A 140,710-nucleotide genomic window follows, 5' to 3' on the forward strand; every position below is an offset into this window, starting at 1 on the left:
CACGTGGTAGTTAGAAGGGAAACTTGGAACATTAGCGACTATGTCGCACAAAATAGTTGACATGCATGGCAGACAAACTTTCTGTATCAATTGTGACTTTTTTTTTTTTAGAAATCGAAATGTTGTATTGATATCGAATACCTGTGCATGATTTTATCTAGTCCTCTTTTTATGCAAATTGCTTGACATGTTTCTGTGTTATTGTCATGAGGAAAAGAAAAAAAAAACATTTGCTTCCTCTCTGCTTTTTCCTAATGGGTTGTAACAAGAATTCCTTCTCGCCTCTTTGGAGGACACAGACCAAAGCTGATAATAAACTTAGGCGCATTTTCTTTTTATTTATGATGAAGAAAAACTAGCTTTTTTTTTCGTGACAGGGCTATTCCCTTCCACAACCCCAGAGAATAAAAGTCATTTGTAACAAAGTATTCCAGAGTGTGTTGTTTGTTTTTCTTAGCATATGTCAATGGTCTTAGGCGATACGGTGGGGGTTCCATGGATATTTGACATGGGGGAGGAGGATTTTCCTCTCGTTTCCCTCTCCCATATGCACTAAAGGTAACGATTTGGGTAATCCCTCCCTGGCTACTCCACTGGGGGTTATGCTGCGTATACCTAAGCTCGCCCGGCTCGCATCCCGACGCATTTCCGTCAGTGACGCGGCTGCGTTTGAGGTCACGTGCCCACGCTCCTCTGACGTCAGAGCTTAACCGGGGACTAAGAGAATAACGTAAGAGAATAATTCATTTTTCCTCGGCACCGTATACTGCAGTGGTTGATCCAGAATCCCAAGCATGGAGAGGTGTTTGAAAAAATTGGAGGTGGGGGTCATTATTATAATTACGTCATTACAGCTTAACATATCATTACCGACACGTGTCTAAAGCTGAAATCGCGAGGGCACCCCCTGTAGGGGGTACACGTAGGTGAAAAAGTTAAGGGGGTGTCACTGGGGGAGGGGGTGTTAGGGGGGGTCTGGATAAATCACTGGTATACTGTGTACGCACCTTAGAATTGAGAGCTAAATTGACGGCAGAGGTAAGAACATTTGACACTCATGAAATGCAAGGGGACCCTGACGCTCCGTCACTCTTGTAGATTATGGCATGCCCGCCCTAGAGAGCCACTGGATTGGGGAAAGTAAGGACAGCCTTTCCCGCCTCGAAATTGGACCAACAATGGCGGCCGCAGCGTGTGTTGGCAAGCTACGGCCGCCATTGTTGCTCCAAGGGCGCGGCGGCAAAGATCAGAGGATGGCGATACTTTCCCCAATCCAGTGACTTCAGAGTTTCCTAAAGCCTTGCTCCATCAATCGGCTCGGAGCGGAAACAAAGTTAGATGAGGACAACACAAGTTGTGTTGTCCTCATCCATCGTCTTGTGTATTCGCTCAAGGAGATGTACCTCTTTCTACATTCAAGCAGATAAAAAAATACAAAGAATCGGCACAGTCACGCATTGGTCACGAGGAAAAACCGTGTCCCAGTCGTAGTTCCTAAGCTCACAAGCACGTGTTATCTCTCTCTTTCGAGAGGTTTGCACGTGTGCTGCTTGCTTACCGAGAGCTTGTCGCACATACCGCGCGTAGGCACGTGTAAAATCAAACCGCGAAGTGTACATGCGAACGTGCATTGCACTGATTACAGCCTGATAAGCAAAAATGAATCACCACTTGGCTTTCGTTGGTACTTTGTGAGAGACAAGAGCAGTGAACAATATATACCGCACCAAAATCGCCATTCTAAAGCAAACGAAAATCCCATGCGAAAACCTGAGCAGACGACAACAGTTTGCTACTACGCCTGAGAGATGGCGCGGTGGTCGCATGTTTTGCTAACGCTTATCGTCGACGTTCTCCACCAGTCGGAAGGTCGGGATATGCGTCCTCGTTGCTCGTTGCTTCACGCTTCACTCGTTTCACTGAAACGGGCACCGGCGGCAGTTAACGTTGAGTTGCAGGCATGACAAGTTTTAGTGCCACTGTTGCATGGATGGCACTGTGCTAGTGTTTATCTCAGCTGTTTGTAAAGTGTGTTCTATTCGCGTGTGCAACCCTGGCAGTGGGAAGTTCGGAGGACGTTGGGAAAGCTCTGGGAGGTGAGACACGAAGTCCATCTGCGAAGATAACGCGCAAACAGTATTCCTATATCGGTCCTGGATTAATCATGCTCCCCGGTAAGTATACAGTTTTCAACTTGTATCTCCGGCCCATAATTCCCCCTGTCACTGAGTTGGACGAGCGTGACGTTTGTCGAATTACGCGTGGGAATTTGCCATGTTTACAACTTTTCCTCTGCAGCAGCGCTCTGTTGGTATAAATGTCATCCCGAACTATCGGTGGCTGTTACACGTGCTTTTTTGCGTCGCATTGTCAGGGCCGAACAAGTTCCCATTTGTGTATTCCTCCGTTTGATTTTTAAAGATGAACGTTGTCATTGTATTTATGCGTGTAAGAGAACTGCTTCTGCTTGCTCTTCACGGATACAGGTACGGGAAGTAGGATTGTTTGTGTGACGTCAATGGTGCTCGAGCAAAGCATCTGAAGAAAGAGGAAACTTCGCCAGAATCTTGTTTTCCAGTGAAATTTGTGGGAAGCTGCTGCGTTGCAATTACAGACAGCAACGTGTGCTGCCGTCGTCACTGCTAAGTGCTAACGGATCTCATTTCCGTGTCATCGCTTGGACAAGTTCCCGATACGCGAGCAAAGTCTACGTGTACTGAGTTTAGCAATGTGCTCGTATGAGATTGTCAACGGGGCTGGGTCGATTGAGCTTACAGCATGCTTCCCTCGTTACACACCAGTCGGGCGCTTTGTCGGAGCCAGGTCATGTAAAGGGGAGATTGGTTTGAAGTGATGCCGTACACTTCTCTCTTTACCAGCAGCAGTTTTTGTGGCCGTTCGCAGCTGTTTTTTTTTTTTTTTTTGCGAATTTTACGACTTACCTACTGAACTATTCAAAGCTCGAAGTTCTCTCTCCAGCACTCGTTCTGTTTCCAGGCGTGAATAGACCTGCTATTGATAAGATATTCACGTAGAGCGGTGTTTAGCTCTCCAGTAGGCCAACGAAACTCACGCTCAAAGTTCGTCCAAAACCCAACCAGTACTTCGTAGAATAGTGCCTCTGCATTTTCTAAAGACACCTTTGTTCTTGTTTTGTTGTTTAACCATCATCGGCTAACTCAGTGCCTTGTCACGTGATAGGTGATGCAGGTGTTCCCGCCTGCACACAACTGTCGTCTGCTACGATCGCTAACGGACACACGAATGGAAAAGTACATCTCGCAGGCACGGGGCGATGCTGTCTCACAAAAAGGTCGCAGATGTCACAAGAACACTCTAAAGTACGCTTCTCGTTGTATGGACATAAAAAATAAACCTATGCGAAGCGAACCGATGGTCAAAACGCCGATAGGCAACGTTCCCTGAAACGTCCCCAATGTCCCCTGCTTACGGGGTGTCATTCCACACTCGAGGTTCCATCCCCCGTTGCATGGCCCTCACCTCGTGGGAGAGTAAGATTTTACGTATCAGATGTACGGATTTTTATAGTATATTGTAAATATGTTATGGTATCTACATAATGGTTGTACCTGGGTATGTTTGCAACTGCAACTTTGGAACACTTACTTTTCCGTGAAAGTATTTAGATATAGTATCATATTTGTATCAGTTAATCACTCCTCCAAGTAATCTAGTAATGTTTCTGGGTATGTCGCGCATATGGTTGTGTGTGAAGGTCCTTATCAGGATAGCCCGATCTCCAATGCGGACCTTTATTATCACTTCGAGTGATCTACTGACGTCCCATTTGCCCGCGTTGCGTCAGATAAAGGTGGCGTGGTATATACTAGTGTCTTGGTCCTGTCAGGTGCTGTCGCTCGTAAATCACCATTATATGGAAGGCACGGGAAATAGCGCCTGTAACGTTATACTAGGCTCATGTGGAAGTGGCTATCGTCTTCTCTCGCGGCCTCTTTGAGTATCGCTGTTTCGCAATGTCGCTATTGTGGGAATCGTATAAGGTGTCCCGAGCTACAATTGCTTCTACGCAAACGTTCCCGGGAATCCTAATTGGCTCGGGTAACCAATCCAAGTTAATGTTCCTCTGCCACAAATATTTTCATTGGAATTGTCGCACAAAAAGTGTCCGCCTCAACGTGGACACGAAGCGCCCACGCAGACGACTTGCAGACGACAGAATTGCCGTCGGCCTTGCAGTTGTCGTCTGCGAACGGCACACTCGCCATGTTGCGAAAATTTGTCTGCATCGTATCATGACTTCCCTTCTCTAATATTACAACGGCGTTCCCTTAAACTTGTCTGACGTTCAGCTGCTGCCTCGTGTTAATGGAGCCTTTACGTGACCGCACGCAAAGTGTATTCCAAGCAGAGATTTAAATATAGATTTTTACAAGCCCCAGCTGCACGTTGTGGTGTCTGCATACGATGCCGTGACTCACCCAGCGTCTCTGGAGCTTGCGCGCAGATTTTCACGCATCGAAATTCTCTTCTGCAACGGCAAAGAGAAAAGTTCGAAGAACCTGACATTTGTGCTATACGTATTAGTCTTCGCGGAAGCTTTCCCGTCCAGATATCACCGCGTCAATCTGTTCCCTCAGAACTGTCCCGAAGATCCTTTGTTTGGTGCTTCTTATGCAGTCACCAGGAAGGGACGATGGAGTCTGTGCTTTCTTGTCACTTTTTTTTTTAACATTGTCGGAAATAGGCTTAATAGGGTGTTTACGACGAGCGTGCCTCTCATCAACGTCCCCGCCTCAGTCCTTGAACTAGCATTTTAAAATGTTAATGAATTTGGTGTAACGAAAAATACTGGCGACTACAATAGACGACCGCAAACAACATTCAGTTCACGCAGAGTGCTCAGTCTTTTTTCTGAGTGTGGACAAGGTGCGCACCAATTGCAAATTTATTCAGAATGCTAAGTTCATTGATCAAGAGGACCATTCACTTGCGTAGCGTGCTAATGCTAATCTTGGATAGAAACGCCACCTGGGGGGTTGTGCCAGCACCACTTAGATAGAGAAAGCCTGCTTTCTCGTCGACGTGACGTAACGGAGCTATTAGTCAGCCAATCAGGATCCTGTTTCAACGGCGGTAGCCAACCACGAACGAGCGTTCGGCGGTCGTAGCCACGGAGACGGACCGCCGTCGTCTGCGAGCACTCATGGAAAGTCCCCGCGTACTAGACGGAAAAACTTTAAAATAAAGCTCAAAACGGTCCCATATCTTTCTCACGTCTGATTTTCTGTAAAGCGTGTTGCACTTTTTGTGTACAGATTCGTGTCTATACAGGTTCCCAGTTAGCTGCAACCATTTCAGAGTTCTTGAATTCACAGAACGGCGATTCGCAGTAGCAGACGAAGTCTCACTTTTTATGTCCACGTAGCATACGAGGGGAGGAGGCAATAAGCAGGCCTTCTTGTATCTAGGTGGCGTTCGTTGTGCCGTGCCTGTGACGTCACACACAGGTTGCCGACAGAGTGTCTCTTCTGCGTTGTGCATGCACTTCCTTCCACTTCAGTGAGTCTCGTAATCTCCGTTATTTCATCCAAACCCTAGGTCGCATACGCAGCGATCGCTCAGAGGGGAGCCTTAATTAATGAGTATTCCGCGGGCGACGTGCGAGCGACAGGGCTACATGGCGCGAAATTAAATCTCACGCGTTCCCAGCATCGTTGCTAGGGGGGACCAGTCGCTTTTCCAAAACTTTTCTCGCACCTTTACTAATGACGAACAGGTATTTCACTCCGCATCCATGATTTTACTAAAAAGAAGAAAGAAAGCGCAATAAAACAATCTGACAACACTCAATCGCATCGTTTAGTACATTGCGAGTATACTCACTCCGGTTAGCTCCTTCGTAGTCTTGAAACTACAGTAAACCCGTTATAACGAAGTCTCTTTTTTGTTCGAACTGTTGCTTTATTCGAAGTCTCGCGCCCTTCCGACCGAAATGCATGCGTTTCGTACCCGATTATTTGCACTGCCCTGCCAGCCGACTCTAATAGTACTTTTCAAAAGGCTGCCATGGTGTTTCCGCACGCTTTTTTTTATATCGAATTTCCGCGTATATCGAATTTTTTCCAGGTCTTATCACCTTCGTTATAACACTGGTTCCGGCTGCATTTTGTCTGCCCACCTGGCGATGAAATTCCGCATTCATCATCCCAAAATAAAGTTCTTTTTATCTGACCACGGCTCGCTTTGGGCTAGTTTTGACCACACACGATAGAATCCGGGGAACCAGGCCACTGCCTTGGCACAAGTGGATGTTTCCATGGCAACCGGACCGGCAGTTTGGGCGACCTCGTTTAATATTAAGCTCTTCGTCCCACTTGCATAGAGATGCGCTCCAATAAAGGGGGGACTCGTCACAAAAAAGGGACCTTTATCACTCCTGGCGTCTGGCATAAATAGCTACGAAATATAGGTCACGTCAGCATGTCAGCTTCATGTGTCGCAGTCCTAATTTGTCATTGTGCTGTTCCTCATCATTACCAGGTGGCCAGGCAGAAAGGGGTTCGTGTGCAGTATTTTTGTTTTTTCCTCAGCATGTCATCATCACTTCCCCTTCGTTCATTTATTGTTGCTGTTAGCTGTATCGCCCTGACAGAGACTATATATGTGCGTCCATAGATAAGGGTATAGGTCAGAGGATATAGGGCACGCATCGTGAAAGAAAATTAATATAAAAAAAAAGAGGAGTAGGGTTACAGAGGTATAACACTTTTAGGAGGGTGTCTGCAGTGTCTGCACTGGCAGTCCCTCATTTGGCCACTGCAACCGTCTAACTTTATCGGGAAAAAAACTCAGAAAAGCAGTGCTGCGGTTTGCCCTGACCTTTGGGGGGAAATCGCTGCGGTGATGGAGGAATACACGCACCGAGCTACCGGACTAACTTCTGTCGCGCAGAATATCACATCCGATAAAATGGTTAAAAAGCAAGCGAGCTGGTGGCTAAGATCCATGACGAAAACCCGAGACCTTTCGTCTTTTTCCCAGTCTCGGGTTTTCGTCATGGATCACATCCGCTTCCTGCCACAGTCCACAAACATCTTGACAGTTCATTGTACAGGGTTCCTGGTCAGCGTGAGCTTCTCAGGAACAGTTATAGCGGTCATATCCAGCCCATTTCGGTTGTTGCGCGAATATCGGTGACACAGTTAACCCTTCATGTTCGGGGAAAGCCAGCATTTTCTAGCGTGCACGTGCGGAAATGCGCGTGTTCCACAAGGTTGGCGTGTCAGTGGTACAGGCGGAAGAAGTAACGTCTGGTATCCGTCCACCCCTGTCACTGTCACTAATCAACTCTCCTGTCAGAGGTCATGCACATGTGCGCCTTTATTGTAAATTAATTGCGGAGACATAGCTCACCATAATCTGGCGGCTGCTGCAAGCTCCAGCTACAAGTAGATCATAATGTACGTGCGGGGCATATCTTTCTTCCAACTCCGGGAAAACAACACCATGTACTGTAGTGCGATGTTGACCAAAAACTTCTTTATATACTTTGTCCCAGATAACTTTCGAATAAGACATTAAACACACGATTAACATTTAAAAAAAATAGACACCGTCTTTACATCACTATTCTAAAAAACAAGTCGAAGACCAAAGAGCGAAAAAAAAAAAAAAAGTCATCAAACGGTCCGTCAACCAGCTTCAGTGTCCTGTTGCGGCTGCAAAAGCGCAAAAAGGCAAGGTGCATAGAACCCGACGACGAGCAGAATTGCCAGTATGCTGGCAACCCTGCACCAACATTTTATTTTTAGAACGCGTGTATAAACAACGTTATCGTCTGGAAACAACACCAGTTTTCCGTCCGTTTGCTACACATCCTACCCCTTTCGGCGTTCGCACGCAAGATGATTTAAAGCCTGTCTTTGACAGCTGCCCTTCATAACCTCAGTTCTTAACTAAAGTGCGCTAATTATAGGTCGTCTCATCCCACCGGCCACACACACACATACAGGATTACGTAAGCACCGACCTTCGGGAATGCTTGTCCTTGACAAGCGACACTCTACGCTTCACTTCGACGCGTCATGCATTGTCCAAGGCGCAATTTTACGACGCATTCTCAACGCAGATTGAATGGTAGCGCCTTTCAGATCCTCCACACAGTCTGAAATGCGTTTTCCACTCTGCTGGCGACTTCTGCCGCTTGCTCTGTGATGGTTTTATAGTATCAAATCTAAAGTATATGAACATATATATATATAAGTTCAAAAAAAAAAAAGACGCGGAAACAGATTTTAGGGAAGTTACAAACACTAGTTTATTACATAGGGAGACGTTAAAAAGTAAAATGGGCAAGGGGTCGACGTTTCGACAGTGGCACTGTATTCGTGCCTTGTCCTGCATTTGTCCTGACGAAGACAGTGCGTACATACGTACATACATACATATACGTACATATTCCATAGTCTAAGCTCTCGGTACTCTCACGTCCCAATTACGCTTATAGTTTTTCAGAAAATTAAAAACAAAAATTACGGGCAACACTGCGTCGAAGTGGTCACCAATAACTGCGCATTGCCCGTCAGGTGCGGCGGCGAAACTACGTTGCATGCGGACAACACTGGGTGTAAAAACTAAAGTTGGCTTCGGCTACGTAGCCAACAGGAGGAGCAAGTCAGTCGGGAACATAGATCACTGTTGCTTGACGAATTGGGGATTGTTTCCCACCAGACGTCGCCCCGAGCCGTTTTGCCTTCAATGTTGCTAGGAAATTAAGAATATTAGAAATTCGCTGTCACATTTGTAATTTGTTGCGCTGGGTTTACAAGCAACAAGCTGTTATACTACGCCGCCAACATAAACTGCCTGCCCGTTGCTTTACATTAATAAACGGTGGTTTACCGTTAGTACCTGCGCACCTCTTTCGGGTTTCTTCAGACTGTGGATAAAAGCGCGTGCTACCCACGCTTAATTCGGGGCTTTGTGTCGCGCGACATCTATGAACAGGTATCATGTAGTACAGTCAAGCTCCTTTACAACGAAACTCAGGGGACAGCAAAAAAAAAAAAAAAAAATGCAGTAAAGGTATTTTCGTTAAAAAGGATGTCCATTATTGGACCTGTAGGGCTCCAGCGGGACCGCACAAAAAATTGCTGTAGTGGTATTTTCGTTAAAAAGGGGTTCGCTATAGAGGAGTTTGACTGTATAGCGAAGTTGCTGTCGTCCTCGGCCGGGTTCCTAGCTGCCTTAGGAATGGACCGGTTACCATTTGGTACGACGTGACGGTATGTTCAGAGTAGAAATCTTTGGTGAAGATAGCGCGAAACAACACCACGATAACCACATATACTAACACTACAAGGAGAAACTCTGCTACTTTGCGACCCATCAGAAGTATGAGATGTCGACACCCTTCTCCTGGCTTTTCGCGATGCCACAAGATTTTCGGTTTCAGAGTGCATAAACAGTAATAAATAAAAGTTGACGCTGAAATTTAATCTGACAGCAAATATAGTCAGCTTGAATCAGCCGAGCTTTAGAAAACATTGCAAGGAGTGTGTGACGAGAGAAAAAAGACCCATTGCAGCACGAATGGCTGTTTCATTTCGTTCGTTTGACCTCGGGATCGCTAATATACGTTTTTTTTGTTTTTTTTTTTTTTTTGTGTGTGTGTGACGCAAAACAGTGGGTACAGCATAGATTGACACGGGCCGGGTTTTGAGTCACCCATACCTTTTTCGGCTCCGGACCTGGAGTGTTCTATACGTGTGAATATTCTCTATTCCGGAAACAAGAGGCAACACCGGCAGCGCAACAAATAAAACAGTCGAAAAACACATGACGTTTCGGGACCCATAAGGGATTTTTCATTAGGAACGGAAAAGCCTGGCAACTTCAGCTTAGCCGGTTGCGTGATCGAAGAACCAAGAAGCAGGTTCATTCCCTCGTCCGTGGACGACATCTTTTTCTTGCGCAATCAATAATCTTTAAAGAGCCAATAAAGGTCGTTGTACGTCGGGCGCCCCATTTCGGAATGTCTGGGCCGGGCCCGTGTCAGTCTCTACGTTCTTAAAACGAAGCTTTACCACATAGCACGCTGAAGGCCAACCATCATACAGGGTGATACCTCTATCGCTCTTGATTTGTGGAAAGCGGGGGGCGTACGCCTTTTTTTTTTTTTGTGACAATTAACATTTCCGCATAAGTGTCACAATAAAGGCGTACGCCCTCCCGGTTTTCAAGAAATCACGGGGACAGAACGATGTCACTCGGGCTGACGGTTGGCTAGGAGCGTGCTATGTGGTGAAGTTCACTTTTAAGAGTGTATCCCAAGCAGCACAACATTAGTCCAATATTGGACCAATATTGGCAATGCCGGCCCGATGTCGGTCCAAGATTGGTCCAATATTGGGCAAAGACGTTGTGCTGCTTGGGTCTGAGCAGAACCCTCTGTCACTGCCCACAGTTCGGGAAACACTGTGTTGAGCAATTACAGCTTCTATTCCCCTAGATTACAGTTGTTCCCCCATTTTAGTGTCCTGATCCTGATATTTAATTACTCCCCGGCACTGTAAATAATTCCTAACCTTCCGTGTCGCACGAGCTTCCGCCCGCGAGCGGGAAGAGAGCAAGGAGGAGAGCGTGCGCAGAAAAAAAAAAAAAAAAAGAAAGAATCGCGACGAAACGAGAGTATATCCGAACGAGTATCGGTTTCTATCTTCGCTTCGTGTGTATTTGTTTTGAGGATTGCTGGATCTGGTCCTCTTACGCATTGCGGGGGCGGCATCGCCTGTGCATTGAGAGTTATAAGAAGTGTGAATAAAGTACCAATTTGGTGCATAATGTAAAAAACCCCGAGACTAGGGAACACGAAGGGACAGACACAAACACGAAGTCTCATCTTTTTACATTATGCATCATCTTCACCAGCTCGCTTGCTTCCTAGCCATTTTTTCATTACCAATTTGGGCCTGTTGGTCACTCGTGATAAAAGCTCGAAGCCAATAGCGAAAGCGCAGTGCCTCCGTCCTGTGTCGTCCTTAGTGTTTTTAGCACTGGTTTTAGCGATTTTACTATCGAAGTATATATTGTGAAGCGGTCGCCACCTATGCCGTAACTTTGCGCGTGATCTTGCGTTTTTCCGTCTTTCATGGGCACAGGCTCGATGCGGCTTCCATCTTTGAGGGTCAGAAACCTGAGAGCTTTCTTCTACCACAAAAAAGAAAAAAACAAAAAGAAAAAGAAAAACAGGGAATTTATTAATTTATCAGGGCTGCGCAGGCCATATCGGAAATAGGTATGTGAACAAAGAAGGCGTTTTTTTCCCCCAATCCTTTACAGATAAAAAAAAAAAAAGCCATCTATGAGAGAAGCGTAGATGCCGTTTTGCAGTTGAATTATACAGCTGGGCGTACATCCTCTCGAAGAGTGACTGCAGGGTGACTAATTACCTAAAACTCATTAATTAGAGAATTTCGGGCAAAAGCGCAATGGCAGAATGGGATTCTATATCCTCATTGAAAGCCGTTCAAATTACTGTTTTTTCAAAAACCTGAAGGGCGCACGCGCGAAGAAATATCTACGAATCTCTTTGAATGTGCATGTCCATGCACACGTCGCTCCTGGCGGCGAAATGACGAAGTAACACCACGTGGACTTAGCTGGCATTTTTTGAGGCTATAGCGGGATAACATTTGTTGAGAACGATATAGCCCGCTCCTGTGGAAGCACACAACACGTGATGCATCCCAAAAGACCACACGTGAACTGGTTAAGTCGTGTTCATAACATGCCATGTTTTCATGCCAACGATCATGCGCCAAGACCGGCAAAGACAAAAAGGTTTGGGGACGGAGAGCGCGTCGGCATCCACATGAACTATTCATGTCAATAAACATGGCGGCCGCCGCCAGAAGTGGCTGGGCACGCGTACCCAGAAATGGTCCATTGTTACTTTCTCAGTCATCCATGTGTTCAGTAAAATGTCTGTGTGTTTTCAAACTGTCGTATTAGCAAGCGGCATCGGGTCCGTCACCGACGATTGACTCCATCTTCACCCTTTCCCCCTGCCTGTCTATCCTGCCTCACATGGCGCAGTCGACAGTGCGCTTTCCACTTTAGAGAACCACGTGCTCTTGAGCTGTCGAGATGATTGGAGTAGGTGCTGATCTGCTGGCAAGACTACCCAAGCAGCAAAATGCACTGAAAGTCGAGTGCAATAGGGGTGGACGGGTAGGTGAAAGGCCTTGAACAGATCCGTGAAACCAAAGAACATTGATAAGACACATACCGTCCACCCCTATTGCACTCGACTTTCAGTACATTGTGCTGCTTGGGTAGTTTCAAGAGTCTGTTCAAGGCCTTCCACCTACCCGTCCACCCCTATTGCACTCGACTTTCAGTACATTGTGCTGCCTGGGTAACCGCTTAGCGGCCCAGATAAGCTTTCGTCGGCGAAGCGCTCCTGAAGTGTGCGGTTTTGGTTTCGGCGCATTCACATAGCGAAATTCAGCGATGGATATATTTCACGGCACGCGCTCTTTTCTGGATTTTTAAAAGATGGAATGGCTTTCGACGAGGACTATCTCCCACTCTGCTGTCTGGCTTTAGCCCGAAATTTCCCAATTAAAGATGTTAATTAATGAATTTTAGGTAATCAGTCATCCTGTAGTTACATACTCTGTTCGAGAGGATATCTTCCTGGTCGTATACTATAACTCAACTGCAAAAACATCTATGCTGCTCTCATACTTTTTGTATATAAAAATTCGTAACGCTCTGTATTGTGCTACGTTGTAAAAAAAAGAAAAAGAAATAGGGGTGTAGAAATATTCTTGAGAGGGAGTGTGATCGCACCCTTTAGTGTTCAGTGTCGTTCAAGTCAGGCTCTGGTTCAAGTACTGCAGACGCGTCTCCTGTACTCAGTTTGGCGAGCTTCCGAGATAGTTGACCTGCCACGCGCCGATGCAGAAATGCATCAAACATTTTTTTTTCTTCTCGCAGACAAGCAGAAAATACGAAGGGAAACTCACAAAATCCGAAAAGAAACGTGACGAAAGTGCCGTAACAGATGGCAAGCGCGAAAGACGAGGAACATTTACGAGCACCGTCGCGTTACGTGGAAACGCAAACAGAACTGCCAGCCTCGCGAACGTCATCGACCTTTTCCATCCACCCCATGACGTCGCCATTCGCGTTAGTTCCTCCACCCACCGAGAGATGGCGCACCTCACGTTCCCCTCCAAACAACACCATTCCGAAGAGAGAGAAAAAAAAAAAAATTGAAAACAAAACCTCGTCTGAGCAAAACTTTTTCCGCCATGGAAAGAAGTGAGTTGGCGGGTCGTCGTCCACGCCACCAAAGTTCCTACCAGAAACGAGGCTACCCCGCTTCTGCAGACGGTCTTCTGTTCCTTTATTTCTCCAGCAGACGGATCGAGGGCGCACGGGGAGTCACCTTGAGCTGGATAACGTATCCTCGTGACGTGGTGTGACGAAACCCGCTGGGCTTCCCCCGTACCTTGGCTGTCATGCATGATTTGGTGTTGGTGCCGTCGTCGGCATTCAGTGCTGGCCCGAGGTAGCCAGTGGACATCGCCTGTCCGTGTCGTCTGCGACACAGCGGCCCGGGTTTGCAAAAACGTGGGCTCCGATAGTGACACGCGTTCTGCGGATTGTTTGCGGCACCGCTCTGTATGGGATATCGCCGTGTGCAGTGACGTGTGAGCTATGTCGGGATACCAACTTGAGGTAGGTAGAACAATAATATGTATATACACCGCGCATCCGTGTATAAGTGTACGCTTGTAGGCGCACGACGCGCAAGTCTTATGTTGGGTAGCATAAACGCTGGTATTTTGTTCACCCGACCAAAAAGTGCGTATACACACAACGTAACACCGCATTCAGGTGAGTCGCTTTTGGGTTGTCTCGATTATTTCTCGCGCGCCCGCGCTCAGACTCTATGTCGTCTGCTTTAATTTGTCTTTTCACTCCTTCACGGCGTCTGTTTTCCCTTTCTATTAATAACGGCATTCGCTTTTACCACATCGTAACTAAATCGGGGTTGCGGAAGTCGCTATACGAGTTTTTTTTCTCCCTTCTATAAGTCTGTTTTTGTTCGTCTGCATGTTATTAGATTGCGCGTTTCGACATCCGTGGCGCTTCGATTTGGCTAGCTGGCGGCTGACTTTGAACGATTGGGTGGATTGTTTGGGACGGCTGCGTGTTTGGGATTTGATCTTTGTCGGAAGCCAAACACAAGAAACAGGCTTCGCAATGGGCTTTCGCAACGGCCGCTGAGCTCCAACAAAAGCTGTCTGCGAAGACGAATGAGCAAGCAGAACGCAGCAGACCACCATATATACAAAGATGACCTCAACTTTTTATGCTTCCGTATTCTCCTACACTACTTGTTTGCGTGAATTGTTGTTGTCGCTGACTGTCGTAATTACTTGAGAAACACCGTTCCACCCATTGCGTGTTGTTATTTGTGTATTGTTGACGTCATTGTACGATTGCGAACGGTTGTGAGTGCTTGTGATTGCACACGAAGCAAAAGGCGTGGCAGGATGCATGTCAGCATCCGATGATGCGGGTGGCTCTTATCGGACCTCTTCATTATCGTGATAAGGGACCACGTGGGTGTTGTTTTTACGTATTGCGTGGTCGAACGAAGCCAGTATTGTTTTGTACTCAGTAGAAATAAGTTTCCCAGCAAACTTGGTTTCAGGTTAAATTAATTCCATACAAATGCATCTGCGTACAACCGCAAGAAATATATGTTGTGGCGACGAGTGAGCAAGTGAAAGGATTAGTAAAGCTTATGTTTTGCCTGACCTACGTAGAGAGCAATGGGAAATGTTCAGTGCGAGACACAGCCTCAAGCCGACGCAGGCAATGAAGTTTTGGCACTGGAAATTGTGCAGGACTCGGGTAAATACGCCGACAATAGTAACTATACTATAAAAATATTAATTAATATTTTAATCAAATGTAGTTTGTATCGATCAAACGTTATCCGTATTTCATCGTTATACCCCCTTGTACAAACCCAAAAATCCTCTCTTTAGCCCCTCCTCCCTTTTTGTGTGTGTTGTTGTTGTTGTTGTTCACAGTGACAACCTCAAACGACTTAAATATACTAAGCAAAAACAGTACCACTTTCGTTTCCACTACCCCGATATCTTTGGAGTCTTGCATGCACATGAGCATGACAACCGGTGGCGTAGTAAAAGGAGAATCCTACTTAGGTTTTTGTTGTAAATTTCGCGGAAAATACGGGTGGGAGAGATTCGTAGCAGAACAAGATGCATTAAATAATTTTAGCTAAATTGAGTTGCAAGGTATAGCTGAGTTACAGTATCGTAGGATTTTCGTGCGTATCTACGCACACGATGTTGGCCTATTGTATGCCTATTGCCACATAGCAGTCACACACATGCATGCGCACTTGTGTTGATTGTGACATGCCGTCTACATAACATTGAATGTCCTGCCTTGAGAGAGTGCTTATGGAACATTGCAGATGGCTGAGTAAATGTCAAAAACCTGGAATGATTGATGTTGGTACCTACTAAAGTGATTGTAATACCTGAATAACGCCAGTAAAGCATGGCAAGTGGGTGTTGGTTTAGCGCATCATCACGTGAAATATGAAACATACACCTATACATGCAAAGCGATACTAATCCAAAGCGACACTAGCCAATACTAGCCAAGGCGATACTAGCAGCAGGAAAATTAGGTATGTCCTGGAAATTGCGGTCTAAGAGAGGTCATTATGTAATTCAGTGGATAGCGGGCTGTAAGCGGGCTAAAATTTTCATAAATCCACGGTAAGTTTTTCCTTTGAAAAACTGCGCTGCACGCGCTCTTGTGCGACATGGCCCACTTCGACGTAATATTGTTTCAAACAGCATACGCCAACCATAACGAGTTTTCATAATTAATTGCGTTAATTAATAAACATGGGCTGGCGGTTTAAATTGGGATGTCGGAAAACAAAGCCAAAATGGACTAGCAGCGTGCTCGTAAGCTCGTGCGTGTGAGAGAGGGGCAAAATCTCGATGCAAAAATTGCGTCTTGCGAAATTTCGTTTTAGGCGCAGCACTTTTACGTTATTCCCCTCTACTAAAACAGTTTTCCGTTCCACTCTGTAACGCAATCAAATCAAAAGGTAGACCTGTTCCCAGAATTGCCTATCTTCTATGTAGGGCGAGACAACGAAGAAATAAAAGCGCGCGGTAGCGGTGCTTTTAGTAGCGGTAGCGGTATAGGGAGTGGGAGAGAGCGAGGGAGAGACGAAAAATCGGCCGCGTGTATAGAATGGAACTGCGCAGGTTCGTACACGCAGATTTTGCGTTTTTCCTCGCTGCGATTTCCATTTTTGCGGATTACAGGCCTCAGGGCTTTCCCCATCAGTTTTCTGACTTAAACCACGCCCTCATTTCAGTTACTGAAATTAATTTTGAAAGCTCATTAAGACTGGCGCTGTCTGTCCAAACAATACTGTAAACAACTGTAATGCCCCCTTTGGGGCCTTTGACGTACTGTGAAATAAATACTACGTCCGAGCATGACGTCATCTCAAGTCTATTCGTTGCAGTTTTTGGAAGGAAAACGTAACGTCGGTTTATGAAATATTTGGCCCGCGTATCGTGACATATCTCGTATAGAACGTGATGTATCATCACCTGTTTATCCTTTTCGTGTCTATTACCCCGATATAACAACTCATTTAACGTTTATTGATAACATTATTGCCTTTGCGGTTGAGTTACACGGCCAGGCGTACGTTTTCTCGAAGAGAGTATGTAACTACAATGTGCCTAATTACCTGAAATTCATTAATTAACCTCGTGATTTAGGGATTTCTCGTAAAAGCGAGATGGCATGGTATAGCAGATAGATTTGATGGTCTCTCATTCTGATCCCCCGCGTATGTCCGAAATGTCCTCATTAAAGAAAGTTCATCAATTAATTTTAGGTAATTAGTCATCTTGTAGTTGCATACTTTCATCGAGAAGATGTCAGCCTAGCCGTAGAACTCAACTACAAAAACGACATGCTGCTCTCATGGTTTTTTTAAATAAATTCTGTAACGGATTAGAAAAAACGCCTTGTATATAAAAATTATGTAACGAATAAAAATGAACACCCTGCATACACGCTTTTTTTTTTCTGCAGTTATTCTGGCAAGCTTCTGGAGCATCATCCTCATTAAACTTGACTCGCTTCTTAATTATGAAAGATAGTCATTTTTTGTCGCCGTTGTGTGAATAGAAAAATGTTGCCATACCAGAGAGAAAATATGCCTTTCTATAACTCCTCGTGTTGGCCACGTTGGAATGGGATCTCCCTGTCTTGCCGTATTCGTGGAGTCTTTCTTCCCGGAGTTTTTCTTCTCTTTTCTCCTCGGAAATTCTTTAACGCTTCTTGAGAATGATAATCAGGATGAGGGTTGGTGACCGAGAAATAACAGCTGGCGGAAACAGAAAAGTTACTGTGTACAACATTGCATTCGACGTACAACTTTGCAGCTGCATAAGGAGGCAAGAGGAAAAAAAAAAACAAAAAAAAACATGTTTTATTATTCTATGAACGTCACAACGAAACGGACGAAGACTCTACACTTAAATTCCGGGACATTTTCAACAAAAACAAACGTGCTGATGATTTGAGTCTGTACCAACTGCTTTGTAGAGTGAATCAGCTTTTTCGTCGTATGGCTCTTTCGAGGGCGCGCTGAACGTTGGTGTACAGCTGCTTGCGCTGTCTCACATTTTCCATTTTTCTGCGTACTTCCCGCACAGACGCCTTTTCTTCTTCTGAAGTCTGCCCAGGAAAATCCCTTCCCCATGTTTCCCACTCTTCGCTCTTCTCCTTTCCTTAACTGTTCATGTTCTAAGGCCGTTGAGGCTTGTGTAGTTAGTCTGTTCCTATGTAAAAGCCTCAGAATAGTTACTTTCGATTCCACGTCATGAGATCCAACGGGTCAAGAGATCCAACGGGTCAAGAGATCCAACGGGTCAAGAGATCCAACGGGTCAAGAGATCCAACGGGTCAAGAGATCCAACGGGTCAAGAGATCCAACGGGTCAAGAGATCCAACGGTGGATCATCTTGACTCGTCTGAGGGTTCGCCAGGCTTGGATCCTTTGACCCCTTTGTTTTACGTCGTTAACTCTAACGTCGCTAAGCAGAAATTACTCGTATCGAAATACGAGGGACTCGTTTTACGTGCGGTATAAATAGAATACAAATGCAGGTGGCAAATCAACATCTCATTTTAATTGGCTTAGTTACTTTGTAACACATAGCGCAGTCAAAGAAAAGCTGTCATTTCTCTTATGTCATTTGCGTTAAAAACAGGTGGTTGCATTGTAAGATCAACCTGTTTGTAACGCAAGATTTATAGGAGTGCTGTCACTTTTCTGTCTTTTTTTTTTACAGTGCTTTGTGTTAGAGATTACTTCTACAGTTAGCATGGACTACGTTGGGTGTGCTGGCTGCTGATTCAAACATGTTGATTACAGCTCGTTCTCGCAGCCGTAACCTACAGCACACAACCTCAGGATTTGCTCGCTTACTTCTTTGCGTGCGTGCGTGTGTGTTAAGAAGAGAGAAAACACCGAAAAGCCTTCGCTGCTACCGGGCACATGACTTCCTAACTTAATACTACGTACAGCGCAGTCGTTCTTTAATGAACATGGTAAGGGATAGACTTCCTTTTCTGTCGGGATTCTGACCAGTATGACGCTTTGACTGGTTGGATCTCTTGACGCGCCTGTCACGTGACCGGTTAGATCTCCTGACTCGATGGATCACCTGATTCGCTGGACCTCTTGACCGGAAGTCCCCAATGTAAAACCCACGATTGCCCCGTCTCTCTTTCGGTTTATTTTATGCGAGGGTCAACGTTTCTTGTGGCTCGCGTGTTTGCCAAGCTTAATTAGTCTTCGTTATATCGTGTTTTATTTTCTTCAGTTTCCTACTCGAGAAGGTTCACCTAGTTATCGTCATCGCGTGTCACCCTTTCTTTTTTCTTCTATGACGTTGTGCCTTCCACGCCGAGACTGGGAGGCGACGAGGGTTCGAATGCCAACATGGGCTTGTGCAGTGATGGAACTGCTGCGCCATTTGCGCCAAAGTGCGCCATTTGGGATTGCCTGCGCCACCCTGCGCCGAAAAAGCAATTTTCCCTAATTCTGCGCCACAGCTGCGCCGAACAAAGATGCCCCGGTTCGGATGCATGAAAACGAAACAAAAACCGCTAGCGATGCTCCTGCGCCCTGTCTATTCTCGTGATGCCTCTGGACAGCAAAGCCGAGTCAAGCCGTGTCGTTTCGGCCGAGCCCGCCAAGTCGACGAAGATTCTTAAACTGCCGGGATGTCACTGCTGAACCGAATATTACGTTGTTGTACTTCAAAGAGAATGGCTGTACAAATTTACCGAACATGTGGGCATGCCACGTGCCTGCGATGGAATATTGGCTCGTTTGCATGGGAGTTGTTTTTAAACAACCGCGTTTTAACTAATTGTGGATGGGAATAACTGACGACGCTGATTCCGGAGTTGCCAGCGCCTGTACTATGGATCGCTCCACGCTTTCCGCTACTACGTAACATCGCGCGTGCTCGCAGAGTGTAGGCGCGTAAGGAGAGCGCGAGAAATTGAGCTTTCAGGACTTAAACCGTACGTGCCGATAATTGTTCCCAGATGTCCTGAACCCCGATATTCGCCATAAAGTGGAGAGTATGCATTGCAAACACGACGTATTGCGGTGGGACGCAGTGGGATACATATGGCGGAGGTGCGCCATTCTGTGAAATTCTGCGCCAAATGCAGCTTTTTTGTGCGCCAGCGCCAGCGCCCGTGGGCTCTGAGGCAGTTCCATCACTGCTTGTGCTATCTGAGGTTCTCCTAGGGTTTTGCTGCGGACTTTAAAGACGAATGTCGGTGCAGTTTATTTATTTATTAAGTCTCGGAGGATCCTTGCGGACATTACACACGGAGGAGCTGGAGTAGTACATATACAGTGAACCCTCTTTATTATGACCATGGTCATTCCCGAAAATTTTGGTCATAATGCGGAATTTGTCATATTAACGGGGGGGGGGGGGGATTTGCAGAGGTTTCACCGCATTGTTTCCCAGGAGTATGGTCGTAAAGCGCGTATGTCAGATTATCGGGGGTCGTATTAACGAGTTCATACTGTGCGTATACATGGTATGATACATGAAATAATAATAACAGTAATAATAATAATAATAGTAGTAGTAGTAAACTAAAATAAAAAGAACATGATACGAAAAAGACTTATCTTAGATGAAATTGTTCTGAATGTGTTCGAGGACTGATTTATGATCGTTTATTGTCTCAAGAGAGGTTGCAAGACCATTCCAATCAGTAACGGTAGAGAAAAAGAAAAGAAAACTGAAAGGACTTCGAGAATACGTTTGCGCTGCAATTAAAAAGCTTTACTTTGTTAGGATTCTCTAGAGGAGGGAAAAAAAAAAATGCCAGAGCTGGATTTTGGCTGGTTCACTGATTCGTAGGCATAACCACGGAGTATCTATGAAAAAGGGAAAATCTTGCGAGACGATGGCGATGTTCTAAGGGTTAAATTCAATTGACGACCTAATTAGAATGGTGCAAACGAGCTGCTGTATACTGTAGAAGGAGGTCACATTTTTTTTTTTTAGTTTGAGGAACACACCGTACGAAGAGGACAACACAAGACTCAATAGTGTTGTCTCATTAGTGTTGTCCTCAAAGACGTTATACCGATGTAAAAAAAAAGAAAAGTTCCCATTGAAGTCGGCCCAGGACGCATACTAACCTCCCTCTCCCCCCACTCCTTTCTGCGTTCCTCTCTCAATCTATCCCCATCTGTACGTCGCTCATATAGGGCTGTTGCAGTGAAGTTTGCACAGCGCCATTTTGGGGCCCAAACGGCCACGGATCCCAACAGTAGGTAGTTTCATCAGCGGGTTATGCATGGTGTTTCAAACGGTACGGTGCCAAGGAAAGCTACAAAACCTGTAGGAAATCCACAGAAAAAGCGGTGCTTCTTGAAAAGTGCGAACAACTCGGGACCGTGTATTTGAAAGTGCCGCGTGTTGCAATTAATTTGGGGCTTTGGACATAATTCTGGACATATAATTTTGGGGCAATAATTCTGACGTTGCTGCTCACTCGCGCCACCTGGCCCGGAGCAACAGGTCTATACCGGGTGTTTCAGTTAAATCCCCGGGCTAAATAATTCGCGAACCGGTGCACCAATCGAATAACTTTCTTTTTTACAAGTATCTGTCCAATACCGCCTACAAGATGCGCACCGCGTGAATGAGCGGGAGGCGCTCATTATTTAAATAAAAATTCAAATGAGTTTCGCGAAAAAAGATAACTTCTAAAGCAGGGCGCCGTCGGCATTAAAATGGGTACTACCCCTTCTGGGACCTTCAGTAGATACCTTTTAGAGAAAAATCTGCAACAGAAGCGGGTCATTTGTTGCAGTAATTAATTGGTTTCGGTTTACATATTTTTGTCGCGGCTGGTCACGGTGAAGCGCAAAAGGACGCTCTTTCACTCCCATGTCCACCAATGAATTACATCCTTACACCAATGAATTACACCAATGAATTACGTCCTTTTGCGCTTCGCCGCGACCAGCCGCGACAAAAATACGTAAACCGAAACCAATTAATTACTGCAAGAAATGACCCGCTTCGGTGGCAGATTTTTCTCTAAAAGGTGTCCACTGAAGGTCCCAAAAGGAGTAGTACCCATTTTAATGCCGACGGCGCCCTGCTTTAGAAATTAGCTTTTTTCACGAAACTCATTTGAATTTTTATTTAAATAATGAGCGCCTCCCGCTCGTTCACGCGGTGCGCATCTTGTAGGCGGTATTGGACAGATACTTCTAAAAAGAAAGTTATTCGATTGGTGCACCGGTTCGCGAATTATTTAGCCCGGGGATTTAACTGAAACACCCGGTATAGCCACTGTTGTTTCGCGGCGCTAACACGAAACTAAAAAACAACAAAAAGGCTGACTAACTGACACTTACCCGACTGTACTCGCTTCTCCCGGCCCATCGCAATTACGCGCACGTGTATATATATATATACACCCTTCATATAGCGATTTCCTTCTCGCAGTAACCCCAGTTCTATATCTGCCCTTAACGGGACATATCCGGCCCCGTCTATAACGACTTTGCCGCTCACTTTGCTGGCGACACCTCCATTGATTGTTTTCTTGCCCCCGTTCGGCGCCAATAGCCGATCGAAGTCTGGATCGGCGCCGCTGTCGTGAAACCTCCCTTAGCCACAAACACAGTGCACAGGGCTTCCTCGCCACCGTATAGTTCGTACTGCCCGCAAACATGTACTCGAGCTTTTCAGCTCTTTGTTTGCAGAGTCGCAGATGGTCGGCAGTTTCGTTGGCGGATGTAATTATAGTGTGAGCGACAAAAGGAGGTAGTTATTTTTCGGATAAAATAGCGGGGAGGTAGTCGCGTAAATTCTGTCACGCGAAGAGTGTGGTATTGTGAGTCTGAGAACTGACGGCATACACTCTTAAAAAAAAAGTGTGTACTTTAACTCCTTTACTTGCCACATATATAATACCCTTTTGGAGAGTACGATTACGCTCAAAAGGGTGTCTCCTCACTCCCTCAAGGGAGTTGCATAACACCTTTCTCGCTGCCGGAGAGTAATATTACACTCCAGTAGGGAGAAAAGTGTTATGCTACCCCCTTGAGAGAGTGAGGAGACACCAGGGTGTTATATATGTGGCAAAAAATGTTAAGGTACACCCTTTTTTTAAGGGTGTAGATGCGAGTTCACCTGGTGGACGAATTTCATAGTGCGATAGGCCCGATGTCTCGGCGGAAGGTATATGGTGTCGTGCCGCGCAGACTCGGGAATTTGCACTATGGAGTCGGAGAACACGTGGAACGGTATCCTCCAGAGATTTCTTCGTCTCCGCGGACATGCATCTACTGACATTTACTGACATTTCAACGGTAATTTAGTTACCAGCGCTGCTATGGGTAAGCTACTCGAAAGAAGCAACTAAATTACAGTTAGCCTACAAAAATAGTAACTGAGTTAGTTACATTTTTGAAGTGTAACTACAGCTGCAGTTACCACAGTTAAAATAACGTACTTAGTTACATTTTTTGAAGTGTAACTACAGCTACAGTTGCCACCGTTAAAATCACGTACTTACATTTTTAAAATGTAACTACAGCTACAGTTACCACCGTTAAAGTAACGTAGTTAGTTACATTTTAAAGTGTAACTACAGCTACAGTTACCACCGTTAAAGTAACGTAGTTAGTCACATTTTTAAGTGTAATTACAGACTGCAGTTAAAGTAACGTGGTTAATTATGTTTTTGAAGTGTAACTACAGCTACGGTTACCACCGTTAAATAACGCAGTTAGCTACATTTTCGAAGTGTAACTCCAGCTACAGTTACCACCGTTAAAGTAACGTAGTTACATTTTTGAAGTATAACTACAACTACAGTTTCCACCTTTAACGTAACATAGTTACTTTGCAGTTACCTTCTAAGAAAAGAAAAAGGAAAATGTAACTCTCAAAAACATCGTTGTCGCACTTGCGCTGTTACACCGTGTTAGAAACAGAGAATTTCCCATGGGCCCTAGCAGCACGGTGGGAGTTGGTCTGATGTGTTCCTTGCGTGGGATTCCGGGTGGGAACAACGGCAGGGTAATTTGAAGCCTCGACATAATGACGCTACGGAACTGATGACGCGTGGAAAATATCGCAATAATATCCGAATAACCTAGTTATAGTTACGTTTTACAGTTACTTTAACAAAAAGCGGAAACTAGTTAGTTACTTGTAACTGTAACGTTTTTCAGTAACTACAGTATAACTTCAGTTGGTCTTGTGATAAGGTAAATTGTAACTGTAGCTATATATATCTAGATTGCAATTACTCCCCCGGCCACAAAATTCACTCCCAGCACTGCAAATGGTCCCAAAACTTCGAACGGATTATCTGGATATTCACTACCTCGCTACCATAAGCGTATGCTGGAGTAGCTGGCCCAATATAGATTTGGGCCAACATCGATCTCCCTATTTTTATTTTTTTACCTACCTACCTACGCATAAAATTTCTCGGCAATCGTCCCTGAAAGAACTATAATTATTCCTCCCCCCCCCCCCTCATTAGTTACCATTGTGGTGAAAGGAACAGCAAAATGTAGCTGTAATTAAATTACACAGGTAGTGTTTGTTTTCTCCAGATGTTTGCATGCTCTTAATGACTTTGCCATCGTGAATATAATTCACTGGCACTCCTTCCAGCGCTCCTTGTTTATCGACTTGGGATGGGGTTGGGCTCCAGGGTTAATGGAAGCGTACTGGAGGTAACAGTGGAAAACAGCTACCGCTCAAATGTAACAAGGGTACCTTCAGTAATGTAACAAATGTAACCTTCAGTAACCTTTTCGGCAGCCTATTGCGGTTTATCGATTAGGGTGGCAAATTGTTGGTCAGCTATACGCAAGTCCGACTGACTATAGAAAAACATAAACTGTGAAGAGGGCGCCATGATGAAGGGACACAGAGCCTTATCTTCTCAGCGTGAGATAAGAGAATTTGCAGCTCTTCTAGCTTATCGTTGCATCCTGTCGACACCTTCTGAGAACACGAGGCCTCTTGCTGTGCCGGCACTCAGCGCCGTCTTGTGGTTTTGCATGTCTTTGATTGCACCAACTACAAACGGTCAACTTTTGTGGTCTCGCATTTTTAAATGTGCTGTGTCGTCGAATACATTTAATAATAATAGTAATAATAAATAATAGTAATAATAAGTTTTGTGACATGATAACAGAGCAGGATGCTGTGTGGCGAAACGGCAATCAACATATCTGCCAGTTCGAAGTATTAGCAGACGACAGTGTTGTGCCACCATGTCGAGTCGTCTCTGCTGTTCCGATGGGGGAATGATGACGTTTATAGTGATGTCATTTGTGACTTCATTTCTTTTGTGAGGTTATTTTCCGCCTTCTGGTGCGATAGCTGCATCATCTTTCCTGTTGGAGTTCCGGGACCGCGTTGCTCTCTGGAGACCATGTATTGGATACTTTGCGCCGCACCGTCGAACCAGACATTCCCTGTAGCTGCATGAAACTGTTGCGGTTTATTTCAACACTCCGGCATACGTCTCAATCACCAGTCCACCATCTGCACCTGCATTCATGTTGACTGATGACGAGCTTCGCTCCTCCGCTCCTCGTATTTATCATATCCCCAGTTTCCTGTTGGTGTGGCTGTCTGTCTACTGACGTTGACCTCATATTGTGAAGACACGTCAGGCATGTCCTACTTTCCCGCCTTCCATTATAGACTACGGGACTCATAAAAAACGTTTTTGTTTTTCTTAGTCCCCGCTATCAACTCCTGCCGCGCGTGTCTGATATACTTTAGCTCATCCTGCCAGGGTTTTCCCGGTAGCTTCCCTGCAGCGTGGATCATCAGGTGAAGATCCGACAGTATGTTTCTATGGCAATGAAAACGATGTCCATTCCTGAGGCATTCATTGTCAGTCTTTCTTGCGATTTCAGGAAGCAAACACGTCATACCGATACACCTCATCGCAGTTCTTAGTAAGTTGGGATCTGTTAATTAGTTGAGGAGTTACTTTCCGTTGCACACAATTGAAAGCAGTTAGTGAGTACGAAAACTGATTTTTTAACTCTTTTTTTTCTGGAGACGGGGAAGGTAGAGAGAAATATTGTCGATTTTGGATGGACAGCTGGTTTGGTCATAGCGGCTCTGCATGAGCACAGCAGCAGCCATCTGAGCGAGCGAGGGTAGTGATGGGCTATAGTCATCCAAACACTATCAATTGTACTATCGATGGTTGAGATGACTGCTCATTTGACTATAGATAGTTTTGTTTAAAACTATTCGATAGCTCTAGCTGTCGATAGTAAGCTGACCACAGTCTAATCACGCTTGCTGCAAAAATGTAGACAAGTCACTTCTCCGTCTTGTATTATCAATCTAAATCAAATACTTTCATTTATTGTTGCACAGTGTTGTATCATCATCATCCATTCATCTATGTTGTTGTTGTTGTTGTTGTTGCACAATAGATATTTTTGAAATAATAGTGTCGCACCATTGACATGCAAAAAAAAAAAAAAAGACACACACACGAACAAAAAAACACGATTACATAAAATAGAGGAGCTGTTTAAAAAAAAAGCCAGCCCAAATTTAAATTTGGAGTGAACAAACTATTGATAGTTTACAGGAGCAAAAGCGAATTCAGAAGGTATCGTTCTCAAAGGAAATATGCTAAAAATTTAAACTAGCACTTGGCGAATTATTGATAGTTTGCTAGAGCGAAACGCGAATTCAGAAGGTTTCGCTTTCAAAAGAAACAGGCTAAAATTTTAATTTTGGAGTGAATAAGGTATTGATAGTTTCCAGGCAGGAGCGCAATGCAAATTCAGAGGTGTGCTGGATTGGCTTGGCGTAAGCTACGTGAAGCTCGGTGAAATGCACCACGTATGTCACGATACTATCGATAGTCCGAGAAAACTATCGCGAAATTACTCTAGAAATTCCGCTTCACTCGATAGTTCGGCACTCGATAGTTCGGCACTCGATAGTTCGGCACTCGATAGTTCTGCACTCGATAGTTCTGCACTCGATAGTTCTGCACTCGATAGTTCGGCACTCGATAGTTCGGCACTCGATAGTTCGGCACTCGATAGTTCGGCACTCGATAGTTCGGCACTCGATAGTTCGGCACTCGATAGTTCGGCACTCGATAGTTCGGCACTCGATAGTTCGGCACTCGATAGTTCGACACTCGATAGTCAAAAACTATGGATAATATCTAATGTTTTGATGGTGTCGTCCATCACTATTGATCGTGCGATATGTCCGAGGAGGAGAGCATGCACCAAGAATATATTGCGTGAAAGCAAATGTATCCAGACAGTATCCGTTTTTATCTTCACTTTGTATTGCTTTGACAGTAAAATTCACAAACTGTAACTTGATAGTATCTTGCAAATCACGAGTTACTTTTATCAGTGTTTAATATTCTACTGAAATACTTTTTTTTAATTCAGATGAAGTATTTAGTACTCTTCCAAGTCACATATTTCATTAAAAGCATGAAAATATGGTCAAGGTACGTCTAGAGTCACTAAATAGCTATTTAGTGACTCTAGGTACGTCGTCTCCCACGACATACGGGCGCACTACTTTGTGACTCGGAGGCGTTTTTTATTTTAATGTTCCAATCACAAACACCCTTAGATTTGTGGGAGGAGCTGACCTGTAGAAGTTAACCTGTCAGGGCTTCTTCGCCTTTTGTCCCAATTACCCTCCGTTGTATGTATGACCCCTGTCCCGAAATGTACTTCTGTTTCGTCTCGTCTGGTACTCGATTATCGAACTCTATCTAGCAGACGACACTCGGGAGTGTCGTTCGTCTGCTGCGAATCGTCTGTTGTTATTGCGGCGCCGTTGTGTGCCTTTCCCACCTTGCGCTTATTATATTTCGCAGTGGTTTCGACACCATCCTCCCACAAATCTTCCGTCCATTATCCCTGCTTTGAACGTCTGCCAAGAAAATATGGCGCCGCAGAGCAGAAACGCAGACGACAGCGACCAGCTATTAATACTAATCCGCCACGCGTTGCGTTTGCGACGCCGATAACTCTACTTAATAGGGAAGTGTACTGCAGTGATGGGGAAGCGGTTGGAGTGTTAGGCACCCTCCCAAAATCGAGTTTATGGTTTTTGGCTCTGGCGCCAAAGTGTGAGCGCGGGTGATTGCATTTGCCTTGCTGAGAACGCGATGCCCAAGCTGTCGTCTTCTGTTATTGTTACAGCCATTGTTCCTTTGTTTTCTCGACTTTTATTATGGTCTTCAGACAACCTTCGTGCGGCGATATTTACTCTTGTGACCCGAAAAAAAGTGAGAGGCCCCCCCCCCCCCCCCCCCCACCCACCCACCCAAATGTTGTCTACTGTGCATCGACTCAACGGTTTATCCAGAATCCCAAGCACGGAGGGGTGTTGAAAAATAAAAAAATGGGGGGAGGGGGTGCACTATTTTAGTTACGTCATTACAGCCTAACATATCATTACCGATATGTATATTACCGATATCATCACCTCCTGTAGGGAGTACACAGGTGATAAAGATAGGGGGGCGTCACTGAACATTTAGGGGGTGTAGGGGGGTCTGGATAAATCACTGTCACCCGTAATCATATGCTCCCCCCTCCGCCGCCGCGCATACCATTCTGGATAAACCACTGCACTGTGAGCTCATTTCTGCCAAATGTGATTTCAGCAGCTTGATTTTTATTCTGAATAGCCTTTGAAGAAAAGAAAATGAATACAGCAGATAGGCGGCAGCATAGTAGATGTTGTCCTGACGACAAACGGACGCTGCACTGCTGTCGTAATGTACGGCACAGCTGTTTTTATGTCCTCATGATGGGGTTGCCTTATTGCTTCTCTCTATGGAGAAGGAATGCTTTTATGTTGGGTAATAATACTGTTTTCTGGTTGCCCTGGGATACAGAGAAGCAAGCAGCATCTGAAAGGGGCAGGCCCTTTGGGGGAAAAGGATATATGTATCATGCTAGCGCCCGTGCCACGGTGTAATTGATAGTAATTCCGTTGCACATGATACATTTGCTGCGCTGATGCGATGCACAACTCATTCTGTATTGATGAGCCAAAGTATAATATGGCACAGAAAAGAGCTTTGTTACTTTAGGCAGCAGAGTCCAACCAATAAGGGTAGACCATTAGACTTCACCTTTGCGAGATTATACCAACACCACCGTGGCGAACACGTCAAAAATGAAATTTTTAAGTAACGTTATATTGAGCAGTAATACCATCATAATCTGCCAACAGTAGCAATAGTGAGTATGCGTCAAGTGCAGACACACACACACACACACACACACACACAAATAGAGAGACGATGATGAGATGGGGCTGATGCCGGCCAGCAGGCTGGGCGCAGCCCCAGTGCCACTTGCACGTGATGAGAGATGATGATGGATATGATAAGGGGTCCGGTAATCAAAGCAGGGTGGAGAGGCCTGTTGATGACAAGAAGTCCCAGAGGTGACGCAGACCTTGGCGTGTATGAGCTGGACTGGACCATGGGCCCAGCACCTTGCCTATGGTAAAGGGGCGATGATCGATCGCATGCTGCAATATCGCACGCTCCCGCTGGTAGTCAAGTGCACAAATTTAGCGCTAACTATATATTTATCGAACCTATGCAAACAGCCGGAAAGGTCCACTGCGTTCAGTGCATAAGAACGTGCAATGCACTCTCTTGTAGCGCTTCTGCATGAAATCATGTATTGTCGATTCGGCAGGCTTCTCAGGCAAAAGGAGCAAGCTGGAGGGGGGTAGGGAGGCCAGCGGCCACCCACTGACGGGCCTGTGGCGCCCCCTGTGGGCCCCCGGCTGGCACCCGCGGGGGGGACATCACGCGACCATGGCCTCTCCTCCGGCCAATGCTACGGACGACGAAGGAGGTGGACGCGATCTCGACGGAGTTCGTGTCGAGGCCTGGCTCGACGAACATCCCGCATTCGTCAACGACTACTTCATGCGCAAGGCCTCGCGAAAGGTACACGAGTGCTTTTCTACCAGATGTCCCGTACGCGGAGAAGAAGACGTGTGTCTGTACACTTGGCGCCCTTATATGCCCACTTGTAGGTTGTAGATGCCTGGCTTCTTGCCCACGCTGTCCCACAGAGCGTGGTGCAGGAGCACAACAGTGGGACGTTCACACCTCGCGGAGGGAGTTCGGCCGGAAGCTCAGGCTCTGTCAACGGTGGGTCGGGTGTTTCGACGCCCGTACGCAAGATCTCAGCCTGTGAATTTGACCGCGGTGGACCCCTGCGCCCCATGGTGCAGACCAGCTGTGATGGGACTCCGACCTTTCTCCCACTGCCAGCCGCTTCGGAGTCACAAGTGAGACCCTTTGTCAGAAATAGGGATCCTCGTGAGTACCTTTGTTCCATACCTTTTTAATAGCGACGTCTGGAACTTCGTTACGTTAGGTCACAGCCGGACCAAGGCAGCAGCGCAGGAGCCGACAAGAACTCGAGGCCCTCAACGAACGTGATCTCATCTTTGAGTTGGTGAAGGACATCTGCAACGAGTTGGACATCCGGTTACTTTGCCATAAGATACTTCAAAATGTCACGGTTAGTACCGTACTTGCGTCGTAAGTATATGTCTCAGTTGCTGCTGTTGTAAGTGTTCTGTTCGCTGTCCTTGTCGAGGTGTATTGTGCGGGTCCAGGCGACTCGATGAGCCACACTTTCGTTTCCCTGAATGCTCTCGTAGCCGGATGTCCGGGAGACCGTGGCATCGAAGACGCGTATGAGCCGTGCGCAGTGTTTAGGTGTCTATCTTGATTGGTGTAGTGATGCATCTGAGGATGGCGCCTTGTTAGTCCGTATACGTGTTTGTGCGATGTGAGGTTTCCGTGAAGGGACGTGTTGCCGAAGGTGTCAGCGCGATAGTTGTTCAGAGACGCTTGGTGTGTGGCTTGTAGCTCCGCTTTGCTGACGAAGTAGTTGCCTCGGTGAACTCTTGCTTCCTCGGGGCTCATATTGACGTAGTGCCATACAAGGCTGGTCCACCAGTCCACCCCCTTTGTGACCACTCTGTCCGTGTTATGGAGGTCTGTGCATATGTGCTACGCAGGACCTTCTGGCTGTGCTCCCAGCGGCGTAGCCAGAGGGGTGTTTGGGGAGTTCAAACCCCTCCCGAGACCGTACCTTTGGTAGTGCATTTGGGAGAGGGAAATGAGGGTGAAATCCTCCTCCCCATGTAAAGTAATTCCTATCGAACCGCTCCTGAAATATTTTCTGGCTACGCTACTGTGTGCTTCCTCGCTGCGAAGATGAGTCGACCTTTGGGCCAACTTAGCTCTTCGAGTATGTATATGTGGAGTACGCAGGAGGTCCGTCATGGCCGGGTTGGGCGTGCAAAAGTGCTGGGCCTTGTGAGAGGGTTTGATTGCTCGCGGGAACGCGTCAATGTCGATTGGAAAGGAACGCTTGTGGGGCGCGACTCCTAAGGCGGCAACCGCATGGAGCACTTTTGCCAACTGAATGGCAGCAGAACTTGAAAGGAACGGTGACCTACTAAGCGAACAATAGACGACGGACCGATGAGCCGGTTTCTGCCAAGGATAGATATTTAGTCTGAGGAGAGGAAGTGACACCACCCGACGGAACCGTGTTCGCCAATGAAAACACGCTTCACAGGAAATGCCACAAGCACGTGACAAAGACACCTGTGACCATGCCTGTGACGGCTTTTTTTTTCTTTCTTTTTTTTTCGGGCTTTGCACTTTTCGCCCTGCCTCCTAGGAGGACACGCAGATGGCCCGTCGCGCGGACTTCGACGTGGATATATTAATATCGGAAGTTTCAAGGAGGCCACTCCTTTGGAACGTCAAAATATTATTTGGCACATGGCAAATGGGAAATGTGTGAGGAAATAACTGTAACAAAAATGCAGTGTGATATTTCCTTAGTCAGCATTGCTAGAAAAACTCATAAGCCAACATTCTCTTCGTATCTCAAAATTTCTTGTAAACACCTGATTTCTAGATGTTATTAGCACCATACTTTTTCAAGAACCGCCAAAATATCATTTATGTTACTAAACAATGCGTACAGCAGTTTACTACAGTAAGCATTGCCACATCGCGTGCAACAAGCGGTGGTAAACGCTAGGCCGACGCTTCACCATGACAACCTCAACGTGGACATTCTGCTCCATGCGGTTGCATAGCTTCGATACCGTTCCGTTCACGCTGAGTTGGCGCTCCGTTGGCCCGATTCAGTTGGCAGAAGTTGCTCCATGCGGTTGCCGCCTAATACGTCGGTTCTGAGCCTTTCCAGTGACGCCGATAGGCTTATGTGTGTGTCAGGGGAGGTTCGCGTTGGTAGGGAGACTTCATTGTGAATGAGTCGCGCAACGTTGAACGACTCATGTAGAATCAAAACCGGTTATTGAGTCTGTAGTGTTGAGGTGTCACTGGATGCTATTGAGCACCCCGCTTTCCACAACTTTGCAGACGTTTAATTGATCAAAGGGAGGAAGAGGGAGTTTAATTGATGTCAGCGATATGGGTTACAGCCGTGCTAATGGCGAATTCGCGTGGTCATTTACTGACACCTTTGCGCGTGTGGCACTTTCCTAGCGCCATAGGAAGGAATTCACTAGCTAGCACTTTTTTCGCTCGGCCTCGATACAGCAGGGCCGCGGCCCCAACGTCCGCCGGACGTACAGGATAGATCCCAATGTCCGTATCCGGAAATGGACGTCCATAGGACATCGCGGGGAGATCCGTAGATGGACGTCCGTGGCCGTATATCCGCAGGATGTCCCGTCTCGGCTGTGTCAAGAAGAGGTTCCCTGGTTTGGGAATTTGACACAAATGTGGACTGAGCAATTTTTGGAGGATTCTCTGCTCGCTCACAAAAACTCGATGAATTCCAGCAGATCTTGTCTGGGTGGTTCCACGAGGACATGAGGTGCCCCATATGTCATTCCTTCTGAGCCACACACACTTCTGTATGTGGTTCAAAGACTGTATCCTGTCCTGTCCTGTAGTCCTTGCCTGTGTGTCCCGTGGCAGGACTTCTGTGTCAGTTGTGTTGGGCGATGATGGCATCGTGCAGTTGACCTCTGATAGTGTAATGAATGACATTGAATAAGAAAGCCGTTGTCAGCAGTCACACACTAATTGTGGAATCATGATGCTTACATCCAGGTGCTGACAAATGCAGACCGCTGCTCGCTGTTTCTTGTGCAAGGTGACCGGGAGTACCCAGCTGGGCGATGGCTGGTCAGCCAATTGTTTGACGTGTCTTGTCGCTCGACCCTGGAGCAGATACAGTACGAGGAAGTCCGTATTCCATGGGGATCCGGCATCGTCGGCTACGTCGCCCAGAGCAAAGAAGCTCTCAACATTCCTGACTGCTACGATGTGAGTCCGACAGAGAGAGCAGGCACCATAAGCTTGTATGCTTTCCATAATTTAGTACACGGCCCTTATGGCTGTTCTTGGGCACGAATGAATCAATAAGTCAATCAGTAAACAAGTCTGCTTAGTATTCCCACAGTGCCCACAGTCTTTGCGATTTGGGTAGTTCGTACATGTACATGCTGCAAAATGCAGCCTAAGGCGACAAACACTAAGAAAACACAGGTACAGCCCCGTCCCGTTTCCTAGTACAGTGTGTATATGTACGTCGTGATGAAAAGTAAACCAGTTAGGTGAGAGTAGCAGCTGTGTCCCGTTGTACCTGTGTTTTCTTTGTGTTTGCTGCCTTAGGCTTAGGCTGCATTTCTGGCAAGCCCACAATCAGATTCACGTCTGATTCGTATCCAACATGATGTTGAGTCTGTCCAGATTGTGAAATGTAGAGCTCGTACAAAATAAAAACAAGTTTACCGACGTTTGAATAAAATAGCCCTCTTGTCATTTACAGGATGCACGCTTCAATGACAGTGTAGATCTGAAGACAGGCTACAGGACAAGATGTATGCTGTGCATGCCCATCTTCGACAGGGACGGTGAAGTCATAGGAGTCGCGCAAGTTATTAACAAGAAAGACCCCAACAATCAGCTTGTCTTCAACAGGAATGATGAGAAAGTTAGTAGAGGTCGTTCAGTTTAGTAGCTGTGGTCGATACACACGCATCTGTCTCCTTGCAGGTGTTTTCCGAATATCTTCAGTTTTGCGGTCTCGTGCTGAGAAATGCGCAGCTGTATGAACGCTCTGAGCTAGAAAACAAGAGAAACCAGGTAAGTTCCTTATTTCCCCTCTCGCTTTCCCTTTTTACGCATGCATTTGCGGGAGTATCTGTTCGAATTCGGTAAACAGTGAGCGAAGACAGCGAGCGCACGGGGCAAAACCACGACCTACTAGATTATACCGACAGTGTCACAATTGGCAACTCCTATGCAGGGGTCTGCCCGCACAATCCGCTAGGGGCGCTACACATCGGCCCGCATCCTCATCACTCCTCATCCTCATCACAATCCTCATCACTTGCGGCACACAGTTTGATGAAGTGTAGTACCGGATGAGGAGAAATACAGAGTAGCATGTTATTGTAGTTTGTATTGTATTGTAGCATTATTGTTTTTGTTATTTGTTGTTATTTGTTGTTGTTGTTGTAGCATTATTGTAGTGTAGTGTTATTGCAACGTGTCTGGTATTGTATTGTATTGTAACGTGTTATTGTAGGTGCTGCTGGATTTGGCACGGATGGTCTTTGAAGAGCAGAGCACAATTGAGCAGGTGGTCTACCGAATCATGATGCACATGCAGTCACTACTGGAATGCGAGCGTTGCCAGGTGCTTCTCGTCGGCCACGAGTCTAAGGTACGCTGCTCTTGCGCCGCCAGACGTAAATAATGCTGTACAAGCTAAAACTTGTCGAGTGCTTGGAGCATCTGCTGTTCTTTTAACCCTTTCCCGTTGCTGTGACAGACTGCCTTTCAACGAGTTTTCGACCTCGAAGCCAAGGATGTCAACAAGGAAGATATCATATCTTGCACAAGGTATACTCGAAATAGCCTCTTTGCGTGCATCAAGTATAGCCTTTCCGTTTTTTTTTTTTCCCTTCTCCGCAGCCCTTACGAAGGCCGCTTTCCCATAAATACGGGTATTACGGGCTGGGTTGTGGCAACTGGTCAGGTAGAATTCCTTCCATTTTATTCATGCCTGACATTTGATGTTACGACGTGTGAGTTGGTGCATATATCTCCGTATTTTATTTTCGCCAGATCCTGAACATTTCGAATGCATATGAAGATAGCAGGTTTGACCCAAAGGTAAGGCACTCTCTCGCTCTTCATCTAAGATGTGATAGAGTACTCAGCTAAGCTTATGAAAGATATCTTCCAAGGACCCGGACGCTGTTCCATCCTTGAGTTTAGTGGTTATAATGGTCCTTTTTTTTTTTTTTTTTTTTTCAACCTTCAGGTGGACGAAGGCAGTGCATTCAAGCACAAGTCTATTCTATGCATTCCAATCTATAATGCTAGTCGCAAAGTCCTTGGTGTGGCGCAGCTGATCAACAAGCTCAACAGCGAGCCGTTCAACAAGAATGACGAACAGTTACTTGAGGTAGTTCCCCTTCCATTTCATGGTTCACTTTTTTGTTTTTCCCTCTTCGAGTGTTATGTATGCCAACGTATAGCATGCATAGCTGTGTTACCCAGCGTTTGTGACTCTTCAGCGCTTCACGTGAGCAAAATATGGGTAGTAGGCTGCTTTTTGCGAGGGCATTGTTAAAAATAGGTTACTTGTCAGGATTTAGGATGTGTTTTTTAATGAATTTTTTTGCAGGCCTTTGCCATCTTCTGTGGGCTAGGCATCCAAAATACGCAGATGTACGAAAAAGTGGTGAAGTCAATGGCAAAGCAGAGAGTGACTCTCGAAGTCCTATCGTACCACGCCACAGCTCCACTTGACGAAGCAGAGAAGCTTAGCGTGAGTAGTTTTAGAGCTTCCAGTTAAAGGGGCAGTTCAGAGCATTGCAATGTTGCCAGACGCACACCTTACTAGCTTCGCAAGTACGAGTCATTGACACCGATAATTGGCCGCCTCCGCTAGTGCTAGTTTTCGTTTATTTCATGTGGTCACCATTTAACTCTGATTTAGATCGTGGTGTCCAACACACACACACACACATGTACAATTCCCGTCAAAGTTAACGATAACGCCGGAAAAAAATGTGGTCTCGTTCCCGAGCGCGATTACAGAAACCCTTGGGGCCACGACGAAATCTTCGTTGAACAAAATTATTCCGTTAATTTAACGCAAGGATTTTTGTTCGCTTAACATTCTCCCAGTGCTCCCAGGGTGGCTGTCATTGCGCTTGTAAATGAGACAGAATTTTTTTTTCCAGTGTTATCATTAACTTTGACGGGAGCTGTACTGTTGTTAGCAGCCATAAAGAGGAGGTGACTGATTCGTTAGCGTCTTTGAAATGTGCGAAAACCTGATTTGAGAACGCCTTACAAAGCCCTAAGAACCACTGACTTCCGAATATGACCTTGAAACTTTTAAAATCTAAGTTATGGGCAATTCTGCTATTTTTACCTCTTCCTATTTCTTAACAGTTCAGCAATGTACGGGAGAGACTTTACTGCACCCACTTATAATTGACAGCGCAGACTAAAAGCAGGGGTCTAAGCTGCAGTTAATAAGTAAAGAATGGCTTTTACCAAAGCGATAACCATTCCCATTTTACTAGTTGCACTGATGAAAAGGAGGGCGCTGAAGAAATTTTTTTGTCAGATTTCAATTTTATGGGATCCACCAGAAACTTAAATCTGGAAACATTTGTGATGTCCCCCTCTTAAAGGATCTGTAAATCTTTGGGTCAGATTTCGGTACCGTGGCATAGAAGTGTTATTGCTCCGAGAATTAGAGTAACGCACCTTGAAAGCACACAAACAGTGCTTGCCTATGTGAGGAGATGCTCTGAACCTGCCCTACTGTGAAACGACACTATATGTCATTCTTGTTGCTTGCTGTTTTCCTGTCCATGTACAACTAAAGCAGCTGAATATCTTTATAAAAAAAAAAAGCATTGACTTAATATAGGAGGTTTGATTTGCTGGTAATCTTCCTTGCCTGTCTTTCGATTGCAAATAAGTGCTATGTTTAATTGATGGGGACAAGAAGGCTGACTCGGAAATTATGGATTTCTGCAAGGCAGAATCTCCACCGTGTACAGCTGTCCGATAGACATCATCAGAAGATAAACAGAAGAAGAAAGAGTGGAAATGTAGGTGAAAAAAGAAAATATTGTTAGTAAAGCGTGCAAAAAAAAAAATAACATTGGTCTGTGTATTCTAGTGGCAGAAAAATATAGCTTCTAGAAGCTTAAAAAAAAGTGCGCTTGAAATACGCAACAAAAATGCAGTTCCAAAAACGTTGCAGAACATGTTCCAGTATCATCTTGCGCACAATATCGACAATCTGAGTCCCTCAGAATGCATGCAATGATTCTGCAGCATCGTTAAGTAGTTACGGAACACTAATGTTTATGTGCTTGTTTGAGAACCTCAGAGTGTCTACCAACCTGGAAAACAGGGAATTGTCAGGGAATGTTGATGAGACTGGAAAAGATAGGGGATTGGTCAGGGAATTTGGCCAAAAAGCAGCTAAAGTCAGGGAAAATCGCAGAAAAGTGCCATGACGATGCGCAGCAAATCGCGAGTGCTGACTGGTGGTTGAGCGGTGATGCAGCAGCAATGTTACCAGGAGTAGCAGTTTGCCAATAGGGCAAGCTCTGAGGGAGAAAAGTAGAGTAGCCTCACTAAAACATAGGAGCAGGCTCCGAGTTCCCTTTTTGTTTTTGTCAGGGAATTCGCTTGATATAGTCGGTGAAAATCTGAAGTCAGGGAATTTGGTAGGCTATTTGGCAGGCAATTTGGTAGACACCCTGAACCTGCTTTCAAAAGCTTAGTAACTTTGTCCCTTGTTCAAAGCAAACTTAAGCTTGGAAAAAGAAGAAAAGAAAAAAAATTGGCTGGCTTGCACGTTAAGCATGAGCTGGACGGTGTAGCCCTTGCATGATGTGCATTCCCCGTGCCGCATATTTCCAGACGTCCGCACTTCCGTCGACACAGTCCCTGAGGCTCCAGGACTTCCGGTTTGATGACTTCAGCCTGGACGACGACGGGATGCTGACAGCCAGCCTCCGCATCTTCCTGGAGCTTGACTTTCTTAATAGGTTTCACATAGAATACATAGTGAGGAAACTCGTTCACCTTTACCTTGAGTCTCTTTAAAGGTAAAATTCCTGAAGCAATACAATTTGGTTGTCCAGGTGCTCTGCCGGTGGCTGTTGAGCGTCAAAAAGAACTACCGCTGTGTGTCGTATCACAACTGGAGACACGCCTTCAATGTTGGCCAGATGATGTTTGCCATTCTTACGGTAAGCCCCGCGGTTGCGGTTGCACAACCTTCGTGTCGAGTCAAAAGCTGTGCATGCTACACTAATTTTTTATAAGATAATTCCACACCCCAGTTTGTGTGTCTGTGTATTATAAACGGAGTTTTCGGGAAATAAATAAGTTTTCGGGAAATATTTCTCTCTAAATTAGGGGGGCAGAAATCGAGCAAATAAACGTATGCCCTAAATTCGTGCGAATTTGGGTGAAAAAGACTTCGAATGTGCTAAATTCGGGGTGAAATCGGGCTCAATCACTTAAACTAACTGTACAAATGGTGATGTAATTGCATTTGCTGCCGAACAGGTTTGTGTGCATTCCTACAGACGTCCCGGTGAGGGCAATTTGCCGGGTAAAAATCGGGTTTCACCCTAAGGAGGCAACCTACAATTCGGGGGGCAGATTTGGGGAAGAATAGGGTTAAACCCTATAACCTGAGGCACTAATTGTAAAGCATCATTTCATTACCAAAAAACTCGGTGATTCTGCTGATCAATTCTGGTGATACAAAACGGCATGTTATATTTGAGGGTACTTAAGAAGTACTTCCAAGTACATTTCTCACTACTTTATACTTTAGTTAAAGTATTTAGCACCAGCGGGACTCTTTACTGTATTTAAAGTACATAGTTTTGCGCTTGAAGCACTTTTCCTGGTACATTTCTCATCGCTACTAATACTAATCATGTGACGTAATAATATATTTGAAAAGTAAGGGTGTTTCCTTTCCCGGGGATTGGTTACACTCGAGGTACTCTTCATTGCAGAACACTAACCTACATGAAGTACTGGGTGACCTTGCGACCTTCGGCCTCATAGTGGCTTGTTTCTGTCACGACCTCGACCACAGAGGTACCAACAACTCGTTTCAGATCAAGTACGTAGGTATGCTGTGTCGAACTTCGTGTTTTTTTTTCTCCTATTTCTCTCCTTGCTTTTTGAGCGTAGATGTTGAGTACAGCTTCTCAGAAATAATGTTCTCACCCACACAGGTCGTCATCTCCTTTGGCACAACTGTATTCAACATCCACTATGGAGCACCATCACTTTGATCAGTGCGTCATGATCCTCAACAGTCAGGTGTGTCCCAGAAGCCTTGCTCTTTTTGGTATACCGTTTACGTTAGCTTAATGTGAGTGTGTCGGTCCTCTGGTTTCGCAGTGAAGTTTCACAAGTGATAAGCTCAGCGGGGCTAAATGCAGTGGAATCTCTCGATGATACGAATCTCACGAGGTAGCGGAAAAAATTAGTATATAATCCAAAATTGGTATCGAAATAATTAAACCAAACTGAAAATTGAGGAAAAAGAAAATAGACAGTGACGCTTCGTTTTTCCATTACTGTCATTCAAAAGGCACAGCACTTGCTTTCCACCGGTGAGTTGCGCGACAGTGTCGTAAAGCGAGCTTCGCCTAAAGCATGTAGGCATTAGGTGAAGTCAAGTTACGGAATGGTGGTGCATAATGTTGCCGGATTTTGTCCTGATATGTTCTCTCCACATGTTCTGCCCCTGTTTCTAAGCCAGTGCAACCTCACACAGCTTTGCGGTTTATTGTTGCGAGGGGGGTAAAAAGCTCAAAACAGAGATAAGGTTGCATGTAATCTCTTAGGTCTTATCTCCTCCAGCACCACCAAAAAAAGTCATAGCTTGCATTGCGCAACATGATGTAAAGGAGTTCGTGGTGAGGATCTCCCTCCCTCAAAAGGTGGAGCAGCATGACTTTGCGCTCTCTTGCGTCACAGGGGAGTGACCTCTGTCACCTCCTCGCCCCGTTCGTATCATCTGTTAAGGCAAGACAACACATTCGGATCATGGGAAGAATAGGCATCCCGGCCTGGACCGGAAAATAATTTGTATCATCCAGAAATTCGTATCATCGATATTCTACTGCATAAAGTTTCACAAGAAAAAGTACAACACACACTGTTGTCACTACACACTCCAAATACGCAGCATTTCGATGCACATCTTTGGAATTTTTCAAATAAATCCGAACAAATGCTTAGCAGGTTTATCCTGTCCTAGAGCTCTTGCAGTGAGCATAATACAGTATTTCTCATCTCCTGCTGAGTGTCCAATGGTGACTGCTGCAAATAGATTTTATGTAATACATTGATACAATGACACTTAAGAATTCAATTTTCTGCACTCTATCTTACGTGAAATGTCTCGTATATTTGTGACAGTTGGTGTTACTTATAAACAGGGTAACCAGATCTTGAGTCATGTATCCCCAGCTGAGTACACTACAATCGTCAAGGTGATTGAGGAAGCCATCTTGGCCACCGACCTTGCTGTCTACTTCCGGTACATGAGGTTTTCTTTGTAAATCTGTAAATTCCAGTGCCTTCCTAATTCCTTTGACAAGGCTGGAACATGTTAATCGTCTAAAACACCCCCTGAAAACAATCTTCCAGAAAACGTGGTTCCTTCTTCAAGTTGGTTGATTCTGGAGAGTATGACTGGGCAAACAATTCTCATCAAGAACTTCTCCGGTGAGTACGGGGTTGTAAAGCTTCTAAAAATTGACATACATAGTGAATGCGTGCATTCAATTATCCAGCAGACATCCATCCAACACTGGTCATATAGCATCATCTGACATAAATTTGATTGCAATACATTCTGCAATATGGAAAGTGATCTACATGTTTGAGTAAATATGACACAAGAAATTATTAAAAAAAACAGTATTCTGGAAAACTATGTGAAAGCATAGCGCATACCACTCTCCAAATAAAAGATGTAGACTATTTATCCGAAACTTTCTAGAACGTGCACACGTAACAAAAAATGAATAATAACAATGTGTAATGGCTCAGTATACAAACTAATTTGATATGAAACTGTAAACGTCCCATTCACGTCCAAATATATAACACAGACATTCATGGGATGTCCCCAGGATATCCTTGGGACATATTTGGTTTACTGGGATATTCTGTAATTATGCCTACCATCAAAAGCATGTAACGGGGAACAGCGGTGGTGTTTGCATATGTTTAGATACACATAGCAGCATAACTTGTTTAGCTATGATAGGAACACATGAATAACCTAGCACCCAACTCTGGACCAGGGCATGAAATGACACATAACATAATTTCAGGAACATGCTGATGACAGCATGTGACATTGGAGCCATCACGAAGCCATGGGAAATTCAGAAAGTGGTACGTTCCATTAAACAGGCCTGTGAGGTCAGCTCTGCCTGTAAGATTAATGCATCATTTGTCTTAGGTTGCAGAACTAGTCACGGCTGAGTTCTTCCAACAAGGGGACATTGAGAAAGAAGAGCTGAAAATCCAACCCATAGTAAGTGTAACTCAGGTATAACTGACAATATCCTCAACTCATGGCACAAGTAGTACTAGTTGCAAATAAAGATATGGTGCATCAGGTGATCTGTTAGAGATGACACAGAGGCCCATGCGGGCTAACATGAACTGTTCATCACGAGCAGGAGTACAAAACCTATACTAGAGGTTGTAATTAACACATACTACTGAAAATATGTAGGTGCATAATTGCTCACTCAAAAACAAGATAAGTGCTACTGTTCAGATCGCAATAACTGTTTTTGGCAAATCGCAGGACATGATGAACCGTGAAAAGAAAGACGAGCTTCCCAGCATGCAGCTTGGATTCATAGACTCCATATGTCTCCCGTTGTACAAAGTAAGCCCTAAAAGGTCCCGCTCGTACCCGCAGCAACTGACAAAACATCCCATAAATATCCCAGGCATTCGCAAGGGTCCACGACAGCCTCTCCGTCCTGCTGGAAGGCGTAGAGAGCAACCGCAAGCAATGGCAAAGGCTAGCCGAAGCCAAACCAGTCTTTGTAAACGGAGAAGGGGCAGCAGACGACGCTCCATGTCAAGGCTCCGAGGGAAGCAGAAGGTCAAATAACGTGTGTGGATCTTAGTCAGGACTTGTAAGGCGACGAGGTTTGGATTACAACGTGTAGGGCATAGGTGGAATCGCCCACGCGTGGTTATGCACTGTGTGGCGATCTCTGAGAACGCCGTTGTATGTAGCATTTTGTTGCACCTTGCGGAGACACGCAGAACCCCATGGAGATTGTTCCGCCGCATTCATGTCTATCGGGGGCAAACGTTTTGTGAACCGTTGAACTTACGGTACTGCTGGTTACTCGTTCATGTAATAAGTCTACGTTTCCATACGGATGCCACAGCCAAATTCACAGGACATGAACGCACTTTCTTCTGAGCCACTCTTCCTGTATCGGAGCTGGCACCTCGACCGACTGTTTATGCAACACCTCCAAATGGCTAACCACGGTAGTGTCCCGTTAATACGGGCGACTTCCTTCTCAGAGCATGCTCGGACAACTAAAGCACAAACAAGTTCGAGCTGACTGTGTTCAGAATTAATCTAAACATGCGAAGTGACTCACACTTTCGTGTCACCTAATACATTACTTCATCTTCCCACCATCTGTCCAATTTGATGCAGTGTGCCCCTGCTTCTCAACGGCTTTGAGGGGCTGATAGGGGTGTGGCAAGAGACAGGGCAGGGGCAGGAGCAGGTTGGCAACGTTTGCTCAGAAACCGCTATTTAAATCTGTCAAAGCTTCAGCAGATCTGCTTGAAGTCAGGAGAGCAAATCTGTTGAGAAAAAGTATGAATTGTACTATTTATGCATCACACATGTCCTGTTAAGGTTGTTTTACTTAAATGCGTATGCGTAGTTGCGTATGAGTAAATAGTCCCTCGCAGAGACATTGAAATTTATCTCGTGCAGGCACAGCAATGCAAACATTTGAAAATCATCTTCCTTTCCCCTGCGACCATGAGGGTATGCACGCGGTCGTAACTGTGCAAGTCACATAAATGCTATTGTGACCACGTGCATGTGATATAGTACCGAGCCTGAAGTTTTCTGGAAATATTTTTTGTCTTCTAAATTCTGGGAGTAAAAATTTGGTAGATAAACATGCGCTCTAAATTCATGCAAATTTTGGGTGGAAAAACTTCCAGTACGCTAAATTCGGGCAGAAGCCGTGGTCGGTTACCCAAACTAACTGAACTGGTTCGGTACAAATGGTGTTGTAACCACGTTTGCTGCCAAACAAGTTAGTGTGCATTCCTACAGACATCTCGGTGAGGGCAATTTGCCGGGTGAAAACCGGGTTTCACCCTAAAGAGGCAACCTACAATTCGGGGTGCAAATTCGGGGTTAAACACGAAAACTTCAGGCTCTAGATATACATCATATTTGAGATGTGCACAAATATTTTATTGTAAAAAAAATAAAAAAAATACACTCCTAAAATCATATCTGTAAATTATTACGGAAAGCATTTCAAGAAAGATATAAGATGCCCAATTGTTCATAGCCGTATTCATACTGTTTAAAAAAAAAAAATCATCTACAATATATGTTTCTACTCGGTGAAGGCTAAGACACAAAAGCATTGATATGTGTGCATGGTTGACGTTTTTAATGAAAGCTTTAGCATGTCCCTGTGAAACAAGTTGGTTGCAGACGCATCACAAAATCTGAATATTACAACATATTTTGTCTTCGCAGTGTAGCATAGTGTAGTGCAGTGCAGTGCATTGCAGGGACAGACTTTGTGTCCCAATATATTTCTTACCTGTTTATCCTAACTATGCGGTGTACATCCAAGGTACGTCCAAGGTACGTCCGTGTTACGTCCTACCTCATCTTTTGCCTTCTTGTGAACTTTTGTTACACACAGCATTTCCAGTGTTTGCTTTAGTGCTATCTTAATTGGTGTATCATTTGTCTTGTGTAGTTTTAACTTTGCTGAACTTTGCTGAACACACCACATTGTCCTATAGCTGCCATGGTATGAAAGTTGTTATTAGGGTATAGTGCAATGGGCAATGGCATCAGTGCCCGAGTAGTGGAGTTGTCCCAAACTCAAATGGCAAAATTTCGTAATGAATTTTTGTTTCAGCGAATGTACACCATATGCATCCTATACAGTATTGATCTCTGCTTATCAGTATTTTAAAAGTCAAACTGAACTCAAGGCATGTTTTCAGAGGTGTGCAGTTCCAGCAGTATTTTACTTTTTCTTTCTTTGCTCATATGACTTTGATACAACCTTGACATGGCTCAAATACTAAGCATTTACAGTGTATTACCAACATTCATTGTGCCAAAACAAGACTCGTAAAAAAAATTACAAAGCTACGTTTAGCTAAGGAATTTATTAGTAAGATCACCTTCTTATCTCAAATGCTTACTGCTTGACTAATGGGTAGAGTAATTTTACTCTGCAATCTAAATGTGGGTGGAAAACATTGCTGGTTCATGCGCAAAGAACACCATGAAATAATTTTTGCATTTCCTGTACATAATTTGTGTAAATTGCTACTGTGTCATTGTGGCATTAGTGATATATATATATGCCTAGTTTCTTCAGTGCATGCAGAACCAACATGATTCTGTATTTATAGTGTATGTATTTAAAACAAGTCACCTTTTTTTCGTTCCCCTTGAAGCCATTTTGGAATGTATAAATCTCGCCTTGCGGTTTTACCATCTGGAAATCTACAGCCTTTCTGTCGGGGAAATCCTGCCTATCCTGCCATTGCCCCAGTAGCAAAAATAGCGTGTGAAGACTGTCATGCTCATTTGCCCATTGGTAAAATGACTGTAGACTCATTTCACGTATCACGCACATACATTACGATCTAGCACATTCCTGCACGTCAGTTGATTACTCGATAAACGAAAAAGCACATTATGTGCGGACCCTGGCATCCTGTGACCTCGACACCGGGCAAAATTTGCGTGCGGAGCTTTTTAAAAACTGCCCTACTCTGAGATTGTACATTTTTGAGAAAGCAACGGGTCCCTCATCTCGGTTGTATGCGGGGGTTCTGCTGAGGGGGAAGCAAGGGGGGGTGGGGGTGGGGGGGGGGGGCAAGCCCGTCCTTAGTGTCCAATCCAGACTCCCTTTGTGCCCCCTCTCCCTAGAAGGCAGAGTCAAGTGTCACCCTTGCTTGTATATGCAGTTAGCTGTTACATTGTTTCTCCTAGGATACTGTGAGTCATGTCCCGTATGTGCATACGTACCCCAGTTCTAGAGATCCAAGCGCAAGACATCTAACGTGCTGAATATTTCTGGTTAGAATTAGCCCTCATAGAATTCCGGATGGCCACACCTATGCAAAATCGCGTAGCCTCTTCCTTCCTTTTCGACAAGTTATGCAACTATCCAAATTCCTTGCAAATGCCAATGACATGGTTTGGATGCGTAGGGGACATGACGTATTGCATATGTCTGTAATTTTGGTTATATAATATATTGTTATGCAGGTTCATTCTCAACATAACACTTGCTATCCGTACGCAACGGGGTGCAAGCGGTGGGCTTCGCTTGTCCACGCCCTTACGCGCTACACCTGCATTAGACTGTCATTGTAAAAAGCTGTGAGTTCCTTGTACATGTATTGTGCCTGCGGTATTTATTAAATTGCTGCTCGTGCTGTTTTAGGGCATATATACGTATATTGTTGTGTGTGTGTTTCTATTAAGACTTCCAGCTCTAGCATAACTAGTGGTCGTATTGCCAACTGTACAGGGGCGGATCCAGGGAAGATCCTCGGGGGGTGCCCCCCACTAAAAAAAAGAGAAAAGACGGGGGGGGGGGGGGTCGCCATGTAAGACGGCGAGCTGCTGCGCTTTAATTTCACACCAGAACTTTATTTATGATCTACATGTTGCGAAGCTTAGCAAGCTGTAGAGGGACGCCACCGTGCGGCGTGTGCGGAAAACGAAGCGTGCGGCAGGAAAATCTGCCGGAAGGGGGGGGTGGAGGTATGTCTCGGGGGGTGCCCGGGCCCCCAGGGCCCCCCTAGCTAAGCTAGTGGTGTGCGATGCCCATATCTGCTGAGATTGTGGTGTTTTTGACCTTTCTGGCTTTTTTCTTGAAGGGGCGAGGGGGGTGTTGGCAAAATTTTGGAGGGGCATTAGGGGGTAGCTGAGAAAATCCCTGAATATGATATAATATGCAAGTGCCTCGACCATCTAAAGTATGTCGTGGCAAAAGCTCAGGGTAGCAATTCCTTCACTTTCGCTATTCAATTTCTTTGTGTGCGCTTTTTTTTTCTTCTTTTTTCTGCAATTGAAAGAAAATGGGCGAGCTCCTACACATATAATATGGAACAACAACAAAATCAAAAACGTTTGAGCATGAGGTGCGGTGCCCGTGCGCTAACTTTTCTGCCCGTGCATGCGACAAGAGAAGAAAAAAAGTGCCTAGATGGCGCTCCGGCAGAATGCTGATTAATATGGCGGCGGAAGACAAGTATGCTGAGGTATGTGAGCTGCATTTTTCCAGATACCTGTCACTTTTTGGCTGCTGTGGTCGCTGAACTGGCTCGTCTCGTAAACTTTGGAGACCTCATTTCGCCTTTCTCTGGATCACGTCCCCAAGTTTGAGGATCTGCCATTTAAAATGAGCAGCATGGTCCTCCACCGTATGCCGGTAGGCTTAGCGCATTCAGAATTCGAACGTCTAAATACAAGTGGATACAGCGCTTACTCGTATCAGAAATCATCTGTTCTCTTTCAGGGGGCAGCGTCTACTTGTGCTTTCAATCATTTATCGATTTGCATTGACTAGAGGAGCGCATACTCGCCGAATTTCACCTTTCGATGCATGCTATGAATCGGTCGAATGTTACGTGAACTGTGGTACTTGAGTGTCGGGAGGACTGTGGTGTTCACTTTAAACGTGATTGCGTGAGATTAACTGCGTACCACTGTACGTCGTCGCATTTGCTGAATGGCAATGCGATCCTGCGAAGTATTAACAGCGATTTCGTTTTGCGCATGTGGAGCCGGTCGAAGTCAAATACTGTTTCAGTGTATGGCGAACATGTTGCTTTGGTCACAATACGTTGTATCCTGTTAACTTGCGTTTTTTTTTTGATGGGTTCTAGCCCATACCTGACTGCGGGGTGGCTTCTCCGTTTTGTGCTTACGTGGTTCCACCATGCCATCTTTTTCTTCCCCCTGAATGACGTCTCGCGTGGCAGTAACCTAGATTTTTGACGTTTCCGAATGGAACGCTCGTGCCGAACAGTTCAGCTTCAGTTTTTTGTCTAGTACATTGAGTAGTACAGGTATTTGACAGCCATCCCCGCTTTCTGCCGCAATAGAACCCATTCTTACATTAGAGGTTACCAAATGGCTAGCATGCTTACGTAAATACAACAAAATGGATTTGTTTTCCTTCGTTCTTGAGCTCTGGTACGTGCCTCGTTCTGCTGCTGCTGCTGCTCCATTCTGGGCACGAGGTGAAATTTTAGTGCTTAGTGATAGTGGGGTCGTAGATTCTGAGGGTGTGTAGTCTGGTACATGAGCGAGGTGCCCGATTTTTACACGCAGAGCGACAAGGCAGACGCATGTGACGAACAGCACAAAGAAGCGGACACATTGTCCAGTGAAATACTGATCAAGCACCCCTTACAACATCGCTGGAGCCTGTGGTTCTACAAGAACGACAAGAACAGAACCTGGGAGGAGAATCTCCTGGAGATCACGTCGTTTGACACTGTGGAAGACTTTTGGGCGCTCTACAATCACATCGAAGTAGCAAGCAAGCTTCCGCTCGGATGTGATTACTGTCTGTTCAAGGTGAGTTAACTCGAAATTCTCTATACATAAACACGCATAAAGAGGAGGAACACAAAATACAGTACTTGTGGAAAGGATGTTGACCAGTAGCATTGTTGAGCTTTGTTTGCATCCTGTCCTTGCGGTGTTGTTGGGTAAAATAATGTCTACTTAATTTCAGCACGGGATCAAGCCCATGTGGGAAGACACACGGAACAAAGCTGGTGGACGTTGGCTGTTTAACCTCAACAAGAATCAGCGGACGACAGACCTTGACAACTACTGGCTGGAGATTGTAAGTGGGTTTTCCAGCTGAGGGTGCCATCGCTTGTAAGACCTGCAAATGTGCTACTTTAAATAGGTGTACCCACTTCCACATCTGTAGGGAAAAACTCTACATGACAACAGTGTTATGTGGCACACATTTTTATCTCTGGACATGCAATCCACTGAGGAACATGCACAACGACACTTTGACGTGCCATTTTGAATCCATCGAACGCTTTCGATTATGGCTCCACCTAGAGGGCATCGGCAGAGACACTAATGCTTGTTTGCGGATTGCCACGCGGAGGCGCAGTTGTATCCAAGTTTTATCTGAGCAAATTTAAAAGTTTTGATTTAGATTTTCGTGTTTCGATTTCAGGCATATACAATATTCTCAAGAAGTAAAGTTACTGAGCAACAGGCAGAAAAGTGACTGAGTAAAGTAGTATATACCTGTAGTATTTGGGAAGGGTACTATAACTCTGTTCGACTTAAGAAGGAAAAGAAATCTACAGGTTTTCCCGCCGATTTTAATCCAAGCACCATCGAAATTAATCCATGTGCCATGCAAACTTTATGGGACATGGATTAATTTAGCTGGCACTTGGATTAAAATCGCCGGGAAAACCTGTAGTCCGTCAGCTCTGAAAACATTACTGCGCCACAGATAGGATGGCTTGACACAGAAAGGTCACGCTCTCTCCTCCGCCAGATAATGTAATCCACCATACCCGCTCTGCTTCCGTATTGGCTGTTAAGGCCGGCCACGTGACACTACGCTACGTGGTGGTGCTGCGGTATTTCTCCTGACGCGCTATTGCGCCTCCCTATCTCCAGCGGTGTATGTGGTTGACGGGCTAGATTTCTTTTCCTTCTTAAGTTGAACACGGGTATAGAACACAAAAACAACTCGTTTCTTGCAATATACTGTGAGGTTACAACTTGCAAAATTTGCTGTCAAACAAATACAAACACATCCATCCAGTATGGGGCTGTACTGACTTTTGAAAGTTGTTTCTAGGATACCTAGATTACGACGAGCCTGGCACACCTCTATCCACGGTCACGAAACCAGTACAAAGGTCACGGTGTCATTCAGCTTTTTTGTACTTTCAGCTGCTCTGTCTGATAGGTGAAGGCTTCGACGAGTTCAGTGAAGACGTGTGTGGAGCTGTCGTCCAGATTCGCACAAAACTGGACAAGATAGCAGTATGGACAGCGGATGTACGGAGGGGGGAGGCAAACATTAAAATTGGGTACAGTATTATATTTTGAATGTTTGATTTTAATTTGAATTTAATATTTTTTTTTTTATCCCAACAGGAAGACCCTGAAGGAGCGGTTAAACATGCATCCTAGGGTGATCGTTCCATTTCAGGTATGCCTGCTGTTAGCATCCTTCCCTGATTCAAGGGAGCTCTGGAGGTCACAAATAAGTCACAAAGAGCTCTTCAGGTTTTGACATTAACTAGCTTTTGGCTAGGAAACCGTAAAATGTTTGGGGAATATTTCGTGGGACTTTAATTTCGCGGAGAAATAGCATTATCAAATTTCGCGAAAATTACTACCTATACAGTATATTATCCAAAATACTCGAGGATGGACACAGATGCTCTGTCTGAGAGTCCTTTAAGTGCTCTATTTGATGGTCAAGAGAGAAACTGATGTTCTGAGGCTGGAACACATAGAAGGGACAGATACAACCAAAGCCTCAAATGCCTAAGAAATCAACGATGAAAGATGAAAGGCACTGAAAAGGTTAGCCAGCTGTAGGGATCGAACCCACATCTTCTGGATTACCGGTCCAGGGCTCTACCAATTTAGCTAAGCTAACTCAAGCGACTTTCGGGGTGCGTCATCTGAAGGGACGACAGATGACGCACCCCGAAAGTCGCTGGAGAGGCGTGTTAGCTTAGCTCTTTCATATTTGATGGTGTTTGCTTGAGTGTTACTGGTGCTGTGATGTTGAAGGTGAAGATAACTGAACTTTTCAGTGGTAATGAGTTTTGTTGCAGACTACCAATGAAGCCCTGGCAGACTGTTTTTGTCTCGTGCTCACCAATACGTTTTCTCTCTCCTTCAGGCTCACACAGACACTCAACAAAAACAAGGATCAACAGCAAAGGCTAGATATCAAGTTTAATGGAGTAGGGAAACTAAATCTGGAGATGGGAAAAGTATCAACTTGTAAAGGAAAAAAAAAAAAAACTCTGCGGGACAGGAAATTCTATGCAAGCGAATAGCGTCCGACTGGAACCAGTGTGTTCGGCCAGCCTCCCCTCATAACCTTGTATAAACGACGCTGGGGGTACTGCCACATCCTTGTTCCGGTCCTGAAAAAAAACTTCAAAATTCTTCAGCATTTTTCTTGTGGAAGCCGGCATGTGTGGACTTTTTCTTTTCATCTTTTCCAATGCAGTCTTGTTTCTCGACATGCCGAGAGTGGAAAAAAAGCGAAGCATGCCTGTTCTAGTTTTGTTTACGTGAATGCAGGATGTGCAGATCCGATGCTTATTTTGTCATGGCATAAAAACATGGTGGCATGAAAACAGTTTTGTATGTTGCATTTCTTTTTCCTGGTATTGCTCAGAGTGGAGTGTCTGTGTTTGGGTATTTAATATAAACTTTTTTGTGTAAATGATGTTTTCCGTGCAAATAAATGGCTTATTTTGAAGCGATTTTGAAAACTGCTTGCGCGTCGCATTGTAAAATAGCGTTCACGTTGTCGTCTGCGACCGGCAGATTCGAAATTGCGCGCGTCTATGACGTCACCAAAAAGTCGTTCCTGGGTAACCGCACAGCTGTTCGGCAGTCCTAATTATGCTCAGGCGACACATAATTAGCATGGACTGCATAGCCATTTCTTTTACGTGATATATCTTATCTCTTGTCATGCACGATTTGTTGCAGCGCCACCGCTATCGTTTCGTCGATGTGTCATGGCGGCCTCCACAGTTGATGATTTCAGTGCGAATGGTTTGAAAAATTCTGAAGGTGTCATCGCTAGAAGAAGCGTGATTGAAGACCGATACCCTGTTCCTTTGGTGTGCAATGAATACTATCGCCGAGCAAAAATATACAAGTCAAGTAAATGCATGTTTTCTACGTTTTAAGCTCCGTGTGCAGGCTCCTGTCCACGGGAGCCTGATGCCGTTTATCAACAAACTGCATGTTATCGGATTTTGCATGAATACAGCGAACATGACCGTCCAGCAGTGGAGATTTTAGCCTACCATAGCCATCCTTTACATGCGGAGAACGAGCTGTACGATGATACCATTCTCGTGCTGAATTAAGAAGACTATACTATTTACTCTTAGAAGCTATGTAAAACAACAAATACACGCTGAGTTTGAGTCACGCTGTCCTCGTGCTTAGCCAACGTCAGTTAGTAGTTGTTTGATAACATTTCTCTGAGTCTGGGTAGATATATGCATAGGGCATGTTGGTAGTCTGGACTACAGTCACTATATAAGCTACGCAGCTGGACAGTCCAATATCTGTCATATGTTTGTTAGAAATAGTTGTGTGACAGCGGTTAAGTCAGTGCAGACTTTGTGTGAAAACCTGACAAGAATAATCTCTTTGTGTGATTCAGTGAGTGTTCAATTCCCTAGTTTTGTCGTAGTCAACAGGAGCAATTACATAACAGATAGATGAATAATTAAACGTATCGACGTTGAACTATACTGCGACGGCGCATGCTGGATGAGATTGTTTGCTGTTGCTGATATATTCTTGTTGAAAACATGTGTGTATTTCGACAGTCTCAATGCAGAGATACAAATAGGGTCATCGTGCTCGTCATTTGGTGCTCGTGGCGTAACACGAACACGCCCCATTCGTCGTCTGCTTCAGATGGCGCAGTTCCGTCGACGGTGCACGGGCCAAGCAAATGCTAATGTGATGCTGTCTCAAATTATTGGTCAATTCATTAATTGCCAGTTAAACTGTAAAAATTGACTCTGTAGTCATTTTTTGTAACTCGAAAACTGAATCACTTCGGACGGCACCGACACACGTCGGAGCTGCAGGCAGCTTTCTGTCGTCTGCTTGCTACTCTTGAAGGAAATACCGATTTTCTTCTTTCCCTTCTTTGCTTTTTCTATGAAAGCCTGATTAATCAGGCACGAGGAACAACGGTGATGTTTAAGTAGCCACCGTGTTTCGAGTTCTCGCCGCGGCGCAGTCGGGATCCGAGAGTTCGTGTACAAATTTCGCCGCCCGGTTTATCGATTGTCAGTTCTGAAGAAGATCGCCATGTTAGATTGAGTCGTGCAACGCAGCTTTTATGCCCGCGTCCGAAGACAACGCGAAATTTCGTCCGGGAAATAACGCCGGATTGCCAGAGGCCGACGCTTTGCTTCAGTATCCTTTCCTTGTTGTTATTGCGGGATGCCTTCGTGTTTTATGAGTATGACTGACGATACGGATCATGCGTGTTGTGCGCGGTATACACACCCGTTTTTCGACAAGTCCATTCTAGCGCGTTATTCTGCGAAGTACTGGCACCTTAAAATGCAAGCTACATTACACACATTTGCAGTGCTAGGGTGTTATGTGGGATTAGTCTGCGTAAGTGCCAGTGATTCATTTAGCATCCCCAACAACAGAGAACATCCTCCGGACGTCCGAATAACGTCCTAGTAGATTCGTGCGTCCCATGGATATCCATAGGACATCCACCGGACGTACGAATTGCTTAGGACGTTATTCGTACATCCAGAGGATATTCAGCATTGTTGGGGATGTCTGATCGTTCTCGAATAATTAATGGAGTTTCGAATAATTAATGGAGTTTTGGAAGACAGAAAGCAGTTCATATTTGCCATGAAACTGAGACATCCATAACGCAGAATTCATCATTTTTGACTCACTTATGCCGTAGCGTGGCTATCGAAATAATTTTTCCCGAGCGGAACAAATGCTGCAGACATTAAGGCTTCTAGATTAGGAACGTAAGGTTGTCAGTGACTTGACGACTTGTCAGACGGCCAATGGCAAAGGATACCATTTACCTGTGCAACTTCCGAGTGTCTGTCGACGGAGAGTGGCTGTGCCTGAAGGAACTTGCTGATGTTCAGTTTGAAGCACAGAAGTCTACGCAGAATGAAAATGCTCAGTCTCTCGCTATTCTTCCCAGCAACTTTGATGGTCTGTGTCTGACACTCATATTTCACCACCCATTTGAAGCATAAATAAACGTTGCCTTCTGTCTTGTCGCTTTCATGCTCATGTTGTGACCATGGGTATTTGTGATGTAGCTCAATGCTCTTCCTTTAATTGTGCATGAATCACTTTTTAAAACCACTGTTTGTTGCATTTGTTTTCCTATACCAGGACGCGATAATGTTTTGGGCTATACTTGCGAATTAAATAATTAGTGTTCTAAATTCCGCTCCCAGTCGAAACACAAATGCGGTGCCAAAAGCTTTAAAAAAATACCCGGTGTGGGGGTATCACTCAAACTAGCTGCACCACTGTGTAGCTAGCCCGAGTGGTTAGCTAGCTAGCTATAAACATTCGTATAATTTGGCGCAGTGTTGACTTATATCATTAAGCATTGCAGTTCTAGTTGCTCGAGTTAGTGATCATCAAATATTCGTAGTTCAACACTCAACTCCATACCAAAATTGTGTCTGGATTCATGCGCATTCATGCATGTATAATGGAGCATTGATAGCCTTTGCTCTGGCCTTAGATCGGGATCCGGTGGCCATCGAGCGTTCCAACCTGGTTAACCTGACAAAATTGGTCGTCAAAGAACTCATAGAATCTTCTCTGAAGTATGGTCGCATGCTGGACTCCGACCATCCCCCACTACAGCATTTCTTTATACTCTTGGAACACGTCCTGAGGCATGGCCTGAAACGTGAGTTAATTCAATCTTGCCCTTGTCGTCGCGCAAATTAAATTTGCCACATTCAACTCTCTTCCGATTAATGCAGCAAAAAAAGGACTTCTAGGACCAAAGAAGGAATTGTGGAATGTCCTTGAAGCAGTTGAGAAGTATGTTCCGGAGGCAGCCGACATTACGGCTAGCGTTCGAGACCTGCCCACTGTAAAGTACGTATGTTGGATGGATAAGCTCCATATGTTGGATTGATAGGCATTCAAGTTAGCGTGCATCACAAGTTACTGAACGATTCGATAGTAAGCATAATTGTAAAGACTAACTGGCTTGTACTAACGGGCTTGTACTAACTTGTGTAAGCTTGTCACTAACTGGCTCAAGTGTCTGGTACTTTTGCGTGCTGTTTCGCTTTGTTCTTCATGCTGTGATTCTCCCCCGTCTTTCAAGGAGCCAACTGGGGAGGGCCCGTGCTTGGTTGCGGCTAGCACTGATGCAGAAAAAGCTGGCCGATTACTTTCGCCTCGTGATTGATAAGAAAGACGAGCTTTTAGGGTAAGGGTTGTCCTAGCTGTTTGGGGCGTCAGTGTTTGGGCCATGTTGCACGGTCTCACCCCTTTAAGTTTCCAGGGACTTTTATGAGGAGGATGCCCTCGTTTTGTCAGAGGAAGCTGTCGTGATTGGAGGCCTCTTGGTCGGACTCAACGTCATTGATTGTAATCTGTGCGTCAAGGAGGAAGACTTGGATTCTCAGGTTGTTGACATTAATGACATGATAACGCATAAATTTGTTTCGAACTGGATAAGCATATTTTTTTAGGCATGTGCGGATAATTATGCAGCACATGTATGGATATAAGCATGTGTACAGCATCTATATATGCAATGTGTTCCAGATCATTATATGAAGTATCGGGCGCTCATTTTATTTTATGTTCTCTTTTGCGCCATTTTTGGCCTCACGTTTGCAGCCTCTGATTTGGATATATTTGAATGTATTCGGTTTGGAACAGACATAGATGCTATTTGAAATTAGAATATAGAATTCCGAGAATTCTGTATTTCATTCGGAAATCGAATTGAATATAGAATTATTCACTTCAGTTTTTGAAAAATTTGAATACACGCACATGCCTAATACAGGGTGTTTATTTTCAACCTTTACAGAATTTTTATTAAATAGCTATGAGAGCAGCGTAGATGTTGGTTTTGCAGTTGAGTTCTACGGCCAGGCGGACACCGTCTGCAAGAGAGTATGTAACTACGGGATGACTAATTACCTGAAATGCATTAATAAACTTTTTAATTAGGGAATTTAGGGCAAAAGCGAGATCGCACATTGGGAGACCATCCTCGTTGAATGCACCGTTTAAAAAAATCCTGAAAAACGCACCTGCGTTAAAATATCCATCCACGAATTTTGATATAGATTTTGTTATGGATTTCAGGATTTGTTAAACGTGAAATGACTTGCAACTGGGATAGTCCCCCAATCTGCCATCTCGCTTTTGTCCAAAATCCCCTAATTAAAAATTTTAGGTAATTAGTCATCTTGCAGTTGCACACTTTCTTCCAGAGTACGTCCGCCTGGCCGAGGAACTGAACTATGCTGCCCTGAGGGCTTTTTTTAAATACAAATTCTGAAAAGGCTAAAAATAAACACCCTGTATTTTTAATGAAATTTACTCCCATTTTGAGAGACAACATCTTTTGAAAACTACTGTTTAAAACGTGATGCTTAATCGCAAATGAAAATATGTGCATCAAGTAATTGTGATACTCTGTTCCTGTTATATGACCACACGTGCTCTCACTTTTCAGCAAGGTGTGATCGATTTTGGACTCTACCTTAGGGATAACTCTTACGTCGAATGTTCGGGGGAAGGGTAAGCTGAACTGAACGTGACAGATGTAACCTTTGTTCATCGTGGTTGGTTGTCCTGTTGACTAGAACATTGTGTGTGTTCCCAATGTCTAGGGTGGAACAGGCAAGCATGACTGCTGTATTAGATCAGAAGAATTACATTGAGGAACTCAACCGGCATCTGAAGTAAGGAAATTTTGTTCATGGCGTAAAGTACCTGATGTCTTTTCACTTTGATGGTAGTGCCTGTAGTTTTTGTGCTTGAGAGCAACACAAAGTACTCATCAAAGACCTCGTTTTCCCATCGTTGTACATTTCCGTCCCTCCGTTTGTAGCTTGAGCGATCCTTTCACGTCGTCAGTGAGTTTTACGAAATGTTGTCCACCGTTTTTCTTCCAGCGCTACCGTGACAAACTTACAACAAAAAGTCGAGCAGCTCCAGACAACCAATGCACTCATGAAAGAAGACATGGCCATCGCTAAAAATCAGCTTTTGTCCCTCGAAGAAGAAAATGCAGTCCTCCGGCAGCATCAGGATTCCGTTGTTGAGGAGCATCAAAGGAAACTGCTGGTAATTTCCACGACCACAACAAGCAGTTGGATTGACCTGAGCAGCCTGAGTTAAAAACTACAAAATTCTACTTACGTTTTCTGTGCAATCAACTACCATACAGAGCCTTTATTGGGAGATGCCGACTCGCTTTTGTTGCTTCCCTGCTAGAATGCCAGAGCAGACATGAACCTTGAAAGGGAAACACTTCAAGCTAACCAGGCGGGGCTCGATTCACTCTATACGGAGGTCCGTAGGCAACTATCCGAAGAGGTGGATAGGAGACAGGTTGGCTTTGCCTTTTGTCTTTTTGCCTCGGGCATTACAATTTGATTCCAGTTAATAACGTCGTCCTTGAACCCGCAGGAGGCCGAGATGGCACTGAAACTCCTCGAGAAGGACATCCACGAGAAGCAGGACACGATTGTGTCGCTTAGAAGGCAATTAGAGGACATTAAGGCCATCAACATTCAGATGTACAACAAGCTGCAGGTCTCATGCTGCTTTTCACTACTGCTGTGTAGCCGGAAGCACTATCTTTATTTGCAACAAAAAAGAAAACATTTCTGGCAAAAAAAGAAAGATGTCACACATGTGACGTTTTTGCAGCCTTGTAGTGTCTTTCTTTAAAATGGAACTTGCTTTCTCCGACGCTATCAAAGCTCTGTGCTCTAAAAGCCGTGCTGGGCTTGGGCTTGTTAATATTACATTGGATGGCTATGCTTTATCTATGGCTGTGTTTTGTCAACCTACATAACTATCTAAACCGCTACCATTTTGTGACAGTCATCTATGCCACGCTTCTCTTTATTGTTGCACTTTTCGCTCTGGCTACCCTTCCTGGCATTAGAAGTGTCAATGTACTTACACATAGAAGAAACCTATCAACATTCCCTTTAAATGTTTTTTTTTTTCTCTCTTCTTTTCTTCTTTTAAAGGGGTGTGAGTCAACGTTGAAGGCAAAAGTGGACCAAATAGCGAAAATGGAGCAGAAAATGGCACAACTCTCCAGCAATCTGAAGGATGCGGAGTCGAAGTAAGGATTGCGCTGAAAGCTCTGAGCTTTCAGTATTTTCCACAGCTACGAATAACGCAAATGTATTCTTGCACGTCTGAGTTCATAGAGGGTAAAAATGCTGTTTCATACGTGGAGCATTCATGTTTTGGACAAATCAGTACTTATACTTGCCCGGCAGTATCATTGTTAAGTTTCGTGTGCTTTTCATTCCCACGTATCATTTTTGTACAGTATTTATTATCGTTAATTACGCGTTGATCACAAATTGCGCGGTTACACGTGTTCAAAAATTGCATTTGCTGCGTTGTATACGTAAATACAAACCAGTGCTTCTTACTTCTCTTGTTTACTTACGTACAAAGTGCAGTAGTTATATCATATTTACACATATTTATGTCCGTTATATATTGTTGATCTCAGGTTCGTTAAATTAATTTGGAATTGTTACGACATTGTACGACCTGATGAAGTTCTTTGCTTCCAACTTGCCTGATCACATCACAGATCTCTTATATATGTGATGTGCTAATAATCAAATGTAGTGAGTATTTGAGGGCAGGCAGGGCCATCAAGCCTGTGAACAGATTTATTTATTTTTTGCTCACTCTCAAGCGGATGTGTACAACATAATCAGCAACTTCTTTATGTGCCATGAATCTCGTAAAGATTATTTAGTGTTGCAGAGTTAGTTTTCCAGTTGACAAGCCGCACTACTTTAGAGGCGTTGTGGTATCTCTTGTGGCATTTGTTTTTGACCTCATGAGAAATTCCTTACCAAGCCCCCCACCTACGAAAAAGAAGTAACGCAGCTTCTTGAAGAGAATGCATAGTGGTATTTTTCTGTGCCAATACTTGCACATATTTTTATGCTCCATGCACTGTGTATGTGTGCCGACGAAAAACTAGTGTAGTGCGCACAGCGTTGGTGAATGTGTTGGTACAGCTGCAGGCAACCCGGCAGTTAGAGCCTGTGTATAGGGGTCCGGATGTGCAATGACCAGCGTAATACTTGGCTGAAAATATATGCAGCCTTCTTTGTATGTGAATGAAAATAAAACGATATGGTACGAAGCTTTTATCACGTGTTTATAAAGTTAGAGTCGAGCCACGTTAATATGACCGCGACCGCACCCACAGATATTGGAGTGGATTGTCATATAGTGTTAACGAACAACGTGTGATATGCACGAAAGATACAGGGAAAACCCTGTGGGTAACACAATGCTGCGTTATGATTTACTACAAAACAGGAGACACTGTTGTTGAGACAGATTGTCGTATTAATGAGGACCGTTTCCATGGTGAGGGGAGTGGTTCCAAAAATGGAAGCAAAATTGTCGTGAAGTGAGGGTGTCAGATTAACGAGGTTCGACTGTATATGTGTTATCACCCCTGTGGGCATCTTTCCTCTGTTTGTTTCTTGCTTCATCGTACCCTGTTTTTTTTTTGCACCCTTGATGCATCGCACTATGCATTACATTATGTTTGATATGATGATTTGATTTGATAATTACACCTGCATGCATTACGACTAGTCTACTTATTACTGTTAAGAAGGGCAGTGTCTGCAATATTAGTCTTCCAACCTGGGGCTTTACTCTCAACATACTATCACTGCATTCTACTTTTGTCAACATGCTCCGTAAACATTTTATTACAAATTATTTCTTAAAAATTATTTACAAATTATGGTAAGCACAATAGAGTACTGCAGACTAGAAATTATAATAGTGAATCATCTTTGGAATAATTAAATAAATAATTTAAAACTACTGCTCATTTGTAGCATCATGATGCATCATGTGAGAGTGAATGAAAAGGAGGTAAGAGAAATTTGGTGAGCGGGAATGAGTATCCTTGTCTCTGGAGATGGAGCTTTAGTATGTTGACCAGATGGTGATGTCTGCATGATATAATTGGTTGCATGCCCTACTGGTGGCGGGAGGGATGTCGCTTCTATGGCCCTTCTGGTGGTACGTTGGTCCTGTCATCGACTGCAATGCTATAGCAGTTTTGGTGGTGCCCTTTGGACCCTCGTTAACTATTTATTTAGTTGGATTATCACTTAGGTTATGGTGAGTTTTGCAGGTTTTCCTTTTATCAACTACTGAGGGAATTTTAATGGATCCTTTTGAATATTTCTGGATTTTGTTGGATATTGGTTAGACTATGCTGAAGAGACTGCTGTCGATGTTGTTCTTTCCCAGTGAATAGGATTATCATTCTTGAAGAATCAAAAGAAGCTCTACATGGTTAGTTAATTAGTGAAGTTAGTTAATTAGTCATAAATTTAATGTTTCATGAGATCAAGAATGCTAAAGAATCCATGTGGGCCAGAGCAATCCAGTGCTTTCCTATCGCTACTCTCCTCAAGAAGTAGCATAGAAAACTAAGGACAGTGGTGGTCAAGAATATGAGATGTCGTGCAGTGACAACCCTGAGCCCTGTGTGGTGCTACCACAAGCATTTTGATTTCATTGCATGAACAGCAACGCACACAATTGACGAAATTTAATTTGACAGTTAATACAGTCTGAGTGAATCCGCCAGGCTAGAAACCTTTGCTAACAGGGGGGAAAAAAATGCATGGCAGCGCAGGAATGACTGTTCCTATTCTACTAAAGTGAGCTTGTTTGTAGACTTTGGGGCTTCGCTACCATAAGCTTTTTTGTGACGCAGACACTTTTTTTGTGAGCTGGACATCGTTTGTTGTCCCTGTTTTGCAAGTTCCAGAGCTGTTTCGTGACTGACCCCCTCCCCCTGGGGGGTGGGGGTTGCAACCCACGATTTGGGGAACAGTGCTGTACATATGAAGTTCGTTAGTACTGTAATAGTGACTGACTTTTCGGACTCACTTCATTGCCTCTGGGTACATATTTTTGACGAAATTCCAGTTTCATTGCCTCTGGGTACATAGTTTTGACGAAATTCTAGTTAGTTGGAAATATTGTGGATGTAACTTTTATCAGCTTTGTACTGTACTAAGCAGCAATACAGCTCACCTGCCACATTACCGCAGCCATTTATACATATCTGTTTTTGAAATACTGCAGGAGTAGGTACCGTAAACAGTTGCTGTCCTTATCACCATGAGTGCAGTCATGAATATACAAAATGGGAAACTGTTTCGGTAAGGATTCAGAGCTTGATTTTATGATTGCAGAGCACAGACAGTTGAGAAACAGAAACAGGCATTTGAAGAAACAACACGAAGCCTGGGACAACAGCTGGTCGAGAGAGATCAAAAGAGGTAAAGCAGTATTCTCGATGTTAATGTATGTTTCAATAATTTCTATTTTTTGCTTTTTTGTAGGGGTGGGGGGGGGCATTGTACAGGCAGCTACTTGAGAAATTTAGCAGCTGTTGAGCCTTTCCCAGAATTTTGTTAGACCGATTCCGATTTGCTTGGTTCACAGGTCCATATTAGAGTCTGACATGAAAATTGAACATGAATGGAGAGTCTCATTGCAAGCCTCTGTGTCAGAGCAGCAAGATGAAATTGCGAAGCTTCGGCACGACCTAGAAGCTTTTCAACAAATAGTTCAGGTAAGATATGAGGGCATTCTAGTATATTGTACTCATTGTACAATATACTATGAACATTGTACTCAAAAACAAGTCAAATTAGATAATGGAAGTAATGAAATCTATCTTTCTGTTCTTAGTAACTTTTAGTGGATGTGCGACTGATGTAAGAATGCAAATTGGCCGAAAGCTTCACTAGGTTGTGTCGTGGCATTGAGTTCACCTTACGTTCCACAGGATCATGAAAAGCTGAAAGTCGAGTTCAGCGAGATGGAGCGGAAGTGTACCGAATATGAACTCACCCTCGAAGAGGTTGGATCACAGCTGAGCGAGTTAGTAAATTACCTTATCAAAGTGTGAAGTCCTACATGTAAGATCTGCAGTTCTGTTGTTCGTGTGTGCTGTGATAGCATTCCTGATACTGTACCGGTATATTTGTCGTACCGAAATATGCAAACTTCTTTTACATTCGTTAAGTGCGTCAGAAGCGTAGACATGCCGTGTATTCACACGAAGGACATTCCCCAGAATACAGCGGAAAATGCAAAAAAAACGTCATAGTGGGGAATATCCTGCGACACAGCCACAAGATATTTCATAGCAGTCGACAGGAAAGGACGCTGATGGTGTCGTCTGCTATGAATGGCGCCGTGTGAATGCTGATATTCCCTGCGGTTATCAGTGTAGGTGAAGATACGACGCTAAGTCTGCTAAGTGTCGTCTGCTAAATGCGAAGTACACCACTCCCGGTATTCTGCACCGTGTGAGTGTTCAACATAACACGGGACGGAACTTTTGCTCTGTGGGGCAGCGTTTTCGCTTTTTCTTCCACTAGAATAATCCGTCAGTATGTCGCTCGTGTGAATACACGGTAACCATAGTCGATCACCTTCACTTTTTTCAGATCCAAGCTCCAAATCTCGGAATTAAAGGAGAGTAATCTGTGCCTGAAGGAAGCCGTGTGGACCAGTGACAGTGACGCAGCATCCTGTCGTCAGTGCAACAAGCCTTTTTCTGTTGCACGGAGAAAGGTACTCCTTTAATGCTCTTGTCGCACAATATTGATAAGAGAAATACGCATGGAGACAAGTTATCGTATTACCGCACAATCCTCGGCATGCCAGAACATAACGAGAATGATGAGCATGCTGGAGGAACCCGTATTTCCTGGCATGCCGGGATTTATTTATTTCAAAAGTGCCTACAAATGGCGAAAGCCTACACTGTAGTGCGCATCGATGTCGGATATTGGAGTCCATGGGATAGGAGTTTACGGTAAGCCTCTAAGCCAGCCGACATATAGAGAGGTTCTATGACACTGCTGGCAGTGTCATGAAACCTTGATCTTTCTGATCCCGCGATTTCCGCTTCCGTCCGCTTCCACACAAATTAGCGAAGTATTAAGACCGCGAAATTAACCACTTTTACGGTATGCTACGGCCAAAGCTGTTATTGTCACGTTGTGGGTGTTTCTGACCACTGTAGACATCGCTACCAAATGTGCTTCCTGTGTGTATATCTAGGACTTTCATATCCAAAATTTTTGTGGCCTTTGTAGCATAAGGAGTTCTAAAAATCATCTGCCTCTTGCTCTGCCTGTAATACTATGTGTCAGCCAAAGCTGTTATTGTCACGTTGTGGGTGTTTCTGACCACTGTAGACATCGCTACCAAATGTGCTTCCTGTGTGTATATCTAGGACTTTCATATCCAAAATTTTTGTGGCCTTTGTAGCATAAGGAGTTCTAAAAATCATCTGCCTCTTGCTCTGCCTGTAATACTATGTGTCAGCCAAACACTCTCAAAATATCTAAAAACTTCATGCAGTGATGACAATAATAATTGTTTCCACTTGCTCCTGGTTATTCTTTTTTCTTTCAAATTGTTTTTTTCTTTACTGGTGCTACCTAAATAGTCCTTCATCATTTGGAAAATCTTGGTGTTTTCTCCCTCTATAAAAAGTCTCCATGGTAACAGTCAGGGACGTCGGAACATGGGGCAGGGGGGGGGCGGCCTGCCCCCCACAGAATTGGCTGGGAGTGGGCAAAGCCACCAGTTTTGCCCCACTCCCACTAATCTCTGCAATCATGTACACTTTGCGAAATTGTCGACGGCACAGCGACTCATCGAAGCGGTCGTCACGCATAGCATAATTCTGTGCGCGTCAACGAAACAACGATCAACAAATCCGACAAGCAGATGGCGAATTACGAACTTGCTCACCTCAATAGGCAACCGGTGGCGCAACGTGCAAAGGTATGCGAGAAGATGTACGTTTGGTGCTGTGAAATGATTCAGTTGATTAAAGTAATTGAAGCGACACATTGCAACGCAATGGTGGAGTGGAGTGTGTCAGTGTTGTACGGCATCACAAACATTTTTAGGACACGCATTGAAACGGTGGTATTCGTGTTAACCATAGCTCTACACCATAAGAGGTACGGGGGGAACGGGTGCTGTAGGTGTGGGTGTCGCGTGCATGCCCTTCGGCGATGCCTGTCTCTCCCAAGCTGTGCATAACTAATCGTATTTTTTACTTGTCTTTATTCTACTATGCAATTTATCTGTACAAATATCACCGCTTAGCTTTTATTGTCATTGTTCTATATCATTACTATTCATAGCTCGCTTTTTTATTTTCCTTACAAGGAGGCATATCAGGTATGTTTAACAACCCCCCGCCCGACCTCCCCCGCCCCTTACGCGGGATTATTTCTGCCCCCCCCCCCCCCCCATGTTTGAAAATGTTCTGATGTCCCTGGTGACAGTTTGTGAACTGAAGCGTGATATGTCCCGACTGGCATAAAACCTCACCATAAACACGACACTCTGCTATTGATGCAGCATCACTGCAGGAGCTGCGGCGAGATCTTCTGCAACGCATGCTCAGACAACACCATGCCTCTTCCGTCATCCGCAAAGCCAGTCCGTGTTTGTGACGGTTGCCACACAGTGCTGCTTCAACGGTATTCAGCGTCCTGAATATGGACACCTGGCAACACCAGCGAGCGTGAAGCCTGAAATCCTCTGTATACTAAGCAGCCATATTTTTGCAGGAAAACTACATTCAGGGAACGGAACTACTAAGCTGCATTCAGTGCTGTTCTAGCATGCACCACAAAGATGCATTTTCACTGTGCGGAACGGAAGTGTTCCGCGTGAGGCGACGTATTATGACAGCGGTGCCAGGATAGAACTGGCACGAGACCTCAAAAAGGGAAAAAAGGAAGACCTTTTGTCATTCTGGCTCCCACTGCATGTCATTTATTTACTTGAGGGGCTCACTTTCAATTCTAAACTAATTACCAACGCGTGACCTTATGAATGAGTGAGGTCTCTCTTTCTCTCTGTGTCTCTCTCTCTCTCGAGAGAGAGAGGTAACACAGATCTGTGTTAATATATTAAAAGGAAAAGAATACATCGTTATTTTTGTGGAGTGGGATATTTCTGTTTGAACCTCCGATGTTTGTTTCTGTACAGTACCAATGTTGCTATTGCTAGATATATTGACTCGTCTTGTCCACGCATGACTACTCTGTCTCTAAAATGTGTTATATTCTTTAAATATGCTCATTTTATAATACACGCGATCTCCGCATAAACGTGTTATATGTTGCAGAACACGATCCATTCTGAGGGCACAACATTTTGTTATAGAATGCACTGTTTATACCTGCCACAATACGATATATTATTAAAAGCATCAGAAAGAGAAAAGGTATTCATACTGATCTTAAGGTCCACCTCGAGGTTTCTGTGCCTCGTCTGTTCAGTTTGGTGGTTTATCATTTTCTTTGGTCAGAAAATAAATGGTCGGTGCATCCATGGCACCTGTGTGTGTAGTCGACAGACATACATGCATGCATGCCATTGCGACGTTTAGTCTGTGCACGCCCATTTTAACGTGGTGTTCAGTCAACACACGTGCATGCCAGTGTGGTGTATAGCTGGTAGGCTTCATTTTTTTTTTGCCATTTTTAGCGAAAAAATGGCAGGCTGACGACCTGTGGGATAGACCTACTACCTAGAATCCATTAGCTTTTTAGAGAGACAGCAAAATTGAAGGAGACTGAGATTTGAATCCACCCTCTTTCTCAAAAGTCCTGAAATGAGCACGTACTATGAGAGATAAACTGCCGAACTGTGGTATGCAAATGAGGCGAAGCCAGAACTGCGCACTTCTCGAGCGCAAAAAGAGGGAAAGGGCGTTCGCGTCGGAGTGTCACGTGTTCTGTAGCGACCGAGCTGATTGGAATGAGGCTCGTGCACATGACGTCACGCGCCACGTGACATGGGAAACACGAGTATGCGTCGCAGCCGCCTTACTGCGGGCCGAATGAGTCAGCAGTGTGCGTTTTTACAATTTCCTCTCGTAATTAAAGTAAATAAAAGACAACAATAATAATAATAATAATTGCACGCATACCGCAACATCTCAGGGCATGCTCCCCGGATAAGCCGAAACGATGTCGTTTCTGCGCACGAAAAGTGTGTATATTGTTCTGGTTTGGCCTCGTTTGCATACCAAAAGTTTGGCGATTTATATTTCGAAGTATGTGTAGTTTCATGATTTTTGAGAAAGTGGGTGGATTCAAATAATGGTGGTCTCCAATTCCGCTGTCTCGCGTACTCGCAAAAAACCTCTACGTAAAAAGCTAATTAACAAAATTTTAGGTAATTAGTCATGCAGTCGTTACATGCTCTTTCTCACACGCCGTCTGACTGCATGGCCGCGTAACCCGCCCGTAAAAATGGCATCAGTGATCCTGTTTACTATGGGATTGCTTACAGAGCGAACCGAACCGAGCTGGCGAACCCAGTTCGCTCGTGTGAACCGTTGATGTAAAAGCCTCGGAGCGCGCTCCCAAAAGCGAGTCGACCCACATACCACATCTGATACCACAAGACAGAGTCTAGACATGTTCCTGTGTATATCTCGGTGACAGATCCAGACCCTCAGGATAAGGGGGTTCTTCGTCCAACCGCATAGTGGGGAAGGGAGAGAGAGAAACCCAATGTCCAAACTGCCGTTTTGGGGGGACCCCTTCTCCCTGGATCCGCCACTGGTGTGTCTGGAGTAGAGTACCATGCACATAATTCCTCTTGATATAGGGCAGATCCCAAAATATATCTACAAGTGCGAAAAATGATAAAGACCAAATAAATAAAGCGCGCTAACACAAAGCACAATTTGTCACTTATGCGAAGCAAATGGTCGAGTTCCGTTATTGGAGTCTAGCAAATCGAGGGTCAAATGGGATTCGACTCTTGGTGGGCGGACATACCCCTCGTGACGTCATCCCCAGTGGCAGTGGCTCCCGTTCTAAAATTCCAAAATTCAACACCGGCGCAATGCTCGAGAGTCGACTTCCAGTAAATCATTCATATCCATAGGACATCCCCATAAGGTCGCGAACGTCCTGAATATCTGGACAACCATGCGATATCTACTGGATGTCTCAGAACGACATTCGCATTTCGGTTTTACCCAGTAAATAACAGATGTCCTAGGTACATCTACAGGATGTCGCGTTTTGGATATTTGACTGGAGGAAGCAGCCTGGAGATCCCTGGGATATCCATGCAAGATCCAGTACACTCCCAACGACTCTCTTCTCGATGCGGGTCGTGTCGCTAGAGTCGATGACGTACGATAACCCCTCATACCAGTGCCATTTACCACAGCAAAATAGACATGCACTTTTTTCTTTTTTTTCCCCATTCAAATTCAAGTCACGCCGGGAAGGCCATCTCAGAAAAAAAGAAAAAAGAAACAACAAAAACGCAAGATGGTGACTTATACTGAAGGAAATGTACGAATCCCACAGCCGATGCACACAGTTGTAATGGGAAATGGGGATTTTTTTGTAAAGAAACCAAATGAAAAATGTCCCTCATTTTCACCGTTTCGTGGAGCACTAGTCCTTTGACTAGGTAATGGATGCCTCATTCCGTATTCCAGCCCATTACAACACTATTCGCAAGGTGCCTAATGGGAAGCTTCTCCGGGCGTTGCTTTCGCGATGCCTTCGCGCGACAGAACCCATCCTGTGACTAGCAACCTATCCTTCATGATGGCCGACAGGCTAAATAGAACCTTTAGTACAACGGCGGGAAGAACTAACAAACAGCTTCCATGTCAGGCATACTCTGAATTCAGGAGCGGCTTTGCTATTGCATACGTCGACGAAAATGTGGAAAAATTTCGATTTTATTTCAAACTTGCCGGTTTCCAATAACCATTGTAGTGAGATTTAACTAGCCTTCAGTGAGCTTCGGTAAATGCCATATGTGGAATTCTTTACCTTTAGTAAAAGTTAAATTCTGCGCGATTTTTTCAATGATATGGCCTTTCCCGGCGTGACATGTTTCAAAAGCTACTCAAAAAGAGTGTGGTAGGACTTAGTATGGTATGGGTTGGCCTTGGATCTGGTATTGATTGGAGCAGTCTTGGTACTGGGTGGTCGCGGTTGGTAGATATCCTTAGAGCTAAAACTGAACGTAAGGCAGTAAGTCATTATTAATGCTTCCTCCATTCACACCCAGAATGGGATGTTTTGTGGCACATATGCAATGCTAGCTCCCGGAACAGCATGCCGAGCCATGAAGTCACATTTTTGCTTCTATGGCAAGGACCGCCCAGCATACGGCACACTCCCAGCGTAAACGGCATTGCAGCAAGTTACAGGCATCCGCGGCTAGCTCGGCAACACTGTGGCACCAGCGTATCACGCAGGTATGTATTGTAAAGTATAGGAGGTAGTTCGCATTGCCACCTGTAGGATGGGACAAGCTGAACGACTGCCCACACACTGTTCTCGCCCTGAAAATGTAGTGCGGCCATGCACTATCTTCCCTCACTGGCGATTATCAGAACGGATACATGAAGTCACCACGAGGTTAGTCTTACAAGTCTTAACACTTTCAGTAACGGAATGAAAGTGCTTAGGTTGCTCACAGTAAGTACACACACATGCACTCAGAAGATACTCTTTATTTCGCAAACACCAAGTGGGCAAACGAGCTCAGAACAGAAAGACTCCAAACGTTAGTTTCCATATAAGGTTGTGTTCTGTATGCGTTCCGACTTAGTGTAGCGGTAGCCCACACTAATACAAAACAACGCACAGGTTGCAGCAAGTTTATTGGCATATACACCGCCGTTCCCTGTAGCAGACCCTCGCGTCGTAATGTGCCTGCAGATCCATTTCTTTTACGCGCTCGTATCAGCAACAACTTTATTTTGAGATAATGAATAGGTATCACCTCGCGCTGGATAGCTTGAGGGAGACTGATAACGACGATAACACCCTGCTACCGCCACACTCCTTCCCATCTTTCCAAACGTCCGGCACGTGCAAGATGTCATTGGAAGGACAGTCAGCCAGGTCAGCTGCGGTAGGCGTTCTCTGGTCGGGACGGTCGTTTGCGAAATGTCGAAAGCGACGAGGACATCTCGTGACCAGGGGTCGCTGTGGCTGGAAAGCGTCGGTACCGCTAAGTTCAGGCGTATTAGCCGGGTGTCCGAGGACGGCAGAGCTGTTGCTACAGCAGATGACGTCACTTCGTAGGCTACTGTCTCGGGTAGCGTGCCGCAGGGTCGGGCACGGCGCTGTCGGGGGAGCTGGAATCCCTCTTGGGCGGCGTTACCGGCATGAAAAGAAACGGCGGGAAACAGCAAATGAACATAAGGATGAAACACTAGCGAAAAACCGCCATCTTCTCATGCTCCCTGGACAAGCCAGCCCCAGAGAACACAAGCAACATTCCTGTTAACCAGCATCAAACAAAGTAGTTGAAAGATGGAAGTCACTGAAAAGGTTAGCCAGATGGCCCAGCTATGTGTTCCAACCTCGGAACATCAAATTATCTCATGTTAAACAAAGTAGTTATTCGCTTACATCGCCTGCAGTAGACCACTGCCGTAATCTCCCGAAGCAGCAACTCCTCCACCGCTCGCCGCGTAGATGCTGCACCCGCCGTCGTCAGGATAGCTCTTCTTATTGCGCTGGTACCGCTGCAGCTTATAAAAGCCTTAGGTTCCCTCGCAGTAAAGAGGGAAACAGCACGTTTGAGACCACTATCGGCGATAAGACCTCGTTATCGACGTAAGTCGCATCTAACAAATGATAATTCTAAAAGATATTTTTGTTTTCCGGAATAAAAACGCGGGTCATTTTTTCCATACCGGCTCTCATCGCAGTACCGCCCCCCTTCCCTTAAGAATTGCTCAAGGGCGAAACGTTAGATTCGTAAGCGATGCAAACCATGTGTATATGCATGATATCTTTCTTTTCATTTTATTTCATATATCACGCAAGAAAAACTAAACAACGGGACCCTGGGGGAAAAAGCTAGATTATGTAGCTCGACGTGCCTCAGTCCTGCTCTTCAGCCAACACAGCAGATGAGAGAGAGATCATGTACACTTCATGAAACCACAATATAAAAAAATATATACAATAAACACAAACGGAAGAATAAGCACAATATAACATTTGGCACAGAAGCTCATGTTCGTAGAGAGAGTGTTAAGCCCTCAGCGTTAGAGGGACGTGGTAGTAAGGTGTGTGTGTGACAGTCAGTTTATTGTACGAGAAAAAGAACATCACGTAACAACTGGGTCTGCGGGGCAAGACAATAACCGTGTAACCACATTTCGTTCGCGGTCTTTGAATTTGCTTGGAAAGTGTGTGCAGAGAGTGTGCATGATCAGCATGCTTTACTATAGTTTCGACGGACTGTGGAAGTAAGGGTAATTTGGGTTGTGTGCGCGTCTATAAAGAATTGCCAATGATCATACTGCTCTATCACCCTTATGCAGTGGCGTATCTATAGCTACCTGCGCCCATGGCAACATGGTTAACATGATGTCCTTGGGGATGCGTTTTCGTGTGGTCCGCACTAGGTTTCACACTACAACCTCCCTAATGGCGGGTGCTTTAGATCATTTATGAATGTGCCAGGTTGAGTGCCCGACCTGGCACATTCACACCCGACCACATAATGGCGCCCCTGTTCACCTGGCGCCCATGGCACCTGTCCACACCTGCCACACCCTAGATACGCCACTGCCCTTATGAAGGATTTTTTTTTTCCAGTTTTGTGTTAGTGTCCCCGTCCTGAGCTAATAAGGGGAGAAGTATGAAGTAAAAGATTAGGCACGGATGCAGTGAGGGCGGCGCACCGTAAAAGGCCAGTCCATCTGTCCTTACACTATTCATCTTCTTCCGCTCTACTTTTGTCTCTGTAGAACGCAGGATCTTTTAGTATCCCGTTCGCCACTTCTAAGGACGCCAGTGATTTGGTGCCATATTGACCAGTACCCGAGAAACGTCATCGTGACGTTGGTAAACAGATTGAAACCGAAACAAATCGTAAGGGGTGGGCTGGGTTCCACGAATGGGCACTTGTTCTCTGCCTCCTACTGAAACAAAACTAGGACCCAACGTCGCGTCCCTTTCTGGGGACCATCGTGATCTCCTCAAGACCGTGGCTTTCGGGCGCGACCTTGTTCACCCCTAACTTCCAGGGTAGTTCAAGTCTACCAAATTGTGGCGCTGTCGTACACTATGACGCCCATTTGTTTACAAACAAGGAGAGGTCTGTTGCTTAGAGACAATATGGTTCTCTGTGATTTAATGCAGTCGTACTCCTACTGCGCTGTGTGTGGGCCCAGCGTTTGTCTGAAGCCGTGTTCTATGCTAAAAATATAGGGACGTATGGCAAACTTTCGGCGCAGACAAACCATTTCATCTTTCGCCATCAAGAGACGCGGGTTATCAGCAGGGTCACCTGGAAGTTTTCACGGGGCATTATCAGGTTGTTATCTATAGACGTGCGTGATCGTAATTGATTTGAGGAGGCGTTTTGCGCGATTCGGTTATCTTGTTTTCTTTTTTCAATCTGGCGAACAACGGGACGCGGGAGCATGCGCAGTAAATGTGTTCGCTGTACAGAAAACAACGTTCTGCACTGCCTCGGCGCTCCTGCCAGAACAGCAGGGAAAGCACTGATGTTTGGAGGTATTTTCCCGCTAATTATTCGCATAAACAACAAGGAGTGGTCCGAAAGGCCTTCAGGGCGCCAGGATGTAATAGTCTTTGTTCGCCTACTGGAAAGATACCCCGTTCACATGCTATCTCAACTAAGCCTAACGTGAACCATGCTGATACGTTAGCTAGCCCATTCCGGAAAGTAAGCTGTGTATCAAATCAATAGTATAGGCGTAGCCATAAAAGTTGTGCCAATAATAACGTAACATTGTGCCAAACGTGTTCAAATTCTGCAGCTTTGTACGGCTGTCAAAATGGCAATATGTGTCCCAGCGTCACGTGGTCATAGGATATCACGTGGTGGTGGCCGTCAATAAAAGTATAGGTCAAAACCATAATTGAAAATTGAAACCGAATTTGCAGAGGTTTCAGTGCATTGTTCCCCAGGAGTATGGACGTAAAGCGCGTATGTCAGATTATCGGGGGTCATATTAACCAGGGTTCACTGCAGAAAGTCACAGAACCACGAATAAAAGTAATAAAGTTCAGAAACAACGAGGCAAGCAGTATCAGTAGACAGAAAACTCTGGAAGCAGAAACGCTAGTAAGGATAATGAAGTACAGAATATAAAAAAAAGTGTCCATAGTATATATGGTCAAAAGAGGTAGTCGAAACGCAAGGTCTAAAAAATCTGGAACAGTTCGAAGTAACTGTTCGAAATTGTTACACTCAATAGTTCATGAATGGGGAAATCGGGAATAATGAACAATCTGACTCTCCTGCCTGACAGACTGTTCGAAATACTCAGATAATAACGATCAAAAAACAATAGTACCAATGTAGTGGCTTCAGTTAGAAATATGTTATTTGGGCTGACAGAGAGTAGACTGTAGTATGATCAACGGGTCCCGGCTAACTACTCCCTTGGCTGGTGCCTCGACAACGGTACCCTCTCAACGACATTCATCATGGTCGTGCCACATACATGTGAGATATATGAGCAAGCTATAGAACTGTTTCTTGTATGACCTGGCTAAAAAGCTACTTGGTAGTTCCTTCCTTCCCCCGATTTTCTTCTTTTTCTTTTTTTTGTCACTGATATAAATCCTTCGGTCCCGATGTACTATTTCGTTTCGTTTTCAGCGGGAAAATAAACGAGCTTCCCTCTAACTCAAATTAAACAGTTTTGGCCCAGCTCTCTAGGGGAAGGTGTTCACTAGAAAACTTGCAGAAAGAAGTACCTTCGGAGATTGGGACAATATACTAAATACTCATATACAGCAATTAGGTGCTCTTCAAATTGCAGGTAAAACTGGACCGAAAGGAGGAACTTTCTGGGAAATATAAATAAATAAAAATGCTCCTATTGAGCTGAACTAAACCACACATAAAACATATTCTCAATATTTTGCAGGTGGGATGGGAATGGAAGGAGGGCCCTCAAAGCATGTCCCCAGGGAGCAACAAGAGGTTAGTCTTACCTTCTTTTCCATGTTCAGTGAAATAAACAATTCTATTGTGCTGAAACTATGCACTCCATACTAAGTAAATGAATAAACAATTCTCATTTTGGCTGGAACTGAGGGCACATACCCAGTAAAATGTGCTCTTTATTCTGTAGGTGCAATGGTACACGAAAAACGAACGCCGAAATTTGGCTGCAGGAAATACGTCTTGCCTTCTTTTCCTTGTTCAATGAAATAATAAGAATGCTCCCATTGAGCTGAAACTAAGGGCACATATTCACCTCTTTATTCTGCAGGTGGAATGAGAGGAAGAACAGCTGCCTAAATTGGGCGTCAAAAAACACCAAGAGGTTAGTCTTACCATCGTTTCATTGTTCAGTGAAATAATAAAATGCTCCTGTTGAGCTGAAACTAAGGACAGATATTCAGCTCTTCATTCAGCAAGTGGAATGAGGGTGGGAACAGCCACTGAAATTTGGCCTCAGAAGACACCAGGAGGTTAGTCTTACCTTCTTTTCATTGTTCAGTAAAATAATAAAAATGCCTCTGTTGAGCTGAAACTGGGGACAGATATTGAGCTCTTCATTCAGCAGGTGGAATGAGAGTGGGAACAGCCACTGAAATTTGGCCTCAGAAGACACCAGGAGGTTAGTCTTACCCTCTTTTCATTGTTCAGTGAAATAATCAAAATGCTCCTGTTGAGCTGAAACTAAGGACAGATATTCAGCTCTTCATTCAGCAGGTGGAATGAGAGTGCTAACAGCCACCGGAATTTGGCCTAAGAAGACACCAAGAGGTTAGTCTTACCCTCTTTTCATTGTTCAGTGAAATAATAAAAATGCTCCTGTTGAGCTGAAACTAAGGACATATATTCAGCTCTTCATTCAGCAGGTGGAATGAGAGTGGGAACAGCCACTGAAATTTGGCGTCAGAAGACACCGAGAGGTTAGTCTTACCCTCTTTTCATTGTTCAGTGAAATAATAAAAATGCTCCTATTGAGCTGAAACTAAGTACACACACTCAGGTCTTCATTCTGCAGGTGGATTGAGAGTGGGAACAGCCGCCGAAATCGGGCGTGAGAAAACACCAAGAGGTTAGTCTGATCTTCTTTTGCTTGTTCAGCGAAATAATAAGAATTCTCTTATTGAGCCGAAAGTACGGACGCATATTCAGCTCTTCATTCTGCAGGTGCATTGAGAGCGAAAACAGCCACAGAAATTTGATCTCAGAAGACACCAGGATGTTAGTCTTACCTTCTTTTCATTCTTCAGTGAAATAGCAAAATGCTCCTATTGAGCTGAAACTAAGGACACACATTGAGCTCTTCATTCTGCAGATGGATTGAGAGTGGGAACAGCCGCCGAAACTGGGCGTCAGAAAACACAAAGAGGTTAGTCTGATCTCCTTTTGCTTGTTCAGTGAAATAATAAAAATGCTCCTATTGAGTTTAAAGTAAATACACATATTCAGCTCTTCATTCTGCAGGTGGAATGAGAGCGGAAACAGCTACCGAAATTTGATCTCAGAAGACACCAGGATGTTAGTCTTACCTTCTTTTCATTGTTCAGTGAAATAGCAAAATGCTCTTATTGAGCTGAAACTAAGGACACACATTCAGCTCTTCATTCTGCAGATGGATTGAGAGTGGGAACAGCCACCGAAATTTGTCATCAGAAGACACCAACAGGTTAGTCTTACCTTCTTTTCCTTGTTCAGTGAAAGAATAAAAATGCTCCTATTTAGTTGAAACTAAGGACACAGATTCAGCTCTTCATTCAGCAGGGGGATTGAGAGTAGGAACAGCCACCGAAGTTTGGCCTCAGAAGACACCAAGAGGTTAGTCTGATCTTCTTTTCCTTGTTCAGTGAAATAATAAGAATGCTCTTATTGAGCTGAAAGTAAGGTCACATACTCAGCTCTTCATTCTGCAGGTGGAGTGAGAGTGGGAACAGCCACCGAAGTTTGGCCTCAGAAGGCACCAAGAGGTTAGTCTGATCTTCTTTTCCTTGTTCAGTGAAATAATAAGAATGCTCTTATTGAGCTTAAAGTAAGGTCACATACTCAGCTCTTCATTCTGCAGGTGGAGCGAGAGTGGGAACAGCCACCGAAGTTTGGCCTCAGAAGACACCAAGAGGTTAGTCTGATCTTCTTTTCCTTGTTCAGTGAAATAATAAGAATGCTCTTATTGAGCTGAAAGTAAGGTCACATACTCAGCTCTTCATTCTGCAGGTGGAGTGAGAGTGGGAACAGCCACCGAAGTTTGGCCTCAGAAGGCACCAAGAGGTTAGTCTGATCTTCTTTTCCTTGTTCAGTGAAATAATAAGAATGCTCTTATTGAGCTTAAAGTAAGGTCACATACTCAGCTCTTCATTCTGCAGGTGGAGCGAGAGTGGGAACAGCCACCGAAGTTTGGCCTCAGAAGACACCAAGAGGTTAGTCTGATCTTCTTTTCCTTGTTCAGTGAAATAATAAGAATGCTCTTATTGAGCTGAAAGTAAGGTCACATACTCAGCTCTTCATTCTGCAGGTGGAGTGAGAGTGGGAACAGCCACCGAAGTTTGGCCTCAGAAGACACCAAGAGGTTAGTCTGATCTTCTTTTCCTTGTTCAGTGAAATAATAAGAATGCTCTTATTGAGCTGAAAGTAAGGTCACATACTCAGCTCTTCATTCTGCAGGTGGAGTGAGAGTGGGAACAGCCACCGAAGTTTGGCCTCAGAAGACACCAAGAGGTTAGTCTGATCTTCTTTTCCTTGTTCAGTGAAATAATAAGAATGCTCTTATTGAGCTGAAAGTAAGGTCACATACTCAGCTCTTCATTCTGCAGGTGGAGTGAGAGTGGGAACAGCCACCGAAGTTTGGCCTCAGAAGACACCAAGAGGTTAGTCTGATCTTCTTTTCCTTGTTCAGTGAAATAATAAGAATGCTCTTATTGAGCTTAAAGTAAGGTCACATACTCAGCTCTTCATTCTGCAGGTGGAGCGAGAGTGGGAACAGCCACCGAAGTTTGGCCTCAGAAGACACCAAGAGGTTAGTCTGATCTTCTTTTCCTTGTTCAGTGAAATAATAAGAATGCTCTTATTGAGCTGAAAGTAAGGTCACATACTCAGCTCTTCATTCTGCAGGTGGAGTGAGAGTGGGAACAGCCACCGAAGTTTGGCCTCAGAAGACACCAAGAGGTTAGTCTGATCTTCTTTTCCTTGTTCAGTGAAATAATAAGAATGCTCTTATTGAGCTGAAAGTAAGGTCACATACTCAGCTCTTCATTCTGCAGGTGGAGTGAGAGTGGGAACAGCCACCGAAGTTTGGCCTCAGAAGACACCAAGAGGTTGGTCTGATCTTCTTTTCCTTGTTCAGTGAAATAATAAGAATGCTCTTATTGAGCTGAAAGTAAGGTCACATACTCAGCTCTTCATTCTGCAGGTGGAGTGAGAGTGGGAACAGACACCGAAATTTGGGCTCGGGAAAACATCAAGGTAGTATTACCTTCTTTTCCGAGCTCAGCCAAATTTCAATTGTAAAAAACGCTCCTGTTGAGCAGAAACTAATACCGAATTCAGCTGATCCTTTTCGTGCAGTGTGCAGAGCAGTGTGCTGTGCCAGAATAATGGTAATAATGATGCCGTGATGGTACATGTAAGGCGCCACTGTAGGTTCCGCATAGATGGTGGTGGTAACGGTAATGGAACTGCTTGCCGTGTTGGGCCACGCCTAGGCGTACAACGTCACGAACTATCGGAGAGGGACAGTGCACACTGGGCCGACTTCTAAGGGAACTGAACCAATGAGCAAGCGAGCCAGCTCTATCTTGGCTAACCTCTCTATAATCCTGTAATAAAGAAAGAAAGAAAACCAATGAAACGCGACACACGTTGGACTGAAGCGGCCGTGTAACGTGCAAACTCGAGCCAGTGCATCTTTTTCTGTACGAAAACGATCAGCTGAATTGGCCATAAGCAAGCATACTCAAATCTTTATTCTGCAGCTCGAACAGTACAGGAAAAAGACCCGCCGAAATTCGGCCACGTAGTCTTTCCTACTTTTCCATTCTCGGTAATAAAAATCCTCCACTTGGGCTCAAATTATGCACACACACTCAGTAAAGGTGCTCTCTATTCTGCCTCCCTCCCTTTGCAATCTCCCTTTGGAGCTTGAGATAAACTGATGTTCTGAGGCTGGAACAACATAGAAGGGACAGATACAAACAAAGCCTCAAATTGCCTAAGAAATCAACTTAGCTTAGCTTCAAGCAATCAAGCTTAGCTCAATTGGTAGAGCCCTGGACCGTTAATCCAGAAGATGTGGGTTCGATCCCTACAGCTGGCTAACCTTTTCAGTGACTTTCATCCTTCATCGTCCCTTTGGAGCGTTGTTATGTGGGATGTAAGATACTAGAGTGTGTGTAAAAGGGGGCTGCCTCCATAGGTCGTTTTCTTGCTTGATGACAAAACACACACTCTTCTGCAGGTGGAATGCGAGAAGGAGGAGGAGGCCGAAATTCGGCCGCAGAAAACACCGTGAAAAGGGACAAGACGGCGGTTCTTCGAAATTTGGCCGCAGGAAGACCCCAAAACTTCATGTCGGGTGTCAATTCTTTCGGTACTCAGTTGTCTTTAATGTGTAGTTAAACTTTGTGTCTCTTTGATTGAATGTTTAATAAATTATTTGTTAATCGCGGTCATATTAAGCGTGGTTCTGATGGAATGACGGTGAGAGGTGAGTTGCCTAATATTAGATGACGAATATTTAGGTGAATTTAATAGCAGTACCGGTAGTAGGAAGCACGAACTGGACTTTCCTAAGATCTGGAGTCCCATAGCCAAATTTTGTAAAGTCTCTTTCTGAACTGCAGCGCCTCCTAACACAATGCTGCACAAATTCCTACAAAGCAAATGCGGAAAAGTGGACTCTTCTAGCATCAGGTGCTCGAAGGGGTGTCCTTTACGTCCCTGGACGAGTCCATTAATGGACTCGCCCGGGGAGGTAAAGGACACCCCTTCGACGAGTCCACTAATGAACTCGCCCGAGGGGTGTCCTTTCCCCCCCTGGACGAGTCCATTCCCAGGAAGTCACCTTAGACGACCTTGAACGACCTCTATTGACCTCTACTTGACCGCTATTTGACCTCTAAAACGGCCTTGAAAACTTTTCAAATTTTGCCAAAAACGGCCCGAAAAAATTTTTACCGTTTGACCTTGATTGACCTTGTTTGACCTCGTTTGACCTTGAACGACCTTGTTTGACCTCAAACGTGGCCTTGAATTAGTTCCGGACGTCCCCGCTAGGGGCGCTGTGAGCTTTGCACGAAAAATGACGAATTTGGGCGAGAGGTTTGGGTTAGGGGCGAGGTTAGGGTTAGGTTTGGGGTTAGGGTTAAGGTTAGGGTTGGGGTTAGGGTTAGGGTTGGGGCTAAGGCTAGGGTTAAGGTTGGGTTAGGGGGCTAGGCTAGTTGTGCCTATTCTACTCAGCAAATGGACTCGACCATGGGAGGGGGGGTCCTTTACCTCCCCGCAGGACGAGTCCATTTCTCTTGAGAGGTTAGGGTTAGGGGCGTGATTAGGGTTAGGGTTAGGTTTGGGGTTAGTGTTGGGATTAGGGTTAAGGTTAGGGTTGGGGTTAGGGTTAGGGCTAAGGTTAGGTTAGGGGGCTAGGCTAGTTGTGCCTATTCTACTCAGCAAATGGACTCGACCATGGGAGGGGGGTCCTTTACCTCCCCGCAGGACGAGTCCATTTCTCTTGAGAGGTTAGGGTTAGGGGCGAGATTAGGGTTAGGGTTAGGTTTGGGGTTAGGGTTGGGATTAGGGTTAAGGTTAGGGTTAAGGTTAGGGTTGGGGTTAGGGTTAGGGCTAGCATTAGGGCTAAGGTTAGGTTAGGGGGCTAGGCTAGTTGTGCCATTCTACTCAGCAAATGGACTCGACCATGGGAGGGGGGGGTCCTTTACCTCCCCGCAGGACGAGTCCATTTCTCTTGAGAGGTTAGGGTTAGGGGGCGAGATTAGGGTTAGGGTTAGGTTTGGGGTTAGGGTTAGGGTTGGGATTAGGGTTAGGTTAGTGTTAAGGTTAGGGTTGGGGTTAGGGCTAGCATTAGGGCTAAGGTTAGGTTAGGGGGCTAGGCTAGTTGTGCCATTCTACTCAGCAAATGGACTCGACCATGGGAGGGGGGGTCCTTTACCTCCCTGCAGGACGAGTCTATATCTCTTGGAGTTGGGAAAGATTTCCAGGGTAGATAAAGTCTAAGATTGGGGGAGTGTGTGCATCGTTCTCGCCCCTTCTCGCACTTCGTTTTGCGGGGACGAACTTTTCAACAAGAGTTTGAGCGCCTTCGAGGGAAGAGCTGCTTACCTTTCCAGCATTCTAAATTACGGAAGTTTTCTTCAGCATCACGGCGCTATAAATTAATTTTATTACATAGTAGGCAACAAAGCGGACAAATTTTTACGAAAAGAGGGGGATTGCATTGAGGCCGGAATTGAGATTGTAATGCAGGTCTCCATAGTTGTAGTAGACTTCCTGCGACATTCCACCTGCACAATATAGAACACCTTGGGTCTTGGTGTTTTCCGAGCCCAAATCACCAGTATTAAAATGGTGTTAAAATGGGGTACTTGGTATGCGGCACACATTGTGAAGCACGAGCATCCAAGGACAGGGATGACAGAGCAACGACGCGACGACGAAGTGTCAACCCAGATTTATTCACAGACTCACACACACACACGCGCGCGCGCGCTTCCAGATAACTGAAAGTCTAACCAATAGAACCAAATGAAAAAAAAATATTGGTGTATGAAACTCTTCATTTACCATCAATAAATAAAATGTTAAAAAAAAGGTAAAGGAGAAAGCATGATAACTCACTCCTCCACTTCCATCTTTTATTTCACAAACCTGTAGCCTTCACCCTGTTCACTTAATGTTCTTGATCTCCACCTGCAAAACAAAGAGCACCCCTACTGAGTGCATGATCACATCTAAATGTAAGCACTCCAAAACAGGCACGACTATGGGTGTTCCCTGAGACCAAATTTGGATGATCCTTCTTCCAGTCCCACGCTACCTGCGTAATAAGGACCAAGGAAGTTGGTGTTGGGGTTATGGTTAAGGTTAGGGTTAGGGTTAAGGTTGGGGTTAGGGTTGGGGCTAGGGTTAAGGTTAAGGTTAGGGTTAAGGTTAGAGTTAGAGTTAGGGTTAGAGTTTGTGTTAGGGTTAGGGTTGGGGTTGGGGTTAGGGTTGGGGCTAGGGTTAGGGTTAGGTTAGGGTTAAGGTTAGGGTTAAGGTTAGGGTTAAGGTTAGGGTTAGGGTTAGGCTTAGAAACCTACATTTAACCAATTTTTCCTTTTTTCTTGCAATCAAGCTGTTCTTGTCCCCTCCCCCTCCATGGTATCTTAGTACATTCGTTGTGTTTGTTTCGTTTCGTGTCCTCAGCAGCGCGTCAGCTCCTCCTAGAATGTTGGGTAGTCGTTCTGCAGGAAGTGCGCTTTAATTTCGGCACAAATTTCGCGACGAAAAAAGCCCTTCGAAATTTTGCCCCCAAAACACCAAGAGGTTAGGATTCAGTTTTTGCCATTTTTAGCGAAAAAATTAAAGTGCTCAGATCGCGCTAGAGTTTTGGGTAGCCGCTCAGCAGGAGTTGCGCTTTAATTTCGGCCCAAATTTGGCGAACACCCTAAAAAGGCGACGGGGTGAGGCAGTTTTTGCCATTTTTAGCGAAAAAATAAAAGTGCCCAAATAGTGGTAGAATTTTCACAGAAGACAAATGTCGGCAGAGTTCCCTGCGAAGTGGCTCAGGACGTACTGTCCCCCTGCGATAGCTCGTGACGTTGCCCGCTTATGCGTGGCCGCCCACGGCAGAGAGTTTCATTAGCATTACCACCACCACCATCTATGCGGAACCTACACTGGCACTTTACATGTAACATCACGGCATCATTGTTACCATTATCCTGGCACAGCACACTGCTCTACACGAAAACGATCTGCTGAAATCCGTATTACTTTCTGCTCAACTTTTTTTTTTTGACCATTTCATTGAAACTTGACTGAACTCGGAATAGAAAGTAATACTAACCTGTTGTTTTCACGAGGCCAAATTTCGGCTGTCGTTCTTCCACTTCCATTCCATCTCAAACGAGAAAAGAGCAGGGTATTTGCGCTTAGTTTCAACTCAATATGAGCATTTTTGTTATTTCACTGAATATAGAAAAGGCAAGACTAACCTCATGGTGTTTTCTGACGCCCAATTTCGGTGGCTGTTCCCACTCTCATTCCACCTGCAGAATGAAGAGCAGAATATGTGTCCTTAGTTTCAGCTCAATAGGAGCCTTTTTATTCTTTCACTGAACAAGAAAAAAAAGGTAAGACTAACCTCTTGGTGTCTGCTGAGGCCAAATTTCGGTGGCTGCTCCCACTCTCATTCCACCTGCAGAATGAAGAGATGAATATGTGTCCATAGCTTCAGCTCAATAGGAGCATTTTTTTAATTCACTGAACAAGGAAAAGAAGGTAAGACTAACCTCTTGGTGTTTTCTGAGGCCAAATTTCGGTGGCTGTTCCCTCTCTCATTCCACCTGCAGAATGAAGAGCAGAATATGTGTCCTTAGTTTCAGCTCAATAGGAGCCTTTTTATTCTTTCACTGAACAAGAAAAAAAAGGTAAGACTAACCTCTTGGTGTCTGCTGAGGCCAAATTTCGGTGGCTGCTCCCACTCTAATTCCACCTGCAGAATGAAGAGATGAATATGTGTCCATAGCTTCAGCTCAATAGGAGCATTTTTTTAATTCACTGAACAAGGAAAAGAAGGTAAGACTAACCTCTTGGTGTTTTCTGAGGCCAAATTTCGGTGGCTGTTCCCACTCTCATTCCACCTGCATAATGAAGAGCTGAATATGTGTCCTTAGCTTCAGCTCAATAGGAGCATTTTTATAATTCACTGAACAAGGAAAAGAAGGTAAGACTAACCTCTTGGTGTTTTCTGAGGCCAAATTTCGGTGGCTATTACCACTCTCATTCCACCTGCAGATTGAAGAGATGAATATGTGTCCTTAGCTTCAGCTCAATAGGAGCATTTTTTAATTCACTGAACAAGGAAAAGAAGGTAAGACTAACCTCTTGGTGTTTTCTGAGGCCAAATTTCGGTGGCTGTTACCACTCTCATTCCACCTGCAGATTGAAGAGATGAATATGTGTCCTTAGCTTCAGCTCAATAGGAGCATTTTTTTAATTCACTGAACAAGGAAAAGAAGGTAAGACTAACCTCTTGGTGTCTACTGAGGCCAAATTTCGGAGGCTGCTCCCACTCTCATTCCACCTACAGAATGAAGAGCAGAACATGTGTCCTTAGTTTCAGCTCAATAGGAGCATTTTTATTCTTTCACTGAACAAGGAAAAGAAGGTAAGACTAACCTCTTGGTGTCTTCTGAGGCCAAATTTCAGTGGCTGTTCCCACTCTCATTCCACCTGCTGAATGAAGAGCTGAATGTCTGTCCTTAGTTTCAGCTCAACAGGAGCTTTTTATTATTTCACTGAACAATGAAAAGAGGGTAAGACTAACCTCTTGGTGTCTTCTGAGGCCAAATTTCAGTGGCTGTTCCCACTCTCATTCCACCTGCTGAATGAAGAGCTGAATGTCTGTCCTTAGTTTCAGCTCAACAGGAGCATTTTTATTATTTCACTGAACAAGGAAAAGAAGGTAAGACTAACCTCTTGGTGTCTACTGAGGCCAAATTTCGGAGGCTGCTCCCACTCTCATTCCACCTGCAGAATGAAGATCTGAATAAGTGTCCTTAGTTCCAGTTCGATAGGGAACATGTTTATTCTTTCACTGAACAGGGAAAAGAGGGTAAGACTAACCTCTTGGTGTCTTCTGAGGCCAAATTTCGGTGGCTGTTACCACTCTCATTCCACCTGCAGAATGAAGAGATGAATATGTGTCCTTAGCTTCAGCTCAATAGGAGCATTTTTTTAATTCACTGAACAAGGAAAAGAAGGTAAGACTAACCTCTTGGTGTTTTCTGAGGCCAAATTTCGGTGGCTGTTCCCACTCTCATTCCACCTGCAGAATGAAGAGCTGAATATGTGTCCTTAGCTTCAGCTCAATAGGAGCATTTTTTTAATTCACTGAACAAGGAAAAGAAGGTAAGACTAACCTCTTGGTGTCTACTGAGGCCAAATTTCGGAGGCTGCTCCCACTCTCATTCCACCTACAGAATGAAGAGCAGAACATGTGTCCTTAGTTTCAGCTCAATAGGAGCATTTTTATTCTTTCACTGAACAAGGAAAATAAGGTAAGACTAACCTCTTGGTGTCTTCTGAGGCCAAATTTCAGTGGCTGTTCCCACTCTCATTCCACCTGCTGAATGAAGAGCTGAATGTCTGTCCTTAGTTTCAGCTCAACAGGAGCTTTTTATTATTTCACTGAACAATGAAAAGAGGGTAAGACTAACCTCTTGGTGTCTTCTGAGGCCAAATTTCAGTGGCTGTTCCCACTCTCATTCCACCTGCTGTATGAAGAGCTGAATGTCTGTCCTTAGTTTCAGCTCAACAGGAGCATTTTTATTATTTCACTGAACAATGAAAAGAGGGTAAGACTAACCTCTTGGTGTCTTCTGAGGCCAAATTTCAGTGGCTGTTCCCACTCTCATTCCACCTGCTGAATGTCTGTCCTTAGTTTCAGCTCAACAGGAGCATTTTTATTATTTCACTGAACAAGGAAAAGAAGGTAAGACTAACCTCTTGGTGTTTTCTGAGGCCAAATTTCGGTGGCTGTTCCCACTCTCATTCCACCTGCAGAATGAAGAGCTGAATATGTGTCCTTAGCTTCAGCTCAATAGGAGCATTTTTTTTAATTCATTGAACAAGGAAAAGAAGGTAAGACTAACCTCTTGGTGTCTACTGAGGCCAAATTTCGGAGGCTGCTCTCACTCTCATTCCACCTACAGAATGAAGAGCAGAACATGTGTCCTTAGTTTCAGCTCAATAGGAGCATTTTTATTCTTTCACTGAACAAGGAAAATAAGGTAAGACTAACCTCTTGGTGTCTGCTGAGGCCAAATTTCGGTGGCTGCTCCCACCCTCATTCCACCTGCAGAATGAAGAGCAGAATATGTGGCCTTAGTTTCAGCTCAACAGGAGCATTTTTATTATTTCACTGAACAATGAAAAGAGGGTAAGACTAACCTCTTGGTGTCTTCTGGGCCAAATTTCGGTGGCTGTTCCCACTCTCATTCCACCTGCAGAATGAAGAGCTGAATATGTGTCCTTAGCATAAGCTCAATGGGAGCATTTTTTTAAATTCACTGAACAAGGAAAATAAGGTAAGACTAACCTCTTGGTGTCTGCTGAGGCCAAATTTCGGTGGCTGCTCCCACCCTTATTCCACCTGCAGAATGAAGAGCAGAATATGTGGCCTTAGTTTTAGCTCAACAGGAGCATTTTTATTCTTTCACCGAACAAGAAAAAGAAGGTAAGACTAACCTCTTGGATGTCTTCTGAGGCCAAATTTCAGTGGCTGTTCCCACTCTCATTCCACCTGCAGAATGAAGATCTGAATAAGTGTCATTAGTTCCAGTTTGATAGGGAACATTTTTATTCTTTCACTGAACAAGAAAAATAAGGTAAGACTAACCTCTTGGTGTCTTCTGAGGCCAAATTTCGGTGGCTGTTCCCACTCTCATTCCACCTGCTGAATGAAGAGCTGAATATCTGTCCTTAGCTTCAGCTCAATAGGAACATTGTTTTAATTCACTGAACAAGGAAAATTAGGTAAGACTAACCTCTTGCTGTCTGCTGAGGCCAAATTTCGGTGGCTGTTCCCACTCTCATTCCACCTGCAGAATGAAGAGCAGAATATGTGTCCTTAGCTTCAGCTCAATAGCAGCATTTTTTTAATTCACTGAACAATGAAAAGAGGGTAAGACTAACCTCTTGGTGTCTTCTGAGGCCAAATTTCAGTGGCTGTTCCCACTCTCATTCCTCCTTCTGAATGAAGAACTGAATATCTGTCCTTAGTTTCAGCTCAACAGGAGCATTTTTATTATTTCACTGAACAATGAAAAGAAGGTAAGACTAACCTCCTGGTGTCTTCTGAGGCCAAATTTCGGTGGCTGTTCCCACTCTCATTCCACCTGCGGAATGAAGAGATGAATATGTGTCCTTAGCTTGAGCTCAATAGCAGCATTTTTATTTCATTGAACAATGAAAAGAGGGTAAGACTAACTTCTTGCTGTCTGCCGAGGCCAAATTTCAGTGGCTGTTCACACTCTCATTCCACCTGCAGAATGAAGAGATGAATATGTGTCCTTAGCTTCAGCTCAATTGCAGCATTTTTATTATTTCATTGAAGAATGAAAAGAGGGTAAGACTAACCTCTTGCTGTCTGCTGAAGCCAAATTTCGGTGGCTGTTCCCACTCTCATTCCACCTGCAGAATAGAGAGCAGAATAAGTGTCCTTAGTTTTAGCTCAATAGGAGCATTTTTGTTCTTTAAGGTCCGCCCAGCGTAAACCCGAGTGCAGCAAGTTACAGGCATCCGCGGCTAGCTCGGCAACACTGTGGCGCCAGCGTATTACGCAGGTATGTATTGTAAAGTATAGGAGGTAGTTCGCTTTGCTACCTGTAGGATGGGACAAGCGCGATACCAGCCCACACACTGCTCCCGCCCTGAAAATTAAATGCGGCCATGCACTATCTTCCCTCGCCGGCGATTATCAGAACGGAGACATGAAGTGACCACGAGGTTAGTCTTTCAAGTTTTGATACTTTCCGCAAAGAAAGTAAAGTGCTTCGGTTGCTCACAGTAACTACACACATGCACGAAGAAGATACTGTTTATTTCGCAAATAGCAAGTGGGCAAACGAGTTCAGAACACAATGTCTCCAAGCGTAAATTTCCATATAACGTTGTGATATGAATGCGTTCGGACAAATACAAACGAACGCACAGGTTAACCAACAGCATGTTTATTTGCTTACACCGCAGTTCCCTGTAGCAGACCATTGCGTCGTAATGTGCCTGCAACTCGTCAAGGGGCATTTCTGTTACACGCTCGTAGCAACAACAACAACTTTATTTTGAAATAAATAATGGGTATCACCTCGCGCTGGATAGGAGGGAGAGATAATGACGACAACACCCTGGTACCGCCACACTCCTTCCCACCTTTTCAAACGTCCGGCACGTGCAAGATGCCATTGGAAGGACAGTCAGCCAGGAGCTGCGGTCCGCGTTCTCTGGTCGGGTCGGCCGTTTGCGAAATGTTCAAGTCGACGAGGAAGTCTCGAGACTTGGGGTCGCTGTGGCTGGAAAGCGTCGGTACCGCTAAGTTCAGGCGTACTAGCCGGGTGCCCGAGGACGGCCGAGCTGTTGAGACAGCGGCGTACGAAGTGACGGCATCTGCTGTAGCAAGTCCTCTGCCGCAGGTTCGTCCACGGCAATGTCGAGGGAGCTGAAATTCCTCTTGAGCGACGTTACCGGCAAGAAAAGAAACCGCAAATGAACATAAGGATGAAACACTAGCGAAAAAGAGGTAACAACCATCTTCTCATGCTCCCTGGACAAGCCAGCCCCAGAGGACACAAGCAACATCCATGTTAACCAGCATCAAACAAAGTAGTTGAAAGATGGAAGTCACTGAAAAGGTTAGCCAGCTGGCCCAGCTATGCGTTCCAGTCTCAGAACATCAATTGTCTCATGTTAAACAAAGTAGTTATTCGCTTACATCGCAGTTGCCCGCAGTAGACTACTGGACTAAGGAACTCCTCCACCGCTCGCCGCGTAGATGCTGCACCCGCCGTCGTCAGGATGGCTCTTCTTACTCTGCTTGTACCGCTGCAGCTTATAAAAGCCGCAGGTTCCCTCGCAGTAAAGAGGGAAACAGCACGTTTGAGACCACTATCGGCGATAAGACCTCGTTATCGACGTAAGTCGCATCTAACAAATGATAATTCTAAAAGATATCTTTGTTTTCCAGAACAAAAAACGCGGGCCATTTTTTCCGTACCGGCTCTCATCGCAGTACCGCCCCCCTTCCCTCAAGAATTGCTCAAGGGCGAAACGTTAGATTCGTAAGCGATGCAAACCATCCGTTATATGATATCTTTGTTTTCATTTTATTTCATACATCACGCAAGAAAAACAACACAACGGGACACTGGGGAAAAAAGCTACACTATATGTAGCTCGACGTGCCTCAGTCCTAGTCATCAACCGACACAGCAGTGGTTAAAAGAGAGAGAGATTACGCACACTTCGTGATACCACAATATAAAAAGGTCTATACAATAAGCACAAACGGAAGAATAAGCACGGTATAATATTTGGCACAAAAACTCGTGTTTCGGTAGAGAGAGTATATAGGGTCAGCCCTCAGCGGCATAGACGAAGGACCTTTGGGGACGTTAGAGGGACGTGGTAGTAAGGTGTGTGAGAGTTTCAGTTTATTATACGAGAAAAAGAACATCACATAACAACTGCGTCTGCGGGGCAAAACAATAACTGCGTAACCGCATTCCATTCGCGGTCTTTGAATTTGCTATGTTTGTATAGTGTGTGCAAAGAGTGTGCACGATTACTTAGTCTTTACTAGTTTTGATGAACTGTGTAAGTAAGAGAAACTTGGGTTGTGTGCGTGTCTATAAAGAATTGTCGATGATCATACTGCTCTATTACCCTTATGAAGGTTGTTCTTTTTTTTGCTAAACATGTGTTAGTGTTCCCTACCTGGGCTAATAAGGCAGGAAGTACGAAATAAAAGACGAGGCACGGATGCTGTGAGGGCGCCACACCGTAAAAGGCCAGTCCATTTGTCCTTACATTATTCATCTTCCTCCGTTTTACTTTTGTCTCTGTAGAACGCGGGATCTTTTAGTATCCCGCTCGCCTACTGATTCTAAGGACGCCAGTAATTTGGTGCCATATTGACCAATACCCGAGAAACGTCACCATGACGTTAGTAAACAGATTGAAACCGTGTTGGGGGGGGGGGGGGGGACCGCATAGCACCATTTATCGCGTGTACGTATCTTCTATCAGGCTATTGCCTGCTTATGCCCTCATAAGGCTTTATGCATTCGACGCGGGCACTGAACTGAACATTAAAAACCATTCAGTGTCTCTTGGCATCCTCACGGCCATAAACACATCCGAACAAAAATATAGGAACGTATGACAAACTTTCGGCGCAGACAAACCATTTCATCTTTCCCCATCTTCTTACGCGGGTTATCAGCAGGGTCACCTCGAAGTTTTCACAGGGCATTATCAGGTTGTTATCTAGACGTGCGTGATCGTAACTGATTTGAGGAGGCGTTTTGCGCGATTCGGTTATCTTGTTTTCTTCTTTTTTCTTTCTTTGATCTGGCGAAGAACGGGACCTGGGAGCATGCGCAGTAAATGTGTTCGCTGTACAGAAAACAATGTTCTGCACTGCCTCGGCGCTCCTGCCAGAACAGCAGGGAAAGCACTGACGTTTGGAGGTATTTTCCCGCTAATCTATTCGCATAAACAACACGGAATGGTCCGAAAGACCTTACGGACTCCAGCATGCAGTCGTCCTTGTTCGCCTACTGGAAATATACTCCGTTCACATGCTATCTCAACTAAGCCTAACGTGAACCATGCTGATCTATTAATATTAGCCATGCCATTTCGGAAAGTAAGCTGTGTATCAAATCAATAGTATAGGTGTAGCCATAAAAGTTGCGCCAATAATAACGTAACATTGTGCCAAACGTGTCCAAATTCTGCAGCTTTGTATGGCTGTCAAAATGGCAATATGCGTCACAGCGTCACGTGGTCATCACGTGGTGGTGGCTGTCAATAAAAGTATAGGTCAAAACCAAAATTGAAACCGAAGGAAGCAGTGAGTATCAAGAAGCCCCCAATCTCAAGAAAATGTCGTAGTTTATTCTAGGGCTGGTATACTTAGCCCCATTCCTCGCTGTGATCTGGTTGCGTTGCATCAACTCTTGCAAGCGTAGATGTGGAGAGAGTGTCAGCCAGAGATGACGCTGACCGTCGAAGAATGCAGTACATACAGTGAACCCTCGTTGTTATGACCATGGTCGTACCCGAAAATTTGAGTTATATTAACCGGAGGGGAGGGGATTTGCAGAGGTTTCACTGCATTGTTCCCCAGGAGTATGGTCGTAAAGCGGGTATGTCGGATTATCGGGGGTCATATTAACGAGGGCTCACTGCAGACAATCACACAACTACGAATAAAAGTAATAAAGTTCAGAAACAACGAGGCAAGCAGTATCAGTAGACAGAAAACTCTGAACAGGGGAAGATGTTCACTAGCGAACTTGCAGAAAGAAGTACCTTCGGAGATTGAGGTAATATACGAAACACACATATTCAGCATTAGGTGCTCTTCATTTTGCAGGTATAATTGGACACTTTTCCATGTCCAGTGAAATAAACAATTCTATCGAGCTGAAACTATGCACTCCATACTCAGTAAATTAATAAAGAATTCTCATTTTGGGCTGGAACTGAGCGCACATACTTAATAAAATGTGCTCTTTATTCTGCAGGTGCAATGGTACACGAAAAACGAACGCCGAAATTTGGCTGCAGGAAACACGTCTTGCCTTCTTTTCCATGATTGGTGAAATAATAAAAATGTCCCTATTGAACTGAAACTAAGGACAGATATTCAGCTCTTCATTCAGCAGGTGGAATGAGAGTGGGAACAGCCACCGAAATTTGGCCACAGAAGACACCAGGAGGTTAGCCTTACCTCCTTTTCATTGTTCAGTGAAAGAATAAAAATGCTACTATTGAGCTGAAACTAAAGGGACACACTCAACTTTTCATTCAGCAGGTGGCATGAGAGTGGGAACAGCCACCGAAATTTGACCTCATAACACACCAGGATGTTAGTCTTGCCTTCTTTTCATTGTTCAGTGAAATAATAAAAATGCTCCTATTAAGTTGAAAGTACGGACACATATTCAGCTCTTCATTCTGCAGGTGGAATGAGAGTGGGAACAGCCACCGAAATTTGGCATCAGAAGACACCAGGAGGTTAGTCCTACCTTCTTTTGATCGTTCAATGAAAGAATACAAATGCTCCTACTGAGCTGAAGCTAAGGGCACATATTCAGCTCTTCATTCAGCAAGCAAATGAGAGTAGGAACAGCCACCGAAATTTGGCCTCATAAGACAGCAGGAGGTTAGTCGTACCTTATTTTCACTGTTCAGTGAAATAATAAAAATGCTCCTATTGAGTTGAAACTAAGGACACACTTTTCATCTCTCCATTCTGCAGGTGGATTGAGAGTGGGAACAGCCACCGAAATTTGGCCTCAAAAGTCACCAGAAGGTTAGTCTTACCTTCTTTTCATTGCTCAGTGAAAGAATAAAAATGCTCCCATTGAGCTGAAACTAAGGGCACACATTCAGCTCTTCATTCAGCAGGTGGCATGAGAGTGGGAACAGCCACCGAAATTTGGCCTCAGAAGACACCAGGAGGTTAGTCATACCTTCTTTTCATTGTCCAGTGAAATAATAAAAATGCTCCTATTGAGCTGAAGCTAAGGACACATATTCAGCTCTTCATCCTGCAGGTGGAATGAGAGTGGGAACAGTCACCGAAATTTGGCCTCAGCAGACACCAAGAGGTTAGTCTTACCTTCTTTTCATTTTTCAGTGAAATAATAAGAATTTTCCTATTGAGATGAAACCAAGGACACACATTCAGCTCTTCATTCGGCAGGTGGAATAAGAGTGCGAACAGCCACCGAAATTTGGCCTCAGTAGACACCAAGAGGTTAGTCTTACCTTCTTTTCCTTGTTCAGTGAAATAATAAAAATGCTCCTATTGAGCTGAAACTAAGGACACACATTCAGCTCATCATTCAGCAGATGGCATGAGAGTGGGAACAGCCACGGAAATTTGGCCTCAGAAGACACCAAGAGGTTAGTCTTACCTTCTTTTCCTTGTTCAGTGAAAGAATAAAAATGCTCCTATTGAGCTGAAACTAAGGACACACATTCAGCTCATCATTCAGCAGGTGGAATGAGAGTGGGAACAGCCACGGAAATATTTGGCCTCAGTGGACACCAAGAGGTTAGTTTTACATTCTTTTCCTTGTTCAGTGAAATAATAAAAATGCTCCTATTGAGCTAAAACTAAGGACACACATTCAGCTCATCATTCAGCAGATGGCATGAGAGTAGGAACAGCCACCGAAGTTTGGCCTCAGAAGACACCAGGAGGTTAGTCTTACCTTCTTTTCATTGTTCAGTGAAATAATAAAAATGCTCCTATTGAGCTGAAGCTAAGGACACATATGCTGCTCTTCATTCTGCAGGTGGAATGAGAGTGGGAACAGCCACGGAAATTTGGCCTCAGTAGACACCAAGAGGTTAGTCTTACCTTCTTTTCATTGCTCAGTGAAAGAATAAAAATGCTCTCATTGAGCTGAAACTAAGGGCACACATTCAGCTTTCCATTCAGCTGGTGGCATGAGTGTGGGAACAGCCACCGAAATTTGGCTTTAGAAGTCACCAGGAGGTTAGTCTTACCTTCTTTTCATTGTTCAGTGAAAGAATAAAAATGCTCCTATTGAGCTGAAACTAAGGGCACACATTCAGCTCTTCATTCAGCAGGTGGCATGAGAGTCGGAACAGCCACCGAAGTTTGGCCTCAGAAGACACCAGGAGGTTAGTCATACCTTCTTTTCATTGTCCAGTGAAATAATAAAAATGCTCCTATTGAGCTGAAGCTGAGGACACATATTCAGCTCTTCATCCTGCAGGTGGAATGAGAGAGGGAACAGTCACCGAAATTTGGCCTCAGCAGACACCAAGAGGTTAGTCTTACCTTCTTTTCATTTTTCAGTGAAATAATAAGAATTTTCCTATTGAGATGAAACCAAGGACACACATTCAGCTCATCATTCAGCAGGTGGAATGAGAGTGGGAACAGCCACGGAAATATTTGGCCTCAGTGGACACCAAGAGGTTAGTTTTACATTCTTTTCCTTGTTCAGTGAAATAATAAAAATGCTCCTATTGAGCTAAAACTAAGGACACACATTCAGCTCATCATTCAGCAGATGGCATGAGAGTAGGAACAGCCACCGAAGTTTGGCCTCAGAAGACACCAGGAGGTTAGTCTTACCTTCTTTTCATTGTTCAGTGAAATAATAAAAATGCTCCTATTGAGCTGAAGCTAAGGACACATATGCTGCTCTTCATTCTGCAGGTGGAATGAGAGTGGGAACAGCCACGGAAATTTGGCCTCAGTAGACACCAAGAGGTTAGTCTTACCTTCTTTTCATTGCTCAGTGAAAGAATAAAAATGCTCTCATTGAGCTGAAACTAAGGGCACACATTCAGCTTTCCATTCAGCTGGTGGCATGAGTGTGGGAACAGCCACCGAAATTTGGCTTTAGAAGTCACCAGGAGGTTAGTCTTACCTTCTTTTCATTGTTCAGTGAAAGAATAAAAATGCTCCTATTGAGCTGAAACTAAGGGCACACATTCAGCTCTTCATTCAGCAGGTGGCATGAGAGTCGGAACAGCCACCGAAGTTTGGCCTCAGAAGACACCAGGAGGTTAGTCATACCTTCTTTTCATTGTCCAGTGAAATAATAAAAATCCTCCTATTGAGCTGAAGCTGAGGGCACATATTCAGCTCTTCATCCTGCAGGTGGAATGAGAGTGGGAACAGTCACCGAAATTTGGCCTCAGCAGACACCAAGAGGTTAGTCTTACCTTCTTTTCATTTTTCAGTGAAATAATAAGAATTTTCCTATTGAGATGAAACCAAGGACACACATTCAGCTCTTCATTCGGCAGGTGGAATAAGAGTGCGAACAGCCACCGAAATTTGGCCTCAGTAGACACCAAGAGGTTAGTCTTATCTTCTTTTCCTTGTTCAGTGAAATAATAAAAATGCTCCTATTGAGCTGAAGCTGAGGACACATATTCAGCTCTTCATCCTGCAGGTGGAATGAGAGTGGGAACAGTCACCAAAATTTGGCCTCAGCAGACACCAAGAGGTTTGTCTTACCTTCTTTTCATTTTTCAGTGAAATAATAAGAATTTTCCTATTGAGATGAAACCAAGGACACACATTCAGCTCTTCATTCGGCAGGTGGAATAAGAGTGCGAACAGCCACCGAAATTTGGCCTCAGTAGACACCAAGAGGTTAGTCTTATCTTCTTTCCCTTGTTCAGTGAAATAATAAAAATGCTCCTATTGAGCTGAAACTAAGGACACACATTCAGCTCATCATTCAGCAGATGGCGTGAGAGTGGGAACAGCCACGGAAATTTGGCCTCAGAAGACACCAAGAGGTTAGTCTTACCTTCTTTTCATTGTTCAGTGAAATAATAAAAATGCTCCTATTGAGCTGAAGCTAAGGACACATATGCTGCTCTTCATTCTGCAGGTGGAATGAGAGTGGGAACAGCCACGGAAATTTGGCCTCAGAAGACACCAAGAGGTTAGTCTTACCTTCTTTTCCTTGTTCAGTGAAAGAATAAAAATGCTCCTATTGAGCTGAAACTAAGGACACACATTCAGCTCTTCATTCAGCAGGTGGCATGAGAGTGGGAACAGCCACCGAAGTTTGTCCTCAGAAGACACCAGGAGGTTAGTCTTACCTCCTTTTCATTGTTCAGTGAAATAATAAAAATGCTCCTATTGAGCTGAAGCTAAGGACACATATGCTGCTCTTCATTCTGCAGGTGGAATGAGAGTGGGAACAGCCACCGAAGTTTGGCCTCAGAAGACACCAAGAGGTTAGTCTTACCTTCTTTTCCTTGTTCAGTGAAATAATAAAAATGCTACTATTGAGCTGAAACTGAGGACACACATTCAGCTCTTTATTCAGCAGGTGGTATGAGAGTGGGAACAGCCACCGAAGTTTGGCCTCAGAAGACACCAAGAGGTTAGTCTTACCTTCTTTTCATTGTTCAGTGAAATAATAAAAATGCTCCTATTGAGCTGAAGCTAAGGACACATATGCTGCTCTTCATTCTGCAGGTGGAATGAGAGTGGGAACATCCACGGAAATTTGGCCTCAGAAGATACCAAGAGGTTAGTCTTACCTTCTTTTCCTTGTTCAGTGAAATAATAAAAATGCTCCTATTGAGCTGAAACTGAGGACACACATTCAGCTCTTCATTCTGCAGGTGGAATGAGAGTGGGAACAGCCACGGAAATTTGGCCTCAGAAGACACCAAGAGGTTAGTCTTACCTTCTTTTCCTTGTTCAGTGAAATAATAAAAATGCTCCTATTGAGCTGAAGCTAAGGACACATATGCTGCTCTTCATTCTGCAGGTGGAATGAGAGTGGGAACAGCCACGGAAATTTGGCCTCAGAAGACACCAAGAGGTTAGTCTTACCTTCTTTTCCTTGTTCAGTGAAAGAATAAAAATGCTCCTATTGAGCTGAAACTAAGGACACACATTCAGCTCTTCATTCAGCAGGTGGCATGAGAGTGGGAACAGCCACCGAAGTTTGGCCTCAGAAGACACCAGGAGGTTAGTCTTACCTCCTTTTCATTGTTCAGTGAAATAATAAAAATGCTCCTATTGAGCTGAAGCTAAGGACACATATGCTGCTCTTCATTCTGCAGGTGGAATGAGAGTGGGAACAGCCACCGAAGTTTGGCCTCAGAAGACACCAAGAGGTTAGTCTTACCTTCTTTTCCTTGTTCAGTGAAATAATAAAAATGCTACTATTGAGCTGAAACTGAGGACACACATTCAGCTCTTTATTCAGCAGGTGGTATGAGAGTGGGAACAGCCACCGAAGTTTGGCCTCAGAAGACACCAAGAGGTTAGTCTTACCTTCTTTTATTTGTTCAGTGAAATAATAAAAATGCTCGTATTGAGCTGAAGCTAAGGACACATATGCTGCTCTTCATTCTGCAGGTGGAATGAGAGTGGGAACAGCCACGGAAATTTGGCCTCAGAAGACACCAAGAGGTTAGTCTTACCTTCTTTTCCTTGTTCAGTGAAATAATAAAAATGCTCCTATTGAGCTGAAACTGAGGACACACATTCAGCTCTTTATTCAGCAGGTGGCATGAGAGTGGGAACAGCCACCGAAGTTTGGCCTCAGAAGACACCAAGAGGTTAGTCTTACCTTCTTTTCGTTGTTCAGTGAAATAATAAAAATGCTCCTATTGACCTGAAGCTAAGGACACATATGCTGCTCTTCATTCTGCAGGTGGAATGAGAGAGGGAACAGCCACGGAAATTTGGCCTCAGAAGACACCAAGAGGTTAGTCATACCTTCTTTTCATTGTTCAGTGAAATAATAAAAATGCTCCTATTGAGTTGAAAGTAAGGACACACATTCACTCTTCATTCAGCAGGTGGATTGAGAGTGGGAACAGCCGCCGAAATTGGGCGTCAGAAGACACCAAGAGGTTCGTCTTACCTTCTTTTCATTGTTCAGTGAAATAATAAAAATGCTCCTATTGAGTTGAAAGTAAGGACACACATTTACTCTTCATTCAGCAGGTGGATTGAGAGTGGGAACAGCCACCGAAATTTGGCCTCGGAAGACATCAGGGGGTTAGTCTTACCTTCTTTTCCTTGTTCAATGAAATAATAAAAATGCTCCTATTGAGTTGAAAGTAAGGACACACATTCACTTTTCATTTAGCAGGTGGATTGAGAGTGCGAACAGCCGCCGAAGTTTGGCCTCAGAAGACACCAAGAGGTTCGTCTTACCTTCTTTTCATTGTTCAGTGAAATAATAAAAATGCTCATATTGAGTTGAAAGTAAGGACACACATTCACTCTTCATTCAGCAGGTGGATTGAGAGTGGGAACAGCCGCCGAAGTTTGGCCTCAGAAGATACCAGGGGGTTAGTCTTACCTTCTTTTCATTGTTCAGTGAAATAATAAAAATGCTCATATTGAGTTGAAAGTAAGGACACACATTCACTCTTCATTCAGCAGGTGGATTGAGAGTGGGAACAGCCACCGAAATTTGGCCTCAGAAGACACCAAGAGGTTCGTCTTACCTTCTTTTCATTGTTCAGTGAAATAATAAAAATGCTCATATTGAGTTGAAAGTAAGGACACACATTCACTCTTCATTCAGCAGGTGGATTGAGAGTGGGAACAGCCGCCGAAGTTTGGCCTCAGAAGATACCAGGGGGTTAGTCTTACCTTCTTTTCATTGTTCAGTGAAATAATAAAAATGCTCATATTGAGTTGAAAGTAAGGACACACATTCACTCTTCATTCAGCAGGTGGATTGAGAGTGGGAACAGCCGCCGAAGTTTGGCCTCAGAAGACACCAAGAGGTTCGTCTTACCTTCTTTTCATTGTTCAGTGAAATAATAAAAATACTCCTATTGAGTTGAAAGTAAGGACACACATTCACTCTTCATTCAGCAGGTGGATTGAGAGTGGGAACAGCCGCCGAAGTTTGGCCTCAGAAGACACCAGGGGGTTAGTCTTACCTTCTTTTCATTGTTCAGTGAAATAATAAAAATGCTCATATTGAGTTGAAAGTAAGGACACACATTCACTCTTCATTCAGCAGGTGGATTGAGAGTGGGAACAGCCGCCGAAGTTTGGCCTCAGAAGACACCAAGAGGTTCGTCTTACCTTCTTTTCATTGTTCAGTGAAATAATAAAAATACTCCTATTGAGTTGAAAGTAAGGACACACATTCACTCTTCATGCAGCAGGTGGATTGAGAGAGGGAACAGCCACCGAAATTTGGCATCAGAAGACACCAGGAGGTTAGCCTTACCTTCTTTTCATTGTTCAGTGAAAGAATAAAAATGCTCAGATTGAGCTGGACCTAAGCGCAAATACCCTGCTCTTTTCTTTCAGACGGAATGGAAGAGGAATAACGACCACCGAAATTTGGCCTCGGGAAAACATCAAGTTAGTATTACCTTCTTTTCTGAGCTCAGTCAAATTTCAATTGTAAAAAATGCTCCTGTTGAGGAGAAACTAATACCGAATTCAGCTGATCGTTTTCGTGCAGAGCAGTGTGCTGTGCCAGAATAATGGTAATAATGGTAATAATGATGCCGTGATGTTACATGTAAGGTGGCAGTGTAGGTTCCGCATAGGTGGTAGTGGTAATGCTAATGGAACTGCTTGCCGTGTTCGGCCACACCTAGGCAGGCAACGTCACGAACTATCAGAGAGGGACGGTGCGTCTTGGGCCGACTTCTATGAAACGCGACACACGTTGGACTGAAGCGGCCGTGTAACGTGCAAACTCGAGCCAGTGCATCTTTTTCTGTACGAAAACGATCAGCTGAATTGGCTATAAGCAAGCATACTCAGCTCTTTATTCTGCAGCTCGAATGGTACAGGAAAAAACCCGCCGAAATTCGGCCTCAGAGAACACCACGTAGTTTTACCTACTTGTCCATGCTCGGTAATAAAAATGCTCCACTTGGGCTGAAATTATGCACACACACTCAGTAAAAGGTGCTCTCTATTCTGCCTCCCTCCCTTTGCAATCTCCCTTTGGAGCGTTGTTATGTGGGATGTAAGATACTAGAGTGTGTGTAAAAGGGGGCTGCCTCCATAGGTAGTTTTCTTGCTTGATGACAAAACACATACTCTTATGCAGGCTGGAATGCGAGAAGAAGGAGGAGGAGGCCGAAATTCGGCCGCAGAAAACACCGTGAAAAGGGACAAGACGGCGGTTCTTCGAAATTTGGCCGCGGAAGACCCCAAAACTTCATATCGGGTGTCAATTCTTTCGGTACTCAGTTGCCTTTAATGTGTAGTTAACTTTGAGTCTCTTTGATTGAATGTTTAATAAATTATTTGTTAATCGCGGTCATATTAAGCGTGGTTCTGATGGAATGACGATGAGAGGTGAGTTGCCTAATATTAGATGACGAATATTTAGGTGAATTTAATAGCAGTGCTGGTAGTAGGAAGCACGAACTGGACTTTCCTAAGATCTGGAGTCCCGTAGCCAAATTTTGTAAAGTCTACTCTTTCTGAACTGCAGCGCCTCCCAACACAATGCTGCACAAATTCCTAGAAAGCAAATGCGGAAAAGTGGACTCTTCTAGCATCAGGTGCTCGAAGGGGTGTCCTTTACGTCCCTGGACGGGACGAGTCCATTAATGGACTCGCCCGGGGAGGTAAAGGACACCCCTTCGACGAGTCCACTAATGAACTCGCCCGAGGGGTGTCCTTTCCCCCCCTGGACGAGTCCATTCCCAGGAAGTCACCTTAGACGACCTTGAACGACCTCTACTGACCTCTATTTGACCGCTATTTGACCTCTAAAACGGCCTTGAAAACTTTTCAAATTTTGCCAAAAACGGCCCGAAAAAATTTTACCGTTTGACCTTGATTGACCTTGTTTGACCTCGTTTGACCTTGGACGACCTTGTTTGACCTCAAACGTGGCCTTGAATTAGTTCCGGACGTCCCCGCTAGGGGCGCTGTGAGCTTTGCACGAAAAATGACGAATTTGGGCGAGAGATTAGGGTTGGGGGCGAGATTATGGTTAGGTTTGGTGTTAGGGTTGGGATTAGGGTTGGGGTTAGGGTTAGGGTTGGGATTGGGGTTAGGGTTGGGGCTAAGGTTAGGGTTAAGGTTGGGTTAGGGGGCTAGGCTAGTCGTGCCTGTTCTACTCAGCAAATGGACTCGACCATGGGAGGGGGGTCCTTTACCTCCCCACAGGACGAGTCCATTTCTCTTGAGAGGTTAGGGTTAGGGGCGAGATTAGGGTTAGGTTTAGGGTTAGGGGGCTAGGCTAGTTGTGCCTATTCTACTCAGCAAATGGACTCGACCATGGGAGGGGGGGTCCTTTACCTCCCTGCAGGACGAGTCTATTTCTCTTGAGAGGTTAGGGTTAGGGGCGAGATTAGGGTTAGGTTTGGGGTTAGGGTTAAGGTTAGGGTTAAGGTTAGGGTTGTGGTTAGGGTTGGGGTTAGGGTTGGGGCTAAGGTTGGGTTAGGGGGCTAGGCTAGTTGTGCCATTCTACTCACCAAATGGACTCGACCATGGGAGGGGGGGTCCTTTACCTCACCGCAGGACGAGTCAATTTCTCTTGAGAGGTTAGGGTTAGGGGCGAGATTAGGGTTAGGGTTAGGTTTGGGGTAAGGGTTGGGATTAGGGTTAAGGTTAGGTTAGGGTTAAGGTTAGGGTTGGGGTTAGGGTTGGTGCTAAGGTTAGGGTAAGGTTGGGTTAGGGGGCTAGGCTTGTTGTGCCTATTCTACTCAGCAAATGGACTCGACCATGGGAGGGGGGGTCCTTTACCTACCTGCAGGACGAGTCTATTTCTCTTGAAGGAGTTCGGAAAGATTTCCAGGGTAGATAAAGTCTAAGATTGGGGGAGAGTGTGCATCTTTCTCGCCCCTTCTCGCACTTCGTTTTGCGGGGACGAACTTTTCAACAACAGTTCGAGCGCCTTCGAGGGAAGAGCTGCTTACCTTTCCAGCATTCTAAATTACGGAAGTTTTCTTCAGCATCACGGCGCTATAAATTAATTTTAATACATATTAGGCAACAAAGCGGACAAATTTTTACGAAAAGAGGGGGATTGCATTGAGGCCTGAATTGAGATTGTAATGCATAATGTAATGTAATGCATAATGTAATGGTCTCCATAGTTGTAGTAGACTTCCTGCGACATTCCACCTGCCCAATATAGAATACCTTGGCTCTTGGTGTTTTCCGAGCCCAAATCACCAGTATTAAAATGGTTTTAAAATGGGGGTACTTGGTATGCGGCACACATTGTGAAGCACGAGCATCCAAGGACCGGAATCACAGAGCAACGACGCGACGACGAAATGTCAACCCAGATTTATTCACAGACTCCAACCTATATATATATATATATACACGCGCGCGCGCGCGCGCTTTCAGGATAACCAATTTTTAAGGCTAACCAATACAACAACAACAACAAAAAAAGCTTGGTGTATGAAACTCTTCGTTTACCATGAATAAATAAATTTGTTGAAAAAAAAAGGTAAAGGAGAAAGCATGATAACTCACTCCTCCACTTCCATCTTTTATTTCACAAACCAGTAGCTTCACCCTGTTCACTTAATGTTCTTGATCTCCACCTGCAAAACAAAGAGCATCCCTACTGAGTGCATGATCACATCTAAATGTAAGCACTCCAAAACAGGCACGACTATGGGTGTTCTCCGAGACCAAATTTGGGTGATCCTTCTTCCAGTCCCACGCTACCTGCGTAATAAGGACCAAGGGATTGGGGTTAGGGTTGGCGTTTGGGTTGGCGTTTGGGTTTGGGTTTGGGTTAGGGTTAGGGTTAGGGTTGGGGTTGGGGTTGGGGTTGGGGTTAAGGTTAAGGTTAGGGTTAGGGTTAGGGTTAGGGTTAGGGATATGGGCCAGGCTTAGAAACCTACACTTTTAACCAATTTTTCCTTTTTTCTTGCAATCAAGCTTTTCTTGTCCCCTCCCCCTCCATGGTATCTTAGTCCATTCGTTGTGTTTGTTTCGTTTCGTGTCCTCAGCATCGCGTCAGTTCCTCCTAGAACGTTGGGTAGGCGTTCTGCAGGAATTGCGCTTTAATTTCGGCACGAATTTCGCGACGCCCTAAAAAGGCGACGGGGTTAGGCAGTTTTTGCCATTTTTAGTGAAAAAATAAAAGTGCTCAAATCGTGGTAAGACTAACCTCTTATGGTGTTTGCTGAGGCCAAATTTCGGTAGCTGCTCCCACTCTCATTCCACCTGCTGAATGAAGAGCTGAATGTGTGTCCTTGGTTTCAGCTCAATAGGAAAATTTTTATTATTTCGCTGAACAACGAAAAGAAGAAGGTAAGACTAACCTCTTGGTGTCTTCTGTGGCTAAATTTCGGTGATTGTTCCCACTCTCATTCCACCTGCACAATGAAGAGCTGGATAAGTGTCCTTAGTTTCAGATCAATAGGAGCATTTTTTTAATTCACTGAACAAGGGAAAGAAGAAGGTAAGACTAACTTCTTGTTGTCTTCTGAGGCCAAATTTCGGTGGCTGCTCCCACTCTCATTCCACCTGCAGAACGAAGAGAAGAATGTGTGTCCTTAGTTTCAGTTCCATAGGGAGCATTTATACTCTTTCACTGAACACGGAAAATAAGGTAAGACTAACCTCTTATGGTCTCTGCTGATGCCAAATTTCGGTGGCTGCTCCCACTCTCATTCCACCTGCAGAATGAAGAACTGAATAAGTGCCCGTAGTTTCAGTTCAATAGGAAGCATTTTTATTCTTTCACTGAACAAAGAAGAGAAGGTAAGACTAACCTCTTGTGGTGTCTGCTGAGGCCAAATTTCGGTGGCTGCTCCCACTCTCATTCCACCTGCAGAATGAAGAGCTGAATAAGTGTCCTTAGTTTCAGTTCAATAGGGAGCGTTTTTAGTCTTTCACTGAACAAGGAAAAGAAGGTAAGACTAACTTCTTATGGTGTCTGCTGAGGCCAAATTTCGGTGGCTGCTCCCACTCTCATTTCACCTGCAGAATGAAGAGCTGAATAAGTGTCCTTAGTTTCAGTTCAATAGGGAGCGTTTTTAGTCTTCCACTGAACAAGCACAAGAAGGTAAGACTAACCACTTGGTGTCTGCTGAGGCCAAATTTCGGTGGCTGCTCCCACTCTCATTCCACCTGCAGAATGAAGAGCTGAATATGTGTCCTTAGTTTCAGTTCAATAGGGATCATTTTTATTCTTTCATTGAACAAGGAAAAGAAGGTAAGACTAACCACTTGGTGTCTGCTGAGGCCAAATTTCGGTGGCTGCTCCCACTCTCATTCCACCTGCAGAATGAAGAGCTGAATAAGTGTCCTTAGTTTCAGTTCAATAGGGAGCGTTTTTAGTCTTTCACTGAACAAGCACAAGAAGGTAAGACTAACCACTTGGTGTCTGCTGAGGCCAAATTTCGGTGGCTGCTCCCACTCTCATTCCACCTGCAGAATGAAGAGCAGAGTATGTGTCCTTAGTTTCAGTTCAATAGGGATCATTTTTATTCTTTCATTGAACAAGGAAAAGAAGGTAAGACTAACCTCTTGGTGTCTGCTGAGGCCAAATTTCGGTGACTGCTCCCCCTCTCATTCCACCTGCAGAATGAAGAGGAGAATATGTGTCCTTAGTTTCAGTTCAATAGGGATCATTTTTATTCTTTCACTGAACAAGGAAAATAAGGTAAGACTAACATCTTGGTGTCTTCTGAGGCCAAATTTCGGTGGCTGTTCGCACTCTTATTCCACCTGCTGAATGTAGAGCTGAATGTGTGTCCTTAGTTTCAGCTCAATATGAGCATTTTTATTCTTTCACTGAACAAGGAAAAGAAGGCAAGACTAACCTCTTGTTGTCTTCTGAGGCGAAATTTCGGTGGTTGTTCCCACTCTCATTGCACCTGGAGAACGAAGAGCTGAATATGGGTCCTTAGCTTCAGCTGAATAGGAGCATTTTTATTAATTCACTGAACAAGGAAAATAAGGCAAGACCAACCTCTTGGTGTCTTCTGAGGCGAAATTTCGGTGGTTGTTCCCACTCTCATTCCACCTGGAGAATGAAGAGCTGAATATGGGTCCTTAGCTTCAGCTGAATAGGAGCATTTTTATTAATTCACTGAACAAGGAAAATAAGGTAAGACCAACCTCTTGGTGTCTTCTGGGGCCAAATTTCGGTGGCTGTTCCCACTCTTATTCCACCTGGAGAATGAAGAGCTGAATATGTGTCCTTAGCTTCAGCTGAATAGGAGCATTTTTATTAATTCACTGAACAAGGAAAATAAAGTAAGACCAACCTCTTGGTGTCTTCTGGGGCCAAATTTCGGTGGCTGTTCCCACTCTTATCCACCTGGAGAATGAAGAGCTGAATATGGGTCCTTAGCTTCAGCTGAATAGGAGCATTTTTATTAATTCACTGAACAAGGAAAATAAGGTAAGACCAACCTCTTGGTGTCTTCTCGGGCCAAATTTCGGTGGCTGTTCCCACTCTTATTCCACCTGGAGAATGAAGAGTTGAATATGTGTCCTTAGCTTCAGCTGAATAGGAGCATTTTTATTAATTCACTGAACAAGGAAAATAAGGTAAGACCAACCTCTTGGTGTCTTCTGGGGCCAAATTTCGGTGGCTGTTCCCACTCTTATTCCACCTGGAGAATGAAGAGCTGAATATGGGTCCTTAGCTTCAGCTGAATAGGAGCATTTTTATTAATTCACTGAACAAGGAAAATAAGGTAAGACCAACCTCTTGGTGTCTTCTGAGGCGAAATTTCGGTGGTTGTTCCCACTCTCATTCCACCTGGAGAATGAAGAGCTGAATATGGGTCCTTAGCTTCAGCTAAATAGGAGCATTTTTATTAATTCACTGAACAAGGAAAATAAAGTAAGACCAACCTCTTGTTGTCTTCTGGGGCCAAATTTCGGTGGCTGTTCCCACTCTTATTCCACCTGGAGAATGAAGAGCTGAATATGTGTCCTTAGCTTCAGCTGAATAGGAGCATTTTTATTAATTCACTGAACAAGGAAAATAAGGTAAGACCAACCTCTTGGTGTCTTCTGGGGCCAAATTTCGGTGGCTGTTCCCACTCTTATTCCACCTGGAGAATGAAGAGCTGAATATGGGTCCTTAGCTTCAGCTGAATAGGAGCATTTTTATTAATTCACTGAACAAGGAAAATAAGGTAAGACCAACCTCTTGGTGTCTTCTGAGGCGAAATTTCGGTGGTTGTTCCCACTCTCATTCCACCTGGAGAATGAAGAGCTGAATATGGGTCCTTAGCTTCAGCTGAATAGGAGCATTTTTATTAATTCACTGAACAAGGAAAATAAGGTAAGACTAACCCCTTGGTGTCTTCTGAGGCCAAATTTCTGTGGCTGTTCCCACTGTCATTCCACTTGCAGAAAGAAGAGCTGAATATGTGTCCTTAGCTTCAGCTCAATAGGAGCATTTTTATTATTTCACTGAACAAGCAAAAAAAGGTAAGACTAACCTCCTGGTGTCTTCTGAGGCCAAATTTCTGTGGCTGTTCCCACTGTCATTCCACTTGCAGAATGAAGAGCTGAATATGGGTCCTTAGCTTCAGCTAAATAGGAGCATTTTTATTAATTCACTGAACAAGGAAAATAAAGTAAGACCAACCTCTTGTTGTCTTCTGGGGCCAAATTTCGGTGGCTGTTCCCACTCTTATTCCACCTGGAGAATGAAGAGCTGAATATGTGTCCTTAGCTTCAGCTGAATAGGAGCATTTTTATTAATTCACTGAACAAGGAAAATAAGGTAAGACCAACCTCTTGGTGTCTTCTGGGGCCAAATTTCGGTGGCTGTTCCCACTCTTATTCCACCTGGAGAATGAAGAGCTGAATATGGGTCCTTAGCTTCAGCTGAATAGGAGCATTTTTATTAATTCACTGAACAAGGAAAATAAGGTAAGACCAACCTCTTGGTGTCTTCTGAGGCGAAATTTCGGTGGTTGTTCCCACTCTCATTCCACCTGGAGAATGAAGAGCTGAATATGGGTCCTTAGCTTCAGCTGAATAGGAGCATTTTTATTAATTCACTGAACAAGGAAAATAAGGTAAGACTAACCCCTTGGTGTCTTCTGAGGCCAAATTTCTGTGGCTGTTCCCACTGTCATTCCACTTGCAGAAAGAAGAGCTGAATATGTGTCCTTAGCTTCAGCTCAATAGGAGCATTTTTATTATTTCACTGAACAAGCAAAAAAAGGTAAGACTAACCTCCTGGTGTCTTCTGAGGCCAAATTTCTGTGGCTGTTCCCACTGTCATTCCACTTGCAGAATGAAGAGCTGAATATGTGTCCTTAGCTTCAGCTCAATAGGAGCATTTTTATTATTTCACTCAACAAGGAAAAGAAGGTAGGACTAACCTCCTGGTGGCTGTTCCCACTCGCATTCCACCTGCAGAATGAAGAGCTGAATATGTGTTCTTATAGCTTGAGCTCAATAGCAGCATTGTTATTCTTTCACTGAACAAGCAAAAGAAGGTAAGACTAACCTCCTGGTGTCTTCTGAGGTCAAAATTTCTGTGGCTGTTCCCACTGTCATTCCACTTGCAGAATGAAGAGCTGAATATGTGTCCTTAGCTTCAGCTCAATAGGAGCATTTTTATTATTTCACTGAACAAGCAAAAGAAGGTAAGACTAACCTCCTGGTGTCTTCTGAGGCCAAATTTCTGTGGCTGTTCCCACTGTCATTCCACTTGCAGAATGAAGAGCTGAATATGTGTCCTTAGCTTCAGCTCAATAGGAGCATTTTTATTATTTCACTGAACAAGCAAAAGAAGGTAAGACTAACCTCCTGGTGTCTTCTGGGGCCAAATTTCTTTGGCTGTTCCCACTCTTATTCCACCTGGAGAATGAAGAGCTGAATATGTGTCCTTATAGCTTCAGCGCAATAGGAGCATGTTTATTATGTCACCAATCATGGAAAAAAAAAGGCAAGACGTGTTTTCTGAGCCAAGTTTCGGCGTTTGTTTTTCGTGTACCATTGCACCTGCAGAATAAAGAGCACATTTTACCGAGTATGTGTACTCAGTTTCAATGCCATATGAGAATTGTTTATTATTTTACTGAGTGTGTGTGCATATTTCAGGTCATTAGAAGTGCTTATTTCATTGTACATAGAAAGGAAAGTTAGACTAACTAACCTCTTGCTGCTCTCGAAGTCCATGCTTTGAAGGCCCTCCTTCCATTCCCATCCCACTTGCAAAAAATTGAGAATATTTTACTATGTGTGGTTTATTTCAGCTCAATAGGAGCAGTTTTGTTTATTTACATTTCCAAAAAAGTTCCGGCTTTCTGTTCAATTATACCTGCAAAATGAAGAGCACCTAATGCTGAATATGTGTGCTTAGGATATTACCTGAATCTCCGAAGGTACTTGTTTCTGCAATGCTTTCCAGTGAACGTCTTCCCCAACAGAGCTGGTCCAAAATGGCTGAATTTGAGCTAGAGGGAAGCTCGTATATTTTCCCGCTGAAAATGAAACGAAGTACATGATCGAGTAATTTATTTCCGTGAAAAAAAAAAAAGGAAAGGAAGCGGAATGAACTACCAAGTAGCTCTCTAGGCAGATCTTAAAGGAACCATTCTATAACTTGCTCATATATCTCACATGAATGTGGCACAACCGTGATGAACGTTGTTGAAAAAGTACAGCCCGAAGCACAGTTAACTTGAACGTACCTCCGACCTGCGGACTGGGAGGAGAGCCACCCTAGCGGCATCTTTGCAAAATGAAGGGAAAGAGCGTTTCGACTATCCCACTTGCGCTGGGGGGGTGTCCGCCTTGCTATGAGCTGTTGACTGGGCATTGCATTACTACTGCATCCTTGCGATATCGGCCAGAATACACCTCTACATAATCGCCGTGAAACCAAAACAAATGTCGCGATGGTAACAACAGCTGACGGTAATGCGATGCCGAGTCAACAGCAGCTCATGGCTAGGCGGCTACCCCCACAGCACAACTGGGGCAGTTGAAACACTCTTTCCCTTTATTTCTTGTAAGCACCGCTAGGGTGGCTCTCATCCCGCTCCACAGGTCGGTGGCGCGTTCAAGTTAACTCTGCTTCGAGCTGTACCGTTGTCGAGGCACCGGCCAAGGGGGTTAGCCGGGACCCGTTGATCGTACTACACTACACTCTCTGTCAGCCCCAGGAACGCCCTTCTAACTGAAACTACTACATTGGTACTATTGCCTTTTGACCGTTATTATCTCTGAGTATATTTCGAACAATCTGTCCCGCAGGAGACAGTGAGATTGTTCATTCTTCAGATAGTCGTTCATTATTCACGATTTCCCATTCATGGACTATTGAGTGGGACAATTTCTGACAGTTACTTCGAACTGTTCCCGCTATTTTAGATTTTGCATTTGGATTATCGCTTTTAACTATTGATACTATTAACACTTTTTTTCTGTTCTGTACTTCAATATCATTACTAGCATTTCTATACTTCCAGAGTTTTCTGACTACTGATATTGCTTCCCCGTTGTTTCTGACCTTTATTAACTTTTATTCGTAGTTGTGTGACTTTCTGATATACAGTGAACGCTCGTTAATATGACCCCCGATAATCTGACATACGCGCTTTACGACCATACTCCTGGGGAACAATGCAGTGAAACCTCTGCAAATCCCCCGGTTAATATGACAATTCCGCGTTATGACCAAAAGTTCCGGGAACGACCATGGTCGTAATAACGCGGGGTTCACTGTATGTATTCCATTCTTCGACGGTTAGCGTCATCTCTGGCTGACACTCTCTCCACATCTACGCTTGCAAGAGTTGATCCAACGCTCGGTTTTCGGACGCCACGAAGTATACCTCTCGTCAAGACGCTGCATTAATTCATCGGGTGCGACTCGAGCGTGGCTTTTACCGCCTACGACAGGAATTGAATCTGCAAGATGCAGTCACTGTGGCAATCTGGAAAATGTAGAACACATGCTTCTCAATCGGCACTACAAACTTTTTTGGACCACTCTTGTCCCTATGGCAAAATTGCTTGTTATATGGCTGGCTGGCTGGCAGCAGCTTGCTGGCTAGCACCGCTAACCTTTTTGGAAAACGTGATGCATTGGCCCTCATTGTCTGACTTATCAACCAGATCACAGCGAGGAATGGGGCTAAGTATACCAGCCCTGGAATAAACGACGACATTTTCTTGAGTTTGAGGTGTTCTTGATATCACTATGCTTTATTTGGTTTCAATGTTGAATTGCGGTTTTGACCGACACTTTTATTGACAGCCAGCACCACTTGACATCCTATGACCACGTGACGCTGTGACACATATTGCCATTTTGACAGCCATGTAATAGCGAGTGCATTTGAACGCGTTTGACACGATATTACACTATTAATGGCGTAACTTTTATGGTTACGCCTATACCGTTGATTTGATACACATATTATTTTCCGAAATGGGCTGGCTAACGTTGATATATCAGCATGGGTTAACGTTAGGCTTAGTCTAGACAGCATGTGGACAGGGTTCCCTTCCATTACGCGAACAAAGACGCTTACATGCTGGCGTCCGGAAGGTCTTTTGGACCAAATCGTGTTCTTTATGCGAAAAAAAATAGCGTAAAAATACCTCCAAACGTCAGTGCTTTCCCTGCTCTGCTGGGAGATGCGCCGAGGCAGCGCAGAAGATTGTTTTCTGTACCGCAAACACTGCGCATGCTCACAGGTCCCGTTGTATCCCAGACTGAAAAAAAAAAGATAACCGAATCGCGCCAAAACACCCCCTCAAATCAATTAAGATCGCGCACGTCTAGACAACAACCTGACAATGCCTTGTGAAAACTGAACCTGCTGATAACCTGCGTAAAGACATGGAGCGAGAACGATGATGTGGCTTGCCAGCGCCGAAAGTTGGTCAAACATGCCTGGCCACACCATACATTCCCTATATGTGTTTGCTCAGATGGGCTTATTGCAATGACGATGCAAAGGGACACTGAATAGTTTTCAATGTTCAATTCAGTGCCAGCGTCGAATGCACAGCATAAAGCATTATGAGCGCAAGCGGGCAATAGCCTGACCCCCAAGCAATCATAGAACACGGCTGCAGACATCATGCTGGATCCACACACGGCGCATGTATCAAATAGCAGAGAACCATGTCTGCAAGCGACTTGGCTACGAAATTGCCGGCTTCCTTAGTATCAGTAGGCGAACGGGATTTGAACGGATCCAGTGTTCTACGAACTAGAACGGAAGAAGTGCAAAGGCGCGCCCTTATAGCTTCCGTGCCTCATCTTTTATTCGATACTTCTCGTCTTCGGCCCTTTCAGCGCAGGTTCAAGTTCTTGTATTGCGTGCGTTCTTGTTCCAGTGTGTTCTCGCAGGTCCAGGTTCCTGTTAGCCCAGGTTTAGGAAGCGGGGCTAACACAGAACTAGAAATAAAAAAAAAAAAAAAACGAAATGGGGTTACAGAGTTATTGTCTTGCCCTGCAGGCTCAGATGTTACATGGTGTCCTTCTTCTCGTACAAAAAAACTCAAAACTGTCCCACATCTTACAACCCCTATCGAATGCGTAATAGTCACACAAGCTTCTAGTATTGAGGACCCGTCATATCAGGTCCTCGTCTTTGCTGCTGAGAGGTGACCTCTCTCTCTACGAACATGTGTTTTTGTACCTGCGTTATATGGCGCTTATTCCTCCGTTTGTGTTTGTATAGATTTTTTTATATTGTGGTATCATAAAATGTACGTAATCTTTCTCTCTCTCTCTCTTTTAACCACTGCTGTGTTGGCTGAAGAGCAGGACGGAGGCATGTCGAGCTACAAAACGTAGCTTTTTTTCTTCAGTGTCCCGTATAGTTGTGTTTTTCTTGCGTGATATATGAAATAAAATAAATACTAATAAATAAAATAAAAAATAAAATGAAATGAAAAGAAAGATATCATACGGGGCATGGTTTGCATCGCTTACAAGTCTAACGTTTCGCCGTTGAGCAATTCATAAGGGAAGGGGGGTGGTACTTCGAGGAGAGCCCTACAGCAAAAATTGCATTTATATCCTGGAAAACAAAAAAATATATCTTTTAGAATTATCTTTTGCTCGATACGACGCGTGGCGATAACAATAAGGTGTTATCGCCGATAGTGGTCCCACACGTGCTGTTTCCCCCTTTACTGCGAGGGAACCTGAAGCCTTTATAAGCCGCAGCGGTACCAGCACAATAAGGAGAGCTGTCCTGACGACGGTGCTTGCAGCATCTAGACGGCGAGTGGTGGAGGAGTTCCTTCGGAAGCCTACGGCAATGGTCTACTGCAGGCAGCGGCGATGTAAGTTAGAAATTGTACTGTTTGATGCTGGTAAACATGAATGTTGCTTGTGTTCTGAGGCTGGCTTGTCCAGGGAGCATGAGAAGGTAGTTGTTAGGGGGTTTTCGCTAGTGTTTAGCCCTTATGTTTATTTGCTGTTTCCCCGCATTTTTTTTTCTTGCCGGTAACTTCTACCAAGAGGAATTCCAACGCCGTGGACGAACCTGCCGTCTTTACCGGGAGGGAACCTGAAGCTTGTACAACAACCCGCAGCGGTACCAGCGCAGAAGGTCGAGCTATCCTGAAGACTGTGCTAGCGGCGAAGGGGTTTCTTCAACAGATTCCGACAGCGGTCTACTGCAGGGAACGACGACGTAAGCGAATACTCATGCTATTTGTTGCTGGTTCACCTGAATGTTGGTTGTTCCCTCCGGGGCTGGTTTGCGCAGGGAGAGTGAGCAGATGGTTAGCTGTTTTCTCTAGTGTTTCATCCTTTTTTTTTTCTTTGCCTTTTATTTGCTTTCTTTTCTTGCCGGTCATGCCCCCCCCCCCCCCTCGGAAGCGGAATTCCAGTTCCCTCGACAGTGCCGTGGACGAACCTGCTACAGCTCGGCAGCACCTCCGCCGTACTGGGATAGCGACCCCAGGTCACAAGACTTCCTCATCGACCTGAGCCCTTTCCAAACGGCCGTCCAAGTCACCGACGAGGTTGTCCTGAGTAGAGTACTGCCCAGAGTTCCGGGCTGACTGTCCTTCGGGTGACCGTCTGCACTCGCCAGGCGCTTAAAAAGGTCTGAGCCATTACGGTGGTAGCAAGGTCTTATCTCTGATAGCCCCACCCCCATTTTTTCAGACAGTCTTCCTTTTCTGCTTCCAGGGAACGTGAGGCTTGTTAAGCCATGGTGTTACGAGCGCGGACGTCTTAAGCAAAGGCATCTTCCCTACTGTTGCTGGCAGCGGACAGATTACGACGCAGTGGTCCTTATGCAATTTACGATTTATGCAAAATAAACATTGCTGTTGTGCATTCCTTGTGTTCTCTGGGGCTGCGGGTAGACAGGTCGGAACGGATGCAGGTCCTAAGAAAGAACCTTACGGAACGCGTGCTTGGGCGTTGTTTGTCCCTAGATGAAGCTCGCCTCTTTGGCCATCTTCTAACCTTTTGCTGTTCCGAGGCGAAATTCTTTATTTGGTTATAAGCCAAATGCTCATGGGGCAACTACACTTTGAGAGCGCTTCTTCCAGTTTCATTTCAGCTGTAAAATTGAGTACCTTTAGCTGAGCACTTTTATCTTATTGCTGGAAGTGTTAATGTTGTTGCCGGAAGCCCTTTGACACACCCTCCTCCCTGTGGCCAACTCTCATAAACTGAGTCAGCTGCCTTATGTTTGTTTCGTCCGCAATTTTTGGCGAACGTGGCAATCCCTTAAGGCGGCACAATTAGCTTTAACATAAGTGTTAACGGAAATGCAAGAAGACTCGGTTTGTCTGGTGAAAGTTTGAGTTCTATTTCATTATAACTGGTCTTCTGTACTAATAGCAGAGTATTACAAACTTGCAATGTCTTAAAATGATAAACGGCGGTAATATCCATGAGGCACCAAGCATGCATCCGATGATACATAATCGTCGTGCCTAGAGACTGCACAGGCATGCCATCGTGGTGTCTACATAATGCACGCATGCCAACGTGGCGTCTATATGACCAGGCATGCCTGCGTGGTGTCTATATTGACGACGCAGGCGTGCAAGCGTCATGCCGCCGCTGACATGCCACCGTGGTGATGCCTAGACGATGCAGACTTGCCATCGTGGTGTCTACATGACGAGGCACATCTGCCTGGTGTCTATATAGACGTGCTAGCGTGGCGTCTAGCCGCCGCAGAATAATAAGTCACTAAATAGTCCCTATTTAGTGACTCTATAGTAATAACAAACCACATTCCGCACAGTATTACGAGATTGGCTTTCAGACGACTCAACTCTTGGGATGAAACCTTCTTTTCTGACACGATTCCTTCGGGAATCTAAACTCCTGGGCATTCTCTGATGCGCAACGATTAGTGAAGGAGCTGTTACTTCTGTATTTTTTGATAATTTTCTGTACCCCAGCTGTTTGCTTCTTCTGTTTGCTTGAAAGCATTAGGGAATAGCAAGCCCACACCGTGGCTAACCTTTCCCTTTCCTTCTTACTTTGCATTAAACATATTCCCCCCCCTTCTTTTCTTTCCGCGGTGGGCTGGGAACGCGAATGAAGACACGAAAGCGACTAAAAAAGTCACCTCATTTATGTGTGCCACTAATGCAAAGAAGCCACCCGAGACCTTCGTGAAGGAATACGGCTTTTGTGAAACTGCGGTGTTCACCGCCCCGCCCTGTTTCGGTTTCACTATGCGTACCAACGTCATGATTACGTCATGGTGACGTTTCTTCGGTAGAGGTCCATTCCGGCGCATTACACGCAACATTACATGCCAGTATCATTCGTGCTCCCGACAAGTCATTCTTCTTCTCTTCCTCATATTCTCTTTCCCCCCATGAAATATGTCTTACAGGTAATAACCGCACAGAAAGCTTCGTAACAGTTATTATTTTTTTTTTCTAAAAGGATATCTCATAACACATAAGTATGCACCCAGGTACTACATTACTCAGCTAAACTCAGCGTTGGATATTGTAACACTAACTTGGTCTTCCTGATCCATCTGAAACATGCCGATATAAGTGCACGCAGGATTAAATAACAACGTCCGCAAATTTGCTCAGATTTAACCTCGGTAAAAGCAAGGATAACCTGAAGACACAGTCCTCGTCCAGTTGCGCCACCGCAGACGAGGTTTCGAGACCAAAGACCACAAACACGTTACGAAACCGAGCTAACCTCCGCACCTGCGGAGAAGCGACTTTCTTCTCGAAATGCGCGTTGCATAAGTTAACCCAATCTCCTCTTTAACTGCTTTGTGGGCCATGGACGAAAGAGCTCTAATCGGTTGATCAAAATGAATCGATGACAAAGTGGGGAACACTTTCTCTTCAGGCCAAGGACCTGCAGGGGTTGAGGCCGACTACTTTCACAAGTTGTCTCATATGTGACTCACTTAAGGATTTAACTTGTCGCGGTGCATTGTGGGGCATTAGGTGGCGCCTTAAATGTCAGCAAGCCGTCAAAACTGAACTTTTGCCATGAGAACACTGAAGAGGTTGTGAATGTTGAAGATGATCGATACAGAATTTTTGGTAACTTTCATGAAACTTTGATGAAATGCAGATGAAACTAGTTGGCATCTGGTTAGTGGTCAGCGTCACCACTTGTCAGAAGGAGAAGATGATGATGAGAAGGCCTTAGTGGTTCACGGCCATCTTTTGAGAGGAAGAAGGAAGAGGAGGGGAAAGAGGGATACATAGACGAGGATGGGTAAATAGATGACAGAAAAATCGAAGTTTGTTTCCGACAAATTCACGAATTCAGGATTGTACCGCCCATATTTATAGTGTTCGTGTCGTAAATATGTGTGGCCTGCCACAGCTAATTCTCGTTGTTCGTTTCCAACAATGCCGAATTGATAGCGACTTTATCACAGTCTTTTCTTTTTCCCTTTCTTTTCTTTCAAGATTTTTACAACAACCCGAGAATGCTGGGTTAGGACGAGCAAACGAGACAACTTTGAAAAAAAAAAAAAACATATATATATTAAAGAGAAAGAAAAAGAAAGCCACATCACGGGACGTTCTTACAACGGATTTTATGAGGACCATAAAACGAATCTTTAAGAGATTCTAAACTGAATATAAACTGATAAACTGAGTGACGCTTATAAACTGAATCCGAATCATGACACTCTTTTCGGTGCCGTTGTGACCTCCTGGTCCCTTCTACTTCTTCCTTCACTCTCTCCACAACTGTTACGGTCGGACCGACACAACATGACTGTCGACGTTGGTTGGCCGGCCCCCCATAGAAGTCCCTTTAACGTAACTCATGTAACTCGAAAGCTTCATGCGTAGCACATATATGATACATAATTTTGAGTATGATTCACAATTTCAGAATCCCAAAAGACACCTAACATGAGGGAAAGGGAGATCCCTGCACGCAGTAACGTAGCCAGAAAAATATTTCCGGGGGTGCTGTGGAAACTTTATAGTGTGGACTGTGGAGGGGGGGGGGGGATTTCATCCTTGCTACCTCACTACAAAGGTAAAGCTTCTACCCCGATGTGCATGACTTCCGCGTCTAATTACGGCAGGTAATTTCCGACAGACGGTGTCTCTTATACACTCAGTCGTAATGCGCTGTCCCACCACCAGAGGCGTTGTCGGTCAAAGACTCGCGCTTATCACTTCGCGAGACACGGTTAAATCGCCGAGGCTCCCTTAATTGAAAAGACGAAAAATGGCCGGTGAGAAAAAAAAGAAAGCAAGCACGCCTCGTTAGGTGTGAACGGAGCGTGACGGTTACTCAAATTGATTGTACAGTGACCTCACTATAACGACGTCACACGAGGCAGTCTGCGTTGCGTCTCGCGCAGTCCTTGCCGTTGACACTGCATTAAGCACCCGGTGAAGATCTGTTGCGTGCAACTTGGAATTGAACGAGCTCAAAGACAAATACGCTGTAAAGGAGGGCGAGAGCAAGAGGTGGTGCATTTACGGGTAGGGTAACGTTCAGAGACTGCTATGTTAAGCGCTGGGGAGTAAATCTCAGGTTCAGTTGACTCAAATGGGTAGTAATTGCTATGCAGAGGGACTTTGATGCCGTAGTTGCTATTCAATTTACGCTTTTTTTTTTTTACCTTTGAGTGTAGATAAGATTTACAGCGACACCTGCGGAGAACGAGAGCACTTATTTCGTCACGGAGTCCGTGTAGTTAAAGTAATAATCTTTCACGCAATGCTTCTGTCGTGTGGGAACGGAATTCAGACTAAATCTGTTACCATTACTTGGCTTTTAACGTGTAATACAGGGATCTGCGCATTCTATCGTAATTCTGTAAGGGTAGGGGGAGCGAGATGATAACCCGTAGCTGCTGGCTTTTGAGTCTTTTTGGTAGGTGCTTTGAGAGGTGTTGTAAGAGCTTTTGGGGGAGGCGGCGCTGGGAAAACCGCTGGTACAATATAATACTTCTTCATACATAATTTTATTTGGAAGGTAAGGATGTCGTAGTGAATTAGATTTCAAGAAAGGACCGTACGGAACATCGAAATAATTATTTGGGCGTGAATTCCGCTACTGTTATCACACATACGGGTTAATTATCGTTCATTTGTTTACAGTACCTAAATCTAAATGTCCCATAAAGCGGTGCTCTCCCGCCGTCTTTGGAATATGCAAGAGATACGGTTGCCGTGTTACTCATTTACCTTTTTACCACCACACAACGATACGATGAGCTTCGTTAATCTACATAAATATCGGTCCCGATGTGGTTCACCCGTCGGGCGGTGCAATCTTATTTAACATCTCCACAGATATACCCCCCCGAAACAACCGGCGCTTGCTCTCCACCGAAGAGCATGCCCTCCACCGTAGCTGAAGAAACATTTCCGCCAGAGCGGTAAGGCACCTTTCACCATAAACCTCCTCCGAGTGGCCGGACCGGCTCGCGAAACAACACAAGAGGAACAACAAGATGAAAAAGAAAAAAACTCGCGTTTTGACATCAGTTTTGGCAATAAGCGAGCCCCACCCCGTACACGACTTTTTCCTCTGGCATTTGGGGGAGAGAGGGACGCTGTGGGGGTGGAGAGAGTTGACCCCTTGGGGTCAGCACAGGTCTGACCCTCAATTTGGATCCGTGGGAAAAGCCGGGAAAGTCTGTCGACTCACTCCACCCACTACTCTCGAGGCGCATGCGCATTCTGAAACACCGGCTTCGGTGTCGTCTGCGAAGTAAAATGCGGTGATTCCGATCTCGTCCGGTGGGATTCTTCTTGGCGGTCTGCCGGCGGCACTTGGGAGTCCGAGGAAGGTGTGCTTGTGGTGGTGATGTGTGACGGTGGTGATGTGAGGAGGATCGCGTGGTGAATGTGGCAAAAATGGTGACGTGGCCAGGTGGGGGCGCGCTGATAGAGGTAAGGGGGTCATTTTTATCTTATCGTGTTAGGTTGTTTGTAACATTGTAACATGTAACACTGGATCGGTGGCGACGAGTCACGGGAGCAAGTATAACTGTCCACTGCGCCGCGAGTTGCCGCGTTGAAGTTGTAACATCGTAATAGGCAGTTAAATGGTAGAATATTCTGTGACGACCTATAGATCCCGTAACAACTATAGATTACATTTCCGCAGTAGCACGCTACATTTACTTTCATTGAAGTGTTTTTCCAATTTAAATCACGGAGGAACAGAGAGAAACTTTTTGTCCTTCAGTGTAACACAAGGAAAGACTACCTCGGGCACTGTTGATGTCGTACGTTTGTCTATTCGTCCTTCGTCCTATTCGTCCTAATTCCTATTCGTCCAATAATTTCTGGAGGCAACTCTTCGAGCTCTATTTCGTTTTGTCATGTCAGTCGACATATATCTTAGTAAGTTCATGGAAATTACGTACGTAAAAGACGGTCACATTCTAACAGTGGACACATATCACATCCTGGTCATGTCAAGGTGCACGCCCAAAACATAAGACCCATTAACATTCACATTGGACTTGCGCGCGTTCGATTAGATGTTCGCAAGAAAGTCTACAAGAAATTTTCCTTTCGTTCACTCAAACGTCAGCCGAACGACAGCTGTATATAAATAATACACCGCAGAACAGCTTGTGACGCCCTCTATGTAACGTAACAATTCATGTCATCATGTAATCAGTGCATACACTCACATTTCCCGGAAGCAAGTACGTGCAAACCATCGGTTATCTGTGCCTGGATACTGTGATCGTGGCGAAAGGGCAGCGCTCTCTCTTTCGCTCCGCTATCCTCCACGCCGTCGGGACTAAGTGATGAGAAGAGTGTGACGTCATCGGATTCCTTCCGTTTGTGGTGCAGACCTACAGCTAAGGAAGTCGTCTAGAAATAATGGACAAACGCCCGATGAGAGACCGAAAAGAAAGTAGCTTTCGCAAGCAAGGTGACACGTTCATTTATAATCACGTTCCACTTTAGGAAAGCCTCGGTAATCCACATTGAGGCTATTTATAATAAAAGAACAACGACTGTTTATGTCATTGTTTCGTAAAACTATACGATTAAAAGGCGCTGGTTCACTGAATACCACTATAGAAGGAGATCGGATCTTGAAGCCTCAGCTGGTCTGTACCTTGCACAGCCCTTTAGGTACACATGTGATTATGCTGCTAAAACTGTTATTTCGTGTTAGGTACTCCGTCTATATATACGTGGTATATGTCTAAGAAGTCTGTATTTTCTATAATACTCCGTCATCAAAGTTTCATATTTCCCTCAAGGATTTTTCCCATTCGGTGAGAGACCACGACGAGACTGGGCGGTGACCCGGGTCCCATTCCCGATATACAGGCCGTTTTCCCCGTGATTTCCTCGGACGATATGTAGGGCACATATCGGCACAGTTCCCGATGAAGTCGACCCAGGGCGCTCGATCCTCCCCTCCCAAGCAACGCGCCGACAGGCAAGCGCGCTCGGCAATAACACAACGTCACCAGCCAGGCAACCCAGAGTCTCAGTAACGGGCCATTAGACGACCGCATCTGGCACGATATACCCATACAGCTATATAGATGGACGCTCGAGAACAGAGTTTGGAATTTGGCCTTCCCTCCGAAAGCGTCGGCCAAAGCTGCTTTCCGGCGAGGTTTCCGCTCTACCGGTGCCTTATCCCGTAGGTCGTGACAGAGCCCCCTCTTCTCGACGCCCCATTTTTCCTGCTGTGTAATTACGAGCAAAACCGCCATAAAGAAGAGTCTCGTCTCCTTCGTAATACCGCCATGGCCACAGACACAACTCTCCCTCCGCTTCTATATACTTCGTACGTCATACACACCGTAAAAGGATATTACTTCTGCAACGAAAAAACAAAAAACAAAAAAAAGTTTTGTTGCGGTTTGATGATCGCTCGTATAGTCGTATTATACGGTTAAATGTTTACGACCGTTTCGTTGCGACAGTTCAAAGCGCGCATGACATCAGGTACGGTATATCGTCCTAGGTCTCTTTGTGTTAATTGTGGTCACGGTTTTCAAAGCAGCCTTAGGCGGGTTCGTACAAGTTCGGAATTAATCCTCACAGTCACCGTTCTTGTACTCGTTTTGGATTTGCTTAACGGATCCGTGGCCCTTGGTGTCTGTCGTATACCAGTGGGAATTCTCCTTGTGCCAGAGAAGAAAGGTCTGGTCCATGCGGAAGAGTGTCATTTAAGATAATACTATAGGCATTGTCAAAAGCCACGGGGATTTCTTTCAAACGATGACAGGAACCGAACAAGGCCGACCTATTCAACAGACTGCGTTCTTCTATAATGAAATCTCTGAACGACATCGGTGTCCTTCCCGCCGGACAGAATTCAACGCTGACGTTCGAAACGTCTCAATCTTTGTACAATAGAAAGAAAATACGTTGAACGGAATAAATAACGAAATTGATTAACTTATATGAGCTGATTCTGTACAAGAGGATTTGGCAGGATCGTGTTTCGAACGCGTCGGCAAGTCAAGGCGTAATAGAGAAGAAACAGAAACAGAGGAAAGAGAAGAAGAAACAGAGGGATATGTTTATTAAAGATAAAGGAAAGGGGGAAAGGTCAGACAGGAATACCTGTAAATTCGAGCAGGAGCAACGTAACGAAGATTTGACAAACATGGCAGTGCTTTTTGAACCCGTATACGACTCGGCAGTTCACCAGAACGCCGGACTGTGGAATATTGGTATAGACCCATCTTCCTGAAGAGTTATACCTCCACAAGAAAAACCGTTATCGAGGACGTGCGAATCACCAATGAGGACTATGTGTCGTCCCAGTTGACGCCTTGCGTGACCCAAACTTTCGATGGCCGCACATGACACGTCTCCTGCAAGGACAACCAGCACGGGACGCTATAAGAACATAAAAAAAAAAACTATGAGCGCGCTACTCTGCGATGAGATGATCGGACGGGTATTTGAGGTGTGGATATACACTAAGTTCAAATAGTTATGGCCTTATTCTTCGTACTCCCAATGATTACATTGTATAGAGGAGAGAAAAAACATGGCCGGTGATTGCATGGACAAAACGTTTCATCAACAACAGCAGAGGTCGACCGCACAAGCAGATCAGACAATTCACTTGGGAGGAGTCAACGGCCGCGACGAAGTGCTGCATAGTTATAGCACGCGAATCAAGACATTGAGTTGCAAGCACTGAGGGCAAAACAAAGGAGTTGCGATCGAATGGGAGACACTGGTATGAGGGACATTGCTGACATGCTCAGCGAATGCCTGGACGAGATAGTGGACGGGATTCTGCGAGTTCGTGGAAGGTTTCAATTGAGCGACCTCAAAGAAACGATCGTGCTATGAAGGCTCTAAGGCTATATAGTTTGGGAAGCCAATCTGGGAATCAGATCAAACACAGCTAGCAGTGGTAGCCGATAAGCCTAGTGTTCCACAAGCCGAAATGATCACGCCCGTGACTACTGAATGTCTACGCTGTGCTGGATTGTTGTGGCCATTGGTGATGTTCGGTTCAACAATTAATTGACCGTTCAACACGAAGAAAAGTCGTGCGCGTTTCGTCTCTTGGTCACTAATTCCAAAAGTTGAACGAGCTACCGAAAAACTCCATGTTCCCTAACAATACAGTGCGCTTGCTTCTGTTGCCAGAGCACTGAAGACGTGCATCCCATTACAAAGTGTACCAAACGTACCGATCTGGTACATTTACGAAGAGTAACGTTAACCCGCACATTTAACTTACGACTCTTATATCCTATGGTACCAGATGCCTTCTTGAAGAAAAGAGAGCAAAGACCGCCCACGCAACATTCCAAACTTTTCTTCTTTTCTTGAGCAAAGCGAAAGAAACGAAGCAGCAAGAAAAAGTGAAAAGTCTGACAGTCAGCTTTTCCAATGGAGGGTTGTGTGTGCGGAAAATTGCTAATTCCACATCGACATCACGCGGTCACGATATACTCCAGCAGGTGCTGGCGTGCAGGCGACTCTATCGGAAGTCGTACACCTTCTAGTTGGTCGCTTGATGGGAATCTTGAAAACTTCGAGTGTGGTCTCCTTGCGTTCGCCTACCCATCTGATCTGTGTGTGTGTGTGTGTCTGTCTGTGTATTTGGGGGAGGCGGGTTGAAAAGATATTTCGTGTTGCGGCATGCTTCTGGGCCGGAGGCCATTTGTTGGGGAGATGGCCGTCGCTCTGTTGTCACGCCATCTAGCGTTTTGCTCTGGCGCGAGTAATATCTTTCAGTGCTTATAAGGAGCTCGGTTTTGTCAAAATTACGCAAAGAGATACGAGTTGGTCTGACAGGAGTGGCCTGACGTGGTTTTTCGTGATGAATTGCCGGCAAAAGTATGGTTGTTTCTTGTACGGTTGTTGATGAAGTGGTTGTCGGGAAGTGTTTGTGGGTAACCCCGTAGGCGGTCTAAGCGGGGGTCCATTTTGTCAGTCTTTTAGAGGTTCCGCGCTCCAATGGCTCGGACGAAGAAACAAGGCATGAAACATTCTTTTTGATGTTGTTTAATTTGGCTCTCGCTCGACCTGGTACCTGGTACGATGTGTCATTGATTGGGTAAAAAAAAAAAAAAGTGATTTAGTATTTCACGTTTCCGTTTTCTTAATTGTGGGAGGGGGTGGAAGTCTTTACGCTCAGCAAATGTTGCTTAATGTTCCGTATAGGGAGCGGGCATGCAAATGCTAACGTTGCTTCTGGAATATACGTAGTTACACATAAAGTTTTCTGAGTCATCTGTGAATGCAACCATTGCACGTTGATCCCAAAAAAACAAGAAACAACCAAAGTTTTCTTTGCAGCTCTTGCTGGTGCTACTCCTCCTAGCATGTACGCTTGACATTCAAGCAGAAATCGTCAAGGGTTACCCGTGCTTCCGAAGACTCAACCAACTCTACTGTCCGACGCCAGGAAATAATTATCCAAAGTAAGTGACTGTCTGCAACCTTCACCTTTTTGATGCTCGCGTGTCTCTAATTATATAGCCATTTTCTTCCCCCGTTAACTTACGAGAGATGGAGGAAAATCTAGGGTTCTTTCTGCGAATTATGTTCATTTAAGGGTACTCCTCTCTATTTCTGGCGACATCGTCATTCTGTATGCGGCGCAACAGTTCGCTCTGTCGGAGCAGTGCATGTACCTTTATGTAGACGAACCTCGAGGGGGGGTTCCCGCGTCATGTGGGAAAAACATCGCGAAAGGAATATATTGAAACGGAAGGCACTATGTCTCGTAGGACCGGAAGCAATGATCGTGACTGTATTCGCGCAGAAGAGATTTACGGTTTGACATATCGATGACGTCACACCTTTGCGTCGTCTGCTGAAATCCCGACGATCGTTGACCTGTCCGTCTGCTAGTGCTTTCGCCGCGCAAGTTACTTAAATTTAATTGAACATAAGATGAGTAATTACGATTTTGATGTTTATACTATACAGCGTAAAATACAGGTTGAGAACCGTAAATAAACCGCATCAAAGCCGTAGTGTTGGTTCGTCTGCTTCGCCGAGTATGTCGTCTGCATCACCCCACTGTCGTCTGCTTCGGCTCTGAAGGCATGAAAACATTTTCTGCTCAAATGTCGAATTTCGTGATCCTACATCGGGCATATAGGACCCATTCCCCATAGTCCTTGCGAGTGAAAGCTCGTTTCAACTTCGTAGCACACATATCATTCGATTTGATGTGTGCAAACAAAAAGTGATCATTAGTGACCACCTGGTTCCAGAGTCAATTGGACGGACATCGAAGGTGGTGAAAGGTACAGGGGCAAGAGAGTCAAGAGGTACGTCCACTGCACGTAGACAATAACGTGCACGCTACCAAGGATCTGCATGCGCGTTTCTCCGAATCGGGTTTTCGATATATCTTTCACATGGGATTTTACTTCGAGTCTGTCGTACCTGTCTGTACGAGGGGAGGCTCGCTGCGTCCTTTTGAAGTCACGTGTCTTAGGACAAACAACGTAGGATGAACGCATCGCGCTGAAAGGATAACGAAGCATGTTCACCTCTATACCACAATGTCGCTTTTACTCTAAAAAAAAAAGTCATTTTAGTCCTTTCGGACACTATACATACTGGAGTAGTTGGTTGGTTGGTATAAAAAAAGAAAAATATGGAGATGTTTGCCCAATTCTACATTGGGCCGGCTACTTGAGTAGTGTGTCACCATATACTATAGGTAGTGTAATGTATAGCGACGTTCAGGGATTATTTACTGTTCTGGGAAGTAAACTTCAGAGTTGGGGGACTAAAATGGGGAATAATTCGAATCTAGGTGACTAGAAACTGTACCCTGGTTTTACTCTTTTTTTTTTTTTTTCGCTCTAGATTTATAATGACACGTGGAATTCGTAAGGACGAAACGAATTCTCCCTTCGTCCTCTGTTCTCCAATAAGTGCACGTCACGTGTGGCCATGTGTCCACGCATTCTCTCATGTTCATGTTCAATAAAAACCTGCACGTTCACCTTTCGTATCAACTATTCTCGTGTCCGCATGTTCGCCTGCAACCTGACATTACGCGACTTCCTGACTTTTGCATCCGTCGCATGAGGTTCCTGACCATTATTTCACTCACTGTATATACATGTCGACTTGCACGTCTCTCATTATCCCACCACTATCACTATGGAATGCACTGCATTCTCCCGGAGATGTGTCATGTGACTCTTGTACTCGTACTACAGCTAACAATACTTAACGTCATGTTTTAGAAACAAGCCTTCCTTGCACATCAAGGAAAATAAGAGAAGATGTTACAAATGGCTGGTGAAACTCTCCTCTAACATATAATAACACTTTCTTTTCAATGTGTTTCTATTTACGAAAAATGAGACAAAAAATAGACTTTTGATACCACAATAGCTTTGTAGACTGCTGCTACAGTGTTGCTTTTTCAGCTGAAATTCTACGTACGATAAACGAGAAGAACCTAACAGTTTAGGTACAACTCATTAGAAAAGAAGTCAGAGAATTGGGTACCTGAAGGCATCTTCGAAAATTAGAAGCTGCCGCTCTGTGAACTTCTTCATCAGTTCAGCGAGAGCAATACACTTTAGCTGAATTTTCCATAAGCTCTCTGTTCCTCCCTCATAAACGTCATCTACAACGATTTCTAGGGAGCGCATCGACATGTTCATAGACGAGAACAAGTCTCTGATTCGACGAATGTTCGGCCAATACGCCTCGCCCGACGAAGACGGAAGTCTGCACAGAGACCACTTCGAGACGTACGACGGAAAGACGATCCACACCAGGACAGAGAGGTCCAGGTCGTCCTTTAGCGGAGGCTCCTCCAACAAGTAAGCAACATTGACACTTTGCGTATCCTGTCGTATATTCAGTTTCGTTTTCTTCTCTTCTTTAAAGGGTGGACGCGTGCGAATCGGCCGTGGAAATCGTGACCCCATATTGGGCGTCCAACAGTGCTGGAAAGATACGTGCCATCGTCAACACTCAGCACCTGCAGCAAGCTATTCAGCAAGAAGTCTGTCAGTACGTAGTCAGTTAGACAGGTGCCTTCGTTGGTACCGTCTTAATTCTTCTTGTTGTTCTTCTTTTTCATTTTCCTGTTCTTCTTTTTCATTTTCCTGTTCTTCTTCTTCTTTTCCTTTTGCTTCTTCTTTTTCTTTTGCTTCATCTTTCTCTTCTTCTTTTCCTTCTTCTATTCTTCTTTTTCTTACTCTTTTCTGCTTCTTTCCTTCCTTCTTTTTCTCCTTTTGCTTCTTCTTTTGCCTTCTCCCTTCTTTTCTTCTTCTTTTTCTTCTCTCTTCATCTTCTCCTTATTATTATCATTATTATACGCGCTTTATGCGTTTTGACACCAATGCCCCGCTCCTGTTCCCCTGCTCCCCACGGATGAATGGGGATCATCTATCGCGCATGTATTTTTTATCTATATCCCGTACAAACAGAAATTGGACCCAAATTGCAAGTCATACTCTCCGTAAAATGACGTAAAATGGCACGCTCTAAAAATTTAACTTACTCACTCTTTCCCTTGTCCTTTTGCTTTGGAAAAACGTTTCTTGTTTTCTCTCTCTCTCTCTCTCACTCACTAACGGCCTTCATCCAGCTTGATTTCATTGATGAAACTGCCCAGCGGAAGACCCCGGTTTTTTTTTTTTTCCTTCTATAAACATTTCTAAACGGCTACCAGTCCTGTTGACACACCACAAATGTCCGTGATTTTTTCTCGCATTCATCGCAAACTGCCGTTTTTCGTAGGTCCGTGCAGACGAAAAAGTGTAACAACGACTGCAGCTGCGAGCAGAAATACAAGTGGCACAGACTTCTCGCTTACGACCCGGACGACGACTGCAAGGGCATCTTCATGGACTGGTTTCTCTTTCCATCCTGCTGCGTGTGTAGATGCACCAGCAACATCAAGTGAAGGCACACACACAAGCAATCGACAACTACCGATAGCCTGGCAGTCACGATGTCTTCGAAGGTCCTAAGAGTTCGGCAAGAACATAGAAGTCACGTGTCCGTGTGATCTTCCTCTCTGTGGTGCACTAAACTTTATACAGTGAGGCCTAAATGGAGTTTCTGTGACTGTTGTAGTCTGGAGGCAGGCACGAAACGGACGCTTGCAGTTTGTCGACGCCGTGCACGAAGTAATCTACGAGATAAGGACGAACGTGACCGCGGCCTACCCGCAACTATAGTGAGAAGAACTACTGGTAGTCCTAGCAGAGCCAGGGGTGATGTTCGCGCACTGTGGTTCTACTCCGCAACAGTCTTCAAAAGTCGAATGGGAGAGATGCGCAGTGTAGTCCGATAGTCCTGAAGTTGTGCCTGGAGCTGTCGTCGCGAATAGAATACGTGACTATCCGAAACGTCTCCGAAGTGAAGAAAACTAGCGTACGACAGTCTCATACAGCAGTCCTGCAGTGTCATGTGAGAAAAAGGTGCGAGCCATGTGTGATAAATGGCACACCTTCAGACAGCGCTTCCTTCAGACGATGCAGCTCGTGAACTACATACGAACGCAGTGCAAGTTTTTGTGGTGCTTGTGCAACAGATAATGCTATACTACAGCCAAGACATAGTATAGAAGGTGATCCAGAAGAGTAATAAGATTTCATCATTTCGAGAAAGAAACATATCGGTGTATAGCTTTGTCCAAGAGGGCTTGGCAGACCGCAAGACGCGGCTATTTCGAGGTGTACTGAGTATAGATGACCATAGGCATGGAAAACCATCGATTGCTCTTTTGGATCACACAAAAAGAAAATGCACCTTAAATATTGAGTTCTGAAACTACAGGTATTAGAATACGCTTCACTGAAGAACAGTCTCGGTGACCACACCGAGTGCTTATTTATATCGCTGGCTTTCTAGATTTCTACGTTGCGCAATGTTATCGGGATACTGGACAGCCTCTCTTCTATAGCTCTCTGGTACAGAAATATATTGTTCTCTACGGACGTTGGCAGTCTTTCTTAAGTTCGACAATAAGTGACTCCATGCCAAGAGGCCAAGAGGGTACAAGTGGCGCTAAGCCTTGGGCAGCGGCGACAGCGACGAACTAAAAACCGCAGAAGTACGTACACCCTCACCTAAGTAGGTCGTGATGTAAACAACACAAGGCAGAAGTAATGCCTCGAGAAGACCGAAAGTTTCATTGGACAAGCAGGCTAGCCTCTAGGTATGCTGAAGAACAGAAATTATGCAGAAGAAATGTCAGCAGAAGCCAACCGCGGCAACTGCAATGCTCAGTAATTTCGTTACCCGCAAATCACAGAAGTATTCTTAATTGCCAATTAGCTTTTGGAATGCTACGAACAATCTCTCTATATCACAACTGATTGCATGCCGCCACAAAATTTCACGCTCAGAGTCAGACGCAGGACTAAAACCGATCGTTGTCGACCATTTTATGTGACGGCAAAACAACAGTATGACAAAAAGTGCCTGTGTTCCGCAAATCACGTGACAATTCGATAGTGGGCTGATGGCTCTGAGAATGCTACATAGTCCAGTTCTCGCCGGTACGTTTTCTTTTTTTTTTTTTCCTTTTAGGTATACCCACGCTTTTGTCAATCCAATGACTACGAAGACAACAACGATGTTAATGTGAACGGAAACACTGGATGCTGAACCGTCTTCTTGCTATACAAGTGTTCTCGCCCTGGCTATATATTTATGAAACAAATGTTAGGATATTGTTCTTTTGTAAATAAACGGTATCTCCCGCGAGCTTGACCTGCTGCCGCCCTTTGTTTATTTGTGTCTTATTTGCTCGTGTCGCGCGTACATGGCCGGGAATCGCGCGTCGTCGGAGAATATTCTCGAAGAAGAAGATAATCCCGGCGCTGGACTCATACCCAACAACATGGCTGGTAAGAATTTGCAAGCTCTCACCTATAGACTCGTTCCCGTTAACTCCGACGCTACCCGGATTTGTGCTCCTCCAATCGATTTGAACCATTTATTGACCAGACAAGTCTATAGCTCACGAAAAGGTAAAGGATATATACTGCAGCTGGCATCACCTTCTTGCAGCGTACACGCATCTGTAGCGTTTCAAATAAGCTCTACTGCAACCGTACTACACTTAGGAGGCGTCGGAGGTCCACCGCCACCGGTAGGGGGCAGCTCAGATTCGAGGGACATGAAGTCCAGGGACTTTAGAGGGACTCGGGAGGGATTGGTGTATTAAAACTGCACTGTAGATATATGGGGATAGTAGAAGCTGTCACTTCTCTTCCCCCCTCCCTCTCCCCGCCCTCACTTTCGTTTCCCTTTCCTTTCTCGAGTTGTGAGTTTGCAATCATCGTGTGTTGTGCTCTTCTGTGCTGTATCCTTCGTTACATTGCCACGATATGTCTACACAGGTATTAAAACTTGCCCCTGCCTCTGTACGCTCCAATAGACGATTTTAAAAAGATGCGCGCGCCACCAAGCGCGTGGCGCAAGGCAGCATGGGAACTTTGAGGGACACTGCTCCGTCGTCTGCTTCGGATATGGTTTATATCGGCTGACGCTGATGCTGCGCACACCGGGAATGTTGTTGTTCTTCTTCTACCTCCACCTCTGGCCGTATCGTAATGCTTGAAGGCGCTCTAAGTTCCCATGAGCCCTTGCGTACTACAGGTGGCGCTTGCTTTTCTAAAATGGTCTATTCAATGTTCGCACAATAAACCAGCAGTTTTCCCACATACCCATAACGCGGGTGCTGCGCGATAAGAGCGAGTTTCATCCGGGAACACCCGAACTACATACATAGCGTCTGATATCTACCCTACCCGAGCGAATTCAGGCACAACATATGTAACGTGTACAGTCCCCTCCTTTACAGACTTCCCGACGTCGACGTACGGTAGGTTTACATGGAGACACCCTTTCCTTAGGGCGGGTTGAACGTTTTTCGTAACGACACTCTGAAGTGGCTTTTTTTTTTTTTTCTTTTTACTTTTTACACTTTCCAGTGGCCGCTGGTTTCTCGGACAAGGACGAGCCGAGCGCACCAGAAAATAGTAAGTGTTGGATGCTCAGGACGCATAAGTTGTATTGGGGTCGTGTCTGACTGGAGTCTAACACTTGCAGTCGTTCGCCCAAGGGACACTGCCGACCGGTAAGTATGTGAACCGGGCCATATAATTTTGTTGCCTGTAGTAGTATGTGAGGAAGGAGACTGTTTTCCCTGTGGCGCGCCGCTCCCTCCCATAAACTTCCAAATGACATCCAAATGTCCTGCTGCGCTCGCATCGAGGACCGTGAGCGAGGCAGAGTGACCAATCCCAGAATCGCTGCGGTCCCGGTTCGAGGAATCGGATGTGTGTAAAACGCCACGTCCTTGTGACGAGTGTATATATTGTGAACAGACCGCAACGTCTCGAAGACGTTCGAAAAAGTGCTTGGACTCCACGCTCTCCGTTTTGCTGTTGCTGGGGACGAGTCGCTGCACTGCGAAGTTTTTTTCCCCTTGCAAGTATAGGTCGTGGCTATATTCTAAAAAAAAAACTGTTGCAAGTGCGGGATACTGTTTATAGGGGGTAAACGCGCAGACACCAATATGAAAGATCCCCAACAACACCGAATATCCTCTGAATGTAAGAATATTGTCCAAAGGAATTCGTACGTCCGAAGGATATCCTCAGAATATCCGTCGGACGTACGAATCCGTTAGGACATTATTCGTACATCCAGAGGATATGCGGTGTTGTTGGGAATAGGAGGCAGACAGGCGATAAGACATCGCTATAAGCGGAACTATTTATCATGAGCGGTGCATTTTGTAGTGCTGAAAAGGTCGCGAGACTTCACCCCAAGATATGTCGAAAACATCTTTACGGTTGGGTATTTGCATCGATGCGAACCTGATCACAGTTAACTGGCTGATAAACACGCAGAGGGTCGGCTTCGCGAATACCGAAACTCCCCTTGTGTTCACATCACGGGAAGCATCTCCACCGCCGAGGCCGCGTTCTTACCAGGACCAATGAGCACAGCTGAAGCGCTCGCTCCTCTGAGAGTTCGAAGGGTCCGTACTTCGAAAAACTACGGCATACAAAGATTGTCCTCTCTTTAATACTTAATGTAATGCAATGGGAGCACGATCTTTATGAACCACAATTATCGGTGTCACAACCTCTTTACCTCTTTCTCTCTTGCTGACTATACGGCGTTTCTCACTGACTACCTGCATTGTAATGTGATGAATTATTCCTTGAAAAAACTCTGTTCTGTCGATTTGCTTTCCAGGGGGAAGAACTCGAGGAAAATTTGCTGCAGTGCCATGATTTCAATAGTGCTTTTATCGTGCATTGTTGCCGTTGTGTACTACTTGACCAAGATAGGTACGGAATTCGGTTGCTTCGATAACGTTGTCAGGTAGTTGTCACTTTTTTTCTTAATTGCATTTCTTACAGACGAACGATACGAAAACAGTGAGTATCTTACTTTGATTACTATGCATCGGAATGCCTACAGTTCTAAGTGACTTTCTTGTCTTATAGCCGAACCATCTCTCGGTAAGAAATCATACATATCTTGTTAATAGGAGGCGCTTCCTTGCGACGTAATTTAAGTCGATGTTCTTACGCAGAATTTCCGGTAGCAACGACACACAACGGTCATCGTGAGTACTGACACGTTCGCAGACAGCACTTATGTCAGTGATGTCAACGCCACCTGCATACAGAAAGCCTGCTATAATGCCGTCTCTCACTACTTTGGGCATGTAGATTCGTACACTTCAGCCAATCGCCGCACACAGTTGCAAACACAGGCTTTCTGTGTGTCTACCCACGCGGCTGGCGGCGGCATGGCTCCATAACTGCTGCCGCAGAAAGCACGCTGTGATAGAAGAACGCTTTTCGCAGGGTTCTCGTAAACCTCGCTAAATTTCTACACGGAACAGGTACAGGCGTGTTCCCCTCTAGTTTATCTAGGGAATGACATATTTTTGAACGCCTGACGCGATCCAGTGGTTTTTGGCGAATTAAAGTTTGCCAAATTTTCAATACATGGGAGTCTATGGGGGATGCAACAAAATCTCTTCTCTCGAGACCGCCCGCTCGCGATATTTACGCCAAAGTTATTTCATTCCCTACAGTAACAGTCCAGGAGTCGATTGCAATCAACAAATTCGACAAGCTTACTGCAGTTTTCCAGATCCCTACGAATGAAAATAATGGCCTTGTCGTTTGCTAGCATGTTTCTGTACGCTCGCGGCGATTACATTACCTCCTTAAAGCGCGAAGAAAGCAATGCGAAGAAAACAGTTTTGCGACGGTGCAGCCAACTCTTTCCGGAAGCGAACATTACCTAGATCGTATGAGTCCGCCTTAAAGGGATGGTCGCATTCGTTCGGTGGCGGCGGGGTCGATCTATTTCGAAATTCGTGTCATTTTATTCCTCGTATACCACTAACCACGGTGTCGAAAATCCCACGCGAAATGGTGGCGTATTTTGACTGTTATTCGATTAAATACATGACAAGAGCAGCGCCGGATGTTGAGAGTATGTCGGAATTCCCTCTCTGGAAAAAGGCCTAAACGTCATTCCTTACACCACCAATCAGAGCACGACTTTGAGAGAAAGAATGCCTTGACTATACGGCGGCACCCTTTCTCCTCTGAGCGCTACCCTCTCACCCCTCCGGTTAGAAAGTGACGTCATGCCACCGTAGCCTCTGCGGCTGCGGAAGGAGAGTTTATCTTTAAAATTCCTTTCTTTAATGTCTAATATCGGCCCATGCCGAACATATTGGTATCGGCTTCATAGATGAGTTTCCGGATGGGACCGTCCCTTTAATGACTATGTCACGTCGATCAAGCGACGAAGCTTTTCATTCTCTTGATGGCGTTGATGTGCTCTGCCTCGTTTAGCAGGTTATACTGCTCCAGTCAAGACATCGACACCACTGAAGCACAAGCCGAGGGTCCTCCAACACAAACGACTCCAGGGTAACTACATGCAGACACGATCTGCTGTGACGTCATCCTTTTGAATGCTGGCTGCAGGTAAAGAGGAAGACTCCCCTGTGACATTGCTGGACTCCGACGACGACTCCTTCCCGTCGCATACGTTGAAGGGTGGACGACACGAGCAGCACGCCACCAGAACCACCAAGCAGCACGCCACCAGAAGGACCCATCGTACGTCACGCAGGTCTTCAAAGCCACCTATCACAACCACCACCACCACCACCACGGCGCTGCGAAACTCCACCATGAACTCGACGTTGGAAACGCATGAAGAAGGCGGGAACCAAACGACGGAAGAGTCAAGTTCGGACGGTGCTTCCACAAGAAAGAAGACCTCAAAGAGTGGTAGGTCTTTAGGAAGAGAAGATATGGGTTACTGGGATAAGGTATCTGTTTCAGCTGAGTTACTGACGTGAAATTTAAGCGATTGGTGTTTCATATCCCGATGTTGTTTCCGGACATGATGATCTGTGTTTTAGAATACGCTTTCTCAAATGGCGTTGTGGCGTTTAACACATGACAGAGGCCCTACTCTTTATGCTACGTGTCTGTGGGGGAAAAAAGAAAAGGTTTGGGAATAAGCTATGATAGATTGTGGTGACTAAAGATGGGCACTTGGCGTGACAGACAAAGCTTAGACATGTGGTAAACTCCCTACAGAAACGTATGCGCCTCATTATACGAAAGTACTTGGTACAGGAGACGCCAGGCGTTGGCGACACATGATAGGCTTGCGGTGCTGCGTTTCAGGGGACCTGCCCTGAAAGACACTGAATATTACATGGAAATCCTTTCCGTTATTGTATATTTCCTTCGTTTTCCAAACTCTCGCAGCTGAACAGCCACGGATATTAGTGTGTGTCGCCAATGGCATCGCTAAAGCGGACCGCTACCCACCGCCGGGGCTCTGCAATTACGTCATCTACGCTCCAGTAGGCTACAAGAGGGGTCTCCTACGGCACAACGGAACTGGTCTGTTCGCACCTTCCCATTTTCATCACCTTCTAACGACCACGTGCTCTACTCACGGCAGGCTTCAACGTTTTCAAGGAGCAAGCTCGAAATAGCAGGACTTCCAGGTGGGGGATCGGCATGGTACCATCAGACGTCCTCGCAGCAGGAACTGGTGTAATGGGCGACGACGCCCCGAAGTTTCGCGAGGAGGTACAACGCCTTATTCGGGAGTTCCGTGTTGTGGGATATGGCCTCTTGGACGTTCACATCACAGCCATCGATTACATTGACACCATGAATGACTACTTGGAGTTCTACAAGGTGAGTAGAAGGAGGGAAGCGAGGAAAGCGAGCTTCTCTACGAGGCACTGGTGTCGTACAGAGAAGGTGCCTTGTGTGAGAGGTTCGTTGTTCCATGCCTGAAGCAAAAGCATCATGTTGCGAGTGGCCGCTTCTACTCTGTGTTGAGGATTTCATAACGCTCGCGCCGAGTACTGAAAATGGGAAGAGAACAGAACCACTCGCTTAGACCTAACTGCGTGGCATCATTTTCATGGCGTGTTTGCAGTATTTCAAGGCAACGCTACAGAAGATGCAGGTTCCTCAAGATGCATCCACTTTCCTCCTCTTTGGAGTGCGTGTTCTCAACATGATCTACTCACACAGGGACACCTTTCGAGACAAGATCCGACAAGTTGTCAAGTAAGAATGTCCTTCGCGTGCACAGTCTGCAATGGAAACGTCCATGGTTCGTTTATGGCCAAGCCGACAAAAAAACAAAAAAAAAAAACAAAAAAAAAAACTCGAAACTGTCACGTGACTTCCGCGTAGTTCCCGGGTGTAGCTCCGACGATTAATTAGAAATGGTACAATACCCTTCGTTGCAGATATATCGACATCTTCATCTACCAGACGCACGTATCCAAGGTGACGAGGAACTGTCTTAGCGTATTTCCTTCGAACAGATACTATCCTGGGGCTGATGACCAAGACTCTCTCGTAAGTGTCATCGCGAGATATTAGAGGAAAATGACGTCATGGAAATCGACACAGCACATTCAGCGACATCTCCCGTCGTGTTTTAGCTTCGGTCTATAGCGACTACTTAAGAACTGAACTCGAGTACACACATAGAGCCAGGGAGGGACATGTGTTTGGGAAAAGTGCTGAAACGGGACATACGCCTTTCCTGTACAACGGTTCAACTATATACAAAACTTTTGGGCTCCTATATGTACGGTCCAGGATAGCACATCGTTCTGCCAGATGCTTTCACAGTCCACGTAACCAATGGATGAAATGGTGCAATCACATGTGAGGTTCCTTTTCTTCTTCGTGTACAGGACGATGCGGTACGGACTCTGTCACCTCCTATCTACGACCGAGACGGATTTCACGTTGTCATCTCGCTCACGTTAAGCCTTCTTCGCTTCAACATGAAAGGAGCGGACCTGGAGCAGATCCGAAAGCCGTGCAGCAACATGACGTCTATGCCCTTTACAGTGGTACGTCAATCTTGTTTTCTTCTTAAGCGGCACTCGACGTTAGCCAAGTCAGAACTTCCGATATTGAAACAACAGAGACACAGAGCGCTAACGCAATATTTCGTGGATGTCTGCGCAAGCAAGTTCGAGGGAGTCCTGGGAATAATAGCGTGCTCCGCCTTTTACAGTATTGTAACTCTAGCGGATTCAGCGAAGACATCGAGGACGAGTTTCAGATCGGCTTGTACCGCTATAACACGCACGAAAGTCTAGTGGACACCTTTGAGACTTCCGAAGTGATCGAGTTCAAGGTGAGTACAGTATAATGCACACAAGAGAGATACACTGACACGTATACCTTGTGTATGTGTCCAGATGGAGGACGTACTACGAGAGCTGCAATACGGTGGTGTTCACGTGGGCTTCGCGGCGTTCAACCTGGAGCACGAGGACGCTAAGGGACTGTGCGGGAAGAGTTTCGCTCGCCTCAAGACAGTTTCCAAGTTCCTCAAAACTTTCACCTGAGGAAAAAGCCGGGATGTCCGTTATAATAAAATGTTGTGTCGTCGTATTGCTGTGTTCGACTTGTTGAGGGGAGCTCCAGCACCATGCTGAGGGCGATTTCCTGCTCTCTTCTACCCACTTTTCGTGCATCGCTCGTACATCCCTTTGTGGCCAGATTTGTAACGCGGTACTAATGGCAACACGGCCTAGCGCTCGGAAATTGCTAGGTCGGCGCCCGGGTTGAATCACGTGACCGTTGCCGCCCGAACATGAGTGCCAGGAATCTAGCGGTCGCTTGGATCACACGCTAGGGGCATCGTGGTCGCCCGTCTTCGGGTTCCGGCGTCTGCTAAAACCACGTGAACTTCGACGTGCAGGCCAATGAGGGCACTCGCCACCGTCGCAGTGCGGATGTGACGAAACCGGATATAGCTGAGTAACCCGTTGCTCGGGATCTGGCCGACCCGGGAGGCCCCACCTCTAGCTATACTACGGGGCCCCCATTGTATACTGTGTATGGCATTACTACTAATAAAATTGAATTGAATTGAATTGACCACAAAATGGACAAAACTTTCCGTCGACAACGGCCGAGAAACGGAGAGGCCAAATGCAAATATTTCGTAACGCTTATCATATATTCGAATGATAACGCCGCACTCTCCACACTTCAGCCCCCTGAAAGTCGGCCTATCTGTAACTGTCAACAGCGCCGCCTGAGTCACGTGATCCCAACGTCTTACCTTATAATTCTTGCATACACTGAGCAATATCAGTCGTCTACACGGATACTTTTTGTATACAGAAAAATGCGGCGACACTTTGACGGAAAGGAGCGCCGTACACAAACAACTGATAAGGCTGTATAGTCATGTTCCGAAGTGCGAGCCCATATACGTACCTGTTATTACGATGTAGGTGAACGTCTACGTCTTCACGTGTAAAGTTATTCGTTATGTATTACTCGGCGAGTATTGGAGTTTTGTGTTCAGTGCTGATCATCGTGTCACTTCGTGCGGTGAAGTCGGAAGTTACGTTGGAAAAGAACGCTTATAAAGACGTCGTCGTCACAGTGGCCGGCGATGTTCAACCAACGGACGTTGGAGAGTTCTTCAATCGCCTCGAGGTCAGTTCAACCGCGCGTATGAATCAACTTGGTTTCACACTTGTATATGTCTCAATATCAGGGAAATTATTTGCCAATAATAATTCGAAATTTAAAATTGTTTAGCTTTGGAGATCGAATATTGCATTTTCCCTTATTGCTTGAAATAACTCTAGCGTAATAAAGTGTTGGCTATTTGTGTTCAACTAACTCTTCTCTTAATGTGATGTTATGTTGAAAGCATGCATTCCCTTCGGCTTGACGTTCACAATACAATTTGAATCTTTATTGTGCTTATAGTGACAAACAGAGCGTCTTTCTGAGATTATGTTTGAACCTTCGCGGGTAATTTCATCCATTATTCGCATATGGATAAATAAGTTGTATAAACTAAATATGTATTTGCTCACATATATAGAAAAATAAGCAAAAAATACACGGATGCGCACGGCAAAAACGAATCGACTTACTCTAGAAAACGAGTGTGGCGTTGAATGCTATGCATGTTCACCGATTATACATGTTCTTCAAAACCGCGAAAGAACAAAGACAGTTCACGATAATGCAGGCGCTTTTGAGAAGCGCATCGAAGGCACTCTTCAAGGCAACGAACGGGCTGTGGTACTTTGGAGAGTTCAGGATTGTGGTACCTCCGGGATTCCAAACACCGCCGAGCCTGTTGCTTCGAAACGCTACCTGGGAACTATTCACCGATGCCGACGTCGTCGTGAACAACGGTACGGGCACCGACGCTCGTCAAAGCGGAGGCTGCGGGAGACCCGGTGGATACGTTGTCCTTCCAGAGGACGACGTCTTCTCTACGGACATTGGTAAGGAGGCAGGAAAATCGGCACTTTTTCAAACGTGCTCTCATCGTGTGAGTTGTATACACCTCTGAAAACACTGTATAGAGGTCGCACGTTCAGTACTTCGATAGTAATAAAATAAATTTATAAGAAAAACCGCGAGAATACGTGGACTAGGGCACTTTGCATCAGCGACTTCCCTCAAAATTCCAGGAGTTTCACAGCATGTGAGGATCACGGACACTGGGGGTTCACGATTACCACTGACGTCATGGCAGTCATTCATTGACGTCACGACCACGGAGAGTCGCGAAGAAAGCAAATTCAGCGTGGCTTTTTTTTTTTTTGACAACATTGTTGTGCTAACCACAGCTCGATTACCTTTCTATGTACTACACTCGCGAAACTTGGATCTATTTATCCTCGAAGGACGCTAAGCGAAATAAATTTAAGATGTCAAAGCCCAGAAGTCCAACCGACCTAGAGTCTCATAACTCATAAGGCCTAATTATTTGATAGACACACACAGAGAAACCTGCCGCGTGCCCGCCGAAATAGATGCACAGTGCAGGCCTCACGGCTCCACACAGATTACCATTCTATTCTCTCTATTTCCGATTGGACAACGTATGTTTCCATAAATCATCGTATACAGAGGCTGCGGCTCGAAGTCTAATTCGACGATGGGTGCAAGTTCGATACGGGGTCTTCGAGGAGACCGCCACGGCTCTAAGTCCCCAGTGGTGCTACAAGGACGGCCACGTGTGGAAGCCAACGGGATGTTACTCAACGAACGCAACTATAAGGTATAGAATTATTCCCGCGGAGAGGTTGAACCTCACGGGTCATTTCTGCAGACGTTTGGACTCAGCTGGTGATGGTGTGCAATGCACGGAAGAGGACGTCAGCATCGAGAATATCTTTCAGAACGGGGTTGGACCAGCGTCTTCTCTATTGTTCACCAGCACATCACGTGAGGTATATTTATCGCCGTTCTTAGTACTCATTGCTGTCAACTCGTTGATCGCCCAGTTGCATATCAAGAGTGACACCCCCCGACTTAAGTTCTCGAAGAAAGGACCGCAGTGTGGACAGGCTTATCGAGTTGTGTATGATGGCGATCTGTACTCCACGCATTAGTGACCAATGCATTTGGCTAAGCAGGTTGGATTGTTGAATTAAAATGTTGTTAAAATATGAAGCGACAGGCGTACTGTGTAGCTATACGTCTGATGATGTTAAAATGACCTCGTAATGCACACAGAGCACAAAGTACATAGTCAACAAGACAACGCAACCTAGAGTAAACAAGGCCTGATCCAGGCAACGTACCAGACGTAAGCCAATCACGAGGTGCTTTCTTTCGGCAGTAGCTATAAAGACTAGTCACTATCAGCCGCATAGACAGTCACTCTTTAGCCATAGGAAGCCTATGTTTGAGGTCTTCTGCGTCGACGGGCTGAAGCAGACGATCTTAGCCTAGATCCCGTTAACCACGTGAAGGGCTGTTGAATTCGAGGTATTCTCGTCACCCCCCTAGGTGGAGCTCTTGTGCGACAGCTCTGGCGACCATCTGCACATGCCATTGGCGCCAACGAAGCACAATCTGATCTGCGACGGTCAAAGCGCGTGGGACGTCATCCGGACGTCCGAGGACTACAAGATGACACAGTTCGTAAGCCACTATACTATCCCACCACTATGAGAGCACTAACCCCTCTTTTTCGCACACGCAGCATGTTGGGCAGGCTGCGGACGACACCGCCCACGACTTTCAACTACGTCATGCCGAAGGAACACCATTACATCTACCTCATACAAAAGTGTGATTCAAGAAATGGCTCTTATCATGTAAATATAACTCGCAAAATGAGCTGCTGCCTTTGGGATGCTTTATGGAGCGAGCTACATGTAGGTCCGTCCGTAGCCTTATAGGACCACGTGTACCGCCAGCGATGTCCCTATAAAGCTACTGCATTTAAACGCATTTGATCACAAAAAGTTTTTATTGTGAACCCACGTGTTCCACATGTCCACGACATTCGCGTTTCAAACGGCGCGCGTCTGCAGATCGCGGGAAGTCCGTCATCAGCTTGTGTGACGTCACTTCTGGGCTAGAGTCGGACATGTATGAATAACACCATATTTCACGCTCGCGTCAGAACTCATACTGATAAGCGGAAGTCGGCGTAGTATACCGAGGACTTTTCACTGAGGATATTGCGGTGCGAACATGAAACAGGTGAGCTCGGAGACGATCGCCTGCGCTGAGCTCTCATTTGCGTGCATGACTTACATCATAATCATGTCACTATCGCTGCGGCTTCCTTAGCTGCAGAGGGAGTGCGAATCTTTAAAACTCGCGGAAGAAAAACTTGGCCAAGTTGGCTGTGAAGCGGTGCCCAACCTTACCGTACCGTACCGTACGCACGTTTCCGGATGCGGTAGTCCCTTTAATGGATCCGAGTAGGCCTCTCCCTGTTTGTAAACAAATGACGTCATAGTGTTCGACAGCGCCACCAATTTGGTAGAGTTGAACTACGCTAGAAGCTAGAGAACAAGGTCGAGCCCGAAAGCCGCGGTCTTGAGGGGGTTACGATGGTCCCTGAAAGGGACGCGACCTTCGGTCGTTCGTGGAACCCTGCCCTCCCCTTCCGATTTGTTTCGGTTTTAGTCTGTCTACCAACGTCACGGTGACGTTTCTCGGGTAGAGGTCTATTGCAAACTGTCTCAACTGCAGAACTATAAACAGTCGCCAAGCTGCGACTTCGAACCTTTCCGAGAGCAATTTCGTGGCACGACAGACAATGCTTAGAAACTTTCTCACGAAGGTCTTGAAACAATGGTGCTGCGTGTTTTTACATTCTGCGTTAACGCTGCGATGCAACTAGCGCTGTTCGCGCATGCGCAAGCACAAAGTGAGCGCTGCATTCGCTCTGCTGCAGATCCCTGTGCACGTATCCCGCTTATACACAGCATAGACCCAGTTGCTTCGCTGTGCTAGAACGTGATAAGAAGTGACGTACCACGCTAAGATGTTTCGATTTTGAACTGCAAGTTTCTTCAGTGCTCCTTTAAAAAACCATACAAAGAAAAAGTTTACCTGTTTCTCACACAGCCGTTGTTCATATTTCTGCAGAAGATAATGGCGGCCGCAAACGAAGGGTTTCGACGGTTTATCGTCTTCAGCGCTGCAGAACAAAGATCGTGGAGGTTGGCCCTTTTGTATGGCGAGACCACTGAGGTACTGCGAGAATTTGAGGCAGGCGACGTGTGGCATGAGTACCTCAAAGTCTTGGACAGCAATGTAGTGCACCGCTGCAACGCCTCAAGCAGTGAAAATGTCTTCCAGGAAGTCATGAAGGTGCCAGACGGCGAGTAACTATGTGACGATACCGCTTCAGTTTCCTTATTTCGTCGTCTGCATATACGTCCTTTACCTCTATGTCCGCAGGTGATTCCAAAAGCACTGCCAACCACAATCGTAGCGTTGCTTGATAGCAGTATGCTGAACACGGAAGCCATCCAGAAGTTAAAGACCCAAGAGTACCTTCGCCTGTCACTTGTGCTTTTCGACGCGGGCGATCTACCGGGCACAGTTCTGAGCAACGCGCCTACCAACACCAAACTCTTCGTTGTTCCTTCTCAATTGGACCAGGAAGCCATGGCAGCGTCTATTGACCTTGCTTTGCACAACATTCATCACAGTACCGCTGTACTTTACGGAGATATTACGAAGGTAACACGTTAACATATCTCACGCTAGCTCCCATTTTTAACGTGCCACGTGTCGTCGCAGTTTCGCAAACGACATTTTGCGGAAACGGAAACGCGAGCTATTTACGTAAGAATCCTGACATGTACAATTATTTTTGTTCGTAATACATCACTCACTAAATGCAAATACACTGTCACTGCGAACAGCCTGTGTGGCGTCTGCTAGCCAAGCAGCCATCTTGTCGTCTGTTGCTTCAAAAGCTGAAGCGGACTTTTTTCACAACTGCTTATGCGTGTGCGCCGCGGCGCGATGACCTTGCGGACGCCAGACAGGGTTATCCCCATATTCCAAAAGCTCTCGCGCGCTGGATGTGACCGACGGGACTGGGGACCAGTGGGGACACAGCGTGAACTTGTCGGACCCACCCCAAGACCGGCTTTGACCTTCTGTGCATCGTGGGTTTCATACAGCTTGCAAATACAGTGTGACGCCGTTTATTTGAACTCGAAGGAGACCGACGATGTGTTCGAATAAAGCGGAGTTCGAACTAAAGGAAGCCGCTCTGAATGAACGCTTGATGCGTTGGCAACGCATACTAGCTGCGTCCGAGGCGCGTCATAGCTCGCTATGCCTTGCCACGCGTTCCCGGCGGAATATAATGGCGGAAATATCAGATGCTCATTCGTTCCAGAATATTTATTTATAGGCAAGCGTCAAAACATCTCAGAGCCTAAAATAAATCTGTTACATGTGCTCGAGTTCGTATCTTCAGTCACGACCACGTAAATAACGATGTTAAGCCCAAACCAATCGCGAACCGCGCCAACTTGTTTACTGTCCAATATGGTAGTACAGTGCAATCTCGTTAATTCGAATTTCGGAGTTCGAGGAAATATGGAATCGCTGCCTTTTTGTTGGTTGTGATGTCAACAGGAAGGGTCTTCATCCCCGTAAAACAGCGAGGCTTGCTGGCTTAGCCGACGACGAGCAAGCGGCATCGTGTCGTGCCGGTCGCGTTTGCGCACACCATTATGGTGATTCGTTCCTTGCTTATCTTCCCTCTAGAAGTATCGCGTTTATGAGAAATGGACTTCTAGTATTGGAAGTAACAACGAAACTTGTAGTAAACAAACAAACAAACTTAAAGGTAAACACTCAGGTAAAGGTGTCCCTCACACGCTAGCGCTGCGCGCTTCCGTGCAGACGCGTAACGGACACGGCAGCGCTATCTCAAATTACCCGATGTTTCCCCTATAGAAATGCACATGGTCCTGCGCACCAGTTCGAATTAACGAGATTACACTTAGTACAAGTGGAAAGCACGTGTCCCCGGGCCACTGTGCGACTTACTGCCACGTCTCTGTAGGTACACCAGAAAACCAGTACAGAGCTGGGTGATGGCATGAATGGTACCTTCAGTGTTGAACCATCAACGAACGGAACTCTGACATTTATCGTCGCCTGCTCCAACATCTTCAACATCGCCGATTCAGATGTGACGTTTGACGGGAGGAAAATGCGTTCTTACCGTGAGAAGATGTCCATGTTCGCCACACAGAGGAAGCTTCAGTCAGTCAGTATATGTTCCATTGCTTATGCTAACCCCGCAAACGAACAAGTGAACATTTTAAGGATTACAGATGTCCCATACAACATGGTCGTACGTCGTGTCCGCTACGAAAAGCCGGCTGAAGTGTTCCGCAATGGCCAGTGTCAGGTATCCAGCCAATGAAATCCACATCGCATTACGAGGATGGTTTGACCGGAGCATGGTAACAACAGTGCACTAATCATTCGCTCAAAAATGACGGCAACAATGATTAAGTACACTTCCATATACAGTGAACCCTCGTTATTATGACCATGGTCGTTCCCGGAAATTCTGGTCATAACGCGGAATTGTCATATTAACGGGATTTGCAGAGGTTTCACTGCATTGTTCCCAAGGAGTATGGTCGTAAAGCGCGTATGTCACATTATCGGGGGTCATATTAACGAGGGTTCACTGTATGTAGTGCGGCTATCAGGAACCTCGGGCAATACATGGTGATCTATGGATACCTTTGGATCTAGGGTCTTGATCTTGTTTTGCTCGCAGGTGCGCCCCTTAACAGATAACACCCCGCAAGTGTTGTTTGCAGAACTTCTCAGTGGAGGGCACAACATTACTGACATCAAAGTCACTGCTCTAGTTTATGCATCTGGTTTTGCAATGCAGCAGCAGCAGACTGTTGAACTGCGAGACGACGGCCTGCTTGGTAAGCCGGACAACAAAGTGATGCTGTCTAAACCTTACACTGCTCAGTTGCAAACAGTGTTACGTATGATCAGTACTACTTGCAAGTCATGGCACAATGACTTTGAAGAATGCCATTGAGAAAAAGTTACCCGAATAGCATGTTCTCTTTGTCAACAGAGCCAGATATCACGAGGGGAGATGGAATATATTCCACATACCTTGTACCCGAAGTCATGACTGCAACGTGGTACACTGTCATAATACAAGTGACTGGTACACTGGTCCCATTCACTAATTTTACGCACAAAGACAGCGACAGTGAAGAACAGTTGGATGTGCCTGAAAGAGAGTTCTTCAGGGAAGAGATGGTTGGTTCTTTCTGGTCAGACAGCTTGCCCACC

At 45.1% G+C, this 140,710-nt stretch overlaps 7 protein-coding genes and 4 long non-coding RNA genes across 16 annotated transcripts; 9 read left to right on the forward strand and 2 right to left on the reverse strand.

The window, feature by feature from the left end:
* The first annotated feature begins 1,897 nt into the window (after positions 1 to 1,897).
* On the forward strand, positions 1,898 to 42,926 carry LOC135368875 (dual 3',5'-cyclic-AMP and -GMP phosphodiesterase 11-like). Of its 2 annotated transcripts, none has more exons than XM_064602420.1 (24): positions 1,898 to 2,174; positions 29,405 to 29,661; positions 29,751 to 30,008; positions 30,098 to 30,244; positions 32,833 to 33,048; positions 33,554 to 33,718; positions 33,781 to 33,870; positions 34,316 to 34,453; positions 34,562 to 34,632; positions 34,705 to 34,768; positions 34,858 to 34,905; positions 35,057 to 35,200; positions 35,423 to 35,566; positions 36,801 to 36,869; positions 37,693 to 37,839; positions 37,917 to 38,024; positions 38,808 to 38,917; positions 39,033 to 39,120; positions 40,248 to 40,348; positions 40,459 to 40,536; positions 41,151 to 41,214; positions 41,282 to 41,356; positions 41,636 to 41,719; positions 41,784 to 42,926. In XM_064602420.1, exons 1-24 carry the CDS (start codon positions 2,165 to 2,167, stop codon positions 41,964 to 41,966), a joined length of 2,859 nt encoding a protein of 952 aa, XP_064458490.1. In that variant the 5' UTR covers positions 1,898 to 2,164; the 3' UTR covers positions 41,967 to 42,926. The 2 variants fall into 2 exon arrangements, with proteins under 2 accessions (XP_064458490.1, XP_064458491.1); XM_064602421.1 differs by lacking the exon at positions 1,898 to 2,174 and adding an exon at positions 13,303 to 13,731.
* Positions 42,927 to 46,251: 3,325 nt separating this feature from the next.
* LOC135368876 (eukaryotic translation initiation factor 4E-1A-like) lies at positions 46,252 to 50,607 on the forward strand. 2 transcript variants are annotated; one of them, XM_064602422.1, is made up of 6 exons: positions 46,252 to 46,359; positions 47,435 to 47,683; positions 47,844 to 47,957; positions 49,046 to 49,185; positions 49,253 to 49,307; positions 50,013 to 50,607. In XM_064602422.1, the coding sequence occupies exons 1-6, from the start codon at positions 46,321 to 46,323 to the stop codon at positions 50,070 to 50,072; spliced, it is 657 nt and encodes a 218-aa protein (XP_064458492.1). In that variant the 5' UTR covers positions 46,252 to 46,320; the 3' UTR covers positions 50,073 to 50,607. The 2 variants fall into 2 exon arrangements, with proteins under 2 accessions (XP_064458492.1, XP_064458493.1); XM_064602423.1 differs by lacking the exon at positions 46,252 to 46,359 and adding an exon at positions 46,370 to 46,529.
* Positions 50,608 to 51,734: 1,127 nt separating this feature from the next.
* LOC135368877 (RUN and FYVE domain-containing protein 2-like) lies at positions 51,735 to 63,812 on the forward strand. Its single transcript, XM_064602424.1, has 17 exons — positions 51,735 to 52,297; positions 52,920 to 53,083; positions 53,631 to 53,801; positions 53,878 to 53,995; positions 54,231 to 54,335; positions 54,411 to 54,534; positions 55,602 to 55,666; positions 55,759 to 55,830; positions 56,044 to 56,215; positions 56,366 to 56,482; positions 56,561 to 56,686; positions 57,133 to 57,230; positions 60,376 to 60,462; positions 60,629 to 60,758; positions 60,975 to 61,069; positions 61,642 to 61,768; positions 63,581 to 63,812. The coding sequence occupies exons 1-17, from the start codon at positions 52,221 to 52,223 to the stop codon at positions 63,716 to 63,718; spliced, it is 1,986 nt and encodes a 661-aa protein (XP_064458494.1). The 5' UTR covers positions 51,735 to 52,220; the 3' UTR covers positions 63,719 to 63,812.
* Positions 63,813 to 72,592: 8,780 nt separating this feature from the next.
* LOC135367955 (uncharacterized) lies at positions 72,593 to 94,723 on the forward strand. 3 transcript variants are annotated; one of them, XR_010414594.1, is made up of 7 exons: positions 72,593 to 72,696; positions 72,777 to 72,845; positions 73,521 to 73,589; positions 73,685 to 73,738; positions 73,833 to 73,886; positions 94,532 to 94,588; positions 94,683 to 94,723. It is a non-coding gene; the product is annotated as an uncharacterized LOC135367955 (long non-coding RNA). The 3 variants fall into 3 exon arrangements; XR_010414593.1 differs by having other exon boundaries at positions 73,536 to 73,589; XR_010414595.1 differs by lacking the exons at positions 94,532 to 94,588; positions 94,683 to 94,723 and adding an exon at positions 88,855 to 88,917 and having other exon boundaries at positions 73,536 to 73,589.
* A 5,117-nt stretch (positions 94,724 to 99,840) lies between these two features.
* On the reverse strand, positions 99,841 to 100,326 carry LOC135367956 (uncharacterized). The gene is made up of 4 exons (XR_010414596.1): positions 100,269 to 100,326; positions 100,119 to 100,172; positions 99,968 to 100,036; positions 99,841 to 99,897 (listed from the first exon to the last, which is right to left on the reverse strand). It is a non-coding gene; the product is annotated as an uncharacterized LOC135367956 (long non-coding RNA).
* A 4,227-nt stretch (positions 100,327 to 104,553) lies between these two features.
* Positions 104,554 to 115,927, reverse strand: LOC135367958 (uncharacterized). 2 transcript variants are annotated; one of them, XR_010414598.1, is made up of 3 exons: positions 115,745 to 115,927; positions 104,785 to 105,112; positions 104,554 to 104,630 (listed from the first exon to the last, which is right to left on the reverse strand). It is a non-coding gene; the product is annotated as an uncharacterized LOC135367958 (long non-coding RNA). The 2 variants fall into 2 exon arrangements; XR_010414597.1 differs by lacking the exon at positions 115,745 to 115,927 and adding an exon at positions 107,241 to 107,395.
* LOC135367957 (protein spaetzle 3-like) lies at positions 114,775 to 123,921 on the forward strand. Its single transcript, XM_064601050.1, has 5 exons — positions 114,775 to 114,992; positions 119,859 to 119,983; positions 122,180 to 122,362; positions 122,430 to 122,555; positions 123,288 to 123,921. The coding sequence occupies exons 1-5, from the start codon at positions 114,957 to 114,959 to the stop codon at positions 123,451 to 123,453; spliced, it is 636 nt and encodes a 211-aa protein (XP_064457120.1). The 5' UTR covers positions 114,775 to 114,956; the 3' UTR covers positions 123,454 to 123,921.
* A 2,434-nt stretch (positions 123,922 to 126,355) lies between these two features.
* Positions 126,356 to 132,025, forward strand: LOC135369480 (uncharacterized). The gene is made up of 15 exons (XM_064603065.1): positions 126,356 to 126,387; positions 126,497 to 126,544; positions 126,615 to 126,642; positions 127,773 to 127,867; positions 127,940 to 127,957; positions 128,027 to 128,041; positions 128,116 to 128,148; positions 129,404 to 129,478; positions 129,536 to 129,844; positions 130,334 to 130,471; positions 130,533 to 130,774; positions 131,022 to 131,155; positions 131,341 to 131,452; positions 131,797 to 131,958; positions 132,002 to 132,025. Exons 4-15 carry the CDS (start codon positions 127,807 to 127,809, stop codon positions 132,023 to 132,025), a joined length of 1,323 nt encoding a protein of 440 aa, XP_064459135.1. The 5' UTR covers positions 126,356 to 126,387; positions 126,497 to 126,544; positions 126,615 to 126,642; positions 127,773 to 127,806.
* A 57-nt stretch (positions 132,026 to 132,082) lies between these two features.
* LOC135367959 (uncharacterized) lies at positions 132,083 to 132,508 on the forward strand. Its single transcript, XR_010414599.1, has 2 exons — positions 132,083 to 132,248; positions 132,313 to 132,508. It is a non-coding gene; the product is annotated as an uncharacterized LOC135367959 (long non-coding RNA).
* An 804-nt stretch (positions 132,509 to 133,312) lies between these two features.
* Positions 133,313 to 136,071, forward strand: LOC135367961 (calcium-activated chloride channel regulator 1-like). The gene is made up of 5 exons (XM_064601051.1): positions 133,313 to 133,567; positions 134,115 to 134,376; positions 135,008 to 135,158; positions 135,210 to 135,330; positions 135,893 to 136,071. Exons 1-5 carry the CDS (start codon positions 133,397 to 133,399, stop codon positions 136,055 to 136,057), a joined length of 870 nt encoding a protein of 289 aa, XP_064457121.1. The 5' UTR covers positions 133,313 to 133,396; the 3' UTR covers positions 136,058 to 136,071.
* A 15-nt stretch (positions 136,072 to 136,086) lies between these two features.
* On the forward strand, positions 136,087 to 138,319 carry LOC135367962 (uncharacterized). Its single transcript, XM_064601052.1, has 3 exons — positions 136,087 to 136,203; positions 137,492 to 137,716; positions 137,807 to 138,319. Exons 1-3 carry the CDS (start codon positions 136,090 to 136,092, stop codon positions 138,101 to 138,103), a joined length of 636 nt encoding a protein of 211 aa, XP_064457122.1. The 5' UTR covers positions 136,087 to 136,089; the 3' UTR covers positions 138,104 to 138,319.
* Positions 138,320 to 140,710: the final 2,391 nt, after the last annotated feature.

This window comes from Ornithodoros turicata, chromosome 9 (assembly GCF_037126465.1).
Source record: "Ornithodoros turicata isolate Travis chromosome 9, ASM3712646v1, whole genome shotgun sequence".
NCBI lineage: Eukaryota > Metazoa > Arthropoda > Arachnida > Ixodida > Argasidae > Ornithodoros > Ornithodoros turicata.

What these genes read in the sequence shown, in the direction of transcription:
- LOC135368875 (XM_064602420.1), top strand. An exon ending in GGTTTCACATAGAATACATA is followed by an intron (nt 37,840 to 37,916) that starts GTGAGGAAACTC and finishes TTGGTTGTCCAG; the next exon opens with GTGCTCTGCCGGTGGCTGTT. An exon ending in AACAACTCGTTTCAGATCAA is followed by an intron (nt 38,918 to 39,032) that starts GTACGTAGGTAT and finishes TCACCCACACAG; the next exon opens with GTCGTCATCTCCTTTGGCAC.
- LOC135368876 (XM_064602422.1), top strand. Translation starts at nt 46,321, where the DNA reads ATGCTGATTAATATGGCGGCGGAAGACAAGTATGCTGAG. An exon ending in CGGAAGACAAGTATGCTGAG is followed by an intron (nt 46,360 to 47,434) that starts GTATGTGAGCTG and finishes TTTTACACGCAG; the next exon opens with AGCGACAAGGCAGACGCATG. An exon ending in GGGTGATCGTTCCATTTCAG is followed by an intron (nt 49,308 to 50,012) that starts GTATGCCTGCTG and finishes TCTCTCCTTCAG; the next exon opens with GCTCACACAGACACTCAACA.
- LOC135368877 (XM_064602424.1), top strand. Translation starts at nt 52,221, where the DNA reads ATGCCCGCGTCCGAAGACAACGCGAAATTTCGTCCGGGAAATAACGCC. An exon ending in CGAGACCTGCCCACTGTAAA is followed by an intron (nt 53,996 to 54,230) that starts GTACGTATGTTG and finishes CCGTCTTTCAAG; the next exon opens with GAGCCAACTGGGGAGGGCCC. An exon ending in TTTCTGTTGCACGGAGAAAG is followed by an intron (nt 61,769 to 63,580) that starts GTACTCCTTTAA and finishes CTATTGATGCAG; the next exon opens with CATCACTGCAGGAGCTGCGG.
- LOC135367957 (XM_064601050.1), top strand. Translation starts at nt 114,957, where the DNA reads ATGGTGACGTGGCCAGGTGGGGGCGCGCTGATAGAG. An exon ending in GTGGGGGCGCGCTGATAGAG is followed by an intron (nt 114,993 to 119,858) that starts GTAAGGGGGTCA and finishes TTTTCTTTGCAG; the next exon opens with CTCTTGCTGGTGCTACTCCT. An exon ending in ATTCAGCAAGAAGTCTGTCA is followed by an intron (nt 122,556 to 123,287) that starts GTACGTAGTCAG and finishes CGTTTTTCGTAG; the next exon opens with GTCCGTGCAGACGAAAAAGT.
- LOC135369480 (XM_064603065.1), top strand. Translation starts at nt 127,807, where the DNA reads ATGATTTCAATAGTGCTTTTATCGTGCATTGTTGCCGTTGTGTACTAC. An exon ending in CTGATGACCAAGACTCTCTC is followed by an intron (nt 131,453 to 131,796) that starts GTAAGTGTCATC and finishes CTTCGTGTACAG; the next exon opens with GACGATGCGGTACGGACTCT. An exon ending in CGTCTATGCCCTTTACAGTG is followed by an intron (nt 131,959 to 132,001) that starts GTACGTCAATCT and finishes ACTCGACGTTAG; the next exon opens with CCAAGTCAGAACTTCCGATA.
- LOC135367961 (XM_064601051.1), top strand. Translation starts at nt 133,397, where the DNA reads ATGTATTACTCGGCGAGTATTGGAGTTTTGTGTTCAGTGCTGATCATC. An exon ending in CGTCTTCTCTACGGACATTG is followed by an intron (nt 134,377 to 135,007) that starts GTAAGGAGGCAG and finishes CATCGTATACAG; the next exon opens with AGGCTGCGGCTCGAAGTCTA. An exon ending in TCACCAGCACATCACGTGAG is followed by an intron (nt 135,331 to 135,892) that starts GTATATTTATCG and finishes TCACCCCCCTAG; the next exon opens with GTGGAGCTCTTGTGCGACAG.
- LOC135367962 (XM_064601052.1), top strand. Translation starts at nt 136,090, where the DNA reads ATGTTGGGCAGGCTGCGGACGACACCGCCCACGACTTTCAACTACGTC. An exon ending in CAAGAAATGGCTCTTATCAT is followed by an intron (nt 136,204 to 137,491) that starts GTAAATATAACT and finishes ATATTTCTGCAG; the next exon opens with AAGATAATGGCGGCCGCAAA. An exon ending in TCTTCCAGGAAGTCATGAAG is followed by an intron (nt 137,717 to 137,806) that starts GTGCCAGACGGC and finishes CTATGTCCGCAG; the next exon opens with GTGATTCCAAAAGCACTGCC.